Here is a 144179-nt window from a genome sequence, read left to right as displayed (position 1 = left end):
ATGGATTACACTAGACAGCTTTGCTGAAAAGTAGCTTGCTGCATGATAGATGATTTGATGACCAAATTTATGATAGAGAGGGCCTTGGGATGCCAGTTATCATGCAACAAGTATATTGACATATCTTGCCCGACCATATGTTTAATTAGAGGCCTTCTACTCTATTGCAAAATCTTCCTCCACCCACAAGAACTATCCTTAGAAATTTGGATTCAACTTTAGCTACTCTTATGTGGGTTTCATTACTGAATACCATGTTGCATGAAAAATGAGTGTTTCTGTTCCATATCTCATGCCTGACTTGGTCAGAGGTAGAATGTGCTAGGTCTTTTATTCATTTTTATTTTGGATTATAACCTTGTAAGAACAGTTAGCACTAAATCATTCATGTAGTTATAAAATATAATATAAAAAAATCCTGCAAGATAGATCAGATTCAAAAATAAGATATCATCCCTGAAATTCTTGACTAACTTTCCATTGTGGTCTTTCTATGTTTCTCTTGGCTGAGCTGTACATTTTCCCCTCTGCTCCAAGTATACATGTCATTTTTTGAACTGCAACTGTATGGTTCTCCTTGTGAAATCCAAGCTCACATTGTTAATGATTCTGTGTCCAATTGTACTTAGAAGATATAGGATGATAATATTTCAATGATTATTTAGATTTATCAAAAAAAAAAAATTCAATGATTATTTAGTTTCCAATCATATTGAGAAGGCATAGGAAACTGACTTTGGGCCTTCTCTTTTTTTTTTAGCAACATAACACAGAACTTGTAGTTGACATGGTGAGACAGCAGTTCAAAAAACACATGCACGAGACAGATCCAGAGAAGATTCAGAAGTTGAAGGATGAGTGAGTTTCATCTTTTGTAGTTACTTGCATGTATTTGTTCATGTTTGGGTTGGTGGGGGAATATGGTGGAAACGATGTCTTTGGCTGTCTTATATTGCCAGGGTGCATCTTAGTGGGTTGCTTGATCCTTTAATATATAGATGTCATTATTTGTTTTTACTTGTCACAAAGACATTTCTTGTTATGCATTAATCCTTGTTTGCAAAGCTTTAATCCTTGTTTCCTTTGTTTTACAGCGCGGCGAGGGGACTTATAAATCACATACTATATGAGTCTGAGAAGATGTCTGGTCGTAAATTCAGCAAGAGCGCTTGATGTTGTTCAGAATTTCAATTTCTGAGTGCTTTCAGTTGGTGTATCAGATCATGTTTTGGCAAAATAATAATATAAACCTGAGTGGTCTCAATTTTTCTTGTTTATGACTTTCATGTTGCAGGTGTTGAACCCGTCAGGTTGAATGAAATTGGCATTTTTTAAATTTGTGCAGTGGCCTTTCTATGTTCATTTTTCATTTATAAAACTGATGGTTCATGATAAGAAGAGAAATCTGTGTATGCTACCTATGTTTTATATGTGAAATGAGTTAAGCATAGACTTCTGTCCTTTTGCTTGACATTTGTTAGCCGCTTTAAATGATCCGAGTCCTCAACCCAAGCAAACCCATCAATGCAGGCAATATGAAAGGAAAGCCTAAACCCTTAAACATTTTAGTAGCCTTAAGCCTGACAAAGTGTATTACCTGTCTTTTGTGCCCAAAATAAATGACCCTAGAAACTCTTAAACGCTGAAAAAAAAAAACTCTAATACCCTAATTTTCAGGGCTTTCCTAGCACTCTGCTTTTGTTTTTAATCTTATTGTTCTAATGATAATCTCTAACCAGTCTTCTTTTATTCATCAAAGTTCATCCTAATCTCTCGAGATTACTGCCTTGGAGTTTTAGCATCAGTTTGATGGGTTTGTCATGTTCAGTTGGAGTTGGATAAATGCCATTTTTCAAGTATATATCTCAAAGTTAGATATTTTTTTTAAGCAAAAAAGACATTTTCTATTTGTTAATCTTTTAACTTATAAAATAATTTTAAGCAATTGTGTCTCCTTAACCAAGCAAAATTGTCAATGCATGATTTTAAAATTCTAATGTGTGGTGATCGAAGCAATATACCATGCTTATTAAAGCTTCTGTACCTTCCTTATTGCAAGTCTCAAAACTTAAAAGAGTAAAAGCAAAACCTCAGGCCGGATGATATTGCACCCCCTAAAGAACAACCAAATGTGGCTAGTCATGGATAGCATTCCACAATGCACGTACAGTCTCTTGGTATATTGTGAGGCACTGGAATACAACACATAAGATTCGCTTCTATTATTAGAAGAACTTTCTGTTACAAATCTTCTCCCACTAAATTTTTTTGCATAAGCCTTGCAGCAATAATGGCACAGATTAAGAGTTATAGAGGTGTGCAAGGTTGGTGAAAAGTCGTTGCAAACTTCCTCCATGTTCATTAAACTATCCCCGCCACTATATGTTTCTTTGATACAACTCAGTAATTTTTTTAGTAGTTTTTTTCTTTGAATTTCCATATATTGGTCCAACCCTGTGATAGAAAGCTATGCAATCTTCTGAACTTCCTTTATGTGGCTGATTTTACTACTTAGTTCCATGGGTACTAATGAATTTGGTTAAGCAAACTCATAAAGCATTTTTTTTCTGTTTGCAACACTGGCCATGAGCAAACTCATAAATGTGAAGTAAACCCTCCAAATTAAAATGTCCAAATTATTTATTTCTGAAAGGGGAAAAATCTCTTAAGCCCAAGTAGACGGATCCATCGTTTGCACGGCCCTATATGGACGGACCTATTGTGAACGGGCCGGACACAGACGGGCTGAATTATGCTGGGCTAGATTATCCATGGGCCTGTTGAGCCCCTAAGGAGGGATATTTTGGCCCATTCTCGTAAGAGCCCAAATAGAATGTTCATTTTTCATTTATAAAACTGATGGTTCATGATAAGAAGAGAAATCTGTGTATGCTACCTATGTTTTATATGTGAAATGAGTTAAGCATAGACTTCTGTCCTTTTGCTTGACATTTGTTAGCCGCTTTAAATGATCCGAGTCCTCAACCCAAGCAAACCCATCAATGCAGGCAATATGAAAGGAAAGCCTAAACCCTTAAACATTTTAGTAGCCTTAAGCCTGACAAAGTGTATTACCTGTCTTTTGTGCCCAAAATAAATGACCCTAGAAACTCTTAAACGCTGAAAAAAAAAACTCTAATACCCTAATTTTCAGGGCTTTCCTAGCACTCTGCTTTTGTTTTTAATCTTATTGTTCTAATGATAATCCCTAACCAGTCTTCTTTTATTCATCAAATTTCATCCTAATCTCTCGAGATTACTGCCTTAGAGTTTTAGCATCAGTTTGATGGGTTTGTCATGTTCAGTTGGAGTTGGATAAATGCCATTTTTCAAGTATATATCTCGAAGTTAGATATTTTTTTTAAGCAAAAAAGACATTTTCTATTTGTTAATCTTTTAACTTATAAAATAATTTTAAGCAATTGTGTCTCCTTAACCATGCAAAATTGTCAATGCATGATTTTAAAATTCTAATGTGTGGTGATCGAAGCAATATACCATGCTTATTAAAGCTTCTGTACCTTCCTTATTGCAAGTCTCAAAACTTAAAAGAGTAAAAGCAAAACCTCAGGCCGGATGATATTGCACCCCTTAAAGAACAACCAAATGTGGCTAGTCATGGATAACATTCCACAATGCACGTACAGTCTCTTGGTATATTGTGAGGCACTGGAATACAACACATAAGATTCGCTTCTATTATTAGAAGAACTTTCTGTTACAAATCTTCTCCCACTAAATTTTTTTGCATAAGCCTTGCAGCAATAATGGCACAGATTAAGAGTTATAGAGGTGTGCAAGGTTGGTGAAAAGTCGTTGCAAACTTCCTCCATGTTCATTAAACTATCCCCGCCACTATATGTTTCTTTGATACAACTCAGTAATTTTTTTAGTAGTTTTTTTCTTTGAATTTCCATATATTGGTCCAACCCTGTGATAGAAAGCTATGCAATCTTCTGAACTTCCTTTATGTGGCTGATTTTACTACTTAGTTCCATGGGTACTAATGAATTTGGTTAAGCAAACTCATAAAGCATTTTTTTTCTGTTTGCAACACTGGCCATGAGCAAACTCATAAATGTGAAGTAAACCCTCCAAATTAAAATGTCCAAATTATTTATTTCCATCAATATTCTTATCTAATGCCTTTGAAATCAAGATTTCCAGAATAGGCAGTATTTTCCAATAATAGCTCCTATAGATGACGTGTGTGAGAGAATCGTGGCCACTACTTTCAACACATCTCTGTCCCAACAACCTTCTTTTCATCTGACATAGCTCTTTTACCATACACTATGCCATTCAACATGCAGTGATGCTGACTTCTGATGAGTGCCTTGCAGTGTTGGTGAGCCTCACTCAACCATTGTGTTGAAAATATAGCATTATTATGGATGTGAGGTTCCAAAGCTAAACAGTTCATTCTCAAAGTAATTCACTGTTACCGTCCATCATCAATTTCTTTTTCCAGTGGCATAGTTTTGACGTGATCTTACATGTCAAATTCACTAGTGCTTTGTGGTCCAGTGTTTCTTAGCTACCTTCTCACAATCCTGTTTTGCCATTATGTGGGTCTAGTTTTGAAGTGATTCTGTCTTTTCTTCTTCTTTTTTTCCTAAAGGACCTTGCAGTTTCTTTGATCTCAACTAATTACTTGTGAGTGCTGCAAATCATTTTTATTGGAAATCATTCCATTCTTGTATTGTTTTAACTTACTTGATTTTATATCCAAGAGTTTACGATGTTAAAGTGACTGGAACAAAATACTTTATCGGTTGAATTTATTGTTTCTCAAAAAAAAAAAAAAAATATATATATATATATATAGAAGTTGAACTTATTAAAACCCACTGCACTTAATTTTACATCCAGAGTGTTGCAAATCATTTGCATTTGATGTTTTTTGAAGGACCTTGCAGTTTTTTTTGTACTACTTTACTATGAAACTGCCTGGTTGACAAAATTTGCAAAATAATGTTATTTTAATAATAATTATTTAAATTGACACCTTTTTGAAACAATTTGAGAATATGGCCTTTTTAAGTTTTGAAACCATGTTTTCTAAAAGCGATTTTACTTAATTTTAAAAACACGATTTTAGCACTTAAAAATTAAAAACGGGTTTCTAATACATGATTAAAAAAATGTTAGTTCTCCAAATAGCCTAAAAAACAACGTCAATTATATAATTTATATTAATGAACATTTTTTTTTTTGTTTGGGCTTTAGCTTGTTTATTAAAAAAACCTAAAATTAAAACTCAAGTTTGGCTTATTTATAGACAGATAACATGAACAACTTTCTTAAAAAAAAAAAAACATGAACAAGACTTTTATTGAATAAAGCTTGAGCCTGTTCATGGACATTTTTTTTTTTTGCTTGGGCTCAACTCATTTATTAATAATAATAATAATAATAAAAAACCTAAAATTAAGGCTCAAGTTTGACTTGTTTATAAACAAATAACATGAACAAGATTTTTATCGAATAAAGCCTATGTTGTTTATAACGATCCATGCGATTGAGTTGATAAACGAGGTTCCTAAATTAATCAACTCCCAAGTGATTTTCTAAAGAAATCAATTCTGTTAGATGAAAACCACACACAAAAATTTCATCTAATTTGAAAGAATTAAATAAGAGATAATAAGTCAATAATGATAGTATTTAATTAATTATGTTAACACGTGGTAAGTTTTTATTGGTGGAGTATATAGTGAAACAGGAAAAATAGGACAGAAGATTTGGACTCACTTAATTCTGCCCTAATTTCTTCCATCATCCAATTAAATGTTGAAATTTTCTTAGGAAGGCAAATTTTTACTAATGTAAAACTTCTAGTATTTCGAAGATCAAAGAGATATTAGAATGATTACGAGGACCTACAATGCTCATGAAGTGAACTGACATGAAGAATGTTTCCACTGAGGTCACAAGTCGAACGGCTGTGAAAGCCGCAACAACCCACACCCACATTCCCCTGGAATTGAGGACTGAGGACCCAAGATACAGTTTCTATTGATGAAGGGTGTGAGAGCCTCTACATTCACTGCATCTCTGTTCCAACAAATCTCTTTTCATCTTACTTTGCTTATCCAAATGCGTTCTTACTTTTTACATTGCAGTAATGCAGCCATTTTGTTGGTTTCTGATTAGTGGTTTGCAACGTGGATGAGCCTCAGCCATTGCCTCGAAAAAAAATCATATCAATTTGAGGTTCCAATCAGTTCATTCTCGGGAATCTCATCAGTACAACATTCATCATTTTGTTCCAGTTGTATAACTTTGAAGTGATTTTAACAATGTCAAATTGACCACTGGTTTTGTGCCTGTGTTTCTCAGATACTTTCTTAGAGTCTTCTATGACTAGCAACTTAAAAGGCGATGGAAGTATGGGACAGGAGTGCAAAAGCATGATCTCTCTAGATTATACTGCATGTTAAATTCCATGTAGTAAAATAATAAAAATCCTTTGTCTTGTCTTACGCTTCAACAATCGCAGTTAGCGCATCTCTTTTTTTCCTATAAAACCAAAGTTTAAAATAAATTAAAAAAAAAAAAAAAATCAAATACAAACATGCTGCAGTTGGTGAAGCAAAAAGTGGAATGGGCAAAGGATTTTATTCGTCATAAAAATAGCCATGTATGCAGATGGTGAACTGGTTCCAACTATAAAGGCTAGAAGACTTTCATTATAGTATGATTGATCTTTTGCATCTTCAATACCATGCTTACTGCATGGCTCCAAAACTTAAAAGAGAAAAAGCTAAAACGGGGCATGGGGTAAAATATAAATAATGCCTGTACAATCTCTTGCTATAGTGTCAGTAATTCGAAATAAACATATAAAATTTAGTATTGTCATTCATAAAAATTGTGGTTACAAGTCCCTCCCCTTTAATAAATTTTAAAAATGCATAACATGTTGAAGGCAGAAGGATAGTCATTGCAAGCTCTTTTCATGTTCATTAGATCATCACTACAAGAACTTGCTTCTTTTTAGATACCCGACAATATAAACACAGCCAATTGTTGCAAGTTCATATTGAGTTCTAACTGCCTTTCCCTAAATTAGACGGTCTTGTCTCTCCAGTCCTTGGACTAAATGGTCCTCCTCCACCAAGCCGAGGACTTTGTTCCCCTCTCAGTTCACTTATGCGAGGGCTGTGTACACTATCTGACAGCCGTGGGCTCTGTAGACTTCTAAATTCTTTGGAAGGTGTTGCTGTGCAGCTTGTTACCTTGAGACTGCACATCCGTCTAATCTCGCCCCGACTACGTGTTACTATCCCATCTAGAATCTCTCCATCATCTGCAAATGAAGCTGTCCGTCCCATTTCCCCATCCTGCTATGGACAAATCAAGAACACGAGATACATAAGTTGAGCTGTATTGCTAGGTCACCTTAATTACTTTCTATGTTAAATCCATTTTAATTCAACCCGAAAAATTACACGACATTGATTACAAGAGAATAGATTAGCAAAACTGAAGTTCTTCAGATTTTCTGTATTCTTCTTCCTAGGCATGTAATGTATATATAGAATGTAGTATGTAAGGAAAAACAAATAGAGTTTATCTACAGGTTGAAGCAAAAGAACTAAAATTGTACGGTTGCCAGCCTTTTTTGCTTACAACAAGTTTGGTAGGGGGATTAAAGCCCAAGTTCTCTCCATAGGCAAAACCGGAGAGTACCACTGAACCACAAGCATAATCAATAAAGGGAACTTGAGCAAAAACTTACTGTTGCTAGGTTGAATGATAAAGCTGACGCCTCTTCATACTCTGCAGCATCTAAATCTTGAAGGTGTGCCGCTTTGAAAAACTTGGGCAAAATGTATTGTCTCACAGGAACCAAAAGCATAATCATTAAAGGGAACAGAACCCCTGCAATTGGAACCCATGTGATCCCAAAACAAACAAGCAGATAAGCAGTCTGGAAGATTGTAAAAATTGCAATGGTCTTGAAAGGTACAGTTTCCACAAAAGTGGCATGATACTCCTCCAGTACTCTGAAAAAGCATGCAATATGGTTAGTTCCATACTATTCACGTTTATAGGTAAAATGATCAAAGAGATGAAGAAAGCAGCTAAGAGCCTACTTGTATCTTCTACTTGGAGCTGTGAAGAGCAATAAGATTCTTTCCCAAAACTGGTTACCGGGTAAGCTTTCAATGGCCATGAAGGCAAAATAGCCCCAGAGTACTGAGGTTGGGATCTTCTTAAGGAAAGGCATGGCTGCAATACATCCTCCTACCATCATAGCTTGAAGCAGGTTACTGAGCCGCTGTTCTTTCACCTCAACAGGCAGTAAATCATCAATCTCTTTCTCAACATCAAACGTGCTCTCATCAACCGGGGCATTTATGTTCCCAGTGCTTGAAGCCATTTGAATTGTGGAGTCTTTCAATTCCTTTAATCCCTGCTCAGAATACAAATTTAGGCAAGGTTGCATACTTTTCAGCACCATAAGAATTGATCAAACTTAAGAAAATTTAAAAGAATAATAATAAAACCAAAAAGGAGAAGAAAAAAATCATGAACATTTATTAGACTGACATTATAAATCAAGCCGTCTTAGACTTTATATTCTCACAGAAATTATATGAACTATATTGGAATCTCTAATTAACATGGCTGTAATAAGGTTCTTTTGAAACAAAGCGTTGGATATCCAAGACATGTCCTGCAATATTTGGTTTTCTAGTTTCTGCATTGTGTCTTTTCTATGTAGATACAAATGTGACTATCAACAGCAGTTTTCTGCTATGTTAGACAAAGAAAAGAACGAAAATATGAAGTCAATCATACCCTAGCTGAAGGTTCCTGGTAAATTAAAGGAGTCTGCATCTGTTGATAGGCTTCTTGCATGCTTCCATACACTTGTCCCAAACTTGCATTATTTCTCATACACTTGCGTGCTGTTGCTACAAGTCGATTACGAAGTAACTGCAAAACAGGAAGATGTTGTTATAAGGATGTACATACACAGAATCTATGCATGTGTATGTTTGTATGGGTGTGTGCTTGACTATGTCTGCATGCACATCTGTGTTCCTGTGTGCCTGCGTTCTGAATATATTCTAGTCAACTATTTACTAAATGGGATTTATGGATATTCATAGTAGTAAACTGGCAGCCTCTTGGATGCAACATGAAGAGCAAAGAGGCTGAGCAACTGATTAGCTACTAGTCAGCAAGCTCTAAATTTCGCAGCAGAATAAGGAACCTGGAATTATGGTATCTTTGTGTACCTGGTGTTTAAGCGTAGCCAAACTTTTAGTATGCATTGGAGATTGAGGAATAACTCCATTTGATGGAGGGATCCCAATGAGACCACACAATATGACCTGCCATGCAGTAACAAGATTTCAAATGAGGCAAGTGGGTACTAAGTGCTGTAATTTGCAATTGCATAATAGAGTACCGGAAGAAAAAAAAAATGTACAACACAAGAAGGGTATTTGCATACCATGAACCCCAAAAGAAGTAAATCATAATGGAAGGAAGGGGGTTTTCTCAAATTGAACTCTTTCTGCTGGGCGAGTTGAGAAGCCACACTGTGGTCAAAGTAGTAGAGCACTGCAATCATTGTTGCAGGAATGAAAGCCCCAATTATATAGAGAACCGGCACATTTAGCATGTCCTGTCAGTTTTAGGTTAAGCCATTTAACATACTCTTCTAACTATAAGATTTATAAAGGAAAAAATATATCAAGCTAAAGGGCATATAAATATACAATTTTCCAGAATCACGTACCTTAATGACAGTCCAATTCTCATATGCACCTGGTGACCATGGATTTGGACTGAAGAGTCGTCTTGGGATTCCTTTTGGAACACTTCCAGCTGGTAGATAGGAAATAGCTGTCCAAACTACAACCATCAATGGCACACCATAATCTGCTATGAAGCCTCTCAGCGATCCTGTGGGAGTTAATAATGAACTCCATAAATTGAAAGAACACTAGAAGGACCTACAGCAGCAAATATGGTTCCTATAGACAGGTTTAAAGGTCCTTCAGTTGTTTCTCTCTTTGAGCTCAAATTATTGATATTCACAAAGGAGTCCCATCTCATCTACTTAGTAGGCAGAGAAGCCAATTTTCCACCAATTCCTCTTCACATTTCCCTTCCCTTTTTGACATCTTCAACAGGGAAAGAATTGGTGAACCTCCTAGATATCATGAATGAGACTACTTGTTTGCATTTTTTAAACCTATTGGCTAAGGAATCATAAACTGAAACTAGGAGTGCTTTAAATGAATTTTTACGGCAAGCAGTAACTTAAGAGTTTGTAATACATTGGAGAGGCTGACAACCTTAAACAAGATGCATGGGGAGTGGAATTCCTTGAGAGTTTATATTTAAAATCCATTTGACTTACCAGACCCATACCGCCAAGACCTTGCTTTTCTGCTTCTTAAAGCGGTAAGCAGAAGTGCAAATGACAAAACTAAAGCAAACATGCCATTTGAAAATCTCCATGAAGGCTGAAACTCAATTGAATTTGGATTTTCTCTTTCAGGTATACGAAATTCTTCAACAAGTCCCTAGCAAACCCAATTAAAAAACAAGCATGAAACTCTATACATGCAACTATTGATATTATGTGCTTCAAGGAGGGGGAGAGGGGGTGTTGGAGGATGACTCTTACTTTTATAGCTTCTTGCATGAAGAGCATTGCAATTAGAAGGCCAAACAGTTCCCCAGCTATACGAGTAAACCTATTAATAATGGAGCAAGCCCCTAAGACAGCCAGTAGGAACAGCAATATGGCAGTCCACACACATACCCTGCCCATCCAAATGACCATGTAAGTTCAAAACAAATAAACAGAATTCCTAATCAAAATTAATCAAATGTCATAGCAATTAACATCAGCAGAAGAAGTTGCAATATCTTTCCATTAGATAGCAATAAGAAAATATGATACCATCCAGTCCATGCTAAAAAGAGCTTTGATCCCAAATCTGGCCTATCTTTAGCGAACTTGAACATAAATGTATACATAATCACGGTTGGCTCTGCGACTCCGAGAATCAGCAAAGGTTGACCTCCAATGATTGAGTGTATAATTCCACACAGTGCTGTAGAAGCTAATGTTTGAACTGCTGTTAGAACTCCATCTGTTGATATCAGTAAAAAATCTTGAGATACCTACCACACAAATAGTTATATGCATAATATATGCACCATTTCCGGCCCTAGATAAAAATTATGAGATGCTTAATTGAAAATTAGCAGCAACATTTAGACAATATTCAAACAAAATGATACCTGTACTTCTATCCAACTGTTCTCCAAAAGAAATAACTGGGATTGCTGAAGCAAAGAATATATATGTAGTTGGGGCCAAAATCCTAGGAAAAATCGAAATAAGTTACTAAGCTAAACATCATTATTTTGTGACAAATTCAGCAATAGTTAAATGCCACGTTTAATATTAACCCAAAACCTTATAATTGAACTACATTTATTACACAATCCATAGTTCTCAAGGCAGGAGAAAAATATACCTGAAGCCTGCCTTGAATCCACCGGTCCAATCTTGCTTGTAACACATCAGCCTCCCATTAAGATCAGTCTTGATTCCGCGAAACGGCACAAATGTCTCTTCCATAGCTCCTTCTTTACTAGGACCACTGAGAGCACCTTCTTGAATGCCTCAACAAAGGACAGTGCTCATGCCAATCTGGTTGTGACTTGTGACCAAGGTGAGTGAGTCTGGCGTTGGAAGATTAACAGTCTAAAATTTATGTTTGAATGACATGAATATAGAAAAACAAAGACAGAACTTAGATGTCATTTGGGTATAATTAAATCATAATTATACAATTTTGACCCACACAGGAAAAGTCAGAATCGTGTTACTTGGGCACAACACAGAATAAATAAATAAAACAAGAGCAGCATTATGCAGACCTGGCCCCAAGGTATGGTAAACTTAATACAAATCACAGTAACAACTATGGCAAAACCTCAGAAACTTCAAAATGACAAAGGCATTGTAGTATTTTACCACTAAGCGACAAACAAGACTGGCCCTTTTGCTTGTATTGAAGTTTGGCATTCACACAAAGTGGGCACAGAACGTTTGTTAGGAAAGGCTCCAGATATTTAAGCTTGGAAAGTGTGGTGAGAAGGGACTGGATTTGATGCTGCAATGGTAATGTGGGTCAATAAAAGGAACTAAATGAACATCACTGTCAGTGTTGCACATTTAAAAAAAACAAAAAAAAAAGAAGAACCAAAATCTAAAAGCTTATTTAAAGAAGCCTACAAAAGCTAACAACCAAGAAAAGAAATATAAATATAAATATATCGAAAAACAGGAAATTCAAAGTAGATGCATTGTATAATACTTACCACCTCAAAGCATTGAAATTTAAAAGTGATAAAAAGAGAGAAAAATGTAGGAGCTTTTTCTGGCTTTGAAAGTGAAGATGGAGAGAATTGTGATAAAATTAAAAAAAAATAATAATAAATAAAAGGTGCTTTTTTCAGTACATATGGATATGGGGGATGAAAGAGTGCAGCGCCAACCCATGACAAGCTGGCCTGGAAAGAAGCACCCAAGTAGCTTCCCCAATCTTTACTTTATTTTCTTCTTTATATTATCCTGAATTTTAAATATATCTGTATGGTTTATACTGTGTTTATTATTGGAGAATACACTGGGAACAATTTGGAATGTATGGTGTCTTAACACTCCCAATAAAAAAACTTGTAGAGGGAGTCCTCATTATAGTGTTTTTTTTTTTTTTTTTTTTTAATATTTAAGGAACCTTATTATAGTGTTAATGCATTGGAAAGAACAAAATTTACAGGTAATGGATAGTCTCTTTGATAAAGTATTCATGAAGCAATATGGTGGGGAAGGATCATATTATCTCTATACTTATATTTGCACCATGCAATAGACAAGTTATGTATTATCTCCATCCAATCTTATGTAATATATTAGATCACATCCATTTTTGTCTTCTTTTAATTAACTATTCAACAAAAAATATATAATAAATTTGATCTGACATTATATAATGTGGAGCCAACACAGCATCAATTAAGTTCCACATGAAAAAGATGGGTTTCAATTAGTTAAAAATATGTTATCATTAAATAAATGATTTAGAATTGAATCTCGCTTGTATACCTACACCAAAAAAAAATTAGTATCTTGACATTAGGTTAAAAAACAATTATCATGGAGTAGATATTATAAATTTAAATCCTATTATATGTATATAAAAAAAAAATCCACAAAAAGAAGAAGATAATTATAGATATGACAATTGCGCTTATGATAACAGGGTGTGACTTTGTCACGGACTACCAAATTGTTCTCCAATTAGCTTGACCACGGCGCCCACCAATTAAGGAAAATATAGCACCTTCTTTGTTCCATAATAGATGATACTTTTGAGTTTTGAGACTAAAGGAGATTATTAATAGAAAGGTAAATATTTTTAATGAAATTTCTGAAAGTGTCTTTTTTTCTTCTTTTTCTTTTTCGCTGAATTTCTGAAAGTGTCATTTATTTTACATTGGCTATCGATGCAAAATTTTCAAATATAATGATAATATGAAAACTTTTACTTATATAAAATGAGATTTTTTGAAATGGAAAAAGAAAAAAAAAAAGCTTTCATGTATTATGAAACACTAAGTTTAATGATTAAAAAAAAAAATCACAAATCTTCTCACAACCGATATAAGTTTGTGATTGGTGCATAATAGAAATGATGTTAATGGTAAACCAATGTGAAATTGATGTTGCACCAATTACAACTTGTTATCTCTGTATTTTTTTCCTTTTGCATTACTCGCTATGAACTCCAATAATACGGTTGATTGAACTTGGGATCTCCAAATTTACATTGTACTTCAAATTAATGAGCTCATCACCCAGATAACTCTGTTAGGCATGTAGTGAAAGGGGTATCTAAGTGATGTAGAATTGGAGTAAACAACTAACATACACCGATAATATGGTCAACTGAACTTGGGATCTCTAAATTTATGTCATGCCTCAAACCAAAAAGTTCATTACTCAGATACCCCGTTAAGTATGAAGTGAAAGGAGTATTTAGGTAATTTAGTAGAATTGCCGTGAACAATTGAACATTATATAGAACTAAAGTACTAAATGAACATTTTGAGTATTACTTTAATTTTGAAATCCACACGAATTTATTGCATCCAAAAGCACACCTAAGAGCATTCGCATCAGTATTTCTATTTTACACATCTATTTTTACATTAAAAACCTACTTTTTCTATTTTACACTTCCACTTTTACAAAACACCCACATCAACTCATTTATTTTACAAGTTATTGCAATAAAATATTCATTCCTCTCACTTTTTTTATTATTTCCCTCAACTCACTCTTAATATACGCGCTATCTCTCTCTCTCTCTTTCATTTTTGCTGAACACCTCTCTCTCTCTCTCTGTCTCTCTTCTACCTTCTCTCTTCTGCGACCCACCCAGCGACCAGCGACCCACGATTTCACGGCGACCCACCCAGCGACCAGCGACCCACAAAGAAGTTCACGGCGACCCACCCAGCGACCAACGACCCACGATTTCACGGCGACCCACGATTTCACGGCGACCCACCTAGCGACCAGCGACCCACGAAGAAGTTCACGGCGACCCACGAAGAAAACCCAGCGAACCGAAGTTCACGGCGACCCACGAACCGAGCTTCACGGCGACCCACGAACCGAGCTCCGGCGACCCACGGTCAGACGAGTACCGATCGGACAGCTTCACTTCTCAAACAAAACCCAACTCTATACCCGATCTCCAACAAAACCCAATCTCCAACAAGCACCGATCTGATCTCTGAGCAAGCACCGGTCAGATCTCCGAGCACCGATCTCCAACGTGGGTTTGTCTGTGTTCTTTGTGTGTGGCTGTGTTTGTGTTTGTGTGCATCTGATGAGGAGAAGAAGATGATGAGGAGGTGAGGTAGTTGTGCACGGAGAGAAGAGAGAGAAAAATTGGTACGAATTTATATTAATAAAATAATAAATACATGAGCTACAGTAACCGTGTATATATACACGGTTACTATAGCTCATGGATAAAAATAGATGATTATACCAGACTTTGGAAGCACTGATGTGGAGCAATTTTGATATAAAATGTGTAAAAGTGGTAGTTTTTTCTATTATACATGAGTTTTCATGTACTGATGGGAATGCTCTAAAGCCTTTATCATGATTGGTTGGAGAGAGAAATAGAGAGGAAAAAGGAGAGAATAGATAATTAGGATTGGGGAAGAGAAATGGTGTTTAGTTAGGAGGTGCCTAAGAGTTCTCTTCCTAAACCCACTATTTGAGAAACAATAACTTTCTCCCCCAAATTGAGAAGAAAACTAGAGAGAAAATTGGAGAGAGTGTAGGTTGATAGAAAATTACTCATCTCCTCTACCCAACGTTACTCTTTTTCTTTTCTTTTTTCACCAATGTTATATTTTTTTTCTTAATTTAAATTTTTTCTCCTTATATAATAATATTATTATTTTCTTGGAACTAACAGCATAGGCGAAGATTACATGCAATTTATATCTTCTATTATCTTTTTTTTTTTTTTTCAATCAAACAAAAAAAAAAAATTATAGTTCTATTTTTCACCCCAAACCAAGCATTTTGACAGAAAAATAAAAATATTTTTCTTCCTTTTACTTTTTTACATCTTTCCCGTTTTGTATGCTTCCATGTTTTCATCCCCTCACTTTTTAACCTCTTTCCCATTTTATCCTCCCACCTAACCATTTTTTAATTTTGAAATCCACTCAATCTGACAAAAGAGTCTATGGTGACTGAACAAACATCTTGATTTGATTCGTAAATAAATGGTGAGACGCCAGGGGACAGTGGTGGAGGAACAGTACGGAATGATTAATAAACTCCTAAATCTTAATGAGCCGAATACGTTAAGACACGGCGCGTGTCTGCTACGGGAATGCAGTGATAAGGTTAACGTGACAGCCAGTGGTAGTGAGGATTGATGATATAATTTCAAAGGGCAAGACGAGTTCAAATAGTTTTGGAGTAGTGGATTACGCTCTAGAAAGTCCCGCGATTCCTGTATTTCTCATTTCCAAGAATTTATTTATTAATTTGTTTTTAAAAAATTGGTAGTCCTTCGAGACATAATAGAATGTCTTAGCATTGTAGATTAGGAAATTTGATTTCAATGCGACCGTCAGATTCTTATGGATCATTTGATAGGCCAATCTCTTTTTATTTTGGCAAAAATTCAAAATTAACCCTCTAATTTTCAGCATTTTTCATTTCAGTTTTTTAACTTTCAATTTTGTCATTTCACTCATCTAACTTTCAATTGCTGTCAATTTGGTACTCCGTTAAACCTCAGTTATCTGCTGCCGTTAATTAAGCCAAAATGATGTTGTTTTGGCACATTTCGATGTACAGTCATGTGACGAGCCAACAGTACTTCCACAAGGTCTTTAAGGTGTACATTAAGCTCTAGAAGTACCAACAGGATCACTAGTCAGAGCNTTCTCCAGTGGTAACATTTTCACATTCGAACACGCTTGAATCATTGTAGAAAAGCAATACTCATTTGGGCAAAGCCCATTTTCAAGCATTTGAAGAAGCGTGACAATGGCTTCAATTCCCATATCATTATTTGCAAAACAATAAACCATAGCAGTCCATGAAACCAAGTCTCTCAAATCCCCCATATCATTAAAATAGATTTTGCTTTAGCCCAATCCCCGTAAGAGAGATGAGGTGGAGTTAGGAGTAAGGATGCCTCCCCTTAGTTCCCCTAAATGTTTTTTTTTTTTTTTTTTAAAGAGTCAAAACGACATCGTTTTGGCTCAAGTAACGGCAATAGATAATTGAGGTCAAACGAAATACCGAATTGACAACAATTGAAAGTTAGAGGACTAGAATGATGAAACTAAAAGTTAGGACTGAAATGAAAATTGCTGAAAGTTAGAGGGTCAATTTTGGATTGTTGCCTTTTATTTTTTAAAACAATAAAATTAAGGCTGCATTTTTTTTAAGAGAGTTTCAACTTATAGCGTCCGTCTTGATGATACATTTTTATTATCAAACCAAGACATCAATTAGTTTTTGATGTAGACAGGAATTGAACCCTAGATCTCTTATTCAACCATTAGAGACTTTTCCAGTTGAGCTAACTAGAATCCAAAACTAAGGCTGCATTTGTTTCCAAATTTTCTTTTTGAATCTTTTTAATTTCTTAATAATCTGATAATTAGAGGAGGGATAATTTAAATCATATAAGTCTTGGATTGAAAAACCAAAAGATAACAATTGAGATAAAAGAATTTTAGGCATTTTTATGAAATGTTAGTGCATATCTAGCAAACTGCTACAAATAAATTTCACATTATAATTTTTTTTCCCAATAGTAACTCCCCTCCCTCACTCTTCACAAATTTACTGTTAATCGCAATCACCAATTTTTGAACAGCATTAACAGTCTATTAACTTATTTCAAATCATAAAAGCCATTTTCTACTTAATTTTGTGTCTAAATTTTGATAGGGATGAGTATTTTTCATTCATTCCCATCAAGAGTAGCAGGTATACAGAAATTCTTTATATACTAACTTTCTAAGTTTTTAGAGAATGGGTTATACACATTTTATTTGATGGTTAGAGACAAATTGAAAGCTGAATAGTAATTATAATGATTTTCCTAGGAGAAATAGAGATGTTCCTATACATTACCCATAATATGTGGAAGTATTGATGTAATTTCATAAAGTGAAATGCAAGGACTCAATTGTATGGACATGTAAAATACATGATTTCCAATCCTTTTGCTGACCAGGAAACTCTTGTAAAAAAATTGAAAAATGTTTATCAAAAAAATTCAATAAAACAAATTTTAAAACACACACCCCTCTTCTCTCTTACTCATTCACACAGACCCCCAACCATCCCTTCTCTCTGTCTTCAATTGGTGTGGGCATCATTCACAAATCTAGAGCTCTATTGTGATCCATCCATTACTATGGAGCTTCATCACACCCATCGCCACCTTGAGTTTTGGACCGCACCCTTTTCCGCCTTGAGGAGCTTTGCCGTGATGGTCTTAGATCTAGAAACTTCGGTTCTTCTTTTAAATTTCACAAGTAATTTTGTTGTGTTTTTTTGATTCATGGTTGTTAAGAAATTTGTATTTGGTTTTCTAATGGAAACTTGAGAATTTGAATTTGGGTTCTTGAAATTTTCAAGTTTCTATAAAAGAGTTTTTTTTTTTAATTTTTTTTAAATTTTTTTAAATCATGCCAAACAAAAAAAATGAATTTCCTAGCACTTTTAGGAATGCAACCAAAAACAGAAAAAACAAATGTTTTCAGCTAAAAACATTTTACAAGGAAACAAACATAATCTTATGTATAAATTGAACCTTTTTTTTTTTTTGGGGATTCTAGCCTTATTTTCAAGATTACAATTAAATTCAAGAAAAAGTGTCAATTTTTTGAAAAATATTTTAGAAAACAAAGCATTTTTGAGAAATCATTTTTCATATGGAGTAGTATTCTATTTAGAATTGATCTTTGTACTTGCATATTGTTAAAGTTTTTACACTTTTTTTCTAATATAAGTTCTTGTAAGGTTGAGGGGTAAATGTCGAGATTTAAATCTTCAGAAGAAAGTTTCATATGCATATGCATTTAGAAAATACTAAAGTAGAATTTTATCTTCGAAAAAAAAAAAAATTATGCTTCAATTTTTCCTTCTACAATAGATAGTGACATTTCTAATTTTATATTATGAAAAAGGGAAAATTTGACTTCAAACTTTGATTTTGTTCTACTTATATATCTATTATTCAATTTATTATATTCTATCTAACAAAAGTCGTACTTTTGCCTAATATAGTTACAAATTTTCATGTATAAGAACTTTTTTCAAAAGGTTCCTATTGGTACATTCACTCAAATATATGTTTTCAGTTTTTAAATAACATTACATATTTTTTTACCTACATGTATGTCCATACATGTTTTCAAATATATACTTTCAATTTTAAGTGCATGTACCAACCATCCCATGATGTGAGGGCCTAAAGCAAACTTAATCTTTACTCTATCCTTAAATTTGGTCCATTATCACAATTATTCTTCATCATTACAAGATTCTCAAGAAAAAAAAAAATAGTAATCTTCATCATTACAATAAAGGTCACGAGTCAAAAAGAATTGCTATAAAAGAGACTATTCTAACATTAATTAGTTCATATAAGAGCATCCTCGTCAAGGATTGCAAAAAATTTAGCATTTACCTTCTCAAATCTCAATTTTATAACGTATAACACTCCATTTTACAACATCATTTCCATCAAAACTTCTATTTTTTAACACTTCATTTAAATATTCTTTCTTTATCAATTTTTTATTCTTTTTTTTTTCCAGTCTCTTTCTCTGAGACTCTCTCCTCTATCTCTCTTTCACACCCAGCGCCGCCGGCCACCATATCCACCCACCCATTTCACAACCACCATATCTACCCACCATCGCCGCAACCACAAACAACAGCAGAGAGAGAGAGAGAGAGAGAGAGAGAGAGAAGAAAAAAAAAAAAAAAAAAAAAAAAAAAAAAAAAAAACAACTCCCCATCCCCGCCACCAGAAAACCCACTAGTAGACCCATCACGCCAAACCAAATCCATAGCCACTGCCCACACCCACTGCTACCGGCCACCATTGCCCACAATCACACCCACCGTCACCAAAACCCACAGTCACCACCACCACAAACCATACCCACCCACAAATAAACAAAACAAAACCACAACCTAGCCACCACCTTCAACCTTTCTCCTCCAAATCACAAAACAACTACCATCACAAACACAAAAGCCAACCATCACAAAATTTCAGCCACTGCCAAATCCAATCCACCGCCAAACTGTGAACCATGACTCATCGTGACCGGCAACCCACAGTGTTGCCAACGCACGGTGACTCACCCACGGGAAATTGGTGAGAGAGAGGGATGAGCAAGAGACGACAAGGGTGAGAGGGCTGGAGAGAGGAAGAAAGAGAGAGAACAAGTGAGAAAGAAAGAAAAAAAAGAGAGAGAAGAGGGAGACCGGTGAAAGGGAAGAAATGAAAAAGAAGGTGAGAAGAAAAGAGAGCGGGCCCCACTTGAATAAACAAATAATATAACTTTTACCATTTGGTGAATAGTGCGGTCTCAAATTTGAGACCGCACTGTTCATCAATGCAAAAAATTATGGCATTTACCATTCTTAATGGAAATGTTTTTTTAGAGGTTGGGGTGTCAAATGCCAAATATTTGGCATTTGACACCCTTGATAAGAATGCTCTAATTATGGGAGGCCATTGCATAAACAAAAGTGATTTTAGAAGTCTTTTCCAAAGCCAAGTTATCTATCAATCAACAGATTCAACACTCTGATTGAAAACTTAAACTTGACACAACACCAGTATGAATCCACTCGCCTATAATTAATTCCATACACCATGTATTTTCACAATAAAACAGTGTAATAGATTTTTCCATAATTCCAATGTCGAAAATAAAGGTGAAATAATCAATCCCATCATAAACTCATTATCAAAAAAGAATCTTAGGGCTTGTCTATTTTGGCCATGACTCAATTTTTATAACTCATAATTCAAACTCAAAACCCATAATCCATAACCCAAATCTCACTTTATCTCAAAAACTCCAAAATTCTTGTTTGGTCACATAACTCAATCACATAGCTCATCTTTTGTCATCATAACTCATATTTCAGAAACTGAAAACACCAAAATTCTGTTTTTAGTTTCCATCATCCATTACTCAAATTTTTAAGTTTTGAGTGATGAAAACATCACCTAAAAACCAAGCCAAACAAGATTTTTTTTGGTGGGACCCACGCGTTTTGGAAACTCAATGATGAAAACTGAGTGATTTTACTCAAAATTATGGTGATCCAAACAAGCCCTTATTCATTCAACCTATGCATAATCAAATTCTCTCACAACATATATACCTCACACAATTATGAAATCCATATATCATGAGAATTACATTGTTGTATATACCGGATAAAGGATAAATAAGATACTATTGTTCATTATCAAGGTCGCATAATGAACAACTGTGGAAGCTTGTTGATCCTCTCAAAAACCTTTTCGCACAAAGCTTGCCAATACACGAAAGCACCAAGCCACCAAGGAACCGCTACACCATGACTTGCAAACTCAACAAACCCTCCCCACCCTTGTATCTCTTCTTTCTTCCCTCGGTAGTCACCCACAAATTCCTTTTTCCCTATTTTGGCACTTTGTGCAAGTCTTCTATCTTCTTTTTTTGGGGGTGCAAATTTAATGATTTTGTCTCGCACAAAACAAATTCTCACCCCTTAGCTAAAGAGTCGCAAAAACTTTAGGGCAAAAGACAGAAACCAAATGTCGCCCATTTGATCTATAATCTATATCATGCAGTACTGTTCTGTAGTGGTAGGTCCTTCTTTGATGGTTCTGCAATCTGGGTTGCAGACCTTGATATGTGTGACCAAATATTTTTTTAAAAAAAATTTGGTATGTCTATATACATTTTAATAGCCTAAACCAGAGAAAATCTAATTAAATTTTAATTAATTTTTTAAATTTTGCGCTCCATGTCTTATTTGATTTTTAATTTTGTGCCAAGTAAATTATTAAACATAAAAATCGAAGAGTTCAAATCCAATTAGATTTTAAATAGGATTTCAATTGGAGTTCAATTTTCCACCATGTGTTCATCTAAATTTTTAATTTTTGTAACAAGCAAATTATTAGGTGAAAAAACCGAAAAGTCTAAAATCAATTAAATACTAAATTATATATATATATATATATGTAATGAAAAATAATTACATATTTAAAAATGTATGGTTTAAAAAAAGTGTAAGCTAATACCATGTATAATTTGAACTGCATAATTGTAATTTTACTTATACCCGTGCATATGCACGGGGCTACATGTATATATTAATAAGCAGAACTTAGAGAAAATCCAATTAGATTCCACAATTGAAATCCAATTTTGAGTCATGTGTTCTAAATTATTTATTTTTAAAGAGAGTTTTATTTCTAAATTTTGAAGTCAAATGTGAAACCACATTATAAATATCCATCTGAGTTATTACATACAAAAACTAAAGAGTTTAGAATTAATAAATATAAAAAAAAAATGACAATTTACATTTTCCACCTAATAATATTCTCACAAGACTTTTTAAGAGTTAAAATTATATAAAAATAACTATTAATAATATTTAAATTATATATGTAAGAATTATACTATGCATCTTAATGTATATCTTTTAAGTATATACATGCATGTGCATAAGCTACAAGCTAGTTTTATTAACCTCCAAACCAAACCAAAAACAATCAGGTTGAACATTTTTGGTTTTTTGTTAGGGGGGCTTGATTGAGATGATTACCACGTGTGCCTGTCCAGCCTGTTATGCAGAGACAACAAACTATGACACTAGGCAACGAAATAAAAACTCTGTGAGGGCCACTTAATATTAAATGTCTAGATTCAGTTAACTAATCAATAATCATAAATAAATAATAATAATAATAAAAGGCAATTAGTTTGTCTTGCATTGTTTAAGCTCGGACATCTTTTTTTTAAAATGGCTACTTCTTCAATTGACTGTGAAGAAAAGAAATACGACCACACAAGGGAAAACAATTCTTTAGAATTTAAGGTCGTTTAGCTGGCAATTGTGATCTAGATGATAGCACGAGTTGGTGATGCCTGGCCTAAGAATCTCAAACTCGGTTTTGGCATGCACTCGTATTAAATTGCCACACGCCTGCTATTGATACAAAGGTCAACCCCCATGTATGTATTTGGATTAGCTTTCTTTTTTCTTTTTTTCTTTTTTCTTTTTTCTTTTTTTCCTGTTAACTTATTTAGCTTATGTACAACTTTTTAAAACATGAGTTTTTTCAGTTGTATCAATGGCTATTACTATTGGCTTTTGGACATTTGGACTTTAAACATCTGACTCCAGTCTGCGATCTATGATTTTTTTTTCCAAGCACAGAAAAGGCTCTGCCTCCACCAATCACGTTTGTTTTAAATCGCTTTATGTTAAGATTAAATGAACTATCTATCTTCAGTAAATAGGACACATTTTTTTAGACTTCGATATGAAACTGATGATTTATGTTTACTTCCATTACTTTGAATTCCTCCTGCTTACAGGATGGAATACGCATTATTCATCTAGCAGAGATAAATGGTAAGATTCTCAAGCTCAAGCAAAGAACAATTCTGCTGATCATTGGTTAATTCGATGTCCAAGAACAAGCATACTATGGAAGAAAAAAAATTGTGAGCTACTCACCTGTTTCTTTCCACCATACTTCTTACACGTTGCAAAACACGAACAAACTCATAAAACAGTGAGAAGTCAAAACCTATGAGAGAGTCATCTTCTACAGCCATTTTAGAATTTGGGAAGTGAATGCATGGGTTCTGACAAATAACGAAGTCAAAACCGCCGAATTTTTTAATGAGATTCTCAATCTTGTTACTTGTTAGCTTCTGAATGTCTTCAATCTGCACCAACTCCCCAGTTTGTCCACTACTTTGCCACCACCTTCTGAGAATCATCCTCTTTGTTTCAGAAGTTTCTACAGACACAACACCTTTCAAAGGAATGCCAAGCTGGTTTAAAGTGATTTCTGCCCCACCAATTCCACTATATAATGACAACACTGTTAACCCTCCAGGGTACATTGACTTCAACACAGAGAGATGATAGCCCAACGTGTCTGTCTGGAGGCAGTATTTGAGTGATTGAAGCCTATCTGTTGAACTATTCTCAGCAGCTTGAGTGTGATTCAATGGATAGCCTAGAATACGCTCTATATGTTCAGGTTCCATAGGAGCCAATTTATACTGGCCAACCCACACAAGATTTAATGTCCGGCAATGATGAAGGATATCTCTCTGCTGTTCAGATGAGAGCAGTCCTCGAGAATCAGTTAACATCCTTCCAAGCCTATCACAGAGCAGAGATGTTCCACTGGTTCCAGAACTGATGCAGTTTAACTGCTTCCTTGTATCCCATGATGGCCACCATTGCTTAGTATGTGGGATAGCGTCTTCGATGGTCATTGGAGGCTTTGGAAGGAGGTGCAACCTATTTTCAGTAGGAAGATTGTGTACATAGCCTTCTTTTCTACTCAAGGCTGAGAAAAACTGGGTATTAACAAATTCAGGCTCAAGGGCATATAAGAACTGTGAAATTTTTGCCCAAGAGTCATGAGATATATTCACAACATTTGCATAACAGAAATATGGAGGTTTAGCTACCATCCTATCAAGACTCTTGGACGGATTTTCTCTGAATAGATTTGGCCTTCCATATCTGGTGATTTTTGGGTCGACTTTTTCTTCAATCCATGTAGAGTCAACAAAAGAACTCGAGTCATCAATATTCTCCTGTTTCGGTCTTTTCCCCTTACTATTTCCACCAAAATTAATATTCCTAGACTGAGAAACAGAATCTGGACAGTCATCAAAAGACTCTTGTTTTGGCCTTTTTCCTTTAAAGGTTTGCTCAACGTTGATATTTCTTGAATGAGATACAGCAGCACTGTTAATATTTCTTGAATGAAATACAGCAGCACTGTTGATATTTCTCGAATGAGATACAGCACCGTTGATATTTCTCGAATGAGATACAGCACTGTTGATATTTCTCGCATGAGAAACAGAACCATTCATATTTCTCGAATGAGAAACAGCATCGAAACTAAAATCCTCTGTCTTCACTTTTACAGTTCCAAAAGCATACGAGGAATACTGCACCAAAAAGTTTTATGGTTAGTAAACGGTAAACCAACTAATAGATGAGAATACAATACATGACCATAATTTCATAGCATGCACAGAAAAAACCAAACGTATAATACACATCTCAACCTGTACAGAACTTTCAGGTATAACCAAAAATTTGAATGCAAGTAAGAATAACTGAACTGAGAGCTTAAAACACAGGAGACAAGGTATGTGACCACCGAGAAGGAAACCCTAATCTGTGTGGTTATCCATGCCATAGACCTGACATAACCAGGAGTGCCATCTATGACATTAACATTAAGGAGGGCAACATGGTGTTCGAAATAGAGCTGCCAATTTGAATGAATAACCAAAATGTTTATAAACAATATTAAGCCACATAATAGGAACTATTGCTGGAGAACTACCAACATCAGGAAAAAGCTATAGGAAGCTAAATTCAGAAAACTTTTAAAAAGTAATAACTTTTCTGATAGGTTTAAAATGCCAAGTTTAACAACTTCATTGCGAGAATGAACTAACCTCAGATCCTCCAACACAGCTTTTAGAAATTTGATCTGCAAAAATGGAGTCAGCAAGTTCTGAAACTGGAATCTCTGAACCTGAAATACAGCAAATAAGCAACAAGTCAGGGTTGGAAACAAGCTAAATATGTAGTCCCTAGCATTTTTTATTACTTAAAATAACTAAATCAGCACCAGTCAAAAGCTTGGATATTGTGTGGATTTGTCAAAATGCGAATTGTATTGTGAATTGATACATTTCTTTTCTTTGTTTCTTTCTTTTTTATTTTTTTGGTATTGGGTAGTGTATCGTAAGATTTATAGACGCTTTATAAAAAAATTTAAAAGAATTATACATAACATATATAAAAGGTATATTTATTATAAATTGGGAACATGTTGAACTAATGACTAATTTAATCATCACTTATGTGATTATATTTAACAAAGCTATCTAAATAAACTACACTAAAATATATTTATAACAACATTCAAATTGGTCAGACTCAAAAGTAATAATACATGAGATATATGCCAAAATATTAATTTCTTTCTCATCATAATCATCATCTTGCCTAATCAACTTCATCCCCATAGTCCAAGTCAATGTTGTCATTATTTTCATCGTATTGCAAAGTCATTCCTTTATTGACATCTTCATCATCTCCAACATTTACCATCTCTTTTTATTCTCCTATCTCAATAACTTTTTCTTATTTTTCTGCATGCTTCTTCTTCGCATTCTAGCTTCTAGGAATTATAACAAAAATAACAAAAAAAATTATATTGTCATTTAATAGTTTATTCACAATAAAAAAGAAATTTGGAAAAGTGAAAGTGAAGTGTCAAGTGTGGTGATCCAAATTTTGTAAAAAAGAGAGAGAAGGAGGTGAAAAAACTCATGGACATGTTATTAAATTTGGCTCAATCAAGTAGCCCAATAATTTTGTAAAAAAAATTCTAACTTGTTGGATTCAAATTAAAGAACAAACTTTAACCACAACAAACAAAAAAAAAAAAAAATTACACCTAAATGTCTATGTATTGTCTAACATGTGCCTTTTTTATATAGTTAAACGCTGAAGTGTACAATACATATGATACACATCTATGTACATATGCATGAGTACAAAACTTCTGGAAGGGCAAAGAGTTTTTATGAATTATCAGACAAATCTCATCAGATACAGTAGCTCATCCTGTACTTTCATGCAGTTATATTCTAATTGGAAAGGCTGAGCGAGACTCGTGTGATTTCAGTAAAGATATTTAAATGAGCATGAAGGTCCAAAGAGTACTTCCACAAAAGTAAGACCATGGCCCCCTACTGCCGAAAAAACAATAAGCTATCCTGTTCATCTTGGTTTATTATAGGGTTGAGCATTGTTTAGATAATATTCAAAATTATATAATTACTTACCGTACTTCTCAATTGCAGATGAAACTTCAGTCTCAGAGAAACCCATTTCAAGCAAACGCAGTGTTTTCTCCATAGTCCCAAACAGGGTTTCATCATTAGTATGCTGAGAATCAAAAGGTAAGATTGTTAGGAATTGCTTGAATCATATATAACATAGACATTGGGTAATAAATATCCAAAAATAACATGACAGGTAATTTCATATGCCAAAAAAGAAGAAAACAAATTGTGCCAAACTTGGCACAAAGATCTTCAAGAGACTCATTCATCTTACTCTCAGGGTAGTTTCAAACACCACACAAGTCTCTCGTTCATAATTGGTCACTTCATTTCTCAAAAAATGTCATAAAAGCTATGCTTATGTAACAGCCCTGTTAAAGGTGTGCCAAGCACAGAAGTAAATAAACTTATTTCCTTTTTCTAGTTTGTGAAAATACTTCTTCATTAAGCTGCAATTCAACCATAACAACATTGTATCATAGTAAGATGTGAGAGAAAAATGGTCTTTGTGACCCCTGTGAACATGTCAAAAAGAAAGGCAGTAAACTAGTGATAAATTCTAGAGAGTGTTACATATGCATGTTCCTTGCTATTATTACTTTCCTATCGTATAACTTTTTAGAAGATCACATAAAGAAAATTTCAAGCAAACATTGACCACTCTAATATGGGATTGTACTCACAGCATCCCAATCAAAACCAGAGAAGAAAAATTCGACGGATATCTAGCGAAATAACAGACCTGAGTTGAGATTAACAAATTTCTTGCTTAACCCATCTTTGGAAATTGTCATCTAAGGGACAACTTCTTGCCAAAGAGCTTTAGCTCAAATGGTGCTTTCTCCCCTCACAAGAGTAGGTGGAGGATGAGGTTGTGGTTTCAAAACCCACTGGTTGTGTGTAACTTTTTTCTTTTCTTTTTTTATAGGTAGATAGTGGAGGAGAGAGAGGTGGGTTCAAACCACAGACAGAGTGCACCACAAAGAATGCCATTACCGTTGGGCTATCACTTGAATTTCTAACTTCATCCCCCTGAGCTGTATCATCTGTGTCCTTTTCAAGCTCTTCAGCTATCTGGGCAGCAGTTATGAAGTCCACTAATTCAGTCATTTGAGCATCTTCACCTGAGACATAACATAATGAGATGAACAAACTGATTAATTCAGTTACCATTAGAGAATAAAGTTCTTCAATATTAGAAGAAGAGCAAAATTAAAGCCAAGATGGAGTCTCATAGCCCAAGTACTGCCAAGTGCCAATACTTCTTAAAGAAACTGTGTACCAACCAGATAAGTGTTGAAAAAAACACAAATCTGATATGACATGTCCCAAAGTTGAGTCAAATCTTTTTATACAAGTCGTTTAACAGTTTTCTTCACAATCAAGCTGCAAAGAGACAAGCAGACACATGATTTCCATATCTCTAAAGTGCTTCACCTTGACTCAAACATATCTCCTGGCTCCTGAAAGTGTCAGTATTTATAACCCAAAACCAGAGCCTGTTTAAATACATTGGCTTACTTGGCTTAAAACACAAGCTGAGTAAAAATAACTTGTACCTAGAAAAAAGTGAGGCTTAAATGGTAGTACCCAGCCAAATAAGGCAAGCCACACACACACTAAACCATATGTAATTTATCATACCTCCCACTTTTATAGCAAGATCTCTCTGCGGTTTCACACTAGTACATTGCAAAATAATTATAGGCCACAACAAGTAAATTTTTTAGGGTCATCTATGCAAAAAATAATTCTCAATTTTAAACCAATCACACAGATGTATTTCCAAAGTTTGCAACATTTATAAAAAAAATAATAATAATAATAATAAATATTAAAATTATAAAATTATAAAATAAAAAACCCAAAATGTATCCATCGACAGGAACAATACAATATGCTGACTCCAAATTTACTGTTTTGATATCAAAAGCAACTTCAAAATACAAGTCTCATTGTAACGACAGTAACATGCACTCAAATGTGTATTTCTACCCCCCTACAGTAACAGTAACTTAAACAATCCCCCAACACCCCAACTGAGAGATCGAGAGTGAGATTTTAAAAATGAAGATTTCACAAATTTATACCTACCAAGCTTATCGATTGCAAATGCAACTTCATTTACAGAGAAATTCATCATCAGTAAGGATGCTCTTTTGTCATCACCAAATCCATTATGTACATCAGGCTCCTGCCAGAGATTGAAGATTATGCCAAATAACATGCAGCAAAAAAGGAACAGAAAAAAGCAATGACCTCTTCCTCCCTCCCCACACCAAAAAGGAAAAATTATAATCCAAAGCCAACCACAGTATTCCCCAGGTTAGCAATCTAGGTTTCCAAGATAGTTCAATTGACTTTTTCAAATAAATCACATAAAAAAATTTGCAGTACCCCCTAATTTGAGTCCTTCAGGATTACATAACGAAGGAAAAAAAAATAATCACACAAACCAGATGATAGCACTATGGCAGCAAGTAGGTTACCTCTTTCGGTTGAACAACTGTTGGAGTTGCAATTTCTGGACTACAAGGTTCCTTGTCATCAAACAAGCTATCTAGAGAATCCGATGACTCAGAATTTGATTTTTGAAGATCCTGTTTCATTCAAAAAAAGGTAAACTATTGCCCATTAGAACTTCTGTAGCAAATATCACAACAATTGCTCAAAAGATGAGTGAAAAGTAAAGAGTAATTAAATTGGCTTCTAGACTTGTAAGATTTATCATAGTGAACTGAAATAATCAAATTGCTTGATTATTATTTGGTTGGGCCACTACGACACTAACACACACTTGGTCAATCACCAAATTACTGAAATCCACAAAGATTTTCTCCCCATCCTAGAAAAAAATGTTCAATATCTACTACTTTGTGAAGTAGACATGTCAGCTTACCAAAATGGACTCATAAAAAAATTCATTATTAAATCCATAAAGGTGAAACAGGTTCTGTCGAAACACGAAACAGCAATAGAGCTGTTCATACCAATTTCAAAGCTCTCTTAACTATAAACATAAAAACTAGAAAGTATTGTGTGCTTAAAACTCAAACAAAGAAGGTCAAACAATTTATAATATTTTCCTTCGAAAGAACAATGAGATGGTAAAGAAATTATTTGTTTACTTACAGAATATGCAATGAGAGTTTCCAATAACAAATCAGCATTCTCTTCACCTAAATATTAGAGAAAAAAAAAAAAAAAAACTCGTGAATAAATATCTTGGTCAAGACATTGGTACATCATCACAATTTTGTAAACTCAAAACTTTTTTTTTTTGATAGGTAATCAAAGATTTATTTCATAAAAAGGACATCATGTTCACGATGGTGAACACTTAGACCTTAAAACAAAACATATGATAAAAAACTATAAATAGAAGGTGTCTTAAGGATGCTGGTGAAGCCATGGGGGCCCAAATTTTGATGTGCATTAGTGCAGCTTTACTCCTATCCTAGTATCTTACATTGCCATTTTTTGCCCTACCAACACCTACCCACTTCCAAATAAGACAAAACATAACAAAGTTTACATTTACAGATGACATACCCTTTTCCTCGATCACTTTGTCAACAAGAGAGGGTAAGAATCCCATTCCAATAAAGAATGACTTTATACTGCTTCCAGATGAACTTGCAACATTGTCCTGGAATAGTAAAAAAATAAGGAATGTTAAGGAGCAAATTACTCATGCGCTAAGTCTCTAAGTCCAACTCCCAAAGTTACTATATATTTGGGTTTTGAGAGGTTAAAAAAGCAAGGATGTGACAATTAATTCAGTTCAGAAGACTGAAAAAGCTTGCTCAAGAAAAGGATAGTTGGAGTTATTAAAAAATAATTGGAGATACAAAAAACACAAATCTCAAACAATTTTGCTACCATTAGATCAAATAAAAGGTGTAGAAATTCATCAACAATTCAAAAAGAAAAGGCCATACCCCAACATGCCTTGAGTACAAGGGTTCAGGTGGTAACTCAAAGTCCAGGATCTCTTCCTTTGGCACTATTGCTTTCTCAGCATTTGAATTCGAGGAATCCTATAGAATTCATATGTGAATATACAAATGCATTCAACTATCCCTAAGGACAAAGATTATCACTAAAACTTAGACACATACCATGTCGAGATAAAACAAATGCAAAAATTCTTATAAAGAATTGTTAGCAATCCACCAAAAATTGCACCAATTAAGCCTCTGACAGAATGTCTGCAAAATAATTAGCAACCAAGTCAGCCTGCAAAAAAAAACCAAAACCAAAATCAATGTAAATATAAAATTTTGATTACTCTGAAAGCAGCAATTTCCATATCTTTTAGCCTATCATGTAATTTTCGCTTATGAATGTGAATTACTTCACTAATTTTGGTTATATAGGTTAAGGGCAAAACTTAGGTGCAGTATATTAGGTTCCTCAGTTAAATTCAAACACATGGTTGCATTGACCAATAAAACACAAATTATGTTATCTTTTCCAATGACAATTGAATTCAATGCAGTTATGTGTTTGAAATTATTTGGGAAACTTAATTTACTACAGTCAGGGATTTGTACCCAAGTTTCACCCATAGGATAATTGCACTATTATCCCCTTGATTATGGTGCAATTGTAATGTTCTCCTTAATCTTCAAAAGTGAACAACATCCCCCCTTAACCATGGCAAATAAACACTTTATACCATGTTGTTATGATTTTCATCAAATTTAACAAGAAAGTCAGAAAAAAAAACTTCTAACAGAAATTTAACCCGTTTGATAATGTTGTTCGAGTAACGTTGTTTGTATTTTTTAGAAATACATGTGGGCAAAAAAGTGTGTAGAAATATGTGTAATATGATTTAAAAACTGAAAACATGTGTTTAAACACATGTAACAAATGGGCAGGCACAAAATGCTTATTACCTATAGTTAATGGGGAAGTTTAGAGGACATTACAACTTCACCATAGTTAAGGGAGCAAAGTGCAATTTGACCTCCCCTTTTTTTTTCTATTTTTTAAGTAATGACCAGAAAAGAAGCATAAAGAATTGTAAAGAATAAATTATCAACAATTTGCAAAGAGCTTGTATATCAACTGGCATCTCCTAGTGTTTTCAACAGAGAGGTTCGCGTTCAAATTTAAAAAAAAAAAAAAAAAGGCCCTAAAATTAAGTTCTGTGCATAATTCATAGCTAAGAAACATTTCGATCATTTTTATGGGCAAGTACAAACTACTCTCAAGAAGAGAATTAACTACACTTAAATCTTCACCAAACGAAAAACTTGTTTCCTTCTTTTTTTCTTTTTTTTTTCCCTTTTCTTTCGTTTTCTCAGAAACCAAACAAAATTGAAAACGAAAGGAAGAAAATTCCGAATTCAATTGAAGGAAAATGGAAGCGAACGCGAACCCTAATTGGTTGATACCATGCATGCATGAAATGAAAACCGAAACAAAATTGAAAGAGCGGGGTGAGAGTGCATGTGAGTGCGGTGGTCCACGGCGTACCTGATCGGCGAGAGAGCGAAGCAATTGAAGAGGCAGAGAGGCAGCGCGTGGAGAACACACGCTGCCACAGTAGTAAGATAAGTGAAGGAGCTGAGTAATTCGGTTCAGTTCATTTCAGTTCTGACGCTTCGGAGTTCACTAACGCAAGAAGCAAAGTAAGAAGGAGAAAGTGTTGGGTACAGCAAGAGCGAGAGCTACGCGATCACTGGCGCGTAGGTCTGTTAAAGTGTTTACAGTGTCCAATGGAATTGATTCCTGACTGTGTTACTACTTAGTACTCACTACTGACTTAGAAACGACACTGCCCACGGGCCCCAGAGGTTTTCAACTTTGAATTTCCAGGACCAAATTCTAGCATATATTATTATTGTGTTGGCCAATTTGTACGAGTCTACGAGAAACAATATTTTGGAGCGGGAGAAACGTGGATGCAATGTATTGGATGAGACACGAAACGTCGTCTAAACACGTGTTGTGTATGTGTCATCCTGTGCTTTGTGCTTTCATGCATTGGACTTGTAGATATTTTTATACACGCGTATGTGATGAGCCGTGTTTAGCATTGTTTTAAAAACTAGTACGATTAATGAACCAGTTTTTTTTTTTTTTTTTAAAACCCAATTTTGGCTAATATTTTACTGTTTTTACCCGACCAAATTAGTACCTAGTTCAACCGGCCAATCTGATCCAATTTTTAAAATTATGGTATTTAGTGCTCTCTTTCATTGAACGTGACACAGACATGACACATATATTTTGTTGTTTTACAGTAAATTTGGATCAATCAAATCAAACTTAAAAATTGTTTTTCCGTTAACCGAAAAATCTTTTATAAAATTTTGTAAAACATTATACATTAAAAAACTTGGTAATTTTTTTAATTTATTTATAGAAATACACAATGGCTATCATTCCATCTGGTGGTTGGGTCATTGGTCAGGTCGCCAAATACCAGCTTTGGCAACCAAACCACTAACACAAACTGCCAGACTACCAGCTCTAGTAGTTGAGCAATCGGTTTTGGTGGTTTGTGCTTCAAATATTTTACATGTCATATTAAATACCTAAAAATATTTTACAATAAAACAAACAAAGTATTAATTAGAAATGCAATGTGTTTTTATTTTTAAACACAAGTCATGTCTGTGAAGTCTAATGTACCGAAATACTAGACGCAACTCAAGTTATATTGAATAAATACATTATAAAAATATTGAATAAAAAAAATATTTTCCAGTTTTTCCTCTAGTGAATTTGAGAGATTTCTTTCAAGAATAATAGAATTTAAAAAAAATAATTTATATCTCTCACGTTTTATTTATTTATTTTTGAAATATAGATTGCTTTATATTCATTTGCGTAAAATTTTTGTACCACCTCTTAGATAATATTCCTTATGTTTTCAATTAAATTCAATCATATGATATTAAAATTTTAATTATATATACATATAAAAAAATCTGTGGGGATAAAAGCCCAAATTCATATATTAGGCCTTGGGCCCTATTTGAGAATGTGGGTACGTCCGAGAAGGAGTAAATGATTGGAGAAGACGCCGGAGTGGAGAATCACGTAAGGAGATGGTAAATGAATATAGTCCGAGGAGCGTATCCTTCTCGGATATGAGGAACATTGGTCAAGCAAATACCTGGGCGGTTTAGGTGACCTTCCAGGGAGTTCCAACGATAAGGATGAACTTCAGGCACATATAAAGATGATAAAAATAGAGAAATATCAAAGGGAAAAGCTGCTACCACCGCATTAAATGCACTGCAGCAACTTTTCTGGCCACATTTATGTGGAGAAGACCCCTGAACAGTGCAGCCACAGCTATCATCACTCATGGAGAACCAACGAAGATATCTGATGGGATATATACTCAAGTGAATACTTAGATGAAGAATAAGTGTACGATCAAGATAGTCTAAAAGAAAACTATATAAATGTAAAAGACTTCTCATGAGAGGGGGATCGAAAAAAGGGAGGAAGAGAAGAAGTAGAAAAATATATTGTAACTCTAAGAATTGTATTAACCTTTTAGACAATAATTTATCTCCTCGGACATCAGTTTATTCAAGTTTCAAGTGTGTTTTTGTACTTGTTCATCTTTTAAAATATTGATTAATTGTTGTTTAGTTTACAAACAGCTCAGTTCTTTCACCCACTCTCTACAAATTCATTGTATTGGGCTTATTGAGCTCACATCTCATATTTTTTGGACTTGGGTTACAAATCTTGACCCTACAAAATGCATTGACTATTAAGTCATATAAATTTGTTACATTAATCAATAAATCACATTATTAAATTTAATTAGAAACTTTATTTAAAAAATTAATTAAAAACCTAAATTACAATACCTAAACAACAGTATCTAAATTGGCCAATCCATTTTTTAATTCTTCTCATTTTAAGAGGGTAGTGAAGAAAAAAATGTAGTAAAAAATTTGTAACTTGACATTTTTTAATATTTCTAATATAAAAATCTAAAAATTATATTCTTTTTCTTCAACTATCGATTTATAAAAATAGGAAAAGAACAAATTTAAGGGAATATAGCTTTTGTGGGGGAAAAAGGGCCCGACCCAACGTAATGGGCCGAAGGCCCATAGGAGGGCTATTTTGCGTCCGAGAAGAGGAAGATGAAGAAGATAGGGCCCGGCTGGAAGTGGGACCTTCAAGATGAAGAATTATCACAGTCCGAAGAGGACATCTCCTGTCCGAAGAGGTTGTAATCCTCTGACGCGATATCATAGATCAATTGAATGTGTGAAAGGCCAGAATGACCTTCCAAGGACTTCACCTGATCGAGATAAACTCTGAGCATGCCATGGAACGATAAGGATGGAGAAATATCTAAGGGGAAAGCTGCTGCCACCGTATTTAATGCACTGCAACAGCTTTTCTGGTCGCATTTATGTGGAGAAGACCCCTGAACAGTGCATCCTAACCTACCGCCACTCATACAGAGCTAAAAGAAGATGTCTGACGTGACATGTACTACAGCAAACTCATGGATGAGGAATACGTGGACGATGGAGATGAGGACAAAAGTGACTATATAAAGAAAGGAAGCTCCTAACAAAGGGCAAAAAAAAAAAAAAAAAAACTTGGTTGTAACCCTAGGATTTTGATTCATCAGATAAACTAATAGTGTAGCTCTTCGGATTATCAAAGTTTACGTACAAATTAATGTCAGCTTGTGTTTGAAAGCAGTGATCCGTTGTTATTAATCTCATACTCAATCTAGCTCTTTCACCCATACTCTACAAATTAATTGTCTTTGGGCTTGGGCCACAAAAACCAACCCTACAGCTTTTTATTCTCTCTATCTACTATTTTTTTAAACATCTTTCAATCAAGAGAATTGTGACTCCTACATTCCACTTGTCCTGCTAAAGAAAGGTAGAGTCAGACTCTAATGCATGAATTACATATGCCATGATTAGATGCTCCTTGCATTCTTTCTCCCAAAAAAAAAAAAAAAAAAAAATTGCTCCTTGCAAACAAGTTGTTCATGTTCATGAATGATTGGGGTGTATCTGGGATAATTTATTGTTTTATTTTAATTTAAAAAATAAACTGGATAAAAATATAATTACACATAAATTATAATGGAGTTATATAAAATTGCTCCTAGTTAAATAAGCTAAATAAATTTTAAAAATTAAGTGAAACCAAACAAACACTCGAGTTATTGTACTTTTTTTTTTGGCTGAATCGAGTTATTGACTATTTTTTCACTTATTGTACTTGTTTGACCCATATTTTTAGTACTATTTATGTTTGGGCGATTTTTTTTTTTCCCTTTTTTTTCCGTTTAATTGTACCTTCTTCCCCCTTCTTCTTCTTCTTCTTCTTTTTTTTTTTTTTGGTGCTGAATTCCGTTTAGTTGAACTTGCTTGGCCTATATTGGTGTATACTACATTGAGGTAAAAACACTTCAAACTTCTTATATATTTCTTTTTTAGATGTGAATTTTGAAAATCTAATAGTTGAATTTCATACTCATTATGTTCTTAACATGAATATCAAATTTCGTTCAAATCAGATATTATTTACTATTTGATCAATTAATATATTTTTTATATACAACTTTAAATTACAAAAACTTAAAATTATAACATTTATTTGATTACATAGCAATTGATTTTTGATTTTCTTGAAATTTTATAGGCATTAAGGATGTAATAAGAACATGCAATCTAACGGTTAGATTTTCAAAATTCACACTTAATATAAATATATATGATAAGTTTGTAAGATTTTTCTCTAAACTAATTTGGAGAGAAACTTTGTTCATAACAGTATGCATAATACACCACTCTCAGGGTTTTTTTTTTTTTTCTTTTCCCCTGTATTTTGGGACAACAAAACGGCTTCCCGTTTTAATATCATTGGGTTTTGGAGCCAATCCGCAATAATAATGTCATATTTTTGTTTTGTACTGACGTGATGTACAGAGCTCTTGGAAGTTGGAACAACTCATCTTTTCCCAAGTGGTTTCCAGTTTCCACAACCTTTATTTTTATTTTTGAGAATTTCTCAAGTTCATAATATCAAAGACTAGACTAACATTAGTTATTTGCACTCCGATTGTTTTGCTGTAACATTTTACAGTTTTTTTTTACCGATTTTACATTTTTTACTGTGTTTATTTCATTGTAAGATTTGGTTAAACTTAAAAATATTTTCTGTTAACCCCTAAAATCTTTTGTTCAATTTTGTAAAATATTATATAAAAAACATTTATTAAAATATTTTATAAAAACATACAGTAAATCTCCTTCCCCATCTAGTAGTTTAGGACTGGCTAACCAGAGTCACCAGTCCAGTGGCCCAAGCTGTAGATATGGTGGTTGGGGCCGCCGATCCAATGGGCCAGGTCATTGCTCTAGTGGCCGGGACTACCAGTTCAATGAGTTGGTCCACTGGTCTTGTGGCTAGAGCTGGCAATGGTGGCTGGGACTTGGGAGATACCTGTTTTGATGGTTTATACTTAAAATTAAAAAAATAAAATAAAATAAATAAATAAAATAAATAAAAAAATTTGTTACACCAAACACCTAAAAAAATTTTCAAATGTAGAAACATATTACATTAAAACAAATGGAGCATTCAATTCTTCCATTGTGGTATAATTTGATAAAATGTGCAGCTATGATTGATGAACCATCACTTTCATATGAACTTACTATTTTTTCTCCATCATTTGCAATCTCACATGTCCAAGTTGTGGTAAGAATTGTGCAATTGTGTCCGTAAACTTTCTCGAGTACTTTACAACACGTTACCACCAAAAATATGAAACCAAGCAAGCAAACCAATTAAAATAGGAATAAGTCACTTTCACTTGACTCATTACTAAAATTCACATTGTTTTAATTATTCATCAATCACACCATATCAACAACTGTGATTAAAGTTACTAAACAATTGGTCCCTAGACATCTTGAATGATAAAGCGGAGCACAGGGCCGATAGGGCTCAATTAAATGAACCATAGGCTAGTCTCTTTTCTGTCTCAAGGCTGAGCCAGCCCAAGATTCCCACCGACAGACCACATGGTGCAGGTCAAATGCTATTGAAAAATGGAAAACAATTCACTAGATGTACAGAACAAGCAAAAAGAGGTGCAGATGGTCTTAACGGGTATTACTTTCCAGCAGAAATGGAGTCAGTGCCCAACAAAGAAAATTCTTTTTAATCTTGAATATATTGATGAAATGCAAAAGAAAGGGTTACACTGTGTTTCGACTTGATTGGAGCAGGGCAACAACTAGACCCCCACAAAAAACCAAAGACATCAGTATAAGTGTGGATCAAAACAACCGCAGCAAATGTTGAGGAGGGCTTGAAAAACAATCAAGATGATCAGAAACGAGCATTCAATTTACCAATGCATATAACCACGACTGAGTACAATATACTCATGCCGACAATTAATCCTTCCTGCAGAATAGTAGATCCTCCAACAAAAAAAAAAAACTCCCAAAATAATGATGCCATGAAAAACCTCTGCATCATTAACGTTGGGATCCAATGTTAACAGAAGCACCCCCCTTGTCAAGCTTAAGTGCTTTGGGATCAAGTGGAATAGTACCAACTGTTAGAATACCAGATTCGGCAAATCCATTAACTTTGATGGGAACTGAGCCTACTGTGACAATGTCAACAGATTCATTATTAGCAATTGCAGAAGAAGGCAAGGGCTTAGGTTCAGCCTTTTTTGGGTTTATGGTGAGTGAACCAATCTTTAAAGTAGATACTATGTCATCTTTTGCCCCAACTGTCATGTGCTTGGCATTTCCATCTAAAAATTTTGTGTTGGGGACATCAGAATTAGAAACCTGCTCAGGAGCTGCGACTCCAGTCTTTATTGAGTTATTCAGGCCATCGTTAGGCTTGATAGTTTTCTCATCTTCACTTGGAAGTAGCTCAACAACACGATTAAGCCTAAGAGGGGGATCCAATGAAGGTACAAAATATGGACTTTCTATGCTCTTGATAAGCAACCTGGATTTCTCTTCCTTCATGATTTTCTGACGATTTTCATAGTAAATGAAATCATCAAGTAATGAGGTCTTCAATGTGTGATTTTTGAAGATTTTCAACATCTCAAGGCCTTTCTTATACATGATCTGCAGATGAACAATAATCATTTAACAAATAACTTGGCAAGGGTGTAATAAATGTTAATTTGCAGGGAAAAAAAAGAGAAGCTAGAAATAATTGCAAAAATCCAATTTCAAATAACCAACCCCATGCTCCAAATTCAGGGTAATTCAAATCAGGAAAAGTTGTATATTGCAACTCAACCAAGCCATGTCCTAACTACCTGGGTTACTACTTACTACACCAATCACATTGTCCCAGTTAGCTCTATCTAGGACTGTTTCCTCCATTATATTTATATCTGTATAAATTAAGAAGCTTGACAGAGAATAGAGGAATGTCCTCCATTATATCTAGGACTGTTTCCTCCAGTTAACTCTATCATAGCTCAGTGGTGAGGCCAGGCAACCTTAGGCGGTCAAGCCTAGGATTATGCTATTCCTCTTTTTCTTATTCTTGCAACCTCAGAGCGCTGTTGCTGCATCAGATTCTCTATCAGAGCATAGCCAAAGGCCATTGCAGAAACCATAATAGAATATGGTTTGACATGATTTTACTCAAATTGGCCATAATTAAAGAGACTTGATAAAAATTGTGAAGAAGATTGGAAAAGGGGAGGGAGGGGGGGGGGGGGGGGGGGGGGGGTGAAAGAACATTAGTGAAGACTCTTAAATCATAAATTTCACCTAACTTATTACATGTATTCTTCCTGACACAGTAGAATGGTAGAAAAAGGAATAGCCTAATACAGTAGAATGGTAGAAAAAGGAATAGCCTAATACAGTAGAATGGTAGAAAAAGGAATAGCCTAATACAGTAAAACGGTAAAAAAGGAATACCCAACACCCAATAGAGTCGATGTTTAAATATTGCTCAGAAAGCAGAGTAAACTTATATAATGAGAATTTTCTACAACATTCAAAGCAATAATGACATGTTCATCTATCACTCAAATAATTTATAAACCATGTTACCATGTTAGTCTATGAAAGGTTCATCTTATCTTAATATCTTATACATAGTGCAAACCAACTAAAATTAAGCCAACAGTGCAAACAAGAACAAACTACTTGAATAAGTGAGGTCATGGAGTTCATGATGTCCTACTCAAAAAGAAAAAAGAAAGTTCTAACGGCATTCAGAATATTTCATAAAAAAAAAGTGCAACACAGCAAACCCAATAGATGGACATACCTCTTGTGTATCTCTGCTATTAGTAACTGGCTTGTTCTCATTATTTTCTAAGATAATGTGTCTAAAATTGGTGTTTGGGACATCTTTGATGATGTGCCACTTGACAGAGAAGCTCCCACTCCATTTATCTTGCTGCCAAAAATCCATATCCTTAGTGAAGTCAACTGAGCCAACCATCTCTGCAACACCACAGAATTGACCGCTTGCATTAACCTGTACAAAACAATCTAACATGAGTATGACCCAACAAAACAAGAAAAAACAGCTAATGAATAGCCAACTTGGAGAATAATAAAACTCACAGAGAAGAAGAGGAAGATAGGGCAGCCTCTAGGCTTCCCTGCAGCCATTCTCTGTGCATCTTCATAAGCAGCGTCCAACTTCTTGTTTCCATGGGGTGTAGATGACCAAACATTATACTTAATGCTCTTATGTACATCATCCTCACTGTATGATTTTATTACAAAGAACTTTGCATCCACATAATCAACTGGAAATTCCTCCTTGTTATACTGATCAGTATAGATAACAATGTTTCCATGTGCATTACCATCTCCTGCCTTGCTTGTGTAGGCTTTGACAGCCAGTTGATTTTTTGATCTGTTGGTTCTAGGGCCCCGATTCTGCTCAACCAATGCATCTGGGCCACCAGTTACATCATTCAGTGCTCTACCAACATGGATCTTGGGCCGAATCTTAGCCCCTGCACCCTGTCCGTAGGCACTTGATCCGAAGTCTGATAAACCATTACCAGCTGGAAGTGTCACTTTCAGTTGATTATGATGAGATAGAACCTTTCCATTGGAAATGTTATCTACAGCTGGAATTGAGCCAGAGGCACTTCTACCCTGTCAACGCAAATAACAAATCAAAAACTATAATAAAAATTAACATTAAAATAAATATTAAAAATCCTACAAAAAGCCCCAATAATAGGAGTGCCAACAGTTTCACAACTTCAATAGATAATTTTAACTTGACAATTAGACAAATTCTCAAGATACTTTCATCATATTTAATGTTTATTATTGATCTAACTCACCCCCAAGGATGGCAACTACCAAATAGTAGATTCCAAATTTTGGGTGTATATCCTTATGGAACAGATCAACACCATGGGGGTGACAAGGACACCCCCAACCCCAACCCACACCCAGCCACCACAAAGGTTGCTTTTGTTGGGGGAAGGAGGGGTGTTGTAGGGTTGGAAATATTTATACCTGGACTAAAGCAAGAAAAATCATACCTGAAGAACATGTGATGAAGCTGGAGGGGCAAAACTACCAGCAGAAACACTCCCATGCATCACAGATTGCTTGCTTGGTCCAACAGTAGCTCTTGGTCCTTCTGAAACTCTGGACAGGGAATTTGTCTGATTTGAAACGGATTTCAGGGAGTTCCTAGGAAAGGCTCCAGTAGCTGAACTGAAGTTATGTTTTAAACCTCTTGCATCAAATCTATTCATCGATACACCAGTATCATATGAGGAGTCGACTGAACTACTAGGGACGGCATCTGGTTGAACGACAAGAGGAACATAAGCAGGTGGAGAAACAGGGTTCTGATAAGAGGGAATAAGGTAATATTGTGGAGCCCCAATAATCTGACTTTCGTCTCCTATCATAGCACCAGGTATGTAAGGATTGTATGGGTTGTATGGAGACTGTGCATATCCATAGCCAGGCGGATAATATACATAAGGGGGACTTTCATTATGCACACCCTGAAGCAGAGAAATATGAAGTTCAGAATAGCCACAAATGACAAGTTACATAAAGGAACTACACATGGTTGGTGTGTGTGTGTGTGTGTGTGAGAGATAGAGGGAGAAAGTGTGTGTGTGTGTGTGAGATAGAGGGAGAAATGAGAGTTTTCACCCACCGCGTACTGGATATCTGGACCATCTACACCAAAAATCCTATGGTGGTCCTCCCATTCACCGGGTGATTCAAATCCTGAGTACATTTAAGGAACAAGATGCACAAGTAAGACACTACCAAACACAACACAAGTCCTTTGAAAAGTAGAGCATTTAAGTTTTACCTGTACAATAATACCCATAGTTGGTGGCAGTAGGATAATACATGCTCTGATCAACAACAAACTCAGGTGCCGCTTCGTTGTACATAGTTTCAATTTGTTCGAGAAGTGGACTTGTCAAATGTGGGCTTGCTTCGGTACCTTGAATCTAAAATTCAATAGATGGAGATGTTATTGACAACTCAGTGGAAGAAATATAAATAAATAATTAAAATAAAAAAGATACAAAAACCAAGTTTCATGTGACCATTTGAACAATGGTTCAATTAAAGTCAAGCAATGACTAAAAAAGTACCAGATAAGTCTCTGTGTTTCCATTTTCAGAAACATTATACATTTCCATTCCAGGACTGCCACCCTATACAAGTGGAATAAAACGATTGTAAGCACACACTACAGTTCGACATGGTACTGCTGTACAAAACACGCCTTAAGACAAAACTACACTGGCCAGATTCACAGCAGTGAACCACAGACAACATTTTATTTGAAACATTAATGAGTTCTACTTTAACAACGAATAACATACTGTCCAAGCAGCAAGTCACCAAAAGAAGCTCAACGCCAAAGTAAGGGAAAAGCTAGAACGGATACCACCAAATAGATCTGTGAAATATTTCTTTAGAGAAATAATTTAGATTTTTTATCCCTCAATAGCACATGAAAGAACTTACTCACACTTTAAAGATCAACTTATAAGCTTAAATACACCCATCATACAAAGAGTATTGTCCAGTACTACCACTACAACTAAAGAAGCTATTCTCGCAAAAACTATTTATGAATCCCCAAAACAATAATAAATCAACAACCAACCAACCCTAACTTTGGAGTCGGCTATAGATCCTCAACAAACAAATCAGGGTCAACCACATGTTTTTTCCGTCATTCTATCCTATCCAAAGTCACACATTGTCACCTTCTTAATTATCATGTCCTTTTCTTTACTACTTCTACACATTATTTTAAGTCTCTCTACCTTGTTTCGTTCTGTCAACTTGAACCATCTCACTCTGGCGAATCCCAAAAACAATAATACTACAAGCCTAACTTTGGGGTTATAGGGGTTGGCCACAGATTATTTTTCGTCACTCTATCATAATCAACGCCGCACTCTCTCTACCTTCTTTATTGACATATCATTTTTCACTACATCTATTAATGTTATTTTTGGTCTTAACCTTTTTTGGTTCCCTCAACTTGGATAAATCCCAAAACAGTAATACAAGTCTTAAGCTAGCTCCCATATCATCAAACTAGCAATACCAAAACACAAAAAGAAAAAGTAGTAAAATATACACATACACACAAACAAACAAATATGCATATAGAGAGAGAGATTAATTTTATATATGGTTTAAGCTAAACTAAACTAAACTACAAGAGTGGAATAGAAATTATAAACAACTCAGCCACTCAGAATTTGACTTTCAAATATTAAAATCAAAATTAGCTAAAAAGCAATATAACAAAAATTGACAAAAACAACAAAAACCAGCCTCACGAATCTACAAAACAAGATCACTATAATACTCGTAGTTAACAAAAACCAGACAATAATACTCAAAGAACAACAAAAAGGAAAGCGAGGAGTAACAGTATTACCAGAAAAGAAAAAGCCAAAAAATATATAGAGAGAGAGACGAAGGAAACCGAAAAAAGGAGCTGAATCAGGACATGGTTGACCTAGAGAGGTGTGATAGAGAGGAATTTGATAAATTAGAGAAACAAGAAGGGTTTCTCTGCAACATGTTTATGATAAAGGAAGGGGCTAAGAAACCCTAACCATGGAGAAAGAGGAGAGAGAGAGAGAAGAGAGAGAGGGGAAAGACTTGAAAAGAAAGGCGGTTTTTGGTGACAGTGTGTGTGTGTGTGTGTGTAAGAAAACGGAAAGAGAGAGAGAGAGATTCGCAAACCTGATACGAAGCGTTTTGGGGGGGAGTTTGATTGTGTGACGGAAGTGCCCCCGAGACTGAAGAGATGGTGGGTTCGGAAGTGATGTGTGTGTATGTGAGTGTGTGTGTGTGTGTGAGTGTGTGTGTGTAGAGTAGTAGTGGGTGGGGGATTTGGGTAACACGATAGACTATTAAAACTGGGCCTGGGTTTTGCGTGGGTGTGGTGTTTTCTTTATTCACATTCAAAGGATTTGAACAGAATATTAAATGTTGAAGCCTTGAGGGCTAAGGAAATTATCCTTCTTTATAATTTTGATTTTTATCCCCCCTTAATATTTTAAATTTTACATTTGTTCCATAACGGTATCTAGCATTTTGATTTTGTCTCAACTCGAAATGATGTACTTTTTATTTTTAGAATTACCTAATTTTGACTCAATTTAAGCCACCCAAACTTTTTTTCATTAACTATGTATCATCCTCTTTCTTTCTTTCTTTCTTTCTTTTTCAATTTCTTCTACTCTATTCTCTCTCTCCCTCTCTCCCCACGAAGAAAAGAGAGAGGGCAAGACAAATCATAAAGAATTATGTAGTGAAAAGCATCCATGAGGTTGCTTTTTGGAGTGGTAGCACTAGTAGAAGTTTTCAATCTTATGGTGGCACTAGATAGCAAACTTGGAAGAAAAGCTCTTAAGTGGTCGAAGTTAAAGCAAGTATAGATGATGACAACCACACCTTTCCAAATTGGGGGCCTCTACCTACTAAGTAATACTTAGATACAGGGGCGGACCTACACTAGGGCTGAGGGGCCATGCCCCCACCCCCCCCCCCCAAAAAAAACTAATATATGCATACAAATTGGTATACAAAAAATTAAGATTTGCCCTTAAATATATATATATATATATGGACTAAACAAAAATCACGCGCAAAATAAGGAATACTTATTTTGTATGTTACACTTTGTTGATGTGTTTTATAATACGAAATGTTTAAGAAATACTTATTTTGTATGTAGTATTCTGTTGAATATGAATAGAAGTTAGTTTTTATTTTCATAATTTTTTTTCTGGTTTTAAGCTTTGTCTCCCCCCAGGTACAAATCCTAGTTCCGTCCCTGCTTAGATATTTTCGGAGCACAAAAAATTGTGCTCTCTCCTCTCACATTCATAGTGAGGTCTATTATGTATGTGAGAGGAGTGAGCACCATTTATTTATGCTTCGAGAGTATCTAAGAATTTTCCCTACCTACTAACGTTTCAAGGAATATCAATTATCTTCATATGCCAAAATCAATGCTAGGATTGTGTGAGGGTTTTTTTTAAGGAAAGATTTGCATGGGTGAATCAATCGACCGCATATGATTTTGTAGTATTTATTGTTTTCCAGTGTGTTAATGTTTTTTTGAACGGTTTTTCCAAGGTTATGGGTTGGAAAGGTTTTGTTGCTTATGAGGTGAGGGGCTCAATTTTGTTGTTAGGTTAGGTAACTTAGGTTGTGGTGGTGGGCGGTGATACAGTAGGTGGGTCAATGCTTCTAACTTTTAGTTCGCCATAGGCCTCATTCTTTACAATTGTGGGTTTTCAAATTAAGGTTTTGGGTAGCGGCAATTTTTGGGGTGGTTTTATTAGGTGATGCTCCATTGCTTGGTTTCAATCGATTTGATTAAGAATGAGACAATGGCTTTAGGTCATTTTGGGACAATTGTTGGTTCAACCAGGCAATGATATTGACTTTGGTTTGTTGTTCTAACAGACCATTCTAAATTTATTTTATTTTCCAAGAATGTTTGGCTTCATCATAGGTGTTGATACAGTGGCAAAAGATAAAAAAATGGGTAGCGCTTAAAGAGGGAAACAGAGAAGAAAGTAAAAGAAATTAAGAAACAATAAATAAAGTATAAAAAAATAGCAAAAAAAAAAAATTAAATGGATATTATATTAATAAAATATATTACAAAAAATTGATGTTGCTTGAATAGGGTCCAAAAGAATTAGTTTTGAATTGAAATTTTGTTTAAAATTTAAGTCTCAAAATATTAAAATAAATTAAATAACAAATTTAAAATAGCTTTAAAAATCTAAAACGAATGAAATTTATAATTTTTTTAAAAAAATATATATTTTTAAAACAATTAATAGTGTGAGTTGGGTCAAATTACTTAAGTTGAAAATCTTACCAACCTGAGTAAAATAGGAGGGGTAAAAATAATTCAACCCATCAATCCAAGAAAAACCAACTCAAAACACCTTGGATTAGATTGGGCTCATCAAAAAAGTAGATTAAAAGTTGACCCTTATAATTTATCTTTATAGGTAATCGCAACACCATTAGGTTTTTAAAGATAAATTATAACGGTGTTGCAATTACCTATAAAGATAAATTATAAGGGTCAACTTTTAAAAAAATGTTGACGACATGGAATGGCGATAGATCAACAAACCAGCATAGACAACAAAACAACTAAATCGATTGTTCTTGAGAGCTAGAACTAATCTTTGTACACGTGCGTGCGCACGCGCACACACACACATTCACACACAAACATATATATAAGAGAGAGAGAGAGAGTTTGGATTTTTTTTTAATTGATATGTTGATGAATAGTGCTGAATAAGTGTATTGAGATTTGAGGCATTGTTCATGGTTAAATTTTGAGGACAAACTATTGAGCTAGATGCAAGAGTGGTTTGGATGTGTTTAGTTATATTTTACCAAAAAGTGGATTTCTAGAGTCTTACGTTATTAGAGCACTAGCAATAGTGGTGCTAAATAGCTATATTGCTATTTTTAGCACCACTTATACTTAAAATACATGCTCCAGCAATGGTGCTGTAGCTATTAAAAAAAAATTTATTAACTCTCTCTCTTCTCTCATTAAAAAAAAAATTATATTTTCTTTCTTTTTCTCTCTCCGCGGCTTCTCTTCTTTCCTCCTTTTTCCTTCTCATTTTTTTTTCTCTCTCCCTCGTCACTGAGACCTAAGCCATCTCTCCCACCATGTATGAGTTCAAACCCAATCCTCCATCTCATTGCTCACCTAACGTCGATCCAAGCTCCATTGCCGATCCAAGCTTCATTGTCGATCCAAGCTCCATCACTGATCCCAACTCCATTGCCGGCCCAAACTTCATCGTCGACCCAAGCCATCTCTCCCACCATGTATGAGTTTAGACTTCTCTGTTACAAAGCTGAGTCTATGTCCATGAAGCACAACTCTTTAGCACTGAGCTTATGCTAGAGTACACGCAAAGAAATGGTTTTGAACATTTGGGGTTCAATTTATTTGAAAATAGGGTCATTGTATAGTGCAAACAAGTGGGGTTGACTTCAAATATGGATTCAAGTTTTGTTCTTTTAGTGGGGTTCATTGTGATCCTACTATTTATGGATTGTTCTTCTGTTGATTCGAAGGTAAAAAAATGAAGAAAGAAAGTTAATTTGATTATGTATTGTTTCAATTGTTTAAAGGGTTAGTGTTGGTTTAATTGTAGATTTTGGATATAGGTGAATGAAGGTGCAAACAATGGTTTGGGTTCTATAATTCCTCTACCTTTGAACAGAAAAGGTGATTTGTGTGGTGGTTTTTGGCTAATTTGGATTTTTGACAATGGTTGTGGGTAGTTGTGCTTGGCTTGCTAGTTGTTATTAGGTGGTTGTGGGTGGTTGTTCTTGGTTGGCAATGGTTGTGGATTGTGCCACTGATTGATTTGTGGTGTTTTTTTGATAGTAGGATGTATTATTTTATTATAGTAGATATATTATTTTATTGTGATGTTTATATTATTTTATCTTGTTGAAATTTAAAATAGATCTGCTGCTGCTAGATGTTTTGTAAAATGAGTAAGTAAAATAGATAAAGTACTCCCTCTGTTCCAATTTGTTTGTCATATTTGAAAAATCAAATTTTTTAAGAGAACATCATTTATTGTCTTGTCTGTTTTATTAAAATGTATAAGTTTACAAAACTACCCTTAAATAAATTTATCAGCTTTTTTTTAAAAAGAGTTATTCTTAATGAGGCAACTAAAAAGGTGACCCAATTAAATTGATTTTTTAAATATTTGTTAGTTTTTGATTCAAATATTTTTGAAAATAAAGTAGAGATATAATAGGAACATTAGTAAATTAATAATTTTTATTTTTAGAAACAATACAATATTTTGGGATATCCCAAAATGGAATAGATGACAAACAAACTGGGATGGAATGAATATCTTTTTGTGGTGCCAAATAACTAAAAAGATAATTTCACTGCTGTGAATGCTCTTAGTGCCTTTGTTTTGGGAGATTGTCATTGAATGGTTGTCGTTTAAAATTACAGCCGGTAGCTGTCATTGTAGCGATGCTCATATTAATTTTCTTCAATCTTGGAACTAAGGTTGGCTCCAAATCCAATTGTTTTTAATTGGTGGGCTTTTCATTTTATTTTCTCTTTATTTTTATCTCAGAAGAATGAATTTTCTCTCCATTGTCAAGACTAATCAATTCAATGAACAATAGTTCTGGTTAACTCAATTAGTAAAGTCTCTGATGATTGAATAAGAGATCTAAGATTCAATCTCCGCCTACACCAAAAACTGACTGGTGTTTTGATCTGATAATAAAAAAGATATTATCAGGAGTAGACACCATAGGGACTCTAAAAAAAAAAAAATAAATAAATTCAATGAACAAGTTTCCACGTACGAAAAAAAGATGGACTGTTTTAACCTTGTGACTACTAACAGTATAACACTTTGGGAGAGAAACTGCAAATAAATGTAATGGATTGGATTTTAATAAATGTATATTCTCTTATTTGTGGATATATACGAATGAATAAAATGATTAAGAATAATTGAAACTCACACATATTTATATCTTAAACAACATTATACACATTTTTACACACTTTTTCATCCACAGACATTTTAAAAAGCTACAAAAATCTCATCTCAAACTACAAAATTCTCATTTCAAACTATTCTACCAGACACCTTCAAAGTAAAAAATAACCATTCATTTCTCATCTTAAAAAGGCTGATGAAACTAGCAAGAAGAGGAGGCCTCAAGATTAATAATGATGTTGCAGTTGGCCGAAATGACTCAACCATTACTTTGGTTGTTAGAATTTAGAGAGAGAGTTTGGTATTCGTCTATTCCCTCAAGATGGTCATCACCATCAACCTCCCTTTCCAAGCCAAACTCAAAGCTTTTAAGGATATTGGTGTTTGCATTTAAGGATATTGTAACTATATATATAGCCGTACCAGTCACCTCACCCATTGTTGTTTTCCCTTGGAGAAAAGTGAATCCTAATAGAGATGAACAACAGAGTAAGACTTTCACATTCACTATCATTCAATTGGGGTCCCTAAAGACGCTGATAAGGTGTTTTTTTTAAATAAACATCTTATATTGCAACGAAAGAAACAGAGAATTACACAAGAAGACCATTGCTGGGTCCAGAAACATCTTTTATTGGGCCCCCATGTACTAACTCGTTTGTCTCTCTCAAATCTCTTTTTTTTTGGTTGTTAATTTGGCCTAACCTATACTCTGATTCTTTTGGATGTAATTTTGGAGGACACTCATTTTGTACCCTATTCTCTAGTACTCTTGTTAATAAAATATTTAATGAAAAAAAAAAAAAAAAAGAAGAAGAAAAAGAAGAAATGTACATTTATTTTTTGAGAGCAAGAAATATACATTGAGTGCACAGTAATAGACATGTATAGAATAGAAGACTGTACCCTTCTTTTCTTTTCGTCGAGTTTTCTTCTACGCCCAACAAAGAATAATTTTATCAACCCATCATTTTCTCTCATAATGGTGCAATTGAGGGATAAAATAAAATAAAGAAAAATTGTCCGTCGGTAACAAAAGACAAATCACTAATACTTTCCCCGGCTCCATTCCATACATTGAGTACATGACAGCTTTACGCCTTTATTTCAAAGATTGAAAAGTACGGATAACTCCCTTTTACACTGCAGCTTACGAATTTTATGCAATTCCGACATTATCACTGAGATGACTTCTACTAGCATCCTCTCTTGATCTTGCACGGTAACTTTCGGCATCCTTGGTGCTCTAAGAAAGTATATTGTGTCTGTTCTACATCAATGGTATCCATCAACTTGCTGCGTTCGATGGAATTGGAGAAAAAGGAGACATGAAATAAATAAATAAATAAATGAAAGCTTCAAATAAAAAGTGGCTTATTCATAATAAGTAATGTGGAAATTTGTAATTGGTTGAAAATTTGTTTCTCAACAAGGGTCATAAAAAAAAATAATTAAAAAAAAAAAAAACACACAAACACACAATCAAGGTGTTGTATCAAACACAATTAAAATATATCAATCATTATTTTCAACTATAAGCAAAGATCCTTTTTTTTTTTTTTTTCATTTTGAAAAATTACACTTTGCCCACCTGTGGCTTGTCCAAAAAACACTTTATCTATCTATAGTTTAAAAATTGGTACTTTACTCACTTGATGTTAGCTCTAGTTGTCTCCTGTTACTCACATCTATTAAAAACATGGGTAAATTTGTATTTTTATTACCCTTTTATGTTTTTCTTCTCTCAAAACATAAAAAATAAAAAAAAATAAAAAAAATTGAAGAATTAAGGGAAAATAAGATCTAAAAGTAAGGTTTTATAAAAATTAAAACCTAACTTTTATATCTTCTTTTCATGTATCAACTTTTAAATAGAAGATCTACATGACCAGACAAAAAAAAAAAAAAAGGAATTAAGGATCACTTTGAAATACTTACATGGCGAGAATGGTGAAGAGCAGGACCATCAGGAACATTAGGAAATAATGATGATCCAAATACTTCATAAATGGCCAAGAGCCATTGCTTGGCTTTCTTCCCGATCAAGAAAATTCCAAATCCCAGCCCACACAGCAACCAAACCACCCCAATTGCATAACCATAGGCTCCTGTACAGGCCGCAGACTGGAAAAAAAAAAAGAGAGAAAAACACACTAAATCAATCCCATTTTCCTTAACCTCACATTATTATTATTATTATTATTATTATTATTATTATTATTGATTTTCTAAAAAATTCTATTTTTCTAATATCATGGTTGACTGCTCCAAAAACATTGGACATGTGCTTGGGAGTTGGGACCCTTATATATCCTGTTACATTACATTATGTGGGTTCTATCCTCCCTAGGTTGCAATGTAACTTACAGCCCAATAATGATTGTTCCTTACATCGTAACTTCCTTTGTAGTAATGGAAGCAGAAGATCAGGCCCCTTGAAGTTTGGTTCCTCAGCTGACACTATACATTTTGTTGAAAATAAAGTGGTGTAAACCAAGAAGAGAACAAAAGGAAGAAGAATCCCATTTGGATTTAAAATAGAAGATCTAAAAGTTGATATATGAATAGAAGATGTAAAAGTTAGGTTTTAACTTTTACAAATCCTAACTTTTAAATCTTCTTTTTTCTTGATTTTTTGGTTTTTTATGTTTTGAGATTAGAGAATATAAAAGGGTAACAAAAATACAAATTTACTCCTGTTTTTAACATTGTTTTTAACAGAGATAGGTAATGGGAGACAAACGAAGTTAATTTCAATCTTCAGGTGGCGAAACTATCAATTTTTAAACCACATGTAGGCAAAGTATTTTTCAGACAAACCACAAATGAACAAACTGTAATTTTCTCTTTTTATTTATTTTGGTAGTTGAGAGGGGGATTTATTTTCTTTTTCTTATTGAGGTAATTTTTATTTTTGGTTCTATTTTGTAAAATACAGTTATGAGCTATGTGAAAGTTCGTTTAAATGACCCTAACAGTACTACATATGTTCAGTTTAAGGAGGATATATATTTTTTAGATTTTTTTTCATCAATTGTTACTACCTATCTAGTACATCCATGACAATTGATTACTGATAAACTAACTCCCCCACACCCCCCCCNAAACCACCCCAATTGCATAACCATAGGCTCCTGTACAGGCCGCAGACTGGAAAAAAAAAAAGAGAGAAAAACACACTAAATCAATCCCATTTTCCTTAACCTCACATTATTATTATTATTATTATTATTATTATTATTATTATTGATTTTCTAAAAAATTCTATTTTTCTAATATCATGGTTGACTGCTCCAAAAACATTGGACATGTGCTTGGGAGTTGGGACCCTTATATATCCTGTTACATTACATTATGTGGGTTCTATCCTCCCTAGGTTGCAATGTAACTTACAGCCCAATAATGATTGTTCCTTACATCGTAACTTCCTTTGTAGTAATGGAAGCAGAAGATCAGGCCCCTTGAAGTTTGGTTCCTCAGCTGACACTATACATTTTGTTGAAAATAAAGTGGTGTAAACCAAGAAGAGAACAAAAGGAAGAAGAATCCCATTTGGATTTAAAATAGAAGATCTAAAAGTTGATATATGAATAGAAGATGTAAAAGTTAGTTTAACTTTTACAAATCCTAACTTTTAATCTTCTTTTTTCTTGATTTTTTGGTTTTTTATGTTTTGAGATTAGAGAATAAAAGGGTAACAAAAATACAATTTACTCCTGTTTTTAACATTGTTTTTAACAGATAATTTATATATATAATTATAATTATAATTTCTACAACAAAATATCAATCTCAATATGAAAATTATAGATTTTCAATTTAAAAAACAAATTATAATATGTAATTATTAAAAAAAAAAAAAGACTTAAAACTATCATATTAAGCTTCAAGCTACATTGAACTGACCCTATTTAGGCCCTAAAACATAAAATCCTAACTCCATCATTTCTATAGTTATTGCGTGTTCAATATTTCTCTAGTATCGAATTCTTTACTTTTTATTTTTAGAAGAATCAAATTCTTGAAGTGATATCAATACATTGTACATATTTTAATCAAATTCTTTAAATGATGAACATGTCCCCTTTCATTTAAAAAAGTTAACATGTTCCCCCTTTCTCTTTTTTAAGGATTACTCTTCCTCTTCTTTAAGGATTACTCAAAATGATATGGAATATTTTGAAATGGAATACTTATTGAGATTGTACTGTACAATTAGTCATTGTCTAAAAAAAATTTCGTTGATGGACCTGTTATTCTAAATAAATCCCTGAATGTGCAAGAATGGAGGTCCTTCTTCATTTCCTACAAAATATATAAGAAGAAGAAGAAGAAAATAAAATGATACAAAAAGAAAAGTTTAGAGTAACTGGATATAGAGAGAGAGAGAGATAATGCTTTTATAATCACTAATTTCTATATTGTTGACATCGTCACTATTAATGTTTCAAGTTAAAGTCCAAATATTAAGTTAAGAAAATTGAAGTCCGGACATAACTATGATATTAAATTAAAATTAAAAAAAATTCCACATATATATTTTGTTTCGCTTTCTCCTCTCCCTCCTCTCTACTTTTGTTGAAATTTGAGAAATAAATAGTTTTCCTGTTGTTCTAATAAGAGCAGGATTTTCTCTTAATTAAGTATATTGCACCTATCTTCTCAAAAAAAAAAAAAAAAAAAGAAAGAGTATATATTACTCGTATCTTTCTTAATCACTAGGTTTGCACGAGGCTGAAATGGTGCTTACGTACTACCGTGCATGTTCTCCAACTACAGCACATCAAGGGCAAATTGTACGAATTTTAAACATCAAATCAAAAGTGGCCTAATTATTAAATTCTTCGAAAATAATAAAATAAAAATTAGGATAAATATACTTTTAGTTTTTATATTTTATTTTTTTATTTTAATTTCAACACCTTATTTTTATCACTTTTAATCTCTAAACTAATTAACACCATTTATTTAATCCCTTAAAATACTATTCCGTCACCAAATTAACAAAAAAGTTGACAAATTAATTAATAAAATCATTATTTTACGCATGGATGAATAAAATAATTGGTCAAGCTCACGTGAAGCAAACTTGCGCGCAGAGGTAAAGAAATCAGACTCCACTTTGACACGTGGCTTTCTCACGCCACACATGTGTCACTCACTAACCTCGTGTGCCTAGGGACATAGGAGACATCCCTGATTCAGGTGCAGGCATCATAACATCTTTCTCATTGGAGTTTCTTTCATGTGGCCTCTCATATTTGCCATAGTTGCGGCTGTGGCTACGTCTGCGACTACGGCGAGGGCTGTGGCTGTAGCTACGACTACGGCTGTGGCGAGGGCTGCGGCTGTAGCTACGACCCCTGTTCCAGCTCCTACTCCTACTTCGGCTTCGGCTACGGCTGCGGCTGCTGCTTCTGCTATAACCCCATGTTCTAACTTTTTCAGGGCTACGGCTATAACTTCTGCCTCTCTTCCTATGAACGTCTCTTCTGTTGTCGTATCTTCCCCGCCCACGTCCCCGTCCACACCCATCCATATTGTTGTACCGATCATATGGGACACGTTCATTCCTACCCCAACCAACATTACTACCACCAGGACCACCAAACCCACGTCCCTGTTGCTACGACCAGGAAAAAAATTACTTCTCCCACCATGCCCATGCCCACTAACGGCACCATCTCTCATGCCAACTCGTCCACCAAAACCACCAGCCCTCATGCCTCCACGCCCACCAAAGTTGCCATCTTTGCCGCCACGCCCACCAAAGCCACCATCCCTCATGCCACCACGCCCACCAGAATCATAACGACCATAACCATCACCACCACTACCAGAATCAAAATGGCTAATCCCACCCGGATCCCTAGATGGCTGTTTGTTCGGAAGAGGCAGAGAGCTATCTACTGATTAAGTGATTTGGGAAAGCCTGAGAGGTTGGTGAGTGACAAGTGTGGCGCGGGAAAGCCACGTGTCGAAGTGAGAGTCTGATTTCTTTACCTCTGTGCGCCAGATTGCTTCACGTGAGCTTGGCCAGTTATTTTATTGTTTCATGTGTAAAATAATGATTTTCTTAATTGGTTTGTCAGCTTTCTCTTTGGGATGGTGACGGAATAATGCTTTTAAGCACTTAAATGAATAATGTTAATTGGTTTAAAAATTAAAAATGGTAAAAATAAAATGTAAAGATTAAAATGAAAAAAAAGTTAAAATATAAGAATTTAAAGTGCGCCTAAAAATTATTTAATTCCAAATCTCCTTTTAGACTACATAGTCATAACTAGGGACACATATATGAGTATATGACTAATCCTCACAGGTCCCCTTCTGAGCTAGAAACAAATTAAGCACCACATGATATCATGAAACACATGATCAGTCTGTACATCACAAACAAGTCCAGTTGTTGTGCGATGACTTGAAATAAAGAGAGAGGCAATGCTAGGACTGTAACTTATTATACAATTTTTGTCATAATTTGTCACATGGTACATTGTAACAAAATTTATGCAATAATTAAGTTATGATTCTAATATTTTCCTAAAAAGAGAGTAAAGAGTATAAGCTATGTCGTAAGAAAGAAAGAATACGCCTTTGTACTTGTTATTTTATAATTTTATATTGTAAATAGTGTTTCTTTTATTTATAATTAATTATTTTTATAAAAATATCAATTAATACAAATTTTTTGAAAAAAAAAAAATTTTGAATTTCTTTTTAAAAGAATTGGTTACTAGCAATATAAAATTTATAGCAGAAAATTTAGATGAAGATATTTCAAATGAAGAATAAATTCATCAAAAATAGTTAAGAGATAATGAAATAATCCAACTTAAAGATAATAACAAAAAATAATTATAAATTTTTTCAATAATAAAATTTAATGATTTTGATTTATAAAAATATTGGATTTTTTTCCCAAACTTTGTCACATTTTCTTTTGCATAATTTTTAAAAAGAAATTAGAATTGATAAAATCCTACTTAAATTCTATTATATAATAAGAGAATTAAGTGAATTAGTCTTATTATCCTTGAAAAGGGAAATGTTAGAAAAACTGAAACACAAATGGCCTTTAGTAGTTTAGTTAGTAATTTTGTATATATATAAAAAAGCAAGAATATATAGATTTTAAATTAAAAAAATTACAATATGAAAAGTTAAAATAAATGTTATATAAATAATATTAAGGGTCCGTTTGGATACAGCTGAAAACTGAAAATTGAAAACTGAAAAATACTGTAGCAAAATAATTTTTAAATATATGAATAGTACCGTAAGACCTATTTTTAATAAAAAAAGTTGATAAAAAGTGAAATTTGTGGGTTTGTAAACAGTGCACAATATGCACTGTTCACGGGAAAAGTCAAAGTTGTTGGTTGGGAAAGCTTATAAAAAAAAAATGAAGAAGAAACGCAAATGCATTTGGGAAGCGCAAAACGCGCTTCCCAAACGTACACTAAGGGTACGTTTGATACACTGAATGTAGATTACATTAGGAATAATAATCTTTATTACTGAGAATAGAAGATATTGTAATGGAATAATTATTATTATTCATAAGTTTGGTTATTACATATGGAAAAATTGTAAAAAATAATTTATAAAGAAACTTTATATTTTTGAAAATATATTAATTTTAAAACCTATTATATACACTAAGGAATAACTATTACATTAATTTTAAAGAGGAATAGCTATTCTTTAATTTAAAGAATAGTTATTCCAACGTAATAACTAATCTATATAATAAAAATGCAACTAAATGACCGAATTGATATTGCACATAAATAACTATTCTATTACAGGAGTTATTACATAACTATTCTATTACAGGAACTATAACAGCATACTAAACGGACCATAAATTATTAAAAATCTGACTTGTAGTTGTTGTACTTCAAATTTTGTTAAAGCAACCCTGATTTGGCCCACATCACTACTGTATAGGACTATAGTTGCGTGATCCTTCTCAGGTATCAATTCTTTACTTAAAGTACGACCCATTGCTATCACGTGTTCTTCCTTTTCCTTTATTTATTTTTATGGGCATCTTCCTCTCTCATTTAAGTTAAGAGGTTCTCTTCTCTCTCTTTTTTAAGACAAGGTTCTAGTTTGTTTTTTTTTTTTTTGTTTTTTTTTTTTACTATTTAGGAAAAGAAAATGGTTTAAATTCTTGTTCAAAAAGCGATGGACTTGGAAGAGACTACTCATTAGGGAAGATGATATGGAATATTAAACTTAACTAAACTCCAAGTCATTGGTGGACCCGGTTTTACTGCACAGTCTATATAATATCATTATAAATAGGTATCTTGTGAGCCTAGGCATAAGTGTGTAAACACTACTTGCCCGGGAAAGCTCAACAGCAACTCATAGTCTTGGAAGGAGACTTGTTTTTGGAGAAGATCTTGGAACGAGACTCGGCGACCAGAGACACTTTTTCTTGTAAGTAGAATCATCTTTCGGTAAGTGGCTAGAGATATTGTTCAATGTAATATCATATGTGCTCTCTCAAATTATTAAATTGGTGCTTTCTAGCGGGCTTAATTTGTAAAATTTCAACAATTGAATAAAAAACTTGTATTTAATGTGATGATAATTAAAGACAATTATCATGTAACAAATATCATATATTCAAATTTTATTTAAGAAATTAATTGACAACCTCGCTAGTCGCTACTATAGTACTTGCCATAAAATTTTGAACTTCATATAAAGGAACTATTTCAGGTTTTTTTTTTTTTTTTGTTTTGTTTTTGTTTTTGTTTACTTTATTTTCTTTGGGAAAATTTTTTATATACTTTACGATTTATATTGCAATATGTGAATGCTGAGTAATATGCAGACCCGAAGTACATGTTATGGTTTCCAAAGATGTCAAATATGTATAAAAGTTTACAGTTACAGATAGGATAGGAGATTTTCAATTTTGTAATATTTATTTAAACATCCAATGGATCAACAATAGTGTTAGATGCCTACTGCTGAATGCTGCAACTGAAAGAAATCTGGAATTTTAACTGATAATATATGGTTTTTCAAGCCATTGATCAAGACAAAGAGAAAAAAGATAAAAAAAATATTTGAGAGCAACTATTAAGAAAAACCAAAAGAATCCTTTTTTTAGGGGAAGAAAAAAATTTTTTTTTTGGATTTCTAAAGTAACATTATAATTTTCCTTTATATAACTTCTTCCATATTCCCTTCCCACAGTTATAAAGTCCATGTTCACAAAATTTTTCACAACTTCTTATCATAATTGTAATATGGTAGAGTATAAGTAATAGGGAAAAAAAAAAATAGTAGATTTATATGAAAGAGATACAATTTGTCATATAAAATAGTTGTGATAAAAGTTGTAACTGTGGCATTAGACTTACTTCCATTATTATAATAAAACCATAGCTACCTTTGAATTCTAAATAAACTAGAAAATATAATGCAGAGATATATTAATTAGAAAAGAATATTCAAATTCTAAAAGATATCATTAAGTCTACTTAAAAAAAAAAGGACTAACATGGAAATTAAATTAAATTAAATTAATTAAGAATGTAATTTATGTTGCTTTCCCAATTATACTATTAGAGATTGACATTATTGTCTTATTGATTGCAGGTGAACCCTAATCTATCAGGATTGGTCTCATTGAATCCTGGGAGGATTGCCATTGAATGTGCTAAAGTGGCTTCAAAAATAGAAATGATGGAGGCTCCTGCGACAACAAAAGACATGATGGAAATTGAAATAGAAACATGGACGCTGCCCTCGCCTCTTAAGGTACTCGGATGCATAAATTTTTTTTGATAGAAAGCTTCAAAATATATCATTAACCAGCTGAATTAATAACATCATTAGAGAGACTTTCCTGCAGAAACGAAGGAGCTAGCCTCTTCTAACGTAACTACAATCAGATCTAACCATACATAATGATTTAGCATTTCGAGCTAATACATGTGTAATTACATGGGAGATAATAAGGCTCCCTTAAGTTTAACCAAGTCCAATAGATGCTCAACTTTTGAAAAATTAGGCTCTGCAGAAATGAGAGCTTGAATAGTCTTTAACGAATTCCCTTCTAAAGTCACCAAATTAAGTCAATTGCACGTACAACAGCCATAGCTTCAGCCTCCTCAGCATCACTACGTACCCATATCTTCCAATGAACTTAATGCTCCAATGTACAGCACCCTATATTTCTTTTAGAATGCTTTGTCATGAAAAAAATACACACACATATATAAACTAAAATTGGTTTTTTTTTTTTAATAAATAAATTTCTAGGGTAAATATTGTAGTAGTATATACTATATGATAATATATATATCTATGCATGAAATCTTTCTCAGCCAAAAAAGTTACTATTATTTTTTATTATAAAATATAAGGTGTTGAATTAGTAGGAGACTGATAATTTTTAGTATAAAATGATAGTACAAAGAAATCCATTGTTGCAAACTGGCTCCGCGACGGTAATCCTAATTTTTTTTTTTTTCCATTTTCACCTTCAGTGTTCGGAGTCGATTGAAAATTTTTTAAACTGGGTTGACGAAAATGGGGAAGATATTGAAGTTCATTCCGGTTGGATAGATAAACAGTACACACAATGCGAAGATTTCATTATCCACCCCGAATTGAAAGACTTAACAGGTTATAAAAGTTTGTATCCGAGTGCCGTCAAAGGTGATTGGAAAAAAGTCCATAACATATGTCATGAACAAATGTTTTTAAGTACTGTCCCAATCACCAATTCCTTGGACACGGTATTCCACCTGGCAATCTCTGATGACCAAAAAGATATTTTTGAACAACTTCTACAACTATTACCTCAGGAAAGTTTACGCATAGCAAGTGCTTTAAGAAGGAAAAACAAGAAAGGAAATAATCTTCTCCACATTGCAGCATCAGTGGGGAGTGTGACGATGTGTCGCCGCATCATTAGCATCTCAAAATCAATGATAAATACTTATAACAATGAAGGTGAGTCCCCTCTCTTCGTAGCAGCACTTAATGGTCACAAAGACGCTTTCCTTTACCTCCATTCTGAATGTGGCCCTGATGAAGACTACTGTATAAGAAATAATGGTGACACCATTCTCCACTGTACTATTGCTGAAGAATACTATGGTGAGCATTTTGATGCTTTAAGACTTAAGCAACACACACGCTTGTGCATATATATATATATATATATTATGACAAAGTTATATTTATTGTAACTTTAAGCAATATTATTTATTTGAAAATTTAATATTTTGAAAATTTGTTGTTGGATTATATGTTTTCTATTTTTTTAATATACTGCATGCCAAATTTTGTATCAAATATATATTATTTATTATTTGATCCATATATATTATTATCTTTAGTTCATAATTTTAATATACAAAAAGTTAAAAATTTGATACGTTAGATAGACTTTGCAAATATGGAAACTATAAAAAGAAAATCTAATCCAATAAGAATTGTCAGAATGTTACACTATTCAATAATTATATATATATATATATATATTATTGTTTTATTCATCAACTACTTAAGTTTTGTTTGAGTTTTGGAAGTAAATTATTATTGTTGTTTTTGATAGCATAGAAGTGGATTATTAATCTGTCAAATAAATTTAACAAACAGATTATGAAAATTGGCAAGTTGTACAATAGTTACGTACGTTGTTGTTAATTATTATTATTATTTAGAATCAGATAAAAGAATTATTAAGTCACATTTGGTTATTGTGCTTGGCAGAATTGTCCTGCAAAATACTTGACTTGTATGTAGAGCTGGTAGATTTTACCAATAATAAACGCATAAGCTCTCTCCATCTCCTAGCAAATAAGCCTTCCGCCTTCAAAAGTGGCAGCAATCTTCGATGGTTTGAAGAAATCATCTACCACTGTGAGTATACTGTAAATTTTTAAGATTGATAAGAGTATCTCATGATCAAGTAAATAAACATCAAATCACTATTATGTCTTTTAATATTGTATTTCAAACCAGTTTAAAGAAGAAAATGATTAGTTTCACACTGTGACACTGTCACTGAATTAAATTATTTATCAACCCTTCCAGAACTCAAGTTTTGCAAAATTTTTAGTTACGTTTATTTCCCATTAACCGCTACTATATGTCCATATTCATTGTTAATTGAGTTTGGAAGGCACAAAGAGCTTGGATGGAATTGTGTTTTGGATTAAGTGACTTAAATGATAAAAATTTAAAAGCGGTTATGTATTCTTGTTTAGTGGAATAGTTGCTTCTTATTTTAATAAGAAATAAAATTGGGTTGTGAAATGAACAATTTAAGCTATAAATATAACATATAGCACAATGGTTAGTAAGGCAATATAGATAAAATGTTAGGTTGGCAATTTGAAATTAGGTATACTTAGGAGATCTCAGATCTGTCAAGGTTTTCTGCAACAAAAATATCGTTATCTTACATTCTTACTTATAAAGAGTGGAATGAACTGGTACAAGGACAAATACATTGATGTTAAGAGTGAGTCATATATTTTAATTGTTCTTCATTTTCTCTGCCGAAGGCAAAAAATTTCACGTATGATTAACAATCTCCTATAAAAGAAATCACCAAATAATAGTGCAACAAGAAGAGTGCGGAAGATTATACTCTGTTTCCATGTGGTCTGTGATCCGATAAATCTTCATCATCTTGTGGCATCAAAAATTCATTTACAGTGTGGTTTGTGACTTAGCTGCTTTCATTTCAGCAATAATTGTCGGAACAGACGAACAGGAACTAATTAGCGAAGCAGAAAAGAAGCATTTAAGATCAGAAGATACCCATAGAGGTATACACCAAAGTGAGAAATGTTCACAAACACATCACAATGTGTTAACCAAAAAAAGAAGAAGATAAACTAGCATTAGTGTGTTCAAGTAGGGGTTTTTTTTATTTTATTTTATTTTTTTTCTCTTCTTCTTCTTCTTCTTCTTCTTTTTTTTTTTTTTTTTGGTAGAGGAAAAGTGTGTTCAAGTAGTTAGAGATAAAAGCTAAGGGAAAAAAAATTGATGTCATGACTTGAGCTTCTATTGTTATTGGTCAAGACAACGAACGACGGATTGATATTGATTAATTGTCTTTTTGTATAGGATCCAACGGAGCTCTATGGGATCGATTGCAATTTCCACCTATTTACACAACCTGCTTTGAGTTTGTAAAACTTGTATTCAAGGACGTGCCATGTATATATTTGTTTTATTGTCTTTGTAAACTTAATACACTAGGATAGGAGTACAATGATATGAAACTTCCTCTTCTCACGTAATAATAAATTCTAATAATTAAAGTTATAATAAAAGTTATTATTCATGTAAAAGAGGGAGTATTACCTTATTATACTTTGAGAATATCTAATAATTTTCTTTTTTGTAAATTTCTACCAATTTACCAAACTAAATGACACTTTGATTTGAGATATACTTTATAACTAAGCTCATTTTCATTTTTCAGCAATTTTTAGAAAATGCACAAAGAAGAAAGCTGATATAGAGAACCCTGTAAGACCAGATGTTACCCAAGGAGGTAGATTTCAAAGCGAGAGATTAATGTTCACACGGTTATACGTTATAAGGAAAAAAAAATATTCACTAATTGTTTGAGAAGCTAGCACACAGATACAATTCACAATTTCAGTGATTTGACTTGAGCTTGTTGCTATTGCTCTATTCATGAGAATGATATTATTAAATGGATTAATACTAATCAATTTATTCTCATTCTTAATTTTGTGCAGCAGGAGACCCATCACCCTATAGAGTTGAGGGCCATCAATTACAACTTCCACCTAATTACAGAACCTGCATTTCGCTTGTAAAACTTGTCTCCAAGGCAGTGTTCATAATACTTGGTACTTATACGTGGTCTATCGTTCTCTGTTATATACGTTTCCTTTCAGTAATGCCAGCTATGTACGTACATAATAGATTTCACGACAAATTTAGTGGTTGTTATATTATTATTGATTTTCATATAGGTCTACTGACACTATTATAATATCTGCTATTAACAATTTATCATTTTAGGTTATCATGAAATTCATTATTCACACAAGAAAATCTATGCTTGGCTAGAGAGAAAATTTCACTTTGTGCAATTGCGTATAAGCTTAGTAAACACTGCTATGTTGATCTGTCCATCTTGTAGCTCTAGACTTATTGTTTACCTTTATATATATGTCCAAAATATCTATCTATTATTGAATCAGTAATGCTCCAATTATTACAAAATTTAGTACATAAGTTTTACTACAAAGATGGCATATCATTTTTTAAGCATACATTAAAAAAGTAATTCTTAAATTTATTATAATTGTTGTTGATGTCATATCAGCCACTTTTATTGTTACATTAGCTTCTAAATCTGTTGTTATAAAATTAGTAATAACTTCAGTATTGTCCTTATTCAATTACTTAACAAACATCTATGAGTATATCAGATTTAATTGGTAACTTATTAGTGTTGTGGATCTTCAGGAGCTCCGGAGATGGTAAGGAAGGTAAGGACGACGAAGGTGAGGAATGAATGGTCTATTCTGATCATGAACAAACTTTTGAAGAACACTTCAATGTATCAATTTTCAAAAGACATACCTTCATTTTCGTCCCACTATCCAGTGATACCTGACCATGCAAAATCTCAAAAAGATGATGAGAGCCCTTATATCATAAGAACTGCATCTGGTAAAATTGAGAAGCGTCTGCTTACTCCATCCAGCATAAATAGAAAAGGTAATCCTCTAATTCAACCTTAATATTTTTCAAGAGATAATCAATTACACAATTTATTTATTAATTTGTATATTTTATCGCATTTGAATTATTTACTTAATATGATTTATTTAATAATTATAGTTTACTACTTTACATAACTAATATTTAATTTCTTGATTAAAAAGCCTAAAATTGATAATAATATAATCTTCCAATTACGTTATTTGAAAATTAAACTTATTTCAATGGAAGAGTGATGTAATTATCAAAGGCACATATTAAATTCACCAACGAAAAAAATAAAAAACATATGTGAATAAAATACAATTTTTCGAACCACAAGTTGGTAAATAGAATTAGAGCTAAACCACGTGTATAAAGGGTAATTGTTGTTAGACCAAAAAAAAAAAAAGATAGTATTAGCCATTTTGATTTAATGGAAAGAAATTATCCTTAAAACTCCAACAAAAAACTTTAAGAATCAAGGAAAATTATAAAATTCACTTTTAATAGATTGGGATTAAAAAATAAAATAAAATCATGAATTTTGTAATGTCCACAATTAAATCCTAAACCATCATATGCAGAAGTAATTTAGGAATTTGGGAGTTGTGGGTTAGAGTAATGACAAACACTACTATTACTTGGAGGCTCTCACATTATGCCTGAGCCATGTTTAGTCTGGCCAGGAACAACAACTTCAATTGCAGGTCCCATTTTTTAAATTGTCAAAAATAAATGTTACATAAGAAATATGAATGAGCGCCATACTTTAAGAATGAGAGACCAAAGTAATAATCATTATAAAAATTTATCCAATTTAAGAAGATTACATAAGAAATATGAATAATTTGGGGTCATCCATATATGTTTTGTTGTTGAACATTTTAGCTAAATTTAAGTGTAAAATTTTCATCATTGAAAAGTTCCCAAAAAGATGGTGGCTCAGTGTATGATTTTGAACTGATGTGAACTCCTAACAAGGAGGTGGTATTTGCCTATTTGTCTAATTGGTATAGGGTTCACCGTGTATGAGAGGATGAGAAAGCTAACTACAAGAGGAAACAAGAGATACATGCTTATAGGATAATTGACATGTTTGGAAGTTTGGGAGGAGAAGAGAGTAGAGGGGAGGAGAGCAGTGGGGAGAAAAGTAGAGGGGAATGGTTATCCTCCACATTGTTTGAATGTTTTTAAAATTAAGTAAGAGGGAGGAGAATAATTAGCATTTTTATAGTATGTAATTTTGTTAATATGGTAAGGGTAAATTTGGTAATTCATTTGGTCAAGCATTTTTATACTCTACTTTCCTTCCAAATCTTTCCAATTTGGAGATATTTAAAATGATGGATTAGAAGTAGTTAGAACCCCTCTAAATTCTTCCAAATACCTCCCCCTCCTCCCTTAAAAATCATCCAAATAAGATAATTTAACTTATTCTCTCTTCCTTTACTCTATTCCCCTCTACTCCCATTCCATCCAAAAAACTATTAATTTACAATGTCCTAACAATGTAAAATTTACATTGTAAACTAAATAAATGTATACAATATTGTACACTTTTTTAAAATATGTATTGCACACATTTATTTAATTTACAATATAATATTTACATTAATAATATAATAAATAAACCAATAATTACCCTAAACTAACCAAAATCTAGGAGATAAGTTGATAACACGTGCAGTAGTGCTGTTTCTGAATCTTCAACTACATGCACAGCCAACTTTAGACCCCGATTTAGTAGTGGAAGGGTTGCCTTATGAGAAAGCCCGCAGGGCGTGGGCCCAATTAAGGATTTGAGCATAGTAGGCTATTAGAGCCTACAGATTACGACTGTGGCCTGGTATCTAGCCCACTTGATGTATCATCTTGGAAACATAAAGCCCATAATCTAACTCAGCCCATTACAAGTCCAACACCATTAGTATTAAGGGCCCGTTTGGATACAGCTGAAAACTGAAAACTGAAAATTGAAAATACTGTAGCAAAATAATTTTTAAATGTGTGAATAGTACCGTGGGACCCATTTTTAATGAAAAAATTGCTGAAAAGTAAAAATTGTGGGTCCGTGAACAGTGAAATTTGGGTTGAAAAGTCACATGTTGCGGCTACTGTTCAATGAACAGTAACTGCAACAGTGATGAACAGTGAAAATTCGGCTGGGAAAGGCTTGACACGCGTGTGAAAAAAAAAAAAAAAAAAAGAAGCTGAAAACGTAACGGCCAGACGCAAATGCGCTGGCCAAACGGTCTCTAAATCTAGGGCTACAAATATTTCACAACTGATATGTTGTTAATGGTAGATAATAAAATGATACCATTGATGAGTCTTAACAAAAACTAATAAAACTATGTAAATTGAACTATTGTGAAAATTGTTATAAAAACTAATTAAACTCCGTAAATCCAACTATTGTGAAAATTGTTATATAAATTGTTGTGTCTACGACATTACTCTAAATATAAATGATGATTCATCTAAAAAAAAGAAGTTATAAATGATGATAAGAATCCACATTGTTATGAGGACTAATGATGGATGTAGGGTGAGTAGGTCTTTTTCGTTGTAATTTCCTTTGGGTGGCCTTTTAATTTCTTGAAGTAAATTCTCACGTAGGAGTAGTACCTTCTATTGTAATTTCTCGCATAGCGAGTGGTCCTTCAGTGTAGATGCTCACATAGTGAGTGGTCTTTTCCATGAGGTAAATTATTGTATAGTGAGTGGTCTTTTTTGGTGTAACTTCTTAGTTCTTACATGGTGAATGACCTTTTCTTGTCGTAAATTCTCACATGACGAGTGGTCTTATCATCGCCATAAATTCCTACCCAGTGGGTGGCCTACAAAATCTATTGTAGGAAGTAATGCTCCTTTATCTGTTGCGGGAGGGATAATTATTCCAAAATTATTATATCCCTTGTGGATGGGATATAGCTACTTTTTTTTTTTCCGTGTAGAAAGGATGGATATTCCAAACCATTATCCCTTGAAGGGGAGATAGACCCACATTCTCATCTATACAGTATACACCTTTCGCTGAACCCATGTTTCTATCTTCGCTTGCTTGGACTAAAATTTATATTTACATGTGTTTGGAATAAAATTTATTAATCTGCAAAATAGTTCTTATTTTAAGACTTTTGACTCCACTTTTAGTTGCAAGTGTAGTCAAAAGAAAGTCAATTATAAATACCTAATTTTGTACCTGTTATTAATCTTAAATCTATGCCCAAAGTGGAGATTGAAATTGTCACCCATGGGTGATTGAGGTATTCTTGATATAGTTTGAAAGTAATCACAAAATCAACAATGCTCAAAACTGCTTAATAGGTGATGGTGAAAAATGATGGTTGCTCACTCAATTGACCATATCTTTTAATTATAATTTTTTTTTGAGTGAACCTTGCTTCATTGGAACATAGACATCTAAGATTTCAAAATAAACATAAATTTGACATAATTTTGATTTAAAATGAGTAAGATAAGTCCATTTGACGTTGGAGAAACAATATTGTCAATGTGTATGGAATGTGTATACATTTGCAAGAGTATGAAAAATGCTACAAAAATTTATTTGTCCATAAATAAGCCTTAAAAAGGTTCAATCTCTAGAAAGCTGTTGACCCCTTTACAAACCTCAAAATGGTTCCACCCAATTGTCTAGAAAGCTATAGGACCTTTACAAACCGAAAAAATTGTAATTTGAGCTTACAAATATCCACTACATGCCTCAAATCCTAATAATTTTCTGGAGAGAAAGAAATTTAGCTATTATTATCACAAAAACTCTCTTGTTTTCTCTAATATTCATCACACCAAAACTCTAGCACATTTTTTAGTTCATAATCTTTCTCTAGTAATCAGTTTCATTGATAACTCATTTTCAATCTTGGTCATAAATCTTTTAAGTGTATGTGTGTGTGTGTGTGTGTGTGTATATATTTATTTATGTATATGTGTATTATCTTTGAGTGTCTATTATTATGTTCTAAAGAGATCCTCTCAATTTCAATTCAATTTTGTTGTTGTAGATACTGAAGAGCCGTTTAAAAGCTTAAAACCTGTGATGCCCGTGCAAGGTTTGGATAGCAGTGATCAGTCAAAGGAAAAAAGAATAGAGGAGGAAGACATTAATCTGTCAGAGTTAACACCCATACTAGTAGCAGCTTGGAATGGAATTACTGAAATGGTTGAGGCAACCCTCAGGATTTATCCTATGGCCATGTATGACGTAGATAATAAACACCAAAAGAACATAGTGCTATTGACAGCGGAGCATAAACAACCTTGTGTATATAAGCTCCTACTCTCACTCAAGGAAGAGAAAATTATTAAAAAAAGTGTATTCTGTGAAGTGGATAATGAGGGGAATAGTGCATTGCATCTTGCCGCAAAGAGCACAAATTTTAATTGGCCAGTTCCTGGAGCCTTATCCCAAATGCAATGGGAAATCAAATGGTATGAGGTAAGATCTCTCATAATGGCCAAGTGAAAGAGGACTTTTATATATCATTGATTCCAAGACTCCTATATTATATATAGGAAAATAATAAAATTACTACAAAATATTTATAAATGAGTGTTATTAGGGATGCTAAAATCGTTACAAATACATAATTTTTATAAACTAATTTGTCGCTAATAACAAAAAATTAATTTAGGCATTTCATTTATTATTTTTAGAAATTCACAAATTATATTTATTATTACATCAGTTTGTCAATGTTATCCATTTATTATGCTTTTTAAATCCAACTTTCACATTTGTAAAGACTTAACATTTCCTTTACAAACTAATGTGACAATCTGAATTCTTCCAAAAAAAATTGACAATCTTAATAAATAATTACTTTTCTGTAGCGTTACAAGACTATAAATTTTATTACATTGAGCTTATAAATCAATGTGTCACTAATCATAGAAAAAAATTCAAACCTTCATTTAAGTGTCTTCTTAAAAAAATCCATTTAAGAGGTGGTTGAAATCTGTCAATCATATTTATTATTATATTAGTTTGTAAGTTTTATATAGTAAAACTCGTAGTATATTTAACAATTTTTTATACATTTTTATAATTGGTGTCATGTCAATTTGTAAGTGTTATATAGTAAAAGATATAATATTTTTAATTCACTCTCATAATATTTAAAGTAATGCTAGATATATTAAAATTTTTACAAATTGATGTGTAACTAACTAATAACAAAATAGGTAAATTTGATATTAATTTATTATGTTTTTTGAAATTCACAAATCATATATTCATTGCTTCATAAGTTTGTAGATGTTATATTATAAAATTTGTAATAGCTTTAGCCTTTTTATTATGTTAGATCTTAACTAGGTTTACAGAATACTGTGAGGACGATGAGACAAACTATTTCTCAGCACTTGATTTTGTTACACGCACACACAAAAAAGCTTGTTTATCTTGGATGAATTATCAACCCATTACTCGATCAGATCAGTATGTCGGAAACTAGTACAAATTGTTACAATGGGGTCACCGATTGGACCTTGCTTTTAGAAAGAAACTAATGCATTCCTTAGTTTTTATTTTGTACCATGCTTGGACTAAGGTTAATGTATACGACTATTTTTGTAGTAACAGAATGTATTAGGTCCTCTCCATTGGAAATAGATATGAAAGTATAACCTTATCTTTCTATTTCGAAATGCATGCAGTATATACAAAAATCATTGCAAAGAAACTTCCATTTTCTCGACAACAATAATAGCCAAACCCCAGAGGAGATCTTCACTAAAAACCACCAGGATCTTGTTGGAAAGGGAGGGAGCTGGCTAAACAACACATCGAATGCATGCTCAGTCGTAGCAGGTCTCTTTGTCACAAGCACCTTTTCCACCGCAACCAACTTACCTGATGCTATTAAAAACGAGGCTTATGATAAGGCATCCAAAATTTATGCTGGCTCATCCTTTGTGTCCTTCTACTCTTCACTCATAGCAGTTGTCATGTTCCTTGCAATTCCCACATCTGGGTGTAGAGAAACAGATTTCCGCCACGCCTTACCACGGAAGCTTTTGCTGGGTTTAACAGCATTCTACATTTCCATAGCTTCTACCTTGGTGTCCTTCACAACCGGACATTTCTTCATCTTTAGGGATCAACTAAAATTTGTATCTTCCACCTCGTATATAGTGACCTACGCACTGGTAACCGTGTCTTCTATGGCAGTGTTTCCGCTCTACTTTCATTTGGTGTGGGCTACCTTTAAGAAGGAGCTACAACGTAAATACAGGGTTAATATTCCTCACTGGCTTTTGGAAGATTAACTAGTATTTACATACCTATCTTCTTCGAGAGTTTGATTGATACACTTTCTCCAATAATATTGATGCTGGACTTGTATTGTGTGTTCTATTTCAATAAAGAAAAACATATTTATTTAGGTGAATTGAAAATTATCTACCTTCTTGATTAAGTTGTTTAACCATAATTTATCGTTGGGAGTTCAATTTGACTAATGTACCTCTCAAAGATATATCAATGGAGAGGGTGAGAGTAGAAGAATTTGGAGAATTAAAAGATGAAGATTGTGGATGAGTTAATTTTGTTTTTCTCTAGAATTTCTCTCTCAAAATTCTCTAGGGTTTCTTTCTCAAAATTCTCTCTAGAAGCTCTCTACATTTCGTGGTTATAAGGGTATTTATAGTAAGGTGTATAAGGAATATGAAGAGTCAGTTACAACCAAACAGGACATTCTGGCAACTTAAACTGCCTGACTAGACTGAAAGTTTTGTTCTATAGTGCAACAGCTGATGCGACCCTTTAGCTCCCTTTGCATGCTTCACACATGTGCCATTCTGATGATTTGCTAGTTGCGAGCTAGTCGCGAGGCTTTTCTTGAGTGCACACTCTTAAGCTTTTTTTCACATTCTTTCACGTACTACCTTTACATGATTCGCATTCAAAGAAACACAATAGCATAAGGATGTATGCATGTTCAACACACAAACAAGATGCAATGAGAACAGCAAAGCATAGATACTAAACAAAACTCAACTAAGATTTAGGAATCAACTAAAATTTATGTCTTCCACCTCCTATATAGTGACCTATACTCTGGTAACAGTGTCTTCTATGGCAGTNTGTTGAACCACAATTTATCGTTGGGAGTTCAATTGGTCTGAATATTTTATTTTTATTATCATTATGAATTTGATTTAAATGTTCTGAGTCAACTTTAATTATATATAGTTTGTGGGAAATAAAATATTTATTGAGTGTGTATTTTCATTTAAATTGTTGGATTAAGCATTGTCTAAACAAATATGTTGATCTTTAACATGTAATTCCAGTGGTCTCATCTTTTTAGTAATCTCCCTAAGCTGGTTAGACATAGGACTATAATGGTCCGTTTGGATTGAGAGAGAGAGGAAAGTAGAGTAGAGTAAATTGGCTCAAAATTAGTCTATTTTTTAATCAACTCTACTCTACTCCATCTTACTCCCCTTTCAATCCAAACAGACCCTAAATGAACCAGATTATTTATGAATAACTTGAGGTTGACTTGGGAAATGTTTGTTTATATTAGATACTTAGCAAACGGGCCAGTATCATACTCATGTTTAAGCTTGTCTATAAATAGATTTAAGTTAAACATAATAATATATTCATAAACAAGTTTGTATGTATAAGACTTGATTTAATGTGTACATGAAAAAAAAAGTATCTGACTTTGCATTTAACTATGTCCATCTCAGTATATTGTGATAATGTCATTCAAAAAGAGAGAGAACAAAAATAAGTTTTTTGCTTTATTTACAAAAATAAATCAAACATTAGTGTTTGCATAGTAAAATTTGAGGTGAGATTTTAATTTTTAATTTTAATTTTTCAAAATTGACCCCACCGCGTTTTGTATTTTAATTTATGAAAACTGTTTTAAAAATGGCTTACTCAACAAGCCCTTGCTTTTGGTGATTGATCGAAAGAAAAAACTAGAACTGATATTTATTTATTTTTTTAAAATTTAAGCCAAAAATGGTAGAACAGACATCTTCCTTTGCCTCAAATTCCATCTGTAACAGCAACCTAGAGAGTAGAGATCCCTATTAACAGAAAAATGGGTGGTGAGACTGTTCTACACTGCTCTCTCAAGAGGGAGTGATCTACACTAATGTTTAACTTCAGCAAAAAGTTTTGTCATGTTATTATTTGTTTAATTTTTGCTCTCCAATAATGAACAAAAAGAAAAAAAATGCTAATAGCAGTACTATATAAAACCTTAGCAAATTATGAGACCCCATAATCATTTTATAGCTTAATCACTTTTAAATCCTTAACTACGTACTTAATAGTCTAAATTTTAAGTGATTAACCAAATTTCATATTACATACATATATAAACACAAGCTAAATTAAATATAAATCAATAAAAACTTAAGGGACCAATAGTGTTCATTGAGTAAATTTCATAGACTAAGAGTACAGTTTCATCAAAAGTTTAAATTAGCAAAAAAGCAAGAAGAATATAATTTCAATTTTAATAAAAAAATTTCTAAAGTGAAATAGATATTATTTAATTTTTTTAATCAAAAAAATACCTTAATGTTATAGCCATAGACTAGTTACATTGAATCAGTTCTGATTTGGTCCCGAAAGATAATCTCGATCTTGATTCCTTTATTACTATAGTTATTGCGTGTTCATTTCTCTCGTATCAAATTCTTTACTTCATCTTTTTTGATAAGAATCAAATTCTTTAGGTGATATCAATATTGTACACAATTTAATCAAATATTTTAAAATAACATGTTCCCCTTCTTTTAAAAAAGGTAACATGTTCCCTTGTTCTCTTTTTCAAGGTAAGGTTCTAGATTTTTTTTGGTAAAGAAAAAAGGCTTAAATTTGTGTACAAAAGACGAAGAAGAGAGAATGAGAGATTACTAATTAATGATATGGAATATTAACTGAATTATACTCCAAGACTTATGGGTCCCGTTTCACTTCACAATCTCCTTTAACATCATTAATTAATTAAGCAGGTGCACTAATAACCTACATAATGATAATGCTATAAATAAACTGGTAGGTTTCCGTGAGCCTTGGACGATATTGCATCAGAAAGCTCAACACCAGCATATCATATGGTATTGGAACTTGGAAGGCGACTTGGCAGCCAGTGACATCTTTCCTGGTATAAACAACTTCAGTAATTAATTTGTTAACGAATTGCCAAAACATTTTTTTTTTTTGTCTGAATTAATGTGTTATGTTCAATTAAATTATCTATGTGTAATTCAAGTAAAGAACATCTTGCATTGGGTTTCTTAGGGGTTCTCCTTTTATTGACTAAAGTACACTCTTGGGCCTCAAAGTTTTAAGTTTTGTTTCTGACCCTTTACATTTGATTCTGTTTTGATATTGCTTATGTTGACTATTTCTGTTAATAATCCAATAGTTTAGTGCCCTTAATATTTAACTATTTTCACAAAATACTAATTCTAAAATGTAAGAATTGTAAATAGAAAAAAAAAATTATGGATTATCAAATTACTAATGGAAATGGATTGCACTTGTAAATGGTATGCATGTCATCAAATAGAATATTTAATTATAAATCAAACTAAAAAATTGCCATATTTTGCAGGATATATATTTCTGTTAGTTTTATTTTATTTTATTTTTTTGGCATAGGGATGGCAATTGGTATGGGGTTCGGAGGATTGCAGATTCATTTTCAGTATTTAATGATTAAAAAAGGTTCCATTGTTGCAAACTTGTTTCCACAACCCTAATCCTAATTCTGTCCATTTTTCATCTTCACTGTTCCAAGTAGATGGATGCTGATACATATTGTCTTGAACAAGAGAAACCATTGGATGATGATCTCCACTTTGAACCCTATCCAAACCTTGAATCCCATCCTCTTGAGGACGTTGCAGAAAGATTGTCTCAAAGTGCAGCCAAAGGTGAATGGAATGAAGTCGGTAAGATATGTCAAAAAGACTGGCTTTTAGATGTTCCGATCACCAAGTTAGGGGGCACGGTACTCCACCTAGCAGCGTACCATAACCTAGAAGATATATTTGAACTTCTTCTACAACAATTAGCTCCCGGAAGTCTTCTCGCAAAAACTTATTTAAAAAGGAAAAACTTCAAAGGAAATACCCCTCTTCACTATGCAGCGTCAGTGGGGAGTGTGAGGACGTGTCGTAGCATCATAGATAAAGCAGACTCAACAACATTGCTAAGTGTTCGCAACAATGAAGGCGAGACCCCTCTCTTCTCAGCAGTACTCCATGGTCACAAAGATGCTTTCCTTTACCTCGATTCTATCTGCTGCCCCGAAGAAATCTCCAATTACTGGACAAGGAAAAATGATGACACTATTCTCCTTTGTGCCATCTCTGAAGAACACTATGGTGAGCATTTTCTTGCTTAAGAGGAATACAATGATGGGTAATTTTATAATTCTTTACTCTCAGTTATGGGTCTTAATGATGAAACTCATTATTCTGTGAAAGAAATGAGTATACATTTATCTTATTTTCATAATACACTATAATTTTTCATTGTTAGATATTTTACAATATTTAAATTTCATTTTGATGTTGTGCTTGGCAGAATTGTCCTTAATAATACTACGCAAGTATAGAGCTCTTGTAAACCTTGGTAATAAAGATGGCATGACCCCCCTCCATCTCCTAGCGAGTAAGCCTTCCGCCTTCAAAAGTGGCAACGATCTACGATGGTTTGAAAACATCATCTATCACTGTAAGTACTTTATATCTAAGGCAAAAATAATTCTTGTAAGGTTAACAACCTCATATTAGAAATTAAATCATCAAATAATAGTGCAATAAGAGTACCTAGGGAGATAACACTTTGTTTCCATGTGTTATGAGTCTTATGACCTGATCTTACTTTATCATCTTGTAGCATAAAAAAATCATTTAAAATAATGTGCTTAGTAACTATGCTGCTTTCATTTCAGCATTTGCCATAACAGACGAACAGGAACTATTTTTGGAAGCAGATGAACAGAACCTTGAAACGCCACAAGTTACCGATGGAGGTAGGCACCAAATTGAGTAATGTTCACACACTCACACATCACAATGAGTTACTAAACAAAAAAGTACACAAAATTATTAGTGTGTTCAAGTAGATAGAGATAAAACGAAGGGTACATTGAATATAAATGCAATCATATTGGGGTAATTTATGAAATTTGATTGAAATATGACTCCATTCTATCTTCCGATCATGTTACAAATTCAAATTTCTATACTTGTGTTATCACCAAATATATTTGTATAAGCTTAGGTTTTATATTATAGTTTTTTGCATCCATTGTAATTAATTGAAAATCCATGTAATGTACAGAAAAATTTAACAAAATATGATTTTTTCAAAACCTTTTTTGCTTAACAATGAAATTTAATAGTTACAGCAAATATCAATAAACATTCATTAAGACTGTGTTTGTAAATGGAACTATATATTCTACTATTTAAAAAAAAAATTATTTGGTAAGATTTTAATGGAATGTTTAAATATAAAATAAAATTTAAATTAATGAGTTTGAGCAAAAAATTACACTCAAATTATGTTAGTGGTTTGACTTGTGCTTCTGTTGCAATTGTCTGTTTAAGAGACTGAAAATGGATTGTGATACTGATCAATTTTGTACTGTAGGAGCTAACGGCATGAGCATCAATTACAACTTCCACCTAATTACAGTTCCTGCTTTTTGTTTGTAAAACTGTCTTCAAGGCAGTGCTATGTATATTTGGTATTCATTTTCCATCCACTATTTTCTGTTCTGTTTCCTTTATATATTTCCTTGCTCACATTGGTGGGATACTGGTATATGTCTTTAGAACATTTGGAATTGGTAAGGAAGGTAAGGATGACGAAGGTGAGGCACACATGGTCTATTCTGATCATGAACGAATGCTAAAAACGCTTCAATGTATCAGTTTCATCAGTACGCAAAAGCTTAAATAATAAAATGAAAAAGGTAACTATCTAATCCTAGTCTATTCTACCCTAAATTTTTTTAGGGAAGTTACAAATTCATTATTTTGTTTTTAATGGAATTCGAATTATTTTCTTATGATTTAAATAAGAAAATATAATTCAAATTATTTTCTTACTTAAAATACCTAAAATTGATAATAATATATTCTTTAAATTTGTTCTTTAAAAAGTAAACTCATTAAAGGAAATAGTGACTTTCACTTTAGATGCCAGGCTAAATATATAAGAAAAATAAAATAATTACATCTGAAGAATAAGCTACAAAGAATATATATACACACATTTTTTTATATTACACACTGATACATAAAATGTGTCTATATCTTGATTTAGCATATGTTATTTTGTTATATATAACAAAAGTATTTACATCAAGTTAGCCTTCACATAATAAAAAGTAAAATTTATTTTCTTGTGCAATGACAGAGAAAAACGAAAGGAAAAGGCAGTCATTGATCTACCTGCAGAGGCAATACTAATTGCAGCAAAGAATGGAATTACCGAAATGGTAGAGAAAATCATTGAAATTTATCCTGTGGCCATGTATGACGTGGATAAAGACCAGAAGAACATAGTGCTACTAACAGTGGAATATAAGCAGCCAAGTGTTTATGAACTCCTACTCTCACTCAGGAGAAAGAATGTTATAAAAGACAGTGTATTTACTGAAGTGGATCATGAAGGTAACAGTGCGTTGCATCTTGCCGCGACGAAAGCAGAATTTAATTGGCCAGTCCCAGGAGCTGCATCCCAAATGCAATGGGAAATCAGATGGTATGAGGTATGAGCCCAAAACATTAAAGTTTAAGAGTTTTTTTTTTTTTTTTTTTGATAATTCGATAGTTGAGAGTAAGGAGATTTGATGTCTCTATAACAAACATTAGAAAGTAATAGTTGAGCTCCAAAAGTCTTAACTGTTACCTATATAATATGTTTCCTTAGTTTTGGTTGCTAGGCTGTGGTGGAGCCACGTATGGTTAGTTAGTGTTTATATATGGATTATCTCAAAATTTTGAAAGATTATTAAGTATATCTACTTTGTGGCCTCCCAATCCTAATTATTAAAATTGATACTATAAATAAAATAATTTAAAAATATATAAAAGAAATAAAGTATAAGATTCCTTATATTCATTTGAAAAAATCACAATCCTATAAATGAGAGTTTTATATACCAATTACTAAATTAATTAGTCATTCATAAAATTACAATGAACATATAGTTATCTTGACAATTATCTTAAAAATTAAAGAGAAAGAAAAAAAAAGAGTTTTTTAACTACAAATTGGATTATAAAGTACATAATTTATATCTTGAATTTGTGTTTATAGTATTATTTTATATATCTGTACATTGTAGGAAGATAATAATTAGGAAGAAAACAATACTTAATCATCATATTTTTATTTGCACACTAAAAAAAATTCAAATTCCTAGCCCACCACTAACTAGGCTTACAGAATAATGTGATGAGGATAGCACAAAATATTTTTGAGCATTTGATTTTGGGAGAGAGAGCGAGATTTTGGATGGTATTTTAGTCATAAATGATATATTAAAGTCAAAGCATAATCAAAATTCAAATGGAAATCAACTAGCTTCTAATTGTAATCTAATTTTGCATCAAATGTCCATTTTAAATTTCTTAATTTTGGTGCCAAGTGATTCATGTGTAATATTATGTTCTAAAGTCTAAATGACCACCTCACACACATTGATAAGACCATTTTATCATCATTATTATTGAATTTTTCGTTAATAGAAAAGTGAGTCACAAATTAGTTTTTATTTTATAATACAATGAGAGAGAGAGAGAGAGAGAGAGAGAGAGAGAGAGAGAGAGAGAGAGAGAGAGAGAGAGAGAGAGAGAGAGTATGTCGATCTTGGATGAATAATCAAGCCACAACCTAACCATGGTATGTCGGAAATCAACTACTATAGATTAATACAATGGGGTCACAAACATGCTTTCAGAAAGAAACAAATGTGTTCTTAGTTTGTAACATGACCACAGATGTAGGAAAGAATAATCTTGTCTTTTAATTTTGGGATGTAGTACATAAAGAACTCCATGAAAAGAGGCTTCCTTCCTCTCCTCAACAAGAATGGCCAAACCCCAGAAGAGGTCTTCACCAAAAACCACGAGGATCTTGTTAAAGAAGGCGGGAATTGGCTAATAAGCACATCAGATGCCTGCTCAGTAGTAGCAGGTCTCTTCGTCTCAATTACCTTTTCCACGGCAACCGCCCTACCTGATGGTATTGAAGGCAACAAACATAGTAATGCTTCCAAAATTTTTGCGGGTTCATCCTTTGTCTCCTTCTACTCTTCACTCTTAGCAGTAGTCATGTTCCTTGCAATTCTCACATCTGGGTGTAGAGAAAGAGATTTTCGCCACGCCTTACCATGGAAACTTTTGCTAGGCTTAACAGCATTCTACATGTCGATAGCTTCTACCTTGGTATCTTTCACAACCGGACATTTCTTCATCTTCAGGGATCAACTAAAATTTGTGTCTTCCACCTCGTATATGGTGGCCTACCTGCTAGTAACATTGTTTTCTATGGGAGTATTTCCTCTCTACTTTCATTTGGCGTGGGCTACCTTGAAAAAGGTGCCACAACGTAAATACCGGGTGAATATTCCTCATTGGCTTTTGGAAGATTAACAAGTATTTACATTCCAATCTTCGTCAAGGGTTTGATGGTTTAGGTTATTGATTAATATACTTTTTCCGCTAATATTGATGTTGGACTTGTACTGTGTGTTCTATTTCAATATAGTAAAACATTTATCTATTTATTTATTTCTAAACACACAATATATATATATATATATATTTTGCTTGAAAGTAGTATAATCAATTTCATGCGATTCATTTAAAAGTAATGTTGTTAAAACAAATAAGAATTTCCCTAAAGATTACATTTGTATATTCAAAACGTTTTTGTTTAGAAAGAATTTCACATAAATTTAGCCAAACTAAAATAGACTGAAAAACTTTGTTAATGTAGCTTAATATAGGAGTGTAATAATAATAAATACTATACTTAAGATTTTAGACATTACAAGTTTAAAATCTATAATTTTTTTTTTTTTATGAATTTGGATTTATAATAGGTTCTCTCTACTCAAAACTGCATGTCTTTTGTCATTATGTAAGTGCACAAAACTGGATTAAATGGATTGAAGTGGATCAAATTGGACTAAAGTATTCCAAAATAACCGAATTGGATCAAATTGAATTGAGTGGATTGAAGTGGACAGAATAGGGCTAAAGTGGACCGAAATATAAAAATTAGGACTAAAGCAGACTGAATAGGGACAATGGTATGAATAGGACTAAAGTGGAATGAATAAGACAAAAGTGGACCAAGGTGGACCGAATAATATCAAAGTGGACCGAATCAGATCAAAATGGACTAAATTGGACCAAAGTGGACCTAATAAGAATGAATGGGACCAAATAGGACCAAAGTAGACTAAATAGAATCGAAGTGGACTGATATGACCAAAGTGAACCAAATAGGACTAAATGAAACCAAAGTAGACCAAATAGAACCAAAAGGACTGAATAGGACTAGAATGGATTTAAGTGTACTGAATAAGACCAAAGTGGACAAAATGGATGGAATAGGACCAAAGTAGATTGAATAGGACTAAATAAAACTGAAGTGGACGGAATAGAACTGAATAATACCAAATAGACCAAACAAGACTAAAGTGGACCAAATATAGATTTTTTGCATAATAAAATAGGAGTACTCTAAATCACAAATGTATATCACATGTGGCTGAAAATTAGAGGAAATTGAATTATTTAAATGGGAAGGGATATATGTGTGTGTGCAAGCACGCACTTGAGAATTTAAATTTTGGACTTTGAATTTAATTATTGTATAATTGAGTTCTTCTATGTTAATTCTCATTTTCTCTAAGACAAAAGAAATCTCTCCTAGTACAATATGTGAGATAGAAAATTTGAACTCATGATAAAAATGTTGAGAAACATGCGTAGAGCCAAGTGGTGAGAAGTGAGAAGTGAGGGTTGTAAAGAGGAGCGAGGGGGGGGTGGGGAATCTCCAATTTTTTTTTTTTTTTATTATCAATATATTAAAATTTATCATACTTATAATGAATATACTATTTTTTTATTATCCAAAATGCATTCAAAAAAGAAAGAAAGTGTTTCATATTTTATCAGTGTTCTAAGGTTCAAAACATATAAAAAGAAAAGGAAAATAGGGCAAATGACAAATTAAGTTAGAGTTTTAACATAGGAAAAAAAATCTTTATGCATTATTTTATTCTTTCATCATTTTGACTTCATTAAAAAAAATTTCTGACTTCATTAATATTTACCGAATGACTTTTTATATTTCATATTCATCTCAAACAATCTCTATATATGTTCAAGTACTTTATTTTTCTTTTTTCTTTTTCTTTTTTTTGAGAAAACCAATATGTTCAAGTACATATGCATACATACTTATGTATAAAATTCGTTTCCAGAAAGTCAAATCATGTCTCTGCTATTAAGAATGGATGCTTTTAGGAAAGGGTTATTTGACTAAGGAATATTTATACAAATCAATACAAGATGGAGGTGTCTCCATCTTTTATTTCGCAAGCTTCCTCCTAGTGCATAGTTTGTTTTGTTTTGAATAAAAATATTTGCTGTTTAATCTCAAAAAATAAAAATAAAAAAATAATGAGGGTAAAGGTACGTACAAGTACAACTCATTAATTAGCCTATATTCTTTTCTTAAAATATGCACCATTAGCATAGCGTGTGTTCTCATTTAAGCCGACATTTTCCTTCTTTTCTTTTTTTCTTTTTGTCCCCTCTCTCTTTTTTAAGGCAAGGTTCTAGTTCCTTCCCTTTTTCTTTTTTTTTTTTTTTTTTTTTTTTTTTTTTTTTTTTTTTTTTGTGATACAGACAAAAGAAAAGCTAAATTCTTTGCTCATAAGATGACAAAGCCTGCGTTTGGATAGCACTCAAAGTTGCTGTGCGTTTCAATTTCACGTTTCGGAGCTTTTTTTTTTTTTTTTTTTTTTCAACGCATGAACAGTAAAATCACTGTGCAGGAGACAATTAGCACTGTTCATGCACTGTAGCGCACTGTTTATGTATTAAAAAATATTAAAAGTGGGTCCCACGATACTATTTACACATTTAAAAATTATTTTGCTACAGTGTTTTCAGCAACAATCAGTTTTTATCAACTTTCAGCAACAATAAGTGCTATCCAAACGGACTCAAAGAGACCAAGCTAGCCACGGTTTTTTCCTGTTGAAGCAATTCATTACACGTGAACTAATCCAGGAGACGCCTACTAACAACAAGAAATGTTACTAATGTGACACTGCTCTAAATAGATCCATTCATCCCATGCTTAAATTAGGACGGAAAATGATTATAGAAAGTAACTAGACATTGTTATTATTAGAAGTGTACACTATAAGTTGAAACTTTCTTAATAATAAAAAAAAAAAAAAAAAAAAAAAACCTATGCATTGATTTTTCTTTTTTGGGTGAGAAACAACTAGGTAGACATTGATTCTACCATTCTAGTTGTTCTAGATGTTACCCATATTATATTGGAGTCACTCCTTATTTAGAAGTGTTGTCGATATTTAATTATTTATTACTTTTTCGATTGATATTTACTACTTTTTTTGTATTTCCTTAATTTCAGCCATTTTTAATTGTGGCAGTCCTCGAAGGAGTGAAGAATTTTCACAACCTGCACTTTCATTTGACATGGGCTATTTTCAAGAAAGTCCCACATCATCACCACATTATAACTCTGGCTGGTTTTCATATTACGCATTAAGTAAAAATGTTCCTTCCTAGCTTTTTCAAGACCCACTGATGAGTCAAATTTAATATCGAAAGGCATTTATTTATTTATTTCCTATCATGATCAACTTGTACCATGTGTGCATCTCATCTATTGAATATTAAGTTTCTTCTTAATTAATACTTCTTCTTCTTCTTCTTCTTTTGACTGAAAGGTAGAATATTAATACTTATGCAATTTCCAAAGGAATTAAGACTAGAGTTTTATCATTGGGAGAGTTTTAATAATTTTCTAGAGCTATCATGATCATCACTGCCTTACAAATAGCACCCTAGCTCATCACTTCGCAACAGAAATGGTATAGCTTCTTGTACCAAAAAGAAAAAATTGCACCTCATGCACTTACAGTTTCATGGTTCAAGAAGGGGCAGCGAAAGAAAGGGAACATATTCCTTTTCCCTACCTTAGGAGAGTCGTGCTAGACACCCTTTGATGAACTATAGTTTCAGCTTGATGGGAGATAATGGCTTCCTACACAAAAGAGAGCCATACGTTGTTAGCACCTCATTAGTAAAAAAGAGACCAGTACGGGTATTGTAGAACCATTTTGCTTTAACCTTGCTGATTTCAATCTTAACATCCTTTTTGAGATTTGGAAACCCATGGAAGCGAAATAAAGTGCAGTTTTCATTCTGACAAGATTTGGGACTTGATGAGAATAAGGGTAGTTTTCATTCTGAAGCAAGTTAGCGTTAAAGCAACCACCAAGAAAGGTGGTCTAGTGGTCTTGGCGTGAATGGAAGAGTGCAACGTTGTTTGAGGACCCATGTGCAAACCCCAACGGATGGAACGTGGGAATTTCCTCCTACAATTAGCCAAGAGTACTAGTCTTCTCGTGAGACTAAAGTAAGATCTGTTGTTACCCTAGACAACAATAACTATGACTTAATTCAATATTTCCTAAGAGGTGTGTTAACGTGTTTAGTGTTGTGGGCTTTAGGCGCAATTATATTACTTGTATAGCACACATTCTTATACTACACTCTTACTTATACTGCACTCATATGTCTCCTATATAAAACCATTCATGTATATTCTTCCATTGAGAAATACAATACAATTATTCAATATTTCTAACATGGTATCAAAGTTACTGCTCTAACATTTTCTTAGTAGTCTTGTCTTTATTGGTGTCACCCTATTCTCAACATCGCTTTTGTCGTTACAACAGCTATCGCAGCCTTTCGCTGTAGAACCTCCGACGCCTTTCAGCCGTCGTCCTTGGGTCCTGGACCTGCAACTGCTGTCGTTGAGGAGTCCCGCACCACATAAACCGCTACACTTATCGTCTTTGCCATGCATCTTGCTCTAATAAGTATTTTTCAGGTACCATAGTCATCATCTCGCCCCGATTTACTCAATCGTGGAAACCTCATCGTCATCGGAGCTTGCGCACGCCTTTACGCGCCACCCAAAGATTCTACGTCCAAGATCACGCACTCCACGCGCCGACACGCACCGGCAGTCTTTTTCATGCATCGCCACGTGCCTACATGCACCAGATATGCACCTACTTACTTCAGCCCCAGGTGACGTCATCTCTGCCATGTCATTTGATGAAGAATAAATTCATCAAAATGTCCAACTTAAAGATAATAACAAAAAATAATTATAATTTTTTTAAATTATAAAATTTAATGATTTTGCTATATAAAAATATTGACTTTTTTTTTTTCCAAAGTTTGTTAAAATTGCTTTTTCATAATTTTTTTTTGAAAAAAATTAAAATTAATAAAATCTTACTTAAATTCCCTATATAATAAGAGGATTAAGTGAATTAATCTTATTATCATTCAAAAGGGAAATGTTGAAAAATTGAAATACAAATGGCGTCTAATAGTTTAGTTAGTATTTTGTATGTTTGTTTTTAGATCCCTTAAAACACAACAAGATTAACTTAGTTAATTAGCCAAGTGATTATTTAGTCAAATTATCTGATCTAGGTTAACACAAATATATCATATCAATATAAAGTGCGAAAAATAAAGAACACAAAGATATGATAACTCAGGAAAATCAAACTGGTAAAAAACCTGAAAAGGATTTAACCTAACTATCCTCAAGATAAAACAACAAAACCACTATGAAAGAATTGAAGTTTGTACAATAGCGACTTAGATCACTAACATCCTATTACTACCTCATGTAGAAAACTTACTACTACAACTCCATGATAGCTCCGAGTCCATAGATTACTTCTTTCTTTGGTCTTTGCAAAACACAATCACCCACATTTGTGACTTTCAGATCCTACTCAAAATTTTAGCAACACAAACTTTCCAATTTGTGACACCAAGACCACCTTGAAGGTTTAGATCATCAGCACCTTTGATGATTAGAAAAGGCAACAACTTCTATAATATCGGATCTTAAAATTCTTCAAGTAATAACACGTTAGAAAATATGAGAGAGCTTTTTAGGTACAAAATCCTAAATACAAAATAGGCACACTCTTCTCTCTTTGAAAAGCCTTATAAAAACGTGTTTAAAGTTTTTTTATATAGTGGGAAAAGTAAATCTGAAACCCTAATCCTTAATGAGCTTGAACTACTGTTTAAGCTTAATTAAAATTCTGCAAATACAACTTTCAATCGGTTGAGCCTGTTCTTCGATCGATCGAGCCAGACAAATTCTAAAATCTTCTTTCTATAGCTTGTATGTTCTTGTGTGTTCACGATTTGCCAATTATTATAAACTTTTAGAACCTAACATTGTATATATAAAAAAGCAAGAATATATAGATTTTAATTTTAAAAAATTATAATATGAAAAGTTAAAAATAAATGTTATATAAATAATATTAAATTATTAAAAATCTGACTACTTGTAGTTGTCGTACTTCAAAGTTTATTAAAGCAACCCTGATTTGGCCCACATCACTACTGTATAGTACTATAGTTACGTTCATTCTTTGCCAAAAAAAATAGTTACGTTCATTTCCCAAGTATAAATTCTTTACTTAAAATATGAACCCATTTCTCTCACGTGTTCTTCCTTTCCCTTTATTTTATTTTTATGGGAATCTTCCTCTCTCATTTAAGTTAACAGGTTCTAGTTCTTTTTTTCTTTTTACTATTTTGGAAAAGGTTTAAATTCTTGTTCAAAAAACGATGTTCTTGGAGAGAGACTACTCACTAGGGAAAATGATATGGAATATTAACTTAATTAAACTCCAAGTCTTTGGTGGACCCCCTTAACCCCAGAAAAGAAAAGAAAAGAAAAGAAGGTCTTTGGTGGACCCGCTTTTACTGCACAATCTCAAATATCATTATAAATAGGTATCTTGTGAGCCTCGGCATCAAGTGTTTAAACACTGCTTGACCGGAAAGCTCAACAGCAACTCATAGTTTTGGAAGGAAACTTTTTTGCTTTTTTGCTTTTTTTTTTTTTTTTTTTTGGAGAAGATATTGGAACGAGACTTGGCGACCAGAGACAGTTGTTCTTGTAAGTAGAACCATCTTTCGGTAAGTGGCTAGAGATATTGTTCAATGTAATTATCGTATGTGCTCTCTCAAATTATCACATTCATGCTTTCTAGCTAGCTGGCTTAATTTGAAAATTTTCTATAATTAAATAAAAGACTTGTAATTGACATGATGATAATTAAAAACAATTATCATGTAACAAATATCATATGTTCAAATCTTTTGGAGAAATTAATTGACAACCTCGCTACTATAGTACTTGCCATAAATTTTGANATATAAAATAAAATTTAAATTAATGAAAAATCTATAATAGATTAATTATGTGTAAAATTATAAGGCCTGAAATGCTTATGAAGCAAAATAATTGAAATCAACAAAAAGTCGATTTTTTTTTGTTTTATATATATTATTATAAATTATAAATTATAAATATTTTTATTTTTATATAAAAAAAATTATATTTTTTTTGGAAAAGAAAAAAATTATAGTTATAGGTACTTATTTCTATTCATAAATAATCATCATTACATTATACCAACCTTGCCTTAAGACAAGCCAAAAAAAATTGGTCATTGGTGTCATGACTTGCTTTTATTGTTATGGTCAGGACAATAATATTAATAGCGGATTGGTATTGATTATTGTCTTTGTGAATAGACACCGATCAACCAACGAGCTAAGGGAAACAACTTCCACCAATTACAGAACCTGCTTTCAACTTGTAGAACCTGTATACAAGGCAGTGTCATCTGTATTTGGTATTCCTCTTTAAACGTGTTTCATATTGTTACGTAGTTGTTTTATATGATTAGGATCTCTACAGTTCTTAGAATATTTACAAACTATTAATGGCACGTTCATTCGAGATATGCTTTATAATGAGATACTTATTTCATTTTCAGCATTTAGCAAAAAGAATGCAAGAAATGCAGTCAAGGAAGTGATACAGAGAACCCTGAAAGAGCCCAAGGTAGATATCAAAGCGAGAAATGTTCACACTACAATATGTTAGAAGAAAACAAAAAATGTTCCACTAATTTATGGTGTGCTTGTGGCTAAGAAGTTTGAGCAAAAAATTACCACTCAAAATTATTTAGTGGTTTGACTTGTGCTTCTGTTGCAATTGGTCTTTTAAGAGACTGATAAAATGGATTGTGATACTGATCAATTTTGTACTGTAGGAGCTAACGGCATGAGCATCAATTACAACTTCCACCTAATTACAGTTCCTGCTTTTTGTTTGTAAAACTGTCTTCAAGGCAGTGCTATGTATATTTGGTATTCATTTTCCATCCACTATTTTCTGTTCTGTTTCCTTTATATATTTCCTTGCTCACATTGGTGGGATACTGGTATATGTCTTTAGAACATTTGGAATTGGTAAGGAAGGTAAGGATGACGAAGGTGAGGCACACATGGTCTATTCTGATCATGAACGAACTGCTAAAAACGCTTCAATGTATCAGTTTCATCAGTACGCAAAAGCTTAAATAATAAGAATGAAAAAGGTAACTATCTAATCCTAGTCTATTCTACCCTAAATTTTTTTAGGGATAGTTACAAATTCATTAATTTTGTTTTTAATGGAATTCGAATTATTTTCTTATGATTTAAATAAGAAAATATAATTCAAATTATTTTCTTACTTAAAAATACCTAAAATTGATAATAATATATTCTTTAAATTCTGTTCTTTAAAAAGTAAACTCATTAAAGGAAATAGTGACTTTCACTTTAGATGCCAGGCTAAATATATAAGAAAAATAAAATAATTACATCTGAAGAATAAGCTACAAAGAATATATATATGCACACATTTTTTTATATTACACACTGATACATAAAATGTGTCTATATCTTGATTTAGCATATGTTATTTTGTTATATATAACAAAAGTATTTACATCAAGTTAGCCTTCACATAATAAAAGTAAAATTTATTTTCTTGTGCAATGACAGAGAAAAACGAAAGGAAAAGGCAGTCATTGATCTACCTGCAGAGGCAATACTAATTGCAGCAAAGAATGGAATTACCGAAATGGTAGAGAAAATCATTGAAATTTATCCTGTGGCCATGTATGACGTGGATAAAGACCAGAAGAACATAGTGCTACTAACAGTGGAATATAAGCAGCCAAGTGTTTATGAACTCCTACTCTCACTCAGGGAAAAGAATGTTATAAAAGACAGTGTATTTACTGAAGTGGATCATGAAGGTAACAGTGCGTTGCATCTTGCCGCGACGAAAGCAGAATTTAATTGGCCAGTCCCAGGAGCTGCATCCCAAATGCAATGGGAAATCAGATGGTATGAGGTATGAGCCCAAAACATTAAAGTTTAAGAGTTTTTTTTTTTTTTTTTTTGATAATTCGATAGTTGAGAGTAAGGAGATTTGATGTCTCTATAACAAACATTAGAAAGTAATAGTTGAGCTCCAAAAGTCTTAACTGTTACCTATATAATATGTTTCCTTAGTTTTGGTTGCTAGGCTGTGGTGGAGCCACGTATGGTTAGTTAGTGTTTATATATGGATTATCTCAAAATTTTGAAAGATTATTAAGTATATCTACTTTGTGGCCTCCCAATCCTAATTATTAAAATTGATACTATAAATAAAATAATTTAAAAATATATAAAAGAAATAAAGTATAAGATTCCTTATATTCATTTGAAAAAATCACAATCCTATAAATGAGAGTTTTATATACCAATTACTAAAATTAATTAGTCATTCATAAAATTACAATGAACATATAGTTATCTTGACAATTATCTTAAAAATTAAAGAGAAAAAAAAAAAGAGTTTTTTAACTACAAATTGGATTATAAAGTACATAATTTATATCTTGAATTTGTGTTTATAGTATTATTTTATATATCTGTACATTGTAGGAAGATAATAATTAGGAAGAAAACAATACTTAATCATCATATTTTTATTTGCACACTAAAAAAAATTCAAATTCCTAGCCCACCACTAACTAGGCTTACAGAATAATGTGATGAGGATAGCACAAAATATTTTTGAGCATTTGATTTTGGGAGAGAGAGCGAGATTTTGGATGGTATTTTAGTCATAAATGATATATTAAAGTCAAAGCATAATCAAAATTCAAATGGAAATCAACTAGCTTCTAATTGTAATCTAATTTTGCATCAAATGTCCATTTTAAATTTCTTAATTTTGGTGCCAAGTGATTCATGTGTAATATTATGTTCTAAAGTCTAAATGACCACCTCACACACATTGATAAGACCATTTTATCATCATTATTATTGAATTTTTCGTTAATAGAAAAGTGAGTCACAAATTAGTTTTTATTTTATAATACAATGAGAGAGAGAGAGAGAGAGAGAGAGAGAGAGAGAGAGAGAGAGAGAGAGAGAGAGAGAGAGAGAGAGAGAGTATGTCGATCTTGGATGAATAATCAAGCCACAACCTAACCATGGTATGTCGGAAATCAACTACTATAGATTAATACAATGGGGTCACAAACATGCTTTCAGAAAGAAACAAATGTGTTCTTAGTTTGTAACATGACCACAGATGTAGGAAAGAATAATCTTGTCTTTTAATTTTGGGATGTAGTACATAAAGAACTCCATGAAAAGAGGCTTCCTTCCTCTCCTCAACAAGAATGGCCAAACCCCAGAAGAGGTCTTCACCAAAAACCACGAGGATCTTGTTAAAGAAGGCGGGAATTGGCTAATAAGCACATCAGATGCCTGCTCAGTAGTAGCAGGTCTCTTCGTCTCAATTACCTTTTCCACGGCAACCGCCCTACCTGATGGTATTGAAGGCAACAAACATAGTAATGCTTCCAAAATTTTTGCGGGTTCATCCTTTGTCTCCTTCTACTCTTCACTCTTAGCAGTAGTCATGTTCCTTGCAATTCTCACATCTGGGTGTAGAGAAAGAGATTTTCGCCACGCCTTACCATGGAAACTTTTGCTAGGCTTAACAGCATTCTACATGTCGATAGCTTCTACCTTGGTATCTTTCACAACCGGACATTTCTTCATCTTCAGGGATCAACTAAAATTTGTGTCTTCCACCTCGTATATGGTGGCCTACCTGCTAGTAACATTGTTTTCTATGGGAGTATTTCCTCTCTACTTTCATTTGGCGTGGGCTACCTTGAAAAAGGTGCCACAACGTAAATACCGGGTGAATATTCCTCATTGGCTTTTGGAAGATTAACAAGTATTTACATTCCAATCTTCGTCAAGGGTTTGATGGTTTAGGTTATTGATTAATATACTTTTTCCGCTAATATTGATGTTGGACTTGTACTGTGTGTTCTATTTCAATATAGTAAAACATTTATCTATTTATTTATTTCTAAACACACAATATATATATATATATATATATTTTGCTTGAAAGTAGTATAATCAATTTCATGCGATTCATTTAAAAGTAATGTTGTTAAAACAAATAAGAATTTCCCTAAAGATTACATTTGTATATTCAAAACGTTTTTGTTTAGAAAGAATTTCACATAAATTTAGCCAAACTAAAATAGACTGAAAAACTTTGTTAATGTAGCTTAATATAGGAGTGTAATAATAATAAATACTATACTTAAGATTTTAGACATTACAAGTTTAAAATCTATAATTTTTTTTTTTTTATGAATTTGGATTTATAATAGGTTCTCTCTACTCAAAACTGCATGTCTTTTGTCATTATGTAAGTGCACAAAACTGGATTAAATGGATTGAAGTGGATCAAATTGGACTAAAGTATTCCAAAATAACCGAATTGGATCAAATTGAATTGAGTGGATTGAAGTGGACAGAATAGGGCTAAAGTGGACCGAAATATAAAAATTAGGACTAAAGCAGACTGAATAGGGACAATGGTATGAATAGGACTAAAGTGGAATGAATAAGACAAAAGTGGACCAAGGTGGACCGAATAATATCAAAGTGGACCGAATCAGATCAAAATGGACTAAATTGGACCAAAGTGGACCTAATAAGAATGAATGGGACCAAATAGGACCAAAGTAGACTAAATAGAATCGAAGTGGACTGATATGACCAAAGTGAACCAAATAGGACTAAATGAAACCAAAGTAGACCAAATAGAACCAAAAGGACTGAATAGGACTAGAATGGATTTAAGTGTACTGAATAAGACCAAAGTGGACAAAATGGATGGAATAGGACCAAAGTAGATTGAATAGGACTAAATAAAACTGAAGTGGACGGAATAGAACTGAATAATACCAAATAGACAAACAAGACTAAAGTGGACCAAATATAGATTTTTTGCATAATAAAATAGGAGTACTCTAAATCACAAATGTATATCACATGTGGCTGAAAATTAGAGGAAATTGAATTATTTAAATGGGAAGGGATATATGTGTGTGTGCAAGCACGCACTTGAGAATTTAAATTTTGGACTTTGAATTTAATTATTGTATAATTGAGTTCTTCTATGTTAATTCTCATTTTCTCTAAGACAAAAGAAATCTCTCCTAGTACAATATGTGAGATAGAAAATTTGAACTCATGATAAAAATGTTGAGAAACATGCGTAGAGCCAAGTGGTGAGAAGTGAGAAGTGAGGGTTGTAAAGAGGAGCGAGGGGGGGGGGGTGGGGAATCTCCAATTTTTTTTTTTTTTTATTATCAATATATTAAAATTTATCATACTTATAATGAATATACTATTTTTTTATTATCCCAAAATGCATTCAAAAAAGAAAGAAAGTGTTTCATATTTTATCAGTGTTCTAAGGTTCAAAACATATAAAAAGAAAAGGAAAATAGGGCAAATGACAAATTAAGTTAGAGTTTTAACATAGGAAAAAAAATCTTTATGCATTATTTTATTCTTTCATCATTTTGACTTCATTAAAAAAAATTTCTGACTTCATTAATATTTACCCGAATGACTTTTTATATTTCATTCATCTCAAACAATCTCTATATATGTTCAAGTACTTTATTTTTCTTTTTTCTTTTTCTTTTTTTTGAGAAAACCAATATGTTCAAGTACATATGCATACATACTTATGTATAAAATTTCGTTTCCAGAAAGTCAAATCATGTCTCTGCTATTAAGAATGGATGCTTTTAGGAAAGGGTTATTTGACTAAGGAATATTTATACAAATCAATACAAGATGGAGGTGTCTCCATCTTTTATTTCGCAAGCTTCCTCCTAGTGCATAGTTTGTTTTGTTTTGAATAAAAATATTTGCTGTTTAATCTCAAAAAATAAAAATAAAAAAAATATGAGGGTAAAGGTACGTACAAGTACAACTCATTAATTAGCCTATATTCTTTTCTTAAAATATGCACCATTAGCATAGCGTGTGTTCTCATTTAAGCCGACATTTTCCTTCTTTTCTTTTTTTCTTTTTGTCCCCCTCTCTTTTTAAGGCAAGGTTCTAGTTCCTTCCCTTTTTCTTTTTTTTTTTTTTTTTTTTTTTTTTTTTTTTTTTTTTTTTTGTGATACAGACAAAAGAAAAGCTAAATTCTTTGCTCATAAGATGACAAAGCCTGCGTTTGGATAGCACTCAAAGTTGCTGTGCGTTTCCAATTTCACGTTTCGGAGCTTTTTTTTTTTTTTTTTTTTTTTCAACGCATGAACAGTAAAATCACTGTGCAGGAGACAATTAGCACTGTTCATGCACTGTAGCGCACTGTTTATGTATTAAAAAATATTAAAAGTGGGTCCCACGATACTATTTACACATTTAAAAATTATTTTGCTACAGTGTTTTCAGCAACAATCAGTTTTTATCAACTTTCAGCAACAATAAGTGCTATCCAAACGGACTCAAAGAGACCAAGCTAGCCACGGTTTTTTCCTGTTGAAGCAATTCATTACACGTGAACTAATCCAGGAGACGCCTACTAACAACAAGAAATGTTACTAATGTGACACTGCTCTAAATAGATCCATTCATCCCATGCTTAAATTAGGACGGAAAATGATTATAGAAAGTAACTAGACATTGTTATTATTAGAAGACTTCATATAAAGGAACTATTCCAGGTTTATGTTTTATTTACCTTTTTTTTTTTTTTTTTTTTGAGAAACATTTTATTTACTTTACGATTTATATTGCAATATGTGAATGCTGCGTAATATGCAGACCCGAAGTACATGTTATGGTTTCCAAAGATGTCAAATATGTAAAATATTTATTTAAACATCCAATGGATCGACAATAGTTTCAGATTCCTACTGCTGAATGCTGCAACTGAAAGAAATCTAGAATTAGAATTGATAATTTATGGTTTTTCAAGCCATTGATCAAGACAAAGAGAAAAAGATAAAAGAATGTTTGATAGCAATATTATATTTGTGTAACTTTAAGCAATATTATATAATGTAATGACTTTTGAATAGATTAATATTTTGAAAATTCGTTGTTGGATTATATGTTTTCTATATTATTAATACATTGTATCCTAAATTTTGTTTCAATCATATGTTATTTATTATTTAATCCATATTATTATCTTTAGTTCATAATTTTAATATACAAAAAGTTAAAAATTTGATAAATTAGATAAATTTTGTAAATATGAAAATTATAAGAAGAAAATGTAATCTAATAGGAGTTGTCAGAATGTTAAACTAACTCAATAATTATATATATATATATATATATATATTACTGTTTTATTCATCAACTACTTGAGTTTCGTTTGAGTTTTGGAAGTAAATTATTATTGTTGTTTTTGATAGCATAGAAGTGGATTATTAATTTGTCAAATAAATTTAACAAACATTTTATGAAAATTGGCAAGTTGTGCAATTATTTGTAGTTAGTTACTTAGTTACGTTGTTAATTATTATTATTATTATTATTTAGAATCAGATAAAAGAATTATTAAGTCACATTTGGTTATTGTGCTTGGCAGAATTGTCCTACAAAATACTTGACTTGTATGTAGAGCTCGTAGATTTTACCAATAATAAACGCATAAGCCCTCTCCATCTCCTAGCAAATAAGCCTTACGCCTTCAAAAGTGGCAGCAATTTTCGATGGTTTGAAGAAATCATCTATCACTGTGAGTATACCGTAAAATTTTTAAGATTGACAAGAGTATCTCAAGTAAATAAACATCAAATCACTATTATATCTTTCTTTTAATTTGCTCCTGCCCGCTTCCTCTTTTAATATTGTATTACAAATCAGTTAAAAGAAGAAAATGATTAGTGTCACACTGTGACACTGTCACTGAATTAAATTATCAACCTTTCCAGAACTCAAGTTCCGCAAAATTTTTTAGTTACATTTATTTCCAATTAACCGTTACTATATGTCTGTATCCATTGTTAATTGCGTTTGGAAGGCACAAAGAGCTCGGATGGAATTGTATTTTGGATTAAGTGACTTAAATCATAAAAATTTAAAAGTGGTTATGTATTTTGTTTAGTGGAATAGTTGCTTCTTATTTTAATAAGAAATAAAAATTGGGTTGTTAAGTAAACAATGGAAGCTATGAATATAACATATAGCACACACAATGGTTAGTAAGGCAATATAGATGAAATGTTAGGTTGGCAATTTGAAATTAGGTATACTTAGGAGATCTCAGATCTGTCAAGGTTTTCAGCAACAAAAATATCGTTATATTACATTCTTACCTATAAAGAGTGGAATGAACTGGTACAAGGACAAATACATTGATGTTAGAGTGAGTCATATATTTTAATTGTTCTTCATTTTCGCTATCGAAGGCAAAAAGAATTCACGTATGATTAACAATCTCCTATAAAAGAAATCACCAAATAATAGTGCAACAAGAAGAGTACGGAAGATTATTCTCTGTTTCCATGCGGTATGTGACCCGAACTATCTTCATCATCTTGTGGCATCAAAATTCATTTACAATGTGGTGTGTGACTTAGCTGTTTTCATTTCAGCAATTGTCGGAATAGACGATCGAACAGGAACTAATTAGCGAAGCAGAAAAGAAGCATTTAAGATCAGAAGATATCCATGGAGGTATACACCAAAGTGAGAAATGTTCACAAGCACATCACAATGTGTTAACCAAAAAAAAAGGTAAACTAGCATTAGTGTGTTCAAGTAGTTTTTTTTAGAGGAAAAGTGTGTTCAAGTAGTTAGAAATAAAAGCTAAGGGAAAAAAAATTGATGTCATGACTTGAGCTTCTATTGTTATTGGTCAAGACAATGATTATAAACGACGGATTGATATTGATTCATTGTCTTTTGTATAGGATCCAACGGAGCTCTATGGGATAAGTTACAACATCCACCTAATTACAGAACCTGCTTTGAGTTTGTAAAATTTGTATTCGGGGCAGTGCCATGTATATTTCTGTTTTATTGTCTTCATAAGCTTAGCACACTAGGAATACAGTTATATGGAATTTCCTCCTCTCGCGCAATAATAGATTTCAGTACAATAATAGAATTTATTATTCATGTGAAAAGAGAGAGTATTACGTTTTTAAAGTTTGAGAATATCTAATAATTTTCCTCTTCGTATATATGTACCTATTTACCATGCTAAATGACACTTTGATTTGAGATATACTTTATAACTAAGCTCTTTTTCATTTTTCAGCAATTTTTAGAAAATGCACAATGAAGAAAGCTGATAGAGAGAACCCTGTAAGACCCGATGTTACCCAAGGAGGTAAATTTCAAAGCGAGAGATTAATGTTCACACCGTTATATGTTATAAGAAAAAAAAATGTTCGCTAATTGTTTGAGAAGCTAGCACACAAATACAATTCACAATTTCAGTGATTTGACTTGAGCTTGTTGCTATTGGTCTATTCAAGAGAATGATATTATTAAATGGATTAATACTGATCAATTTATTCTCATTCTTTATTTTGTGCTGCAGGACACCCATCACCCTATCGAGTTGAGGGGCATCAATTACAACTTCCACCTAATTACAGAACCTGCTTTTGGCTTGTAAAACTTGTCTGCTTTTGGCTTGTAAAACTTGTATCCAAGGCAGTGCTCATAATACTTGGTATTTATACGTGGATTGAGATCTAATGCAATTGCACCATGCAACTAACCCCCTCCTTCTCACAATAGTTTTTTACCTTTTTTTACTTTTTCTCATTTTTTTAATTTAATGGTTTGCAACTTTAAATCTCAGTTATCCATAGCAATTGCATCAGGTGCAATACCCTAGGTATTGCACCTAATCCTAATCCCTTGTACGCAGTTCCTTATTTTCTGTTATATATGTTTCCTTTGAGTAATGCCAGCTATGTACGCACATAATATATTTCACAAAAAAATTAGTAGTTGTCATATTATTTTTAATTTTAACATAGATCTACCAACACTATTATAATATCCACCATTAACAATTTGTCACTCCAAGTTGTTGTGAAATTCATTATTCACACACAAGAAAATCTTTGCTTGGCTTGATAGAAAATTTCACTATGTGCAATTGCATATAAGCTTAGCAAACATTGCTAGGTCTGTCCATCTTGTAACTCTAGACTTACTGATTGCCTTTATATATATGTCCAAAATATCTATCTATTATTGAATTAGTAATGCTCTAATTATTACAAAATTTAGTACATAAGTTTTACTACAAAAATGGCATATCATTTTTTAAGCATACATTAAAAAAGTAATTATGAAATTTATTATAATTGTTGTTGTTGTCATATCAACCACGTTCATTGTTACATTAGCTTGTAAATCTTTTAGGTTTTAAAAGTTTAGAACAATTAGCAAATCGTGAACAAAAACTTGTCAAGATATAAATCCTAGAGTCTATAGGTATTATTAGATAATGCTCACGGTGATTCAAGTCAATATTCAAGAACATGCAAGCTGTAGAAAGAAGAATTTAGAAACTGCCTGGTTTGATCGATTGAAAGACAGGCTCAACCAATTGAAACACGTATCTGTAGAATTCTATTTTAGTCCAAAACTCTACTTAAACGTATTAGGTTTCAAGTAAAACACTTCTAGTATATAAAGAAAACTCTAAGCACGTTTTTATGAGGCTTTTCAGAGAGAGAAGAGTGTGCCTCCTTTGTATCTAGGGTTTTGTACCTAAAAGGCTCTCTCATGTCTTCTACCGGTGTTATTCTTTGAAGAATCTCAAGATTCGGTATTGTAGAAGTTATTGCCTTCTTTAGTCATCAAAGGTGCTAATGATCTAAATCTTCAAGGGTGGTCTTGGAGTCACAAACAAGAGAGTTTGTGTTTTTTGTCACAAGTGTTGGTGCTTGTGTTGCAAAGGCCAAGGAAAGAAGTAGTCCGTGAACTCAGAGCTATTATAGGGTTGTGGTAGTAAGTTTTCTACTCGAGGTAGCAATAAGATGTTAGTGGTCTAAGTTCTATTTTACAAACTTCAATTCTTTCTAGTGGATTACCTTGAAGATAGTTAGGTTAAATCATCCCCATATTTTTTACCGGTTTGGTTTTCCTGAGTCATCATATCATTGTGTTCTTTATATTTTTCGCTGTTTTACATGATATAATTTGATTGTATTAACCTAGATTTGAATAATTTATCTAAGTAATCACTTGGCTAAATAATTAGGTTAAATAACTTGTGTTTTAAGGGGTCTAAAAACGTACAAAATCTATTATTATAAAATTAGTAATAACTTCAATGTTTTCTTTATTCAATTACTTAACAAACATCTGTAAGTATATCAGATTTAATTGGTAACTTATTGGTGGTATGGATCTTCAGGAGCTCCGGAGATGGTAAGGAAGGTAAGGACGACGAAGGAGAGGAATGTATGGTCTGTTCGGATCATGAACAAGCTTTTGAAGAACACTTCAACGTATCAATTTTCGAAAGACATACCTTCGTTTTCGTCCCTCTATCCAGTGTTACCTGATCATGCAAATTCTCAAAAAGATGATGAGTATAGCCCTTATGGTTTAATTGAGAAGCATCTGCATACTCCATCCAGCGTAAATGAAGAGCATGGAAAAGGTAATCATCTAATTCAACCTTAATATTTTTCAAGAGATAATCAAATACACAATTTATTTATTAATTTGTGTATTTTATGGCATTCGAATTATTTACTTAATATGATTTATTTAAATAATTATATTTTACGACTTTACGTAACTAATATTTAATTTCTTAATTAAAAAGCCTGAAATTGATATAATAATATAATCTTCCAATTACTTTATTTGAAAAGTAAACTTATTTAAATAGAATTAGAGCTAAACCACAGGTATAAAGGGTAATTGCTGTTAGACCAAAAGAAAAAAGAAGAAAGAAAAAAAAAAAAAAAGGGAAAAAGAAAAGATAGTATTAGCCATTTTGATTTAGTGGAAAGACATTATCCTTAAAACTCTAACAAAGAACTTGAAAAATGAAGGAAAGTTATAAAATTTACTTTTAATAGATTGGGATTAAAAAATAAAATCATGAATGTTGTAATGTCCACAATTAAATCCTAAACTATCATATGCAAAAGTAGTTTAAGTGTTTAGGAGTTGTGGGTTAAAGTAGTAGCAAACTCTACTATTACTCAGAGGCTCTCACATTATGCTTGAGTTGTGTTTAGACTAGCCAGGAACAACAACTTCACTTGCAAGTCCCATTTTTTAAATTGTAAATAAACAATGTTACATAAGAAATATGAATGAGGGCCATACTGTAAGAATGAGAGACCAAAGTAATAACCATTATAAAAATTTATTCAATTTAAGAAGATTACATAAGAAATATGAATAATTTGGGGGCCATCCATATATATTTTGTTGTTGAAGATTTTAGCTAAATTTAAGTGTAAAATTTTCATCATTGGAAAGTTCCCAAAACGATGGTGGCTCAGTGGGTGATTTTGAACTGATGTCAATTCCTAACAAGGAGGTGGTATTTGCCTATTTGGTATAATGGGAATATGTAACACTTATTTCAGATGAGTTGGTTCCCAAAATTGTAGCGTTCACCAAGTATGAGAGGATGAGAAAGTTAACCACAAGAGGAAATAAGAGATACACATATAAGATTATAAGTACACATTTAATCATTACATAACATAAAATAAAGGAAAAATCTTAGTTTATAATGTACTAACAATATAAGACTTACATTAATAGTATAATAAATAAACCAATAATTACCCTAAAGTAACCAAAATCTAGGAGATAAGTAGACAAGACGCGCAGTGGTGATGTTTCTGAATCCTCAACTACGTGCACGATCAACTTGGACCACGATTTAGTAGTGGAAGGGTTGCCTTGCGAGAAAGCCTGTGGGGCATGGGCCTAAGGATTTGAGCATAGAAGGCCTTTAGAGCCAACAGAGCAGCCCAAAATAAAGGAGGGATAACCAACATAAGTTATGGATGTCATAAGCAAAATGAAAAACAACGAACCAGCCCAAACCTTCCAGGCCCAGTAACAGTCAACAAAAGGAGCTCAGCTAAGCCAATGTCGAGGTTATTTTTCCCTTTTTAAATTTTAATAATAGTATGTAATCCTTACTTAAATATCTTAGAGATACAAACTATTTTATAAAAATATTTACAAACTGCTGATATGGTGAATGATTATTGGTAAATGAAGAAATAATATTAAAAGTGAGCCTAAATGAAAACCAATAAGAGGTTGACCATATTAACATTTTGTAAAAATGTTGTAAAATAGTCTGTGACTATAACATTACTCAACTTTGCTTATGCATGAAAATGATGAATTGTAGTAGTGCTATTAATGTTAGTTTAAATTATTAAATATATAGGACATTAGTTTGACTAAGACATTTGGAAGTACTAAATGGTTTTTTTTTTTTGCAATTTTCACGAAATTGGTTATGTCGAATTTCTCATTATACTACTATTACGTATGGATTGGTTAGGCCAAGTTTTCTAAAACCGCCACTATATGTCATCCATTATGGCAATTTTGGCCATGGTATTATAAACCCTAGACCTAAAGCGGCGCTTTTGAATGCGCTGCAATAGATATGGTCTACATCGGCAGTTTGTTAAGTCTATAGCGCCGCTTTAGAAGGATGTACAAATTGCAGCGGTTTAAAAATGCCGATCTTGGTCTTTTTTTTTTTTTGGTTAAATTTTTTTATATAAAAATAATAATAAAAAACAGTAGGGCTTATCACAGTGGTTCAAAATTACTGCAATAGGTCCAAAATTGAGAAAATAAATTTTTTTTTTTAAAAGAGCTATTATGGCAGTTCTAAAATGCAGCAAGACATTTGAGACGAGGATATTTCCCGATGAATTAATATTTGCACAAGCCTTTTTTTTTTTTTTTTTTTTGGGTAAATGTACAACTCATTAATTAGCTTATAAAATAATTTCTTGAGTCTCGACATTAATGTACTTTATTTCTATTTGTTAATATTTACTCATAAACATCTCTTTCGTCAAAGGATACTTTGATTTATACCTGTCGTACAAAATAACTTGTAATTATCCTCTATTGTTATTTGGAAGGTATAGCGGTTGATGCGCCCAAAAGAATCGACCCGAGAAGATTGATTAAAAAATGCACAGAAGAAGAAAAAAAACACAAATTCATTCAATCTCTGTTGACTATGATTCGAGTTGGTAAGTGTAATGAATAATTACATTAAAGTTAATTTATTGCTGTTTACAAAAACAAAAACAAGACATTAATTAAGATTAGTTAACTCATCTTAAAGGCATTACAAAACTGCTTCTTTTTTTTCTTTTTCCTTTTTTTTTTTTTTTTTTTTTGGAGAAAGAAACATGCTTACTGCTTTTATTCCATAGAAATAATATCTTTAGAAACACAATCAATGAGATTAGGAGGAACAAACTATTAAAAATCAATACTACCTCTCTCTAGAAACTTCTAGAACTTCTCACACAGTCTCTCTCTTTCTAGAAATTTTTCTCTGATTCCAAACATTTCTCTCTTGCCCGCTTTCTGGAATTCTCTCCAAGATGGTTCTCAAATTTTCTCTAGAAGCTTCCCTGCACTAGTGAATTTCATCCACAAATTTATAAGGTGTCTAGAAGGTTGGAGAAAGGCATTAATTTAATGCCAATAAAAAGGAAGAAGCTAGAAGCTTCAAGTCGGCTTCCTAACCAACATACATCTTGTAAAAATAGATGTAGTGATGGGTGAAGTGAGTGGAAGTGTCATAAAGCACCAACGTGTGTGAATTAGAGTGTGAGGTGGTGAAGTGTGTGCCATAGGTAGCAAGTGTGTAGAGTGAAATAGAGTCAAGAGCTAGTGTGTGTAGGTGTTTAGAAGTGAGGGGTGTGCAAGTTTATTTGGTGAGTAAGTGTCGTGTTTGTAGTGCACTAGTAAGCTTCTGCTACCTCAACAATCTGGTATCAGAGCGAGCCAGTTAGGGATCGTGTTTGTGGTGTCTAGGATGGTATTTTTAGAGATGTTCATTTTGCTCGTGCACAATCTGGAATTATGAAGCTCGTGGTCTGGGACCAAGCTTATTTGGTAGAGCAAGAGATTTCACCAAGTTATGATGGCGGACCTCCAAGCTATTGGTAGCATTAGAAGGCTCAATAACCAGAATTACAACACTTAGTTGACTGGTATGGAGTCATACTCGCAAGGGCAAGATTTGTGAGAGATCATGGTTGGTGGCGAAACCACACCTCCTGAGAATGCCGAAGCTTTGTGGAAGTGGAAGATTAAAGCCAAGAAGGTTTTGTTTGCAATCAAGACAAGTATCGAGGAAAAGATGCTGGAGCACAGGCGAGTAAACACACCAAATGAAGCGTGGGACACCTTTACAACAATATTTGCAAAGAAGAATGATGTAAGGCAACAATTACTTGAGAACAAGCTAATGTTAGTGGCACAACTAGATATGACGATCACGCAATACTTCACCAAGGTAAAGTCTCTCTGTTGCAAAATCTTTGAATTAGATCCTACATCAAATATTTCTGATTCAAGAATGAGAAGGATAATCATTCATGGGTTGAGACTCGAATATAGAAGTTTTGTCGTTGCCATTCAAGGTTGGCCTGTCCAATCATCATTAGTAGAATTAGAAAATTTGCGAACTAACCAAGAAGCATTGGTCAAGCAAATGGTTTAGGTCTCACTAAAGAGTGAAGGGGNTAATAATTTGTTAGTAGATGATCATATGAAATTAATAGATTTTACAGTACACTGGTGAAATCAGCTGCTAATTATTCATTGAAAAAAATATTGTCTGCTAACTGAATACTGCTAAAGAAGATTTTAAACATTTTTGTTTACAGATCTGGCATATCAGATACTTGACCAAGAAGAACAACTTGCTACCTTTATGGACGAGAGAGGAACATCGCCTCTCCATCTCTTAGCAGATAAGCCTTCCGCCTTCAAAAGTGGTTGCCGCCTTGGATGGTGGAGCAGTATAATTTATTATTGTAAGTGTTACTAACTAAATTTTCAAGCCGCAAACATAAATATTTTGTTAGTGGTTGAAATCAGAGTTGCACGTACATTACTCGAGCTAGGGGCAACAAGCACACCAAATAATTTCTTGAGTCTCGACATTAATGTACTTTATTTCTATTTGTTAATATTTACTCATAAACATCTCTTTCGTCAAAGGATACTTTGATTTATACCTGTCGTACAAAATAACTTGTAATTATCCTCTATTGTTATTTGGAAGGTATAGCGGTTGATGCGCCCAAAAGAATCGACCCGAGAAGATTGATTAAAAAATGCACAGAAGAAGAAAAAAAACACAAATTCATTCAATCTCTGTTGACTATGATTCGAGTTGGTAAGTGTAATGAATAATTACATTAAAGTTAATTTATTGCTGTTTACAAAAACAAAAACAAGACATTAATTAAGATTAGTTAACTCATCTTAAAGGCATTACAAAACTGCTTCTTTTTTTTCTTTTTCTTTTTTTTTTTTTTTTTTTTTTGGAGAAAGAAACATGCTTACTGCTTTTATTCCATAGAAATAATATCTTTAGAAACACAATCAATGAGATTAGGAGGAACAAACTATTAAAAATCAATACTACCTCTCTCTAGAAACTTCTAGAACTTCTCACACAGTCTCTCTCTTTCTAGAAATTTTTCTCTGATTCCAAACATTTCTCTCTTGCCCGCTTTCTGGAATTCTCTCCAAGATGGTTCTCAAATTTTCTCTAGAAGCTTCCCTGCACTAGTGAATTTCATCCACAAATTTATAAGGTGTCTAGAAGGTTGGAGAAAGGCATTAATTTAATGCCAATAAAAAGGAAGAAGCTAGAAGCTTCAAGTCGGCTTCCTAACCAACATACATCTTGTAAAAATAGATGTAGTGATGGGTGAAGTGAGTGGAAGTGTCATAAAGCACCAACGTGTGTGAATTAGAGTGTGAGGTGGTGAAGTGTGTGCCATAGGTAGCAAGTGTGTAGAGTGAAATAGAGTCAAGAGCTAGTGTGTGTAGGTGTTTAGAAGTGAGGGGTGTGCAAGTTTATTTGGTGAGTAAGTGTCGTGTTTGTAGTGCACTAGTAAGCTTCTGCTACCTCAACAATCTGGTATCAGAGCGAGCCAGTTAGGGATCGTGTTTGTGGTGTCTAGGATGGTATTTTTAGAGATGTTCATTTTGCTCGTGCACAATCTGGAATTATGAAGCTCGTGGTCTGGGACCAAGCTTATTTGGTAGAGCAAGAGATTTCACCAAGTTATGATGGCGGACCTCCAAGCTATTGGTAGCATTAGAAGGCTCAATAACCAGAATTACAACACTTAGTTGACTGGTATGGAGTCATACTCGCAAGGGCAAGATTTGTGAGAGATCATGGTTGGTGGCGAAACCACACCTCCTGAGAATGCCGAAGCTTTGTGGAAGTGGAAGATTAAAGCCAAGAAGGTTTTGTTTGCAATCAAGACAAGTATCGAGGAAAAGATGCTGGAGCACAGGCGAGTAAACACACCAAATGAAGCGTGGGACACCTTTACAACAATATTTGCAAAGAAGAATGATGTAAGGCAACAATTACTTGAGAACAAGCTAATGTTAGTGGCACAACTAGATATGACGATCACGCAATACTTCACCAAGGTAAAGTCTCTCTGTTGCAAAATCTTTGAATTAGATCCTACATCAAATATTTCTGATTCAAGAATGAGAAGGATAATCATTCATGGGTTGAGACTCGAATATAGAAGTTTTGTCGTTGCCATTCAAGGTTGGCCTGTCCAATCATCATTAGTAGAATTAGAAAATTTGCGAACTAACCAAGAAGCATTGGTCAAGCAAATGGTTTAGGTCTCACTAAAGAGTGAAGGGGAGGCACTCTTTAGTGGTCAATATAAAGACCGACCCAAGAGAAGATTTAATGTAGGTTCTAAGAATAGAAATAATAAAGATAGAGAAGATAAAGAGAGCTCTCAAGATGGAGGAGCTCAAGAAAGTCGCGACAATAATGAGAGACGATCCACGGGTTACAAAAATCATAATGTCAAGTGTTTCAAGTGTGGAAAAATGGGCCACTTTGCTTGAGACTATTGATTCAAGTCGTAAACAGCTCAAGGAAATATAGCGACGTCTAGCAACCTAGAAAATGATAGTGAAGAAAAATGGGCTGTTGAATCGTGTCTGGCTGTGATAGAGCTAGTTGAAGAAGCAGTAGAAGAGGAAGCAATGCTAACAGTAAGGAAATTGAAGAGAAAATGCTTGAGAGCATGGAGGAGTAGTCTAGGAAAGATCAGTCGGTAACTGATGAGTTACAATCTTTTGAAGATGAAGGTGAGCCAGAACAGAAACCTAATCCCAAGTATGCTAATCAGCAGTCACAGAAGATGGAAACGTACAAGAGTTATCAACATATGAAGAAGCATCTCAAAGAGAAAGAATGGAGAAAAGCAATGGAAGAAGAAATTCAAGCTTTAAAGCAGAATCAAACATGGGATCTTGTGCCAAGGCCCAAGGATGTGAAACCCATTTCTTCTAAATGGGTGTATAAAGTCAAGACCAGCATAGATGGATCGATAGAAAGATACAATGCTCGCCTGGTAGCTCGAGGATTCTCTAAACAATATGGGCTAGACTATGATGAAACATTTAGTCCAATGGCAAAGATCACCACTGTATGTGTCCTGATAGCACTTGTAGCAAGTAAATCTTGGAAGCTACGCCAAATGGATGTAAAGAATGCTTTCCTATATGGAGAATTGGATCGGAAAATTTACATGAAGCAGCCAAAGGGGTTTGAGAGCAAAGCCCAACCAGATTATATCTATAAGTTACAAAGAGCACTTTACGGGTTAAAACAAGTGCCAAGGGCATGGTACAGTAAGATTGTAGAATTCTTAATTCAAAGTGGTTATTCAATAGCTCCAACAGATTCAAGTTTGTTTGTTAAATTATAATGAAGCAAATTAGCAGTTGTGCTTGTATATGTTGATGATTTGATCATCACTGGAGATGACGAAGATGAAATTTGTCAAACGAGAGAAAATTTAGTAGTCCACTTCCAAATGAAGGAGCTTGGAAAGCTTAAGCACTTTCTTGGACTTGAATTTGATCGAGTTAAGGATGGCTTATTCTTGTGTCAGCACAAGTATGCAAAAGACTTACTTCAAAAGTTTGGGATGCTTAATTACAAACCAATCTCTACGCTTGTGGAGGTCAATGCTAAGATCTTCAAAAGTTTGGAGATCATGACATACATCGTTCAAATACTATATATATGTTTAGCTTGGGCACAACTATAGTATCTTGGAGTAGCAAGAGACAGCAGACAATGTCCTTATCAACCACTAAAGCAGAGTATAGAGCAGCAACGGCAACAGCTCAAGAAAGTACGAGGTTGATGTAGCTTATGGGAAATTTACATCAAACAATTGATTATGCAATGCTGCTACACTGTGATAATTAATCAGCAATACGCTTGGCTAAAAATCTAGAGTTCCATGCAAGAACCAAGCATGTGGAGGTGCACTATCACTTTGTAAGAGAAAAGGTACTATAAGGAGAGATAGAAATGTGCCAGATTAAGACAAATGACCAAGTTGCAGATATATTCACTAAAGGACTTAACGCAACAAAGTTTGTAGACTTTAGAAAGCATCTTGGTATGATGACAATGGCGAAATTGAGAGAGAGTCAGTCTTGAGGGGGAGTGTTAAAAATCTATACTCCTTCTCTCTAGAAACTTCTAGAACTTCTCACACAATCTCTCTCTTTCTAGAAATTTCTCTTTAATTCCAGACATTACTCTCTTGCTATCTTTTCGAAATTCCAAGAAGCTTCCCTATACTAGTGAATTTCAGCCACAAATTTATAAGGTGTCTAGAAAGTTGGAGAAAGGCATTAATTTAATGCCAATAAAAAGGAAGAAGCTAGAAGCTTCAAGTCGGCTTCCTAACCAACATACATCTAGTATAAATAGAAGTAGTGATGGGTGAAGTGAGTGGAAGTGTCATAAAGCACCAACGTGTGTGAAGTAGAGTGTGAGGTGGTGAAGTGTGTGCCATAGGTAGCGTGTAGAGTGAAATAGAGTCAAGAGCTAGTGTGTGTAGGTGTCTAAAAGTGAGGTGTGTGCAAGTGTATTTGGTAAGTAAGTGTCGTGTCTGTAGTCCACTATTGTCAGTGTATGGGAGTTAAGTATTAATGCTTGTAAAGTGTTTTAATTCAAAGAGTCAGTTTTAAATAAAAGCTCTTTTGTTCAATAATCTAGTGTTAGAGCTTTCGCTACCTCAACACAGACTCCATCCAAACTAACAAAGAAAAGGAATTTCTTGCTCTTTGAGCTAAGGCATGTGCAAGAGCATTACGTTGTTGGAGAGTATGTGAGAAAAAAAAAAAAAGCTCTAAAAAGCACGAGCATGAGACAAAATGTCTTTTACAATATGACCAAAAGAAGATTGCAGAAAATTTTGATGTCGTATGGCATTTATTCAAATTTCTGAATCTCCCAAAAAAATGGATCTATAAAAGCCGAGTTCTTGAACAAATAGCACCACCCTTCTAGCTACCAAAGTCTCTAATAAAATTATTGAAGATGGCATGGGGATCTTCTCGGACAAGGCCGCCATGACTTCTCGTGAGAGTTTTGTACTACTACACCGATACCTGCTTCCTGTAAATCATCAAACATCGGCCCATCGAAAATTGTCTTCAGCTCATCATGATCAGGAGGTTTCCAGGTAGGCCTGATAGCCTAGACTAGTTAGGAAGGAGTTGCCAAGCTACTTGAAATTCTTGAAGTAGAGTGACAGCATGGTCTGAAAGATTAACCAGTGGTAGCACTTTCTCTCCAACTCGACTTTGTTTCTTCGATTCCAAACTTCCCAGCACGTCATAGCAAACACATAGAGATTACAATGCTTATCTCAGACAAGATCAATTAGCTCCATTAAGGAATTTAGTCCAGAGCCATCTGAATGCAAACCTGAAAAAATTTTCTGCCACACACCCAGAAGTTCATCATAGCCCCATAAAGCATGGAAAATTGTCTCAGATTCCCTTTCACATAAACTGCAAGTGGAATTTTGGACAATCTTCCTCCAATGCAAGTTGAATTTGGTGGGAAGAGAATTAGTTAATGCTCTCCATAAAAACTTTTAACCTTAGTTGGAACTTTAAGTTTCCACAACTTGGGCGAAATCCTCTTCGAAAGGCCAGCGTTAGAGCTTGTATTTTCGGCATGATTGTCCTCTTCACACATAGCCCTGTAACTTGTTTTAACAGAATAAGAACCATCAATGCACATAGGCCAATATAGAACATCATTTTGTGTTTGATATGGTAGGGGAATGGACTTAATTTTTTTTTGCTTCAGTAGTGTGGAACAAACTATCAATCAAAGCCAAATTTCAGGAACCAGTATCCACATCAATTAACTTAGGTACAGTAGAATTCTCGACTAGAATAAACATTGGAGATGGTACTTTCCTCTCTCCATCACTTGGTAGCCAATTGTCTTTGTAAATTTGAGCCGAGCAACCATTTTCGATCCTCCATTTAACACCATCGACAATGAATTTCCTCGCCTTCACAATACTTTTCCAAGCATAAGATCCTGAACTAGCCTTAGCTTCGAAAGTAGAGCTTTGAGGAAAATACTTCGCCTTAAAAACCTTATAAAATAAGGACTTAGTATCATGCACTAACCTCCAAACCTATTTTGTAAGAACAACTTCATTAATTTTCGCCAACTCTCTAAAGCCCAATCCGCCTTCACCCTTTGATTTACACAATGATTCCTAACTTTGCCAATGGATTTTCCTTTTCTCTCCCTTTTTTCTCCACCAAAACTTACTTATCATGCTCTCACATCCCTACAAAGATCGAGTTGTAGCTTAAATTAGCTTATGGCAAAGGTGGGAATAGCCAAAACAACTAAACAACTGATTTTAAAAGTACCTCCTTGCCATCTTGTGATAGTAGCTTCTCTTTCCAACCCTGTATTTTATTCCACACCTGCTCTTTAATATAGTTTAAACTAGCTCGCTTCTTTTTATCCACCACCGCCAGGTGACCTAGATGTTTCTCATATTCTTTGATCTTTGGAACACCAAGGAACTCTTTGATAGTATCTTTAGAAGCTATAGAAAGAGATTTGCTAAGAAAGAGATTTGCCTTTTGTTGGTTTAATTGTTAACTCAAAGCTAGCTCATACTAATTAAGAATTTCTTGAATGGTTCGAATGTCACTCATAGATACTTGACAAAAGAGCAAACTATCATCAGCAAAGAAAAGATGTGAAACTTTCTCACCATTTTTGCATAAAGAAAATCCTTGGAAGCAGTCATCAGTGACCGCCTTTTGAATCAACCCATTTGAACCTTCCAAGCAAAGAAGGAATATGTAAGGTGAGAAAGGATCACCTTTTCCGATACCTCGAGTTGGCTTAATAGTTCCTTTAGGTTCGCCATTGATCAAGATGGAATAAGATACCGAGCTAATGCACTCCATAATTAGACCTACCTATTTCTCACGAAAACCAGTTTTAACCATCAATTGTGCTAGAAAATTCTGTTCCACGTGATTTTAGGCTTTGCTCACATTCAATTTAAGTGTGACAAAACCAGACCTCCCTATTTTACATCTCTGCATATGGTGTAGTGTCTCAAAAGCAACAAGGATATTGTCTGACATAGCTTTATCTGGTTGAAACACAGTTTGAGACTCAGAGATAATATCAACTAAACATAAGTTTAAGCCTGTTGGCCAATACTTTAGATGCCAACTTATAAATTATATTACAAAGGGCAATTAGCCTGTACTCAATAACTTTATTCAGGCTTTTAACCTTGGGGATAAGACTAATAAAAGTATGGTTGATGGTAGGAAGAATTGTACTTGAATTTAGGCAGGACAGAACTGCTTTTGAAACATCATCCCTAATCTCACTCCAATAATGTCGATAAAAGTTGGAGGCATACCATCTAGACCCGGGGTTTTTAAGTGAGCCATTTGCTTTAAAGAAATTTCTACTTCTTGTCTAGAAAAGTCTCTAATCAACTCAAAATTCATCTCATCAGTAACTACTCTTCAGGTGACTTCCAAAACAACATCCATTTGGGTCGAATTTGAAGTGGTGAAGAGGTCTTAATAGTAGTGAACAAAAAGGTCTACAATTTGGTCATCCCCCTAACACCAGATCCCATCCATTTTCTTTAGTGCCTTTGTTTAATTATGATGAAATCCTTGGGAAGCACGACTATGGAAATAGAGATAATTCTGATCTCCATCTTTCAGCCAAGCTATTCTAGACCGTTGTTGCCATAATTTCTCTTCTTGAGCTAGAAAGATTCTAATCTCATATTTTAATCTCTAAACAATATCAAGCCCACCTCCATTTATTGCTGTTGTCAACCAGCTTCAAAGCACTTTTTTTGTCCACCAAACTTCGCACAATATTTCCAAAACAAAACTCTACTCCACCATCGCAACTTAGTTTTACATTGTTTTAATTTCTCTTCAACCACTGCCATAGGTAAATCTAATACCCCACTCCTCCAAGCAGACCTCACTATTTCATGACAACCTTCCTCACTGTTAGAGATATATTAAACATATTAGCCCAATGTAATAGGCCCAAGTCCACTCCTACTTGTACTAGTAGTCTACGATTTAGTCGCATATATGTACACATGTTAGGGTTCATTATAACACAGATTATTGTACTACATTCTTATACAATAAAGATGTAACTCTTAAGGGATTCCTCCGTGGATGTAGGCCAACAAGGCTGAACCACGTAACCTTCGTGTTCTTGGTGTTCCTATTCTATACTTCCTTTTCCGCATCCATTCTAGCATATACAACATGGTATAACACATCGCGTTGTTAATAATGTTATTTAACATGGTATCAGAGCCAAACTTCGTTCTTGGCATCAAACAAACATCTCTAGCAAGCAAAGAAGATTCTCACGTGCACAACACCATCAAAAGTCACACATGCTTGTCTGCTGGATCTAGACTCCACGGCATCTCACAGCTGCCATGGCTCACTACTGTGTCCAGATCCTATAGCCCAAGCAAATCCGTGCCTCTCCCTATCAAATCTGCACACATCCAAGATTCGCCTGATGAAACCAATACCAAATACGTGCCCCATGGCCTCCCGCGAGCAAAACCTAGAAGTCCAGTCTCCACTGAATGCTACACGCGCCCCCACGCGCTGATGTAGTTTCTACCAACTTCTCTATGCATTGTCGCGGATTTCATAGGTTCAGATCCTCCTATAGTTACACGCGCCACCTTAATGGCCTTGTAGCCCGCCGATCTGTAAACTTGAGAAATCTGGAGCTCATCGAATGTTACACGAACCTCCATGCGCTGAATGTTCTCTAACTTTCCTCTATGCGCTAGTAGACTACTTGCACGTGCCTGTAGACTACTTGCACATGCCACACGTGCCAAAAACTACTGCTAATGTCGTCCATAACGTCATTTAATGACATCAGCAAAGAGCCACGTCAACCCTAGACACGTCAACTAGCCACGTCAACAGTGTCGCCTCGTCAGCACCATGTCACCTAGCTGATCGTTGACTCGAACCGACTCGACCTAGACCACCCGAATCTGACCTGTTAGCACTAACTGTTGACTTTGACCTAGATCCGTTGACTTTTGTTGACCTTTACTACTTTGACCAAAGTTAAAATTTTCGAAAGGGCCTATCTTGTTCAGTTTTTCACGTAGATTCCAATTTTGAACTCCATTTCTTCATTTGAAACTCCAAATTTGGTCAATTGGCATATTCTTCATTGTGGTTTCTTTAAAGGCATTCTTCAAGGCATCTCCAAGTGATCTTCTCATACTTATCCAACCTCAAACCTTTATCGAGCTTTCACATTGAGTTTAAGGGAGGGTGTTAGAGATATATTAAACATGTTAGCCCAATGTAATAGGCCTAATCCCACTCCTACTTGTACTAGTAGTCTAGGGTTTAGTCGCCTATATGTACACATGTTAGGGTTCATTATAACACAAGTTATTGTACTACATTCTTATACAATAAAGATGTAACCCTTAAGGGATTTCTCCGTGGATGTAGGCCGATAAGGCTGAACCACGTAACCCTCATGTTCTCGGTGTTCTTATTCTATGCTTCCTCTTCTGCATCCACTCTAGCATATACAACATAGTATAACACATCGCGTTGCTAATAATTTATTTAACACTCACCAAGCCATACTTGTTCAAAATGCTAAGGCTTTTGACATCGCACTGGAATGCCCTCTAAATGTACCACCTTTGTTGCAGGAAAAGAGGAAATCCTCTCATCATTTGCCATTGCCCCAATCAAGTCTCTCCCAGATAGTAATACTCCCTGCAACTCATTTCCACCAAGTAAACTTATTCCCCACAAATCCCAAATTAATCAACCCATATTCATCCACCACATCCCTAAAATCCTGCATTTGCTTGAAAGGTCTCAACCTTCCCCATTGCTTCACATGAGATTTTAAAATCTAGTTAAAGTCCTCTGCACACAGCTAAGGGAGATCAAAATTTCGATTTAAACTTCTTAGTAAATCCCAGGATTCATGATGTTTATGTGTTTCAGGAGCTCCATAGAAGCCTGAAAATCTCCAAGAATTATCCTGACCATCATTTTTAAGAGCATCAATATGGTTAAGTGATGAGCCCACCACTGTTACATCTACATCTTCCCTCCAAAGTAACATCAGAACTCCCCAATGATCATCACTCCACATGCAATGATTATTTTTTTAGTTTCAATTTTCTCAACACACCCACTAGCTGTGCTTCAATCAACCATGTCCCCACTAAAAACACAATTGTAGAATCTTATGCCTGTATTAAATCACCAAGCCCATGGATTGTCTATAGGTTCCCGAGCCCATGACAATTTGAAAGAGAAGAATCATTGGTCCTAGCGAGGTTGAGAAAAAACCGCCGCCAATATATTAAAATTTTCCTTATAATACACCCAACATAAAATGTGTTTCTTTTAACACTCAATACATTAAAATAATATAAATAATACAATAAAATAATATATCTAACAAAATAAACAACAACCTAAACCATCAACACATTAAAATACTATTTTTTTTAGTGCCCCACATTACAAAATTATTTTTTTGTTTTGAGTGTAAGCTACAGTGAGCTACTATACATCTCTAGCTGCTCACTGTAGCTCAAACTCAATTTTTTTGAGTTTAGCTTCTTTGCTATTGAATCATTTTTAGGGAATTGATTGCTAAACTCTAATCAAGCTAGTTTCCCAATATCTAGTGCTTATTAATTTATTATCATGTGACAAAGGCAAGAAAGCAGATGAAGAGAATCCTGAAGGATCGAATGTCAGTCCCAAATCGAGACATGAAGATGAGGAATGCAACTGTAGTAAGTGTGTTCTAATTGTTAAAGAATACTGCATCGATTGGGTTATTCATATTGATCCTCTCCACCTATTAAATTTTTGGATTGGATACTTAAATGACCTTATACTTCTAGACTTCTAGTGTTAAATCTTACACATGCCATTCACCTTAATGTCTATTAAATATAAAGATGGCAAGAAAAAGGAAAGAATATAAACTATGTCAATCTGTAACTTACATAAGTTTAGCAAATCTCAATATACAGAGGATGAGCACTATATATTGGGGCCTAAGCTAGTTGACTTAAATAAACAAAGGATCCTTGATTGAGACTAAAATCAGGGAGGTGGTGTGGAAGAAGCCATATTAAATTTCGAGGCAAGATCTCGAAGATAGCATACTGAACACATCAACGAGTTGGTCCTCAGGAGAGATATAGTTAATGAAGGTTGTCTTCTTTAGGTAATGATGAAGTGACAGTCAATTTCAATGTACTTGATGCGCTCATGAAAAATATTATTACGAGCAATATGAAAAACACTTATCACAGTGAACAAGAATGCAAATGGATTAGGAGCACCTGTTGGTCAAAAGCCAACAAAGCTAGAGAAGCTCAAAGGTAGCATCAACAACAGCACAATATTCTACCTTGGTATTGGAATTGGCAACGATTGATTGCTTCTTGCTATGCCTAGATACGAGAGAGATGACCAGTAAGAAACAATAACCAGTAGTGGAGTTGTAGTCAATAAAGTCCCTAGCCCAAACGGTCAAATGCCGACAAAGATAGGACTAAAAGGAAAAGCAGGGGTCATGGAGGAGAGTACCCTTGATGTATCAAAGGGTACAAAGGATAGCATCATAGTAAACAGATCTAGGAGTGGCCATGAATTGACTGACCAGGTGAAAGGCATAGGCAATGTCTAGACAAGTGATTGCATGTAAGGTAAACCAGGCTACCAACCAAGTAACGATTGAGTGTGACACCAAGAAGAGGTTCGCCATCAGGGGCTGTGAGCTTTGTGTTGACTTCTAGCGGACTACTGATGAAGAACCGAAAGAGTAAATGGGGCCAAATCTTGTTCTAACTAGATGCAAACACTTAAATTTATAAGGGTTCCCTAGAATCCACAAAAAAAAAAAAATTAGAATCCATCAAAAAAGAAGTCTAAAAAAATATTATTGATAATTAATCAATTTGAGAAATTGATTAAAATGAACTGGGTCTCAATTTCCCTATACCAATAATATTTATTTTTGTTAGTTTTTTAGTTTATTTGCTTATGCAGATTATAATGATCTAATTTTATTTTGTGAAGGATCCCTTGCTGAAAGTGAAGATCATAAGCATTATTCATTTTGGAAATATTGTTTGGCCCCCTTTATGATTGTCATATTTGTTGGCAGTGCAATATTGCGCATTCTTGGATTTGGTACATTATCGTATTACCCTTTTAGTCTTGCCTTATTTTTTGTTACTTGATTTTAAAATAGGAGAAGTGTAGTGTTTATTAAACACAATCTATTACACACGCATGAAGTCACAATTTCAGTTCAATTTCATGCGCATGTAAATGAGCGTAACAGCTTCATTCATGGGAAAATGTTAATTGCGCACGTCTTTTGTATACCCTTCATTCTCACCGTTAAGGTGTGTGCAAAAGAGGCGAGCACTGTAAATATGTTCATGGAACTATATGTACATTAATATATTTGCTTGTTCATATATAAGATAAATTCTGTTATATGATTCTTATGATCAGGGGAAATAAAGAAGATTAAAAAGACGCACATGTTGTCCGATTCAATCATGAATACTGTTATCGGATCTACAATCCACGGGCAGTACTTCCATAGAGGGACGAACCCATTGCTAACTGAAGATAAAGATGAGTTCATGATTATTGAAGATGATATGGAAGACAGTTCAACACCGGAACCTCCAGAATATATTTGGAAGGATATTCAGCCACTGCAGCCACACGACGAGATACCCATCTCAGCAATAAAAATAAAAAATAAAAATAAAATAAACGACGAGCCCCCCATCTCAGCAATAAAAAATAAAAAAACAAGCGACGAGACACCCATATTGTATGCGGCAAAAAACGGAATCTTAGAAGTGGTGGAGGGAATACTAGATTATTTTCCGATGGCTATACATGACGAAACTAGCGAAGGAAAAAATATAGTACTGTTGGCAGCGGAGTACAGACAAACACAAGTATACGAGCTATTCCGCAAGAGAAATTTCCGGAAAGAAAGCATGTTTCAAAAACTGGATAAAAAAGGGAACAGTGCATTGCACCTTGCAGCCACGCTAGGAGAGCAGACGACGGGGCTAATCCCTGGGGCTGCGTTGCAGATGCAATGGGAGATCAAGTGGTATGAGGTATGAACCAAAAAGCACCTTTCTTTGCTTTTCTTTTTTATTTATTTATTTATTTAAATAAGAATGTTATTTATCAAAGAAACAAAGATATAGACACCAATCCACGGGAGAAACCTGCTACTCATGCATCACAGGGACCAAACCAGCCCTAACTATATACCATATATACTATAACCCTTTTTTTTTTTTGTAAGTTAATATAACATGTTCCTATTCAAACTGATGCACATATTCCGCCTGCCATTGAACACTTGAATTTTCGTTGACTCCAAATATGGTACACTGATGCAGCCAAAAACAATTTGCAAAGGATGAATTTGGACCCTCCATTTTCATAGCATCTAATTCCCATTTGAGTATCTCAGGCCATGTAAAGCCAACTTGACTTGTAACATGTTAGTTTTACAAATCCTTGACTTAAAATTCAACAAAGTACTCACTAGAAAGAGAAGAATGAAATTTTTTTTAGAATACTTCAAACTCACAAACAAAGAGATTAGGCTACTGCCTTGAGAGCTCACTACAACTTTTTTTCTTACGTACTTTCACATCATACATCTATCCCCTTTTATAGGATAAAGTTATAAAAGCTGTCATTATTGTTATGACTCTTTGTTTCATAACAGAAAATTCTAAAATGTGGAAGACTCAAAGACACAATCGTTATAGAATGACAAAAGACATAAATAGTTGTGGAAAAATAAAAGACACAAACTGTTATGAAATATCAAGAGGCACCTTTTGATTTACCACTTCCAACCTACCACACAAACTTAGTAGATGAGGAGACCAAAATGTTTAGGAATGGATGTAAGTTGCCATATCAATTCCCACCAATCAACCTCCTCATACTTAGCCTTAATTTCATTCCAAGAAGAGGAGCAAGTAAATCTCCCAGATTTTGAAATCAACCGCTGGACAAAGTTTTCAACATATGAGAGTAATCTATATGTGACACACTTGGTTTGTAGCCACTCCAAGCCTCTTGTGGTGTCATATTCTTTACACTTTTTGAAGGGCATTGATTGAGTAAATAGGCTATACATGCCACTGCTTCTACCCAGAAATTCTTTGGCAAATATTTTTCTTTAAGCATGGTCCTTGTCATATCAAGGATTGTCTGATTTTGATCTTACAACCACTTTCCACTGTCATATCTAAGTATTTTGATCTTACAACCACTTTCTACTTCAACATCTGCCGTGAAACTTTTGAATATATTGAAAGCTGCATATTTTTCTTTGATAAGATAAACCCATAATTTTCTGCTGAAATCATCAATAAAAGAGATGAAATATTTGTTACCTCCAACAAAAATTGGATCAAATGGACCGCAAATATCCATGTGCACCAGCTCTAATGAGTTAGGTGCTCTCCATGATCTCCCACTTGGAAAAGAACTTCTTTGTTGCTTGCCAAGAGTGCATACCTCCCACTAGGCAATACATGCACCATGCTTGATGTGGATAATATTTTAAGCCCACTGAAATTAAGATGCCCAAGGCAAACATGCCACTTCCATATATGACTCATTTTTTACAAGCCCTTGGAAACATTGCTCCATTGTTGAGTTAAGATGGAGTGGAAACATACGATTGTGATCCATTTGAACTCTTGCAACAAGCCTCCTTCAGCATCCTTCAAAACAAGATAGAGTTTCTCCCTGTGTATAATATACCCCTTTTCTAGAAGTTGCCTGATACTAAGAATATTGCTTTTCATGTTGAGCACATACTACACATTGGAGATAAATTGCTAAACACCATTTCTTTGACATATTCTAATTTTTCCTTTACCTTCTCCCATTTTTCCTTTACCTTTTTGTAAACACCATTTCTCCCAAACGAACATCGCCTTGAACACCTTCAACATGCTCAACAAAGAGCTCCTTTTTTCCACTAATGTGGTTGGTAGCTCCAAAATCAAGATACCACACCTCTTGCAAATTATTTGCCTCCTCTTGTGCAAAAAGAAGTGTACATTCTTCTTTTTTAACATTTGATGCCTCAACAAGATTAGATTGTTCATTGTGCTCCTTAGATTTATTGTACCAGTAGTCTGATGAATAATGTCCAAATTTGTTGCAATTGAAACATTGGATATTTCAATTACCTCCACATCTGCGAGCAAATCTGCCTCTGAATGTTCCTCTTCCATGACCTTTGCCATGGTTGCTATTGGTATATCCTCCACAGAAGCCATTAGACTTCTCCTCTTTTAGAGTCAATTTTGACTCTAATGCTTTCTCAATGACAACAGAGCTGGAATTCTTTTCCATATGCCGCTCATGCACTTGAAGAGATCCCATTAATTCCTCAATTGAGAGAGTCTCCAAATCTTTGGACTCTTTAATAGCCACCACAACATGCTCAAATTTATTTGCAAGAGATTTTAATATTTCTTCACCACATGAACATCTTCAATACTCTCTCCATTACTTTTCAAACGATTAACAATTACAAATATTTGTGAAAAATAATCAAAAATAGTTTCACCATCTTTCATGTGAGCAACTTCAAACTCGGCACAAAGAGTTTGCAAATGAACTTTTTTCACACAATCGACACCCTTGAAAAAAATGCCATGAATCTCCCATGCTTCTTTACTCGACTCTACTGGCAATTTTTTCAAAAGTTGACTCATCCACCCCTTGATAGAGTAGAAACAGTGCTTTCTTGTCTTTCTTCCTCTAATCCTTGAGCAAATTTTTTTGCTCTACGTTGTAGGTGTCTTCTTACTCACTTGTGGGTTCTACATACCCATCAATGACGAGCTCCCATATCTCTTGTGATCCAAACAACGCTTTAATTTGAATCTGCCAGCTCTCATAATTTTCTTTTGTCAATTTAGAAATTTGTAGTTGCACCATATTTGAAGACATCTTCACTAATGGTGTAGGCAAAGACTTTAGGCTCTAAGAACTTGACTCTGATAACACTTTGTTGGCTTTACAAAACCTCAACTTAAAATTCAACAAAGTACTCACAAGAAAGAGAGGAATGAAAATTTTATTAGAGTACTTCAAACTCACAAACAAAGAGATTAGGCTATTTCCTTGAGAGCTCACTACAACTTTTTCTCTCACACACTTTCACATCATACATCTATCCCTTTTTATAGGGTGAAGTTACAAGAGCTATCATTATTGTCATGACTCTTTGTTTCATAATAGGAAATTCTAAAATGTGGAAGACTCAAAGACACAATCGTTATGGAATGATAATAGACACAAACAGTTATGGAAAAACAAAAGACACAAACTGTTATGAAATATCAGGAGGCATCTTTTGGTTTACCACTTCCAACCTACCACACAAACTTAGTAGATGAGGAGACCAAAATGTTTAGGAATGGATGTAAGTTGCCATATCAACCTCCTCATACTTAGCCTTAATTTCATTCCAAGAAGAGGAGTAAGTAAATCTCCTAGATTTTGAAATCAACCCCTGGACAAAGTTTTCAACAGATGAGAGTAATCTATAATGGGTGAGGCTTAGGTCCAGTGCATGTAGTGCACTGGACTTGTTAAGATGGTGATATTTGTTCAAAAGTGGACATATGTTATAATCTCAACGAATCTAGCACAATTAGACACTGAACCTAAGCCTCACTCACCTATAATAACCCAGCTTGGCAATTATTAACCCTATTTTAAAATACTACTGGAAACTTCAACATGCAAATTAGCAGTTGATTACCTTTCTCAGTCAATGATATCAATGGTCCATGAGAAAATTATTAGATGCTTTAAAGCACAATGATATGGTGCTCTCTCTTTTCATTATATCATAAATGTAAAAGAATGAAGCACCATGTATTTCGAAAGCACTACCCTTGTAGGATTGTTCCAAAGTTTGGCTGTGTTAGGTTTTCGCTTTAAATTTAAAGTTTATAGACCAAATGTTCAAATTCACAACCTTAGATACAATGAAAGAACAACCAATCTTTTTTTTATTTTATTTTTATTTTTATTTTTAAAGTTTCACACTTTCTTTATGTCCCAACATAAATTCATATTTTGTAAATAATTTGGAATTTTATATTACCTTTGATTTTGTGTGTGTGTGTATGTGTGTGTATATATATATATATATATATAAAATCAAATAAGATTCTCGTTGGAAGTTATATCATTCTATCCTTTAATATAAAGTAAATGACATTTTAAGAAAATCATTACATTTTTATCTTTCAATTTAATATAAAATATCATTTCAAACCCACAAACATAAATTACGATCGTGGAAGAACTATTTTGGACTTGATTTCATAACCTTGTTAATGATCCTATCATCCTATGTTCGAGTGTCTATACCCTATATAAGGGGAATAGTTTAAATTCAAACATTGAATACAGGCAACAATTTTTGGGAAGGTAATTAAAATTTGTGAGTGATACCCGGGAAGCAAATAGAATGAAAATAAATAATGGTAAAATAAAAATAAATAAATTCCAAATTTTTTTTTTCATTTTCTTGATGAATTTCCAAAATCCTAATAATAATTCTTTTCTTTTTGTTGTTATTGTTGTTGTTTTCCTTGGTCTTAATCAATACAGCACATAAAGAACTCCATGCCACCAGGCTTCCTTCATCTCTCCAACAATGACGGCAAAACCCCAGGGGAGATCTTCATGGATACCCATAAAAACCTTGTGGAAGAGGGTGGGAAGTGGCTAAGCCACACATCGAATGCATGCTCAATTGTAGCAGGTCTCTTTGTCACAGTTGCCTTTAACATGTCAACTACTGTACCTGGTGATGTGGATGACAACGGCTATCCCCGCCTTGAAAAACAGCTGGCATTTAATATTTTTGCCATCTCATCCTATATATCCTTCTATTCTTCACTGTTAGCGGTCATCATGTTCCTAGCAATCCTCACCTCTGGCTACAAAGAAAGCAGTTTTCGTAGTACCCTACCAATGAAGCTTTTGTTGGCTTTAACAGCGTTCTACGTGTCTATAGCATCTACCGCAATATCTTTTTCTGCAGCACACTTCTTCATTCTAAGAGAGAGACTGAAATCTGCAGCTTTTCCATCATATTCATGGGCAGTCCTACTGCTAATATTCTTTGCTATAGCAGGGTTTCCGCTGTACTTTCATTTGACGTGGGCTATTTTCAAGAAAGTGCCACATCATCACCACATGATAACTCCGGCTAGTTTTCATATTAAGCATTAAGTAAAAATGCTCCTTCCTAACTTATTCAAGACCTTGATGAGTCAGATTTAATATCGATAAAGTCATTTATATCCTATGATGATCAACTTGTACTATGTGTCAGGTGTGTGTGATCTGTTGAATTCTATCTTTCTAATTAATTAATACTAGTGAGATGTTCTGCAATTGCTAAAGGATTATAAGACTTGAATTTTATTATTGGGAATCTCAATAATTTGTCTAGAGCTATCATGATTCATGACTACCTGCTCCTACATTACTTTCTACCTTAGCGATGCACACACACACACACACAAATTAAAATAAAATAAAATAAAAAATTTGCGTCATCAATTACTATTTTATCTATTTTTACCAATCTATTTTACAACTTACCTTACATCCCAATTTTTTTTTTTACATACAATCTAATAAAATAATATAAACTAACTAATAAAATAATAAAAAGTTTTATTCTCTCTTTTAAAATAGCAATTGAAAGTATTTACACCCGCAATGCAGGTGCTTTTACAAATAGCACCCTTAACACTTTGCAACAGAAATGGTATAGTTTCTCATGCCAAAAAGGAAAAAAAAAAATTGCACCTCACTTACACTATTGTCGTTAAGAGTTTAACTTCTATCCGGAGCTGGTGTAAAGGAGTGTTTTACACCACCCAATGAATGAAAGCCACATCGTCATTTTACAAAAAAATCAATACACCTCTGCACACACAATTATAACTCATTAAATCTACGATCTTCCTCAGTCCTCTCAGACAAGATAGTTTCAGACTTGGAGTGCCAAACGCTTAAACCCCAAATCTCATCTCCTCCTCTCTTCTTAGCACCGGAGCTCTACGCCGCCACACACGTCCTTTCTAGAGTCTGAAAATTATGTTGGAGCCTTCACAAGTGTAGTGTCGCAACCTCAAGGTGTGTTCTTTGAAGATTTGTTATTTTCCCAAATTTTGGATTTCGAAATATTGATGGGTTTGGGGTATTTTTTTTTGGATATCAATCACTTGATTTGGTATGGGTTTTGTTGATTTGGTATGGATTTTGCTGGTTTTGGGTATTTTCATGGGTTTTGATTGGATTCTTAAGTGGTAGGTTCAAACACTCTTTAAAAAAAAAATAAAAAAATAAAAAAATCTGAAATTTTTTTTTTTCCAGCTAGCTTGGGTTCTTACTTATTATGTTTCAGCTCCAAATCATGATTCTTGTGTTCTTCTGTTCTTCCCTAATAGGCTTTTTATTCATGACAAAATGAAAAACTAATTTGAAATGGCCATTTTATCTCATGTTCATGCTAATAATACCTTTCTGTCATAATGTTTTTAGCTCTAAACTCTTTTTTTTTTTTGGTAAACTTTTTAGTTATAAACCTGCATTCTTTATACTAAGCTATAGATTCAAAGTAACGCCGCCCCCCCCCACACCCCCCCACCCCCCAAAAAAAAAAAAAAAAGAGCATTAGAAACTCTGGTTTAATCTGTGCTTCCTTTTAGCCACTCATTCTTATGTAAATTTCAGTGTTAGAAATTTCAATCCTTGCTTGATCCTCCTTTAACGTCTTGCATTTGACAAGGTTTTTTATCTTGTCCTTGATCCCCTCTATCTTTTTGCCAAGGTCTGAATCAGCCTTCAAATTCTTTGGGATAAAAAGTACCCCATTCTCGTTGCATACATTTTCCGCAGGACAAATGTTTCAATGGCATCCTCCACTTCATAAACAACAGCAAGAAACTGATCCACCCTTTTCTTAACAACTTCATCGTGTTCTTTTATATCTTCTGCATCTATTAGGAAGCTCCGCATCTGTCTTAAGTTGATTCTGACTTGCTATATCTCATCTATAGCTTTGTTGAAGATGATTGGTTCTTGAATGAGCAGGTCTGTGAGTTTCCATATCACTATTGATTTTCCGTTCTTTCTCCTGCTTTTCCACCTTATCCCAACCAAACCATAAATGGGGCTTCCAGGAACTACTTCATTTGTTTGAGCATTAGTTTGCTGAGGGGATGTGTGTCAGTGAGATTGATTAAATGCAATGAAGTAAAACCAAGGTAGCACCAGCTTTGGTCTAATTTTGTTTTAGCTCTATAACCACGTTTAAATCATTGGAGAAAAAGAACAATGAAACAAATTAGACCACAGGGCAACAAAGGGTATCAGGATTGGTAGAATGCAAATAATGCAGCATATTTAAGGTGGGGTGACTTGCCAGTATTATTGAGCATAACAGTCACATTTGATATATGTCTTGCTAACATAAAATAGTCTTGCATCGAACCTACTTTCATAATAAGTATGTCTTTATCACTTCATAATTAATGGGGTGAGAGAAATGCAAGTTTCATGATGTAAGGTTGAATTTAATCAACCATCTAATTGGCTTTATTCCGTGACCAATTTGCTTGTAATTTAGCACGTAGTAACTATGTATTTAGGTGGGAAAATTGTAAAGGTAGTGTGTGAGAAGATGTGAAGAAAAGCTCAAGAGTATGCAAGAAAAACAGAGTCTCGCGACTAGGACTCGCGGGTGGTTCGCGACTGGTAAGCCGCGAAAGGCAAGCAGGTGAGAGGCACACTGGGAAGCTGAAGGGTCGCGCCAGCTGTCACGTTACAGGACAAAAGTTTCAGTCTGGCCAGGCCGTTACGTCGCGACTTGATTTCGCGACTTGGCCAAGCCGCGAGATCAAGTCGCCAACTTGCCCTGTTTGGCAAAAACTGACGTTTTGCATTCCCTTCTCACCCTACTATATATACACCCTTATACCCATCATTTTGAGAGAGCTTCCAGAGAAAATTTTGTGAGAGAAAACCCTAGAGAAAAACAAGATTGATTCATCCCCAATCTTCATCTAAAGAGACTCTACAAATTCCTCTACTCTCTTCCTCTCCATTGTCATACCTTTGAGAGGTCATTCACCAAACCCTTATCTCACCACACCCACGTCTGTGAGAAGGTCCATTTGGTGCTTTAGGAAGCAGTTTAGAAAGGAATCAATATACATTGATTGATGCTATGGTCAAGTAGCAGAATCCGGCAAGCTAAAGAAGAAATAGGCTCGGCGTAACCTCGTTGGAGCAAGAAGCTTGTAGGGCTTAGGTACTTGGGTAGATTAGGCTTGGAGGATCTTTTGCTATTCATGTATCCCAACTACATTCTTTAGTGGATTATTTGACTGCTTGGAGGGCGGCGGAGAGGTTTTACGTCGAGGACTTCGGTTTCCTCTTCGATAACACATCGTTTGTTGTCTGTGTGTTTGCATCTCTCTTTCCTTTATCTTTGCCTTATATTTACTGCTGTGGATGTGTTTATATTTGGCCTAGATTGTTTTATCAATTCTGTTATAAGCTTGTTATCATATTCCGCACATTGATTGTTTGATATAAAACTTGAATTGGTATTTTGTATCTGGGGGTCTAAACGTTCAAGGGTGTTTCATACCCATATTGAACTTTCAATTGGTATCAGAGCGGGTACACTTGTGGTTTAAATACCTAAGTGTGATCCTTGACCCCTTGTGTTATTTACCATGGATGTTGCATTGTATGCCTCTTTGTATGATTTGGTTGATGATAAATGTAGCATATCACGTGTTTGTGAAAATGCCTCCATGAGTGATAATCCTCATAATTGTGATGCTATGTTACATGAATCTTTGGATGTTGTTGATATTCCTAACATCAAACTCTTGAAGAAAAAGGCTAAGAAGTTTAATAAGGATTTGAACAAGTTATTTTGTGAAAATGATGATTTGATTGCTAAGCTCAATGAATCCAACAAATTGGTTGAAAAATATAAGAAACTTGATGAAAATTCTGTTGAAAAGCTGAAAGAGTTTGAATGTTTGAATATGGACTTGGATGCTAAACTTGTTTTGTCTAACAAACTTGTTGATGAGCTAAAATGTGAAAATGAATCTCTTAAGATGCATCCCAAGTGTTTGATTGCTGAACCTATTGTTAAAAGGGATGAAATTATTTGTTGCAATCATGTTGTGGTACCCGATTTTGTGCCTATTGTGTGTTCTACCCCAAAGGACAAATCGGTGTACATTCCTCCACATAAAAGAAATCAAAAGGTGGAGAGAAAGGCTGTTAAGTCAAAGCCTCCATTTAGGTCTCAATCTAAGACTTTGGATGGATCTAAGTTTGTTCCAACTTGCCACCATTGTGGTGTGATTGGTCATATAAGACCTCAATGTTATAAGTTGAAGAGAGAACAAAACCATGTTGCTAGATCCCTTCCCAAAAAGCCTAGTGGACCTAAACATAGTGTTTGTCACCATTGTGGTGCCTTTGGTCATCTAAGACCTCATTGCTCTAAGTTTCATGCTCTCAAAAAGAAAGAGAAACTTGAGCTTCTTGAGTTTACTAAAAAGGGTAAACGGTTTTGAGTGAAAATAGCATGTTGATTAAGAAAATGTTTAATGCTCTTAACTCCTTGACTATGTGCATCTTCGGTTCTCATTCTTCCAACCCTCGTCTACTTTTCTTGAGACACTCATTCCAAACAATCGTTCTGTTGGATGAGGAAGGGTTTCTTTGGTTGAGCTTTTGCTCTTTTGGTCCTTGATCTAATTCTTTCGATCTTTATATGACCCTTCATGCATTAGATGCTTCATTGTCATGCATTTGTGCATCTTACATTTTTTTCTGCATTTGTTTGTTTAGTTTTTTATCTTACTTTTATGTCTTTGTTTTGTGTGAGTAAAAAATCCAAAACCACATAAAAAGTGAAAAATTCAAAAAGTTTGATCGTATATGTTTGAGCACATATCTCATGTGAGTTTTGCCTTGTACCTTCGTACAAATGGCTTTATGCATTTACGAGCTTAGCTTGTTCTTAATGCACTTATATCTCTATGGGAAAAATCTTGACATCTTTGTGTGATTGTTGTAAATCGATCTTCAAGCTTGTCATGAATGATTAGTCAATAGTCTTGTTGGTTTTGAGACATGCATAGACTTGTTCCTATATATCTTCCCACTTTTTATTTTGTTGTTTTTGCTTAAAGAGCTCATCAAATGTAAATCTCCAAATGAAAAGAGATATTGAGCTGCAAAAGCATGTCGCACATATTAATATTTGACTAGGAAAAAGGGAAAGCGACCAAAAATAAAATGTATGATGCCCCAAAAAGCCAAAGGCTTGTTCATCAAATTGAAATATCAAAAATTTCAGGCATCAATCTCTAAAATGAGATGTATTGATTCAAAAAGATCAAATTATATGAATTGTAAAGAAGCCAAATAAAAAGTTTCAAAGATATGTAATCATTTTCTTGTGGGAGGCCATATATGTTCATTTCTATAATTAAGATAGACTACTTGACTTAGTACTAGTTGTGTATGACTTGATTGAATTGATCATTGAAACTTCACTCTAGACTATGGACTTTTCCACACTTGATATACACACACAACACACATGCCTAACGTTCAATGAATGCCTTATTCATTTGTTCGATTGTACTTGTTTAAATGTGATGTGTGTGTGCTCAACTATATGAATCAATTCAAAAAGATTTTTGATCATTTTATATGTTTTTGGAAATGATTTTTATCACTCTTTGTGTTCTTTTTGGGTGCTTACATTGTTTTTCAGTGTTTAAACATATTTTGTGTTGAAAAACAAGTGTCTAAGTTTCTCGCGACTCACCTCGCGACTCACTCGCGACTTACTCGCAACTCGCGAAAATTCTCGCGACTTACCTCGCGACTCGCGAAAATTCTCGCGACTCAACTCGCGACTCACCAGTCGCTAACTCCAGTCGTGAGTTCATCCAGAAGACTTTCGCGACTCACTCGCGACTCGCTTCGCGACTCGCCCAGTCGCGAAATGCCTAGAAACAGTTTTTTAAAGGGCTTTTCGTGGGAAACTTGTTTTTAACCTCTCCCATCCTCTTTTAAACCCCTCTTTCAATATTTTTACATCAAAACCCAACCAATTTGAATGGTTTTTCATTCCTTTAACATCTCTAAGGTAATTTTAAACTCTTTTCATTGATTTGGATCCTTGGATTATGTTTTAGTGAGTTTTGTGCTCTTGGTTGGGATTTTTATCATAAGGGTTGGGAAAACTTAATTTTTGTCAAAATTTTTGTATGGGATTGGTTTCCTTTAATGATTTGCTTTGGATGTTGGCCCCTTGTGGCAAAAAGAACATGTATTAAAGGTGGTTTTCATGATGTTCATGCATTGTTTCACTTTGTTCTTCATAGTGTGCATGCTAGGTGTTTGATAAAATGCCTCTTAGGCATTTTCTCACTTGTTTGGACTCCAATGTGTATCAAACTTTGGGGTTTCTCATGTTTCCTCATTTGGAACATGTTTGGTTCATTGGTTGTGTATTTAACACACCTTGCCCCGCATGTGCATTTTTCATGCATTGGTCATGCATTGCACTTAGCCACCTCTTGCACACACCTTGCTACCCTTATCATGCATTGGTCTATACCTTGTTTCTTCATCCTAGTATGTCATGTTTACCTTATGCTTTGTAGCATTTCGTTTCATCTTAGGTTTGAGCTTCATTTTCTCATGCATCATTGCACCCCTCATGCATCATTGTCATTGTTCATACCTTCATCTCTTGCCCTCTTTTCTCCTTGACCCCTTTGTCTATTCGTGTCAAAAAGGGGGAGAGTATACTCTATACCAGAAAGTTTTGTCATTTCTATATGACTCTTGTGCACATTCTTAGGGGGAAAAATTCCATTTCTCATGCATATTCGTAAGGGGAGAGATATTCCATAGGGGAGATGCATATACCAAGGGGAACAAGACATTGTGTTAATAAGAAAATTTTGTCTTGGTGTTTGGTGTTTGTTCAAGTTGCTCACATGTTTCACATCATGTTCTTGATCGCATTTTTACTTGTTACATTATACTTGTCTGTTTATTACTTGCTTTACCTTGAGGGTCTAATGTGTTTTGTGCAAGTGTTTCAGGTTACAGGTATTTATGTTCCAAGTTCATCACAGCTCCTATGATTCATGATTGGGGGAGTGATATGTTAAGGGAAGTATTTTATATTTTGTTTGTACCTGGTACCTTTGTAGGTTGTTAAGGTTTATGTTTATATTTGTACCCATTGTTGCTTTTGTAAGTTTTGAGGATTGTTTCTAGCACTTTTGCATGATTGTAGGTTTGTATGGTTTGTGCCATGTATTTGCAAAAACTTTGCATATGCAGCCTTTGTGCTTTGTGTTTTGGTACTTGTTAATGCTTTGCATTACCCTAAGTACAACACTCTTGTGCCCTTGTAGGATTGTTCCTAGATGCATATATGTTAGTATGCATTGGTTGAGTGTTGGACTTGCAAATGATTCTCTTCAATTGAGTTTATCATTTTTGCATGTCCGGATGTTCATTCTTTAAGTGAATGAATATAGTAATCACTTTTGCTTAAGTGACTACTGGTGTTGATCTTGCCATGAATTATTGCCTTTATGCCTATGTTCATTTTTGCTTGATCATGCTTATTTTGCTCCATATGCATATCAAGTTTTCTGCGTACAATGATATTGTTATGTTGTTGTGTTTCAGGAGTTACTTATTCTTATGTTCAAGAGCTTTTCAGAATCTAGAGTTAGGTGTGAGTGAGTTTTCCAACTGTTCCCAACTCACGTTTAAGTCTAGAGTCTGTTATAGGGTTTTGTCACGGAATAGCCAAACGGGGAGATTGTAAGGTTGAATTTAATCAACCATTTAATTGGCTTTATTCCGTGACCAATTTGCTTGTAATTTAGCACTTAGTAACCTTGTATTTAGGTGGGAAAATTGTAAGAGTAGTGTGTGAGAAGATGTGAAGAAAAGCTCAAGAATGTGTAAGAAAAACAGAGTCTTGCAACTAGGACTCGCGGGTGGTTCGCGACTGGCAAGCAACGAAAGGCAGGCACGTGAGAGGCACACTGGGAAGTTGAAGGGTCGCGCCAGCTGTCACGCTACAGGACAAAAGTTCCAGTCTGGACAGGCCGTTACGTCGCAACTTGATTTTGCGACTTGGCCAAGCCGCGAGATCAAGTCGTCAACTTGCCCTGTTTGGCAAAAACTGACGTTTTGCATTCCCTTCTCACCCTACTATATATACACCCTTATACCCATCATATTGAGAGAGTTTCTAGAGATAATTTTGTGAGAGAAAACCCTAGAGAAAATCAAGATTGCCTCATTCCCAATCTTTACCTTAGAGTCTTTAAAAATTCCTCTACTCTCTTCCTCTCCATTGTCATACCCTTGAGAGGTCATTTACCAAATCCTTATCTCACCACACCCACGTCTGTGAGAAGGTTCATTTGGTGCTTGGGGAAGCAGTTTGGGAAGAAACCAATGGTGATTGGTTGATGCTATGGGCTATAGCGGAATCCGGTAAGCTAGAAAAGAAAAAGGTTCGGCGCAACCTCGTTGGAGCAAGAAGCTTGGAGGGCTTAGGTACTTGGGTAGATTATGCTTGAAGGGTCTTCTGTTGTTCATGTATCCCAACTACATTTTCTAGTGGATTATTGACTGCTTGGAGGGCGGCGGAGAGGTTTTACGCCGAGGGCTTCGGTTTCCTCTTCGATAACACATCGAGTATTGTCCTTGTGTTTGCATTTCTCTTCCCTTTATCTTTGTCTTATATTTACTGCTGTGGATGTGTTTATATTTGGCTTAGATTGTTTATCAATTCTGTTATAAGCTTGTTATCATATTCCGCACATTAATTGTTTGATATAAAGCTTGAATTGGTAATTTTGTAATTTGGGGTCTAAACGTTCAAAGGTGTTTCATACCCATTTTGAACTTTCAGAATCCACATTCCTACTGAGAGGGGTTTAAAGGGGAATCCAGATTCCCTTGGCATCTGATTCCTTAGCATAATTTGCAACCAAATATAGGAATCTTTAAACATTCCTAGGAATCCTAAAACATTATCTTGTACCAAACGCCACATAAGGGTCTCGATGTAATGATTCCAGCCATATGGTCTACTGACTAAGCCACCATACAAAAGAAAGAAAGAAAAAGAAGCACAACAAAGCAAGTAAAGAAGATAAAGCAAATTGAGTTGGTATTTGTTGCAAATTATTACCCCATCCTTGAACAATTCCTCACTCCATTTACTTTTTCCAAAATTTATTTGTTTGATTAGTACTATAAAAACTAAGAACATGTTATAGAATTTGAGTATTAATTCAACATCTTGTGGGTCATGCTAAGCCACCACTGTGGAAACTAATATCATTGATCTATGCATAATCTATTTATAAATGGTAAACAATGATATTGATTAGCAACAATCATGCATATTGTAATATTTTGAATTATGTGAATTAAATTAGCAGCAATCATGCACATGTGCATGTGCAAATTGTTATATATATATATATATATATATTTTTTTTTTTCCCCACTATTCTCTATATTGTTTTTTCTTTTTTAATTTTGTTTTCTCCAGCTCTTCTATTAATTTTGTTGTTAATTTTGCATTGTAGCCATGGATGAATGTCCACTGTCACTCCCTGGAAATTCACCTTCTGTGCCAAATGTACAAGCCCCTCATTCCCAATATGATTCTATTGAGGTTGATGGCCAATTTGAAATTGTTAATGTTCCAACTGATGTGGAGGATGACGAGGATGATGAAGATTACAGTTTGAGTGATTTTTCTGAATCTTATGATGATATAAATGAAGATTTTGGTATTGAGGATGATGGAATCAATAGAGCAATTGGGGCAAGCAGCTTGAGGGAGTTTGGAATGGTGAAGGAGACTCAGATCATAGGGATAGTGATGAGTTAAGGAGTGCAGAAGGGTCATCTGATGATGAAGGGAATTCAAGGCCTAGGTTCCCTGAGTTTAACCAGCGCATTGGCATGGAGAATGTACAGCTAGTGAAGGATCAAAATTTTGCATCACATGTAGTGTTCAAGGAGGCACTAAAGGAGTGGTGTATTAAAGAAAAACATGATTTTGAGTATAAACACAATGATAAGTGGAGAGTGACAATTGTATGTAAAAAAAAATGTGGTTGGAAGATACATGCATCCCAAACACAAATGGGAGATGCCTTTCAAATCAAAAGTTTTAAGAGCATACATACGTGTGGCAAGGATCATAAGAATAGTAAGATTTCTTTAAGGTTGCTAGCCAATAAATATTTGCCATTCTTTAGAGATGATCATACTTAGACAGCAAATGCATTGAAGGGTGCAATGTTTAGGGACCATGAAGTTGATGTGACTTTGGACCAATGTTATAAGGCTAAGAGAATGGCCTTCAAGATGATACTTGGTGCTGAGGAGAAGTAGTATGAGAGACTTTGGGACTGTGCAACTGCTATTAGGAAGTGGAATGTGGGTAGCACAGCGAAGATACAAACTGCAAATAATGTGTTTAAGAGAATGTATGTTTGTCTTGATGCTTGCAAAAGGGGATTTTTAACAGGTTGTAGGCCACTTATTGGGATAGATGGTTGTCATTTGAAGGGGACAACTACTGGTTACTGTTGGAAAGGATGAGAATAATAATATCTTCCCAATCGCTTATGCTATCGTTGAAATTGAGAATAAAAGCTCTCGGACCTGATTTCTACAATGCCTGTTGGATGACATCGGACATGTGGATGAGAATGGATGGGTCTTTATCTCAGACTGACAGAAGGCAAGAAATAATTAATGTTGTTGTGAATTATTTATTTATTTTTAAAAAAATATCATGATCTATAACCTGAATATGAATTACTAATGTATGTGTGTATTTTTTATGGCGGATTAGTAGAGACTTTTAAGGATTTGATGCCTAATGCAGAGCACAAATTTTGTGTTAGACATTTACATGCGAATTTCAAGAAGGATTTTCCTGGGAAGGTGCTCAAAGATGCAATGTGGAGTACTGCTAGGGCAGCAACAAAGAATTCGTTTTGACTTCCACATGGATGAGTTGAAGAAGTTAGATGTGAAGGCATATGAGTGGCTTGTGAAGTTAGATGTGAGAACAGGGAGCAGACATGCTTTTAATCCAAGAAGCAAGAGTGATACTCTAGTAAACAATATAGCAAAGTCTTTCAATGCTTGGATTTTGGAGGCTAGGGTTGATGCAAAGGTTGACAATGATGGAGATCATAAGAGTGTTGTTGATGCAAAGTTTGCAAACCAAAAAAGATCATATGAGAAGGTATGAAGGGAGGGTTTGTCCAAGAATCTATAAGAAGCTTGAGAGGATAAAAAGTGAGGTTGGACATTGCATTTCTTTTTGGAATGGAGAGTCCAAATGTGAGGTGGAGTATATTTATGGTGGAAGATATGTGGTGGACTTGAATGAGAGGACTTGTGGTTGTGGGAGATGGGGATTGAGTGGAATCCCATGTTTTCATGCTGCTGCTACAATAATTGAGCATGGTGAGCAACTTGAGACTTTTGTAGATATTGATTACACTAAGGAGACATTCCTAAGTTGTTACCAATGGATGGTAAGCCCACTTCCAAGCCATAAACAATGGCCAAAAACACTCTATGACCCAATCAAGCCCCCAAAATTTACAAAGAAAGTAGGCAAGCGTAAGAAGGTAAGAAAGAGAGAGCCAGAAGAACCTATTAATGCATTTAGGGTGAGCAAGAAAGGAATTGCCATGAAATGCGGGAATTGTTTCCAATGGGGCCATAATCAAAGAACTTGTAAAGCTCCTGATAACCCCAACAAGAAGGCTAATAAAAAGAAAAAGAAAGGGCAATCAGGACAATCATCTACACCTGGAACTAAATTTCAAGTACTACTTTGTTGAACTTTTCATCCAAATTTCAAGTACTACTTTGTTGAACTTTTCCAACCTTTTTGACTTTTTATAGGGTACTTAGCAATCAAATATAGGTACTCAACAATCAAGGCAAAGTTGTACAAAGGACAACACTAGTCAAGCAAGAAGGATAAGGGAAAGGCTAAGGTCTAGTGGTAGCAAGAAGATAAATAATTTTTTAGTTCAACATTTTGTTTAGTGATACACGGCCTTCTAAAAATACTAATGGAGCCAGTATACTTTTTTTTTTTCAATATTGCTGGAAAAGTGTAATTATTAATTTATTAAGTGTTATTTTTTTTTTTTTGCAAACAATATACTATTTGTAAATACTCATTTGATATTTCAATTTTTGGCATATTGAGATCTTTTTAAGAATACTAATGGAGCCGGTATACTTTTGTTTTTCAATATTGTTAGAAAAGTGTAATTATTGACTCATTTTCTTAGAGTTATTGCGTAAAGTTCAATTCATGGTAGATTGGGACACATTCATTTTTTGGTGGTGGTGTAGACGTTGTGAGTTTGAGAATTGCTGAGTAGTATATTGATGCATTTAGCAATATTGCTAAGGAAAGCACCAAAGTGCTCCTACCTAGCAATGTCTTTGAACCTTCTAGCATGATGGCTCAAGCTCCCAACACATGTTGTCAAAACCAATTACCATGTATGGAACTATGTCATTGGAGAAGATTGTGTAGGGGCTGAGTGCCATTGTTGGGTTCAGGTGAATTTGATAGGGTTCTGTTATTCTTTGGCCACTCTTGTTGTTGTTACTGGTTCCCCCACTCCCTCAGGCATGATTTTTGTGTTGTTTAGGCTACTTGATTTAGCCTAGACATCAAGTACCACTCTTGTTGTTTAGGCTAAAAATCAAAACCAATTACCATGATTTTTGCTGGTTCCCCCACTCCCTCAGGCATCACAAACATGATTTAGGCCCTATTCTACAAGGAATAATATGAATTCATGTATATAAATATCAAAGTTATCATGTATCTAAACCATCTAGCTAGCACACAAGTGGTGACATCCATAACATGATAGCCAAAAGCTCCCTTATTTTACCATCACTTTTGCAGAAACTAAAATCTAATAACTTGTTCTTAATCGGATCAAGAGACAACCAGACAGAAATAAATCAAATGAATGCCCCATATGGCAGCAGAAAATAAATGCTGATATTTTCATATCAAAATTCTACGACACCCCAAATTTCCACATTAACCCTTAGTTCACTCAAGCCAAACTAAAACTGATGCTAATGGCTAATACTTAACATGTGGCTTAAAGGGGATAACTTTATATCTCAAATTTTAATTGGAATAATGAAATATTGAACCAAAAGAAAATAGATTAAAAAAAAAAGGCAAAATCAAATATAATTCAAATTAGCATCCAAATCACTAAAAAGTAAAAGAATTTATATATGCGGATTATGTCCAAGTAAGTTAAAGGAAGAATCAAATAGAGAGAAGAAGTACGGATCAACCAAATCACTCATACAACTTGAATCAAAATAAAGAGAAGAAGTAAGATCATCCCAAGATTGTTGACTTTCCTTGTTGACTACTTGAATTATTACAATGTCAAATCTACATCATACAACTCAAACTCTCCACAGTAGCCTTTCAATTTAATGGCTGTAAGAGAACCTATAACAAAAGGGGGACATATCCCATTGGCTTCTATTTTTCATTGTTCCTATATGACTTGAAACCTTTACAAGTATGAATGGAAGAAGAAAAAAAATTGACTATATATTTCTTCCATCTAAAGAATAGAAACAGACTTCATATTTCTCGCAGTCACAAGCTTCCTAAAGATCTGGCAGTGTTATCTTCCCAAAGTTGTTGCGATCAAGCTTACTGAAGTGATCGCAAATCAGCAATATATCTTTCTCCCCAATCTTTCCCATCTCTTTGAGCTTGTAAATTACATTCTCTGATTTGTTGAAACAAATAAGGGAAATATTCAGGGTTGATTTCTACATGAAGAAGAAGAAAATTAAGAAATAATAATTGAAGGGCTATATAAACAGACAAGCTTTTAGTAGTCTTGATTCCAATTAGGTTAGTAACGAGGTGCTTGATTCCAATTAAGTTATCAGAATCATCAAATTGATAAGCTATTATCACACATGAGACAAGGGTCTAGCACCATTATATTGGCAATATACTGAACATAATTGATTAAAAGGTTATAGACAAGAGGTGTGTCACTAGCCACTTTCCCTATAGGTTTGTATCATGAGAATTTAACCAAACCAACACAATTCTGATGCAAAGAACTCTGATTCAAACAGAGTCAAAAACACAAAATACAATTAAACTAGACAAAGCTTTTTGTGCCATACAAGGAGTTAGACCTGTGAAAAAATATCAAATACTAAGGCCCATCTATTGGAAAATAATTTATAATATATAATCCTATACATAAACCAAAAAAAAAAAAAAAATTAGTTTAATAACAAACCAACGTATCATATTTTTCTTATGAAATTTTGTGTATTTGTTGTTTTCTTTCACCAACTTCAAACATGAAATTGTTGTTGATGAAGCCTTTGCAAACAACCTTGTAGAAACACCAATCCCAAAGATTAAACCAAGTGACCAAATTCCATTAGCAGTAGCCATATCTCTCTTAAGCATTTAATCATACAGCTCTATGGCATACTTAAATGCAACATCTGGTGAAAGGCACATGAAGATAATAAAAAACCAAGAATTTCACAGAGACCCAACCCAAAAATTAAACCAAAACAAGAATTTCTACTATAAAAATTCGCACATGGAGATTAAAAAAAATAAAAGTTCTTAGGAGATTTAAATGGCAATACGTAAGAAGGAAAAAAAAATAAAAATAAAAGAAAAAGAAGAAGAGATACCCAAATTGAACAATGTGGCAGAACCACCAAGGAGCCGCCAGGACAATAGCGGCAAGATAACGGGGAGAAGCTTTGCAGTGGCTCTGAACGGTGTGGATTCTCTCTCTCTCTCTCTCTCTCTGCCGGACCTGGTTCTCTTCTCCTCTTTCCATTGGGTTTTGGACATTTGGGTTATTTTTGGTTTGTATTTAAAAGTCACGTGAGTTAGAGCATTCACATCAACTCATCTAAATTTTCTGTCTATTTTACACGAAAAAATCTCATCTTTCTGTTTTACACTACCACTTTTACAAAACACCCACATCAATTCATTTATTTTACAAGATATTTCAATAAAATATTCACTCCACACAATTTTTTTATTATTTCCCTTAACCACCTCTACCTATATACGCGCCCTCTCTCTCTCTTTTGAACAGATTAACTCTCTCTCTCTCTCTCTTTCTCTCTCTCTCTCTCTCTCTCTCTCTCTCTCTCTCTCTCTCTCATTCCTTCTCTCTTTTTATTCTCTCTCTCTCTCTCTCTCTCTCTCTCTCTCTCTCTCTCTCTCTCTCTCTCTCTCTCTCTCTCTCTCTCTCTCTCTCTCTCTCATTCCTTCTCTCTTTTCTTCCTTCTCTCACCAGCCGATCCAGATCGTCTCATTCCTTCTCTCACCAGCGATCATCTTATTCCTTCTCTCTTTTCTTCCTTCTCTCACCAGCCGATCCAGATCGTTCCATGCTCCACTTTCCACCCTCCAATCAAGCGATACCCACAAGCTCCGGCGACCTAGAACCTTTCTTCACCTGCCGATCCACGCTCCACAAGTATCGATCCATGCCTATATACGCTTCACCGGCGTACCCACGAGCTCTGATCAAGCGAGACCCACGAGCTCTGGCGACCCAGATCCTTTCTTCACTGGTCGATCCACGCTCCACAAGCACCGATCCACGATCCATGCTTCACCAGTCAACCCACGAGCTCCAGCAACCAATCCGAGGACCCATCTTCATTGACCTTCACATTCTCATTCGATGGTAAAACCCACAAAAACGACAACAACAACAACATTTACGTCAAGGCGCCGAGCTCCATTTCCTAGACGACGTCGTCGTCGTCCGTGACGATGCTGATGTCGTTTATGACTAGTTCGATAGTGGGGAAGAGGTTCTACAACGAGGTGAAGGTGAGAATGTTTTTACGTTAGATAGTTTATGACTGGTTTGATAGTTTCAATGTATTTGTTATTTGAGTGGAATGTTTTTGTGGGTCTTTTTGGATTTGGTTTAGCTCAAATGGGTTGCCTTCAAAAGTTGTGTTTGCGTTAGATTTATGGGACTTATTACTGTCTAGATTTGTATAAATATTTGAGCTTTCTTACTGTGTTTGTGTGTGGGTTAATTTTCAGTTGATTTGGTGCGCTGGATGTTATAATGGTTGGGGAAGAGAGGTAGGAGATGAGAGTCCGTTAGAGAGGAGAGAGAAAAAACCATTAAAAAATTAAATACACAAGCTACAGTGCCAGTGTAAATTTACACGGGTACTGTAGCTCGTGGATAATTTTAGAAGATTTTGCAAGAGTTTAAACGGACTGATGTGGGCTGTTTTTGAACAAAAATGTGTAAATTTGAGCATTTTTTCTATTATACACACTTATACATGAGCTGATGTGAATGCTCTTACATGAGTTTATTCTATTAGTGTTTTAACATGTGACTAACTAAAGTATTGATTTGGCAGTTGTGAATAGTTTAAGGAGTAAATTGGCCGATAAAAAAGTTGAGGGGGTCTTTTGGCCAGTAGTTGTAAGTTTAGGGGGGTGTAGGACATTTTTCTCCCTCAAAATTACATGATGCCTGAACTTTTGAAAACTAGACATTCAGAACTTCCCATAAATATAATGTTTGAAGAATCCAAGCCCTTGAAGAACTCCAAAAAATAGCTCCAAAATAGGGTCAAAAAAGAAGGAAAACGAGAAAACTAAAAATGGAAGAGTGGATAAACATCTAGAAAAATATGAGGTGGCAACAAGATCCCTCATAGGGAGCCTTCTGCCCTAGTGGGGGCACCCTTCATGGGGATCCCACTATCCTCATTTTTTTGTATAGATACCCCCTATTCCCTTGGAAAAATCATGAAGAAAAAAGCACAAAAATTCCCCGCCTTATCCAACCTGTCTAGGATTCTCTCTAGATTTATTTTCTCTCTATTCTATTTCTATACTAGTCTTGAAACCCAGAAATTCCAGCCCTCTTTTCTCTCATTTTTCACCCTCCTAGATGAGTCTCCAAAGTTCTTCTTAGAGCTAAGGTAGTGTAACTACCACTCTAGCTCTATCTCCCTTTAATTTTTATGTTGTAAATACTCTCTAAATCTGTAAATTTCTTCATTTTTCTTATGAGTCTAAATTTGATAAGAATGGGGTATAAAAGCCATGTTTTACACCATTTAATAAGTGATTGCCACATTAGCATTTTACTTAAAATTCAATATATTGTAATACACCTAATAGCATCTTAATAAACTCTCAATTTTGTTGTATTTATATGAGTATTATAATTGATTGAGTGTGACTGTGCTTATTTTTAAATATGTGATAAGATAATGTGGCATGTTAGGATTGGAGGGGTAAAATATAAGTTTTACACCACTGTACACACAATTTTCGTAAAAGATAAATCACACGATCACGAAATAGTGTAACAAATAATCAATTTGTATTTGATTTGTATATATGTGAGTACAATCCTCTGTATGAATCTTTACAATGAAAGAGTACAATAAATTCCTCTGATTCGATCTCCAAGAAACGTTACGATCTGAAGGGGCTATGAAGCTTGATCTTGAATCGTGCTTTGATGTCTCCAAGTTGAACGAATAATTGAATGTGCTTGATTTGATGCGAGGGCCGTTGGCTTGATCTCAAACTAGGTTAAAGGAAAATCCCCACTTTGATTTGAAGAAGTAGGAATAGGCCTTGATGAACAATGGAATTCTCGTGAACTTTAGAGATGACTCTCTATTTTGGCAGAGTGTCGATAGTGTTTTCTCTCTAAGGGTCCGTTTGGTTCCCGTAAAATATTTTTTAGAAAATACTTATTTTCCGGAAATGCCATTTTCCGAAAAAGGAAAATATTTTTAAGTGTTTGGTTATATTATGAAAATTGTTATGGAAAATAATTTCATGTGTTTGGTTCCGTTAGGAAAATGCTATTTTCCGGCAACAACAACAACAACAAATTGATTCCGGCCACCACAACAACAACAACAACAACAAAAAAAATCGATTTCGGCAACACAATAACAACAACAGCAACAACAACAACAACACAGCAGCAACAACAACAACAAAAAAAATTGATTCCGGCAACACAACAACAACAACAACAGCAACAACAACAACACAGCAACAACAACAACGACAAAAAAATTTGATTCCGGCAACACAACAACAACAACAACAACAGCAACAAATTGATTCCGGTGAGTTTAAAAAACAAAACTGAGATGGGTCTGGGTCGAACATCGGTTTGGGCTTTGGGTTCGTGGATCGCCGGCTCTGGTTTGCACATCGGTGGGTCGTGGCGACCGTGAAGATGGGTTCGCCGGCGAGCTGGGCTCTCCGTTTCGATCTGGGCTCTCCGGCGAGCTGGGTCTGGGTCGTGGCGATCGTGAAGCTGGGCTCTCCGGTGAGCTGGGTCTGGGTCGTGGCGATCGTGACGTTTGGCTCTCCGGCGAGCTGGGTCTGGGTCATGGCGATCGTGAAGCTGGGCTCTCCGGCGAGCTTGGTCTGGGTCTCTCTCTCTCTCTCTCTTCGTGCTCTGTTTCTCTTTTCTGGAAAATTGTGTTTGAAGTGAAAATGAAAGCTGAAATGATTTTCAGCCTTGACCATTGGTCAACGGAAATTAATTTCCGGAAAATGGTATTTTCGTGCGCCACCAAACACCGGAAAATACTGAAAAGCATTTCCGGAAATGCATTTCACCCGATTCAAACGCAGCCTAAGTGTTCTCCCCTTTTCTCAAATGAGAAGCCTCTATTTATAGGCAACTCAATAATGTTTAATTTGGAATTTTCTCTCAGCATTTATTGAGAGCTAAATGTGGATTTAATTTAGTCTCCCATTTAATAAGAACTTTCCATATAGGTCTTTTCTTCTGACATTGCCATATGGTTTTCTTATTTGATGTTGCCACATGGCTTGATTTCATTTGCTGATCGTCCACCTCACCAATTGGAAGTTAATTTGATCACAAATATTTTATCATGAACAATCGGACGACTATGAATACATCATAAAATTTTAATGTCTACAAAATGCCCCCACTTCAAGATTCGGCCTTGCTCCCAATTGTCGTGCAAGGAAGACGAGGCTTGAAGTATTTTATTATTCTCAATTTGGACTAAGTTCACAGAAAGCAAGACCTTAATCCACGTACATGAAATGAAGGATTTAGACCGTTGACAGTTCATCCACGTATAAGAAGGATTTCAACTTGTCTTTGTCGTTTTTTTTTTTTTTTTTTTTAATATGTATTTTTTTATATTTTTATTTTTTAGACAGTTGACACCTTGTGGGCTTGATTGCACAAGAGATTTTTTTTTTTTTTTTTTTTTTTTGACCACAAGCCCACGTTGGTCTCCTTTGTAGAGTTAGTGTTGAAGTTGTCTTGCTTGGCAAGGCCCTTTTTTTTTTTTTTTTTTTTTTTATCACTGGGTTTCACTTTCACGGGCCTGGTCACAAACAAGGGACATCATCTTTGGAGTGCAAGCCTACCTTAGTCTTGTTAGGCAAGTCGGTGCTGCAATTGTCTTGTTTAGCAAGCATTTCTTTAGCCGCACTCTTGCGAATCACTAGGGCTTCTTGCGAGTACCACCTCTATAAAAGGGGGTGATATTTTATGGGTTAGAGGCAATTGAGCGCCGTTTTTTTTTTCTTGAGTTTTTTTTTGTTTTCTTTTCTTCAGCCGTAGCAGGCATTCTTCCTCTTTTTCCATTCTTTCTTATGCTTGCCTTTGTATTTTCTTTGTTATTATTTTGTGCTGAACGACTTGATTTACTCTATGCAGGTCAAAGAAGTTTGCACTGCGTGAGCCAAGCATCAATTTCAAGCAAGCTAGCATCCTGTCCTTCTTGTCTCGGTGTCCGACGGATTCGACCAACAGCGGTCCTCTTGTCACCTCTAGACTCCGGGCTTGTAAGCTTCATCAGCGCATCCATTCCACTGTCCCTTGTCTCACGACCATTGGTGTGAGTGCTTCATCTGCGCAACCTTCTCACTGCCTCCGTCTTGCGGCCATTAGTGCGAGAGCTTCGTCGGTGCATCCACTCATCAGTGCGAGAGCATCATCAGTGCACCGTTTTGACTCCCTTTGCCACTGCCTTCGTCCCGTGATCATCAGTGCAAGAGCTTCTTCAGTGCATCCTTTCATCAGTGCGAGAGCCTTGTCGGTGCACCCTTTCTGACTGCCTTCACCATTGCCCTGGTAGTGCGAGAGCTTTTTCGGCGCATCCTTCCATCATTGCGAGAGCTTCGTCAGCGTGTACTTCTACCATTGCGAGATCTTCATCGGCGCATCCTTCTCACTGCCTTTGTTCCACAACCATAGGTGCGTAGCTTTGATCGCGTATCCGTCGTCTCCACCTCGCGGCTGTTGGCACTGGAGCACTGGTGGCTTCATCATTGATCAACCTTCTTGAGTTGGCGCTGAGTCCAGAGCTTTGTTCTTCCATTCGTCTAAGTATCCAACGGATCGCACTTACTGCCCTTGTTCCACAACCATAGGTGCATAGCTTTGTTTGCGTATCCGTCGTCTCCACCTCGCAGCTGTTGGCGCTGGAGCATTGAGAGAGCCACATATCGGATTCAAGCACCAATTGTTATCTTTTGAAGGCAATACTGCAGTGAAATTTCTGCTTCATCTCTAAAGTACGCTCCTCTTCTTTCAGCGTCTTGCAAATTCGAGCATCTGCGGTTTCATCCTGGACTTTGTGCTGCTGCATTCCTCTTAGACTTTGTACTGCTGCCTTCATCTTCATGTGACAACCAAGGTGCACACTAGATACACGCTTAAAGCTTCAATGCCCCTACGCGGACACATGGCTTCCTTGTGGCCTTGAACTTCAACGCCACGCCTAATAACCAATAAGCTATGAACATGGTTTTTTTTTTTCAAGTTTGGATAATGCACATGCAAGCCTCTACGAGTCTTTCTCTTCACATGCACCTATGGTTATTTCAACACCTACATATAATAATCTTGGAGCGTTGAACACGTAGCCTAAAGCCTTAGCACCACACGGACACATGACTCCCAAATTTACTGCTCCAATGCCACGCATAGTCACTAGAAGTTAAGAGTATTAATGCATGGCTGTTACACTTAGATGGTGGGCATGTGTATAGTCAAATATGAGAAGTCATTTGGACCAAGCAACTTGCTTGACTATGAACCTTGGAGTATGATGTTTGCATGATAATATTGAATGAATGGTTTATCCGTGTTTTGGATCTCAACATCACGTGCCTCTTTTTTTTTCTTTTTTCTTTTTTCTTTTTTTCTTTTTTCTTTCTTTTTTCTTTTTTTTTTTTTTTTTTTTTTTTTAAAGAGCATTTGAATGAATAAGGTATTCATCCCTTCCTTTGGTTTGCTATTAGGTGTGTCAGGTGATTCAGGCTTGCCAACCCTTTGCTCGACTTTGTGACTCTTCTACATTTGCTCAAGTCGTGACCTCTACGAGCTTCGTCTTCTCCAAGTGGCTGCCATCAAGTGCACTTCATCATGGTCATCTTTTACAACTCATCGACGACTCTCAATGATCAATCCGTCACTCTCTTGCGCTTTACGAACGAACCCCTGGAGAAAGGCGTCATCTTGAAATTCCATCCACTTGGTAGCAGTGTCCCTTCATCCTCGTCTACTGCAATTCCTTGTCCTTCAAGTCTATCTCAATGGTGGGTCGAATCATTGCACGAACTACACGACCCGACTAGAAAGGATTCGCATGTCATTTTGAGGACGTTTACTTTGGCCTCCAACCTTTACTCAACTACGGACCACATCAGTCCATTTCCTCTCCTTGGCCATTAGATAAGTGTGGGAGAAGTACAATGGGCCTTACCTTCTTCCAAGACTCCTCCACTCCAATATAAGGGTGAGTTTTTCTACCTCCCTAAATATTGGGAGTGGCTAGAAGAAATATTGAGCTGCAATACTAAAGTCTTAAGTGATGCCCATCTTTATGAAGAGGTTGTTCCGAACTTGAAAGACATATTGTCTCTCCCTTCATGCTGTCATCATCTATTTGCCACCTTCCATCACCTTAGTCTTGAGCTTGGTGGTTGCACTTGGTCATTACGGCCTCATGGGTGAAGTTTTGGTTCCGTGGCAAGTCTGAATATTAGAAACCGCCGACTAGAAGGTCACTAAAGAGGAATGCAAGAGGCAAGCAATCTCATAACCCCTCTGGTAAAATTGATGCCCCCAGAATTCTGACTAAAGAAGACGAGGCTCCCTTCAATGTGCTCGAAGTGGAGAGAAGGCTTATAGAAGAGACTTGGTTAGCTGCTTTGATCTCGTGTTGGCTCTGTGAGTTCGCTCTTCCCGATGGGGGACCAAACTTAATCAAGCCTGGTGTTTTCAAGAGCGCAAGTGCGATGGCTCGTGGTAAGACATACTGCCTTGCAGTCCCAATCATAGCCAACATTTATAGGGGCTTGAATGAAATTGTGTCTTCTAAGACTCCTAGTAAATGTGATGCCACTTTTCCTGCACACTATTTGAATGCTTGGTTGGTTGAATACTTCGACACTCACTTTGAACTCGAAGGGTCTCACTCCAAGGCTGTTCCACGCATGTTTAGATACTCCAGAAAGGGTACAGCCAAGCATTACGACGAGGTTACGGCTCCTAAGCTATTTCGTGCCGTTAGTAGCTTCAAGTTTCATCACTTGGGCCTTTTTAAAGGCCATCGAGAGATTCTGGTGGATGATGACAAGCTACCTAACTCTTATGCAGATTACTTCATCAGCCAATGCTCCAACTACTTGGCCTCTCGTCGCGGAAGTATATGTATAGCTGAACCATATAGCCCTCATCACTTTGGTTAATAGTTTGGTTTCAATCAACATATCCCTGGGGAGTTTAATGAGGACTTTCACACCGTGACCTTAGAGTAAGTGGTATGCTTCTAGCGCCGATGTCTTCGTCTTGTTACCAATTCAAAGTTCTTGATCCCTGCCTGCCCATCTTAGCATGGGGCTTCGTGCATGAAGGACTATATGAATTGGTGGGCTAAAAGATCTGATGGTTTCTTTTCAAGTAGGGCTGAGCAACCGATTAGGAATGTTAACGTGAGCAAGATAAGACTCAAAATAAAATAGCCCAATGAAGTAGTTGAGCCTGTGAAGCGCTGAAGCAATGGGAAGCCCTCTTTTGGGATTTCAGAGGCTACCGATGAGTCCTTAGGAGTAGTGTGCGTGGACGAGGTACATTCTCCTAAGCGTGGGCCTTCTTGCATAGTCTCAACACCTCAAGATGTGGAGGTGACCAAGGGTAAGGATGCATCAGATTCCGAGCAAAATAGTGGCAACTCAGATTCTTACTGGAGACGCAAAAGGCAAAGGGACAATCCTAGCAAGAATCTAGATCATGAGGGGGTCACCCAGGCGACTGACCGTGGTGTCGATATGGATTCGCTTCCCGACCCTTCTGGTGGCAGTGCACAAGTGAGTCTTAATTCTCTTTTTGATGATTTTGATCTTGAACCCATTAAAGACCTTTGTTTCCTTCACGATGACCTTGAAGCTATTTCTGGTATCCAAGAACTTTTTGAGAATGACAATTATCCTTCGAAAAGAGCAGGAGAGAAGTGTACACCAGTTGCCACTAGCCCTTCTACGAGCGAGTTTTCCATTCAAGGTCCAACAGCCTTTGATTTGGCTACTAAGGAAATCGACCCATCACATTCGGGGAAGACTAACGCCACTCTTTCTTCCGACCTTATTCACAAGCCTTCAAGGGATGTGACTCGAAATAAATCCATTATGTGTAGTTCGAGTATCCCAGCCATTTCAACTGTCACAAAGTTTGAACCTGATGGTTTGATTTTGAAGGCCGATCGACAGCATGCAAAAATGCTAGGAGGGGACCTAATTGAGAAGGTCGTCAAAACCCTTTTTACTCTTGTGACTTCATTTAGAGATGAAGTCGAGAAGATCCTTCAAGTTATCGCACGAATAAAAGTTGTGGACGCAACGCCTTTAAGAGAGTGTATTTCAAAATATATGGATGATCTTAGTCGGATGATTTAACAATAAAAACTCAAGAAGTAATTGCCTAAGGTAGTTTCATGCAATTGATTGATTTTAGGCAAAACAAAACTAGTGAATTAGTTCGCAGGAAATACTAAGCATTTAACGTTCCCGGAGTTTACGATAACTCAAAGGATTATACAGAACTAAACACTTTTCTAGATGAGTAAAAAAATAAAAATATAAAAATAATCATTAAAACCAATAAATAATTGTTAAGAACATATCAATAAACGGTTGGGTTTCACCCCTTGCCTTAGCAAGACTTCTAGCAAGCCATAACACAAATAAAACTCTAAAAACTGTAAATAAACTTTAAGAAAACCTAAATTATGTTCTACAGCAGCTCTCCTCTAAATTTTTCCCTAAAGAGCCTTTAAATAGTTCAAGGAATCCTATTACAAGTTGAATTCCTGTTTGGAGGAAATCCCAGGTTTTTAGGCTTCACTTAACCGACGTTTGTGGCCTATTTAACTTTAGAATTAGGACTTTTGGTAACTATAAAGTTGTAGCCCTTTAAGTTAACTTTCCAGGCCAACTTGAATCATCCCAATTGGACATCTGAGCCAAAAGTTATGCTCCAAATACTAACTGATATGCAGGCTGGAATCCTAATCCGAAATGGACTTGGATTAGATACAAATTTCTTTTGATTCCTTGCTCCAATTGAACTTGAATTTAATTGGTTTGGCCTTCTTTTATTTCATCATGGCCCTTGTAAAAGTAAAGTCTATTAGCTTTCTTCTTTGCACAAATCCACTTATTTAATTTCATTATCCTACAAAAGACAAATTCATGCATTAAAATTCAATTAAGCACAAAATTGATTATTCAGTAATTTTTTTTTTTTGAAAATCTGGGGGGGCCACTGCCCCCCCAGGTCCAAGAATAGCTCCGTCTCTGGCGTGAGCCAAGCATCAATTTCAAGCAAGCTAGCATCCAGTCCTTCTTGTCTCGGTGTCCGACGGATTCGAGCAACAGTGGTCCTCTTGTCACCTCTAGACTTCGGGCTTGTAAGCTTCATTAGCACATCCA

The 144179-nt window shown here is 34.4% G+C and overlaps 10 protein-coding genes and 3 long non-coding RNA genes across 24 annotated transcripts in view; 9 read left to right on the top strand and 4 right to left on the bottom strand.

Moving 5' to 3' along the window:
• The window catches only part of LOC112032794 (uncharacterized), a 2826-nt gene extending 1490 nt beyond the window's left edge, over positions 1-1336 (top strand). For both annotated transcript variants that reach the window (XM_024065561.2, XM_024065563.2), the window contains exons 4-5: positions 761-858; positions 1095-1336. In XM_024065561.2, coding sequence (XP_023921329.1) covers positions 761-858; positions 1095-1173 — 177 coding nt within the window. In that variant the 3' untranslated portion in view covers positions 1174-1336. The remainder of the gene's footprint in view (positions 1-760; positions 859-1094) is intronic.
• Positions 1337-6838: 5502 nt separating this feature from the next.
• Positions 6839-12497, bottom strand: LOC112032787 (probable boron transporter 2). Of its 7 annotated transcripts, none has more exons than XM_024065544.2 (14): positions 12370-12497; positions 12023-12161; positions 11520-11749; positions 11281-11363; positions 10937-11129; positions 10658-10796; positions 10388-10553; positions 9761-9927; positions 9473-9646; positions 9255-9350; positions 8812-8949; positions 8103-8422; positions 7745-8012; positions 6839-7349 (listed from the first exon to the last, which is right to left on the bottom strand). In XM_024065544.2, exons 3-14 carry the CDS (start codon positions 11621-11623, stop codon positions 7053-7055), a joined length of 2145 nt encoding a protein of 714 aa, XP_023921312.2. In that variant the 5' UTR covers positions 11624-11749; positions 12023-12161; positions 12370-12497; the 3' UTR covers positions 6839-7052. The 7 variants fall into 7 exon arrangements, with proteins under 7 accessions (XP_023921312.2, XP_023921309.2, XP_023921316.2 ...); XM_024065541.2 differs by having other exon boundaries at positions 11520-11727; XM_024065548.2 differs by having other exon boundaries at positions 6839-7346; positions 11520-11727.
• A 10799-nt stretch (positions 12498-23296) lies between these two features.
• LOC112032791 (probable inactive DNA (cytosine-5)-methyltransferase DRM3) lies at positions 23297-32608 on the bottom strand. 3 transcript variants are annotated; one of them, XM_024065555.2, is made up of 11 exons: positions 32260-32608; positions 30894-31011; positions 30720-30812; positions 30325-30421; positions 29905-29951; positions 29262-29372; positions 28867-28966; positions 27769-27896; positions 26773-26875; positions 25372-25451; positions 23297-24852 (listed from the first exon to the last, which is right to left on the bottom strand). In XM_024065555.2, exons 2-11 carry the CDS (start codon positions 30894-30896, stop codon positions 23383-23385), a joined length of 2232 nt encoding a protein of 743 aa, XP_023921323.2. In that variant the 5' UTR covers positions 30897-31011; positions 32260-32608; the 3' UTR covers positions 23297-23382. The 3 variants fall into 3 exon arrangements, with proteins under 3 accessions (XP_023921323.2, XP_023921321.2, XP_023921322.2); XM_024065553.2 differs by having other exon boundaries at positions 30714-30812; positions 32260-32607; XM_024065554.2 differs by having other exon boundaries at positions 30714-30812; positions 30894-30983; positions 32260-32607.
• A 4978-nt stretch (positions 32609-37586) lies between these two features.
• Positions 37587-44131, bottom strand: LOC112032792 (YTH domain-containing protein ECT2). 3 transcript variants are annotated; one of them, XM_024065560.2, is made up of 8 exons: positions 44025-44131; positions 42404-42466; positions 42112-42256; positions 41950-42023; positions 41315-41791; positions 40371-40916; positions 40069-40281; positions 37587-38900 (listed from the first exon to the last, which is right to left on the bottom strand). In XM_024065560.2, exons 2-8 carry the CDS (start codon positions 42449-42451, stop codon positions 38286-38288), a joined length of 2118 nt encoding a protein of 705 aa, XP_023921328.1. In that variant the 5' UTR covers positions 42452-42466; positions 44025-44131; the 3' UTR covers positions 37587-38285. The 3 variants fall into 3 exon arrangements, with proteins under 3 accessions (XP_023921328.1, XP_065628747.1, XP_023921327.1); XM_065772675.1 differs by lacking the exon at positions 44025-44131 and adding an exon at positions 43714-43995; XM_024065559.2 differs by lacking the exons at positions 42404-42466; positions 44025-44131 and adding an exon at positions 43714-43995.
• A 9915-nt stretch (positions 44132-54046) lies between these two features.
• Positions 54047-56842, bottom strand: LOC111985868 (uncharacterized). The gene is made up of 2 exons (XM_024017517.1): positions 56720-56842; positions 54047-54709 (listed from the first exon to the last, which is right to left on the bottom strand). The coding sequence occupies exons 1-2, from the start codon at positions 56840-56842 to the stop codon at positions 54047-54049; spliced, it is 786 nt and encodes a 261-aa protein (XP_023873285.1).
• A 2507-nt stretch (positions 56843-59349) lies between these two features.
• Positions 59350-61648, top strand: LOC136067203 (uncharacterized). The gene is made up of 3 exons (XR_010628713.1): positions 59350-59965; positions 60584-60733; positions 61567-61648. It is a non-coding gene; the product is annotated as an uncharacterized LOC136067203 (long non-coding RNA).
• Positions 61649-67608: 5960 nt separating this feature from the next.
• Positions 67609-69958, top strand: LOC111985869 (uncharacterized). Its single transcript, XM_024017518.2, has 2 exons — positions 67609-68036; positions 69257-69958. The coding sequence occupies exons 1-2, from the start codon at positions 67638-67640 to the stop codon at positions 69866-69868; spliced, it is 1011 nt and encodes a 336-aa protein (XP_023873286.2). The 5' UTR covers positions 67609-67637; the 3' UTR covers positions 69869-69958.
• A 2670-nt stretch (positions 69959-72628) lies between these two features.
• LOC111985870 (uncharacterized) lies at positions 72629-74636 on the top strand. The gene is made up of 4 exons (XM_065772706.1): positions 72629-72735; positions 73236-73963; positions 74166-74315; positions 74536-74636. Exons 2-4 carry the CDS (start codon positions 73378-73380, stop codon positions 74634-74636), a joined length of 837 nt encoding a protein of 278 aa, XP_065628778.1. The 5' UTR covers positions 72629-72735; positions 73236-73377.
• A 1453-nt stretch (positions 74637-76089) lies between these two features.
• LOC136067190 (uncharacterized) lies at positions 76090-78359 on the top strand. The gene is made up of 2 exons (XM_065772705.1): positions 76090-76365; positions 77642-78359. The coding sequence occupies exons 1-2, from the start codon at positions 76090-76092 to the stop codon at positions 78251-78253; spliced, it is 888 nt and encodes a 295-aa protein (XP_065628777.1). The 3' UTR covers positions 78254-78359.
• A 7710-nt stretch (positions 78360-86069) lies between these two features.
• Positions 86070-86385, top strand: LOC136067202 (uncharacterized). Its single transcript, XR_010628712.1, has 2 exons — positions 86070-86155; positions 86244-86385. It is a non-coding gene; the product is annotated as an uncharacterized LOC136067202 (long non-coding RNA).
• Positions 86386-86851: 466 nt separating this feature from the next.
• On the top strand, positions 86852-89184 carry LOC136067201 (uncharacterized). Its single transcript, XM_065772723.1, has 2 exons — positions 86852-87191; positions 88467-89184. The coding sequence occupies exons 1-2, from the start codon at positions 86916-86918 to the stop codon at positions 89076-89078; spliced, it is 888 nt and encodes a 295-aa protein (XP_065628795.1). The 5' UTR covers positions 86852-86915; the 3' UTR covers positions 89079-89184.
• Positions 89185-92774: 3590 nt separating this feature from the next.
• LOC136067200 (uncharacterized) lies at positions 92775-94509 on the top strand. Its single transcript, XR_010628711.1, has 3 exons — positions 92775-92918; positions 93778-93919; positions 94096-94509. It is a non-coding gene; the product is annotated as an uncharacterized LOC136067200 (long non-coding RNA).
• Positions 94510-101075: 6566 nt separating this feature from the next.
• On the top strand, positions 101076-119350 carry LOC111994591 (uncharacterized). The gene is made up of 6 exons (XM_024026479.2): positions 101076-101220; positions 101472-101585; positions 111556-111636; positions 112934-113047; positions 113378-114006; positions 118565-119350. The coding sequence occupies exons 1-6, from the start codon at positions 101118-101120 to the stop codon at positions 119189-119191; spliced, it is 1668 nt and encodes a 555-aa protein (XP_023882247.2). The 5' UTR covers positions 101076-101117; the 3' UTR covers positions 119192-119350.
• The last annotated feature ends 24829 nt before the right edge of the window (positions 119351-144179 follow it).

Source organism: Quercus suber, unplaced genomic scaffold (genome assembly GCF_002906115.3).
Source record: "Quercus suber isolate HL8 unplaced genomic scaffold, Cork oak 2.0 scaffold_62, whole genome shotgun sequence".
In the NCBI taxonomy this organism is placed as follows: Eukaryota; Viridiplantae; Streptophyta; class Magnoliopsida; order Fagales; family Fagaceae; genus Quercus; species Quercus suber.
The sequence above is the reverse complement of the archived record's forward strand: the minus strand, read 5'-3'. Positions and strand labels throughout refer to the sequence as shown.

Excerpts from the sequence above, each read along its gene's own strand:
- LOC112032787 (XM_024065544.2), bottom strand. The coding sequence starts at position 11,623 with ATGGAAGAGACATTTGTGCCGTTTCGCGGAATCAAGACTGATCTTAAT. Across the intron at positions 9,351-9,472 it reads TACTTCTTTTGGGGTTCATG|GTCATATTGTGTGGTCTCAT; the intron begins GTATGCAAATAC and ends ACTGCATGGCAG. Across the intron at positions 8,950-9,254 it reads TGGCTACGCTTAAACACCAG|TTACTTCGTAATCGACTTGT; the intron begins GTACACAAAGAT and ends CCTGTTTTGCAG.
- LOC112032791 (XM_024065553.2), bottom strand. Across the intron at positions 28,967-29,261 it reads CAGTTGTTCAACCGAAAGAG|GAGCCTGATGTACATAATGG; the intron begins GTAACCTACTTG and ends AATCTCTGGCAG. Across the intron at positions 24,853-25,371 it reads GCTGTGTTGGAGGATCTGAG|TATTCCTCGTATGCTTTTGG; the intron begins GTTAGTTCATTC and ends TTTTTGGTGCAG.
- LOC112032792 (XM_024065560.2), bottom strand. The coding sequence starts at position 42,451 with ATGGAAATGTATAATGTTTCTGAAAATGGAAACACAGAGACTTATCTG. Across the intron at positions 40,917-41,314 it reads CTTCATCACATGTTCTTCAG|GGTAGAAGTGCCTCTGGCTC; the intron begins GTATGATTTTTC and ends TTGCGTTGACAG. Across the intron at positions 38,901-40,068 it reads ATAGCAGAGATACACAAGAG|ATCATGTATAAGAAAGGCCT; the intron begins GTATGTCCATCT and ends GTTCATCTGCAG.
- LOC111985868 (XM_024017517.1), bottom strand. The coding sequence starts at position 56,842 with ATGGGTCGTACTTTAAGTAAAGAATTGATACCTGAGAAGGATCACGCA. Across the intron at positions 54,710-56,719 it reads TTGAAGTACAACAACTACAA|CCATCTAGGGATCCGGGTGG; the intron begins GTCAGATTTTTA and ends CCGAACAAACAG.
- LOC111985869 (XM_024017518.2), top strand. The coding sequence starts at position 67,638 with ATGCCCGTGCAAGGTTTGGATAGCAGTGATCAGTCAAAGGAAAAAAGA. Across the intron at positions 68,037-69,256 it reads GGGAAATCAAATGGTATGAG|TATATACAAAAATCATTGCA; the intron begins GTAAGATCTCTC and ends AAATGCATGCAG.
- LOC111985870 (XM_065772706.1), top strand. The coding sequence starts at position 73,378 with ATGGATGCTGATACATATTGTCTTGAACAAGAGAAACCATTGGATGAT. Across the intron at positions 73,964-74,165 it reads CATCTCTGAAGAACACTATG|AATTGTCCTTAATAATACTA; the intron begins GTGAGCATTTTC and ends TGTGCTTGGCAG. Across the intron at positions 74,316-74,535 it reads TGAAAACATCATCTATCACT|CATTTGCCATAACAGACGAA; the intron begins GTAAGTACTTTA and ends CTTTCATTTCAG.
- LOC136067190 (XM_065772705.1), top strand. The coding sequence starts at position 76,090 with ATGGTAGAGAAAATCATTGAAATTTATCCTGTGGCCATGTATGACGTG. Across the intron at positions 76,366-77,641 it reads GGGAAATCAGATGGTATGAG|TACATAAAGAACTCCATGAA; the intron begins GTATGAGCCCAA and ends TTTGGGATGTAG.
- LOC136067201 (XM_065772723.1), top strand. The coding sequence starts at position 86,916 with ATGGTAGAGAAAATCATTGAAATTTATCCTGTGGCCATGTATGACGTG. Across the intron at positions 87,192-88,466 it reads GGGAAATCAGATGGTATGAG|TACATAAAGAACTCCATGAA; the intron begins GTATGAGCCCAA and ends TTTGGGATGTAG.
- LOC111994591 (XM_024026479.2), top strand. The coding sequence starts at position 101,118 with ATGGACGAGAGAGGAACATCGCCTCTCCATCTCTTAGCAGATAAGCCT. Across the intron at positions 113,048-113,377 it reads ATTGCGCATTCTTGGATTTG|GGGAAATAAAGAAGATTAAA; the intron begins GTACATTATCGT and ends TCTTATGATCAG. Across the intron at positions 114,007-118,564 it reads GGGAGATCAAGTGGTATGAG|CACATAAAGAACTCCATGCC; the intron begins GTATGAACCAAA and ends TAATCAATACAG.